General features: G+C 48.2%; 3 protein-coding genes across 3 annotated transcripts; 1 reads left to right on the top strand and 2 right to left on the bottom strand.

The window, feature by feature from the left end:
- Positions 1-18,884: 18,884 nt before the first annotated feature.
- Positions 18,885-66,632, top strand: MMP24 (matrix metallopeptidase 24; the record flags this gene model as incomplete). The annotated part of the gene is made up of 9 exons (XM_082491069.1): positions 18,885-18,997; positions 21,049-21,197; positions 28,502-28,618; positions 30,640-30,944; positions 48,935-49,096; positions 62,251-62,465; positions 63,667-63,805; positions 64,739-65,005; positions 66,295-66,632. The coding sequence occupies exons 1-9, from the start codon at positions 18,899-18,901 to the stop codon at positions 66,630-66,632; spliced, it is 1,791 nt and encodes a 596-aa protein (XP_082347195.1). The 5' UTR covers positions 18,885-18,898.
- A 5,053-nt stretch (positions 66,633-71,685) lies between these two features.
- On the bottom strand, positions 71,686-78,610 carry EIF6 (eukaryotic translation initiation factor 6). The gene is made up of 6 exons (XM_082491046.1): positions 78,448-78,610; positions 78,259-78,344; positions 77,178-77,353; positions 76,201-76,377; positions 75,403-75,584; positions 71,686-73,073 (listed from the first exon to the last, which is right to left on the bottom strand). The coding sequence occupies exons 1-6, from the start codon at positions 78,552-78,554 to the stop codon at positions 73,064-73,066; spliced, it is 738 nt and encodes a 245-aa protein (XP_082347172.1). The 5' UTR covers positions 78,555-78,610; the 3' UTR covers positions 71,686-73,063.
- Positions 78,611-79,966: 1,356 nt separating this feature from the next.
- On the bottom strand, positions 79,967-106,811 carry FAM83C (family with sequence similarity 83 member C; the record flags this gene model as incomplete). Its single annotated transcript, XM_082490904.1, has 4 exons — positions 106,148-106,811; positions 98,874-99,041; positions 94,370-94,494; positions 79,967-80,909 (listed from the first exon to the last, which is right to left on the bottom strand). Exons 1-4 carry the CDS (start codon positions 106,700-106,702, stop codon positions 79,967-79,969), a joined length of 1,791 nt encoding a protein of 596 aa, XP_082347030.1. The 5' UTR covers positions 106,703-106,811.
- Positions 106,812-107,073: the final 262 nt, after the last annotated feature.

Genomic DNA, 107,073 nt, shown 5'->3' with positions numbered 1-107,073 from the left:
GCCAGGTTGAATGAAGGCAGGCACAAGCAGCCCCTCGGGAGAAAACTCTTTATTGCAAGCACGAGGCTGTGAGCTCTGTGTTTGCTGCCCAGCGGCTCTACTCCTCTCTTGCCACAGACTTCCTCAGGACATGGTCCACAAGCCTTCCCACTAACGCCCACGTTTCTAACGCGGGCTGCTGGGCCTCGCCTCAGAGAGCCTTCACACGCACTGATCTGCGCCGTGCTCCCGTCTGGGCAGGGGGCTTTGGACCCGCTGGAGGGACGGGCTGGCGGGAGAACTGTGTGCCCACGGAGCGGAGGGTGCCCTTGGCAGGAAAGCTCTCCTTTCCGGGTTGTGGTGTTGGCCTTTCGGCGACACGCTTTCTGAAATTCAGTTCAGGGGCCAGTGCAGGCCCAGGTTGAGAGACCCCCTTTAAAACAGAGTCAACAATCCTCCGTGCCATGGTCCTTATATCCACAGAGCTGGGTAAGGCTGTCTCAGAGTCAGCATCGCTAGTGACGGTCACGGGCAGCTTGCCACATTCCTGCCCCAGCTCAGGCTGGGAGTAGGTTTGGCCTTCCTCCAAAGCTGCTTTCACTCTTCTGCATCGCCCCGATTGCACACCGACCTTTCTGCTCTTGGGTGGAGGTGGGCAAGTTGGTCTTCGAGGCTGCAGCAGCCGCTGGGCCAGGCAAGAAGTGTCGATTGATCTCGACGGTTTGGGGGCATCCTTCAACTTGGCCACCTGTTGCTGAAGCCTTTCCTGAAAAGGAGACACCAGGTTGTGGCTCACTGTTGCCTGCCCAAGAGCTCACACCCCTGCGTGATGAGGCGTCCCCGGGCACAGGACAGCGCTCTGCTTCAGCCGTGCAACGAGGGCAGAAGACAAAGGCTTCCCTTGGGAGTCCGAGTGGCTCCACATGACCTTCCGGCCCGTGCCCACGCCGCACCCTGCGCTAGCTCAGCTCTGAGAAGGGTAGTCCTTGCCCTGCCACACCGCCCGGCCACCAGCACAGCCCTCGCCTCTTCTGCACTCACCACCTCCCCGAAAAACAGCAAGGAAAGCCCCAGCCCTCTGCACCAGGCCGTCAACACTCCGCTTTGCCTACCTCTTCTCGCCTGAACGTCTTCTCTACCTCCAGCTTGAGCGTGGTCAGGTACTGCCTGTACTCGTTGAACTCCTTCAGCGTGCAAACCACCTATGGAGAGACGAGGGCAGAAATGCCCCAAGCACTGTCAAGCCGGCTACGCAGACTACACAGACCGCCTTCCACAAAACTGCCCGAACCCAGAGGGAGGGGAGCGGCTCCTCTGCACACACCCCCTCTGTGCTCACGGAACCCCGCTCCACTCACAGGGAACCGCTTTTATCAGCCCCATGACATCCAAACCTACCTGGCCATCACTGGTGACGAGGCCCTGTCTCTTCAGCCTCTGGAGGTTGTCTTTGCGGTTGTGATACAACCGCAGATACGGGTCATGCAGGCTGTTGTACTCTGTGCGCAGTAGGCGAGAGTAGGGATCTCCCAGGTTAAAATAGCCCCAGGGCCGGTGAAGCTGTAAGAGAGATGTTCCACAATATGAACGGGGCAGGAGAGAGCAGCAGGGACAAACGCACTTTCCAGCTCCTCGCACACAGGGTGGCATTCCAAACCTGACAGCTATAGACTAATTCCTGGCTTACTTCCCACCCAGAGGAACGATTTCGCCACTTCAGAGACTCTCCAAAGGAGAAGAATCCCTCTGCCTACATCTTCCCGTCTGGTGGCAACCCCCCGTTGATCTAGGAATACAAAGGGCTGTTTACTACGGCGGCGAGAGAGTTGCGCCTGCTGCTGCACCTCTAAGGAGCTCAGCTAATACAGCCATGTCTCCTCTGGCAATCCACTCTTACCCCAAAACGGGATTGTGCTCCCCACAGGTGCCTAGCTTTCCTTGTGCAAAGGTAAAGATACTCTCAAGACCTGACACCAACACTCTTCTCCATCCAGCTCGGGCCAGCCCGCAGCACTGCTGTGGGCAAGTCTTCCTTTCTCTCGCAACACCGAGCCAGGAGCTCCCCTCGACTCGCCAACCCTGTCCGACTGAAGGGCTGCAGCTCCCGCTGTACAGCAGGGGGCCACAAAGACTTCTCTGAATGACGGGCACCCCGTAAAAGAGGAGAGCTTTTCTACCCATTTCCACCTCCCTTACCTTCTCCCCCAGCTTTGCTCTGCAGAAGACAGGCTTGGAGCTGGGCGCCACAGGGATCTTGACCCCAAGTGGGAGGTTCAGCAGCTCAGGGTCCATCATCCCAGTAGCTCCTTCTCCCAGGTGCTGTCTTCTGTGCCCGAGCTAGGAAGACAGACACACTCAGGCGCTGGCTCCACAAGCCTCCTGCATGGCAGCTGCAAAAGAAGCACGTCCTGCCGCCCCAGAGCAACCCCCGTGTCCCAGGCTCCCGGGAGGAGCCCTCTCCATTGGCCCACTTCTCACCTCTCTCCTCTTGCCCTGTGCTCGCAGCAGTGCTTCTCTGCCTTTTGGACGACAGCAGTGAGGCGGTGCTCTATGGCTCCTTCCAAGAACTCTCACTGAGCTGCGACCCTGCGCTGGCACCTCTCGCTCCAGAGGCACCCGGCTCTGGTCGCCCCTGCCGGTCTCCCAGCCAGCGGCTATATAGAGCGATCACGCATTGTCACATTGCCCCATTGTGACATCGCTGTCTTTCTGCACCGTCGTACTGCCGTATCACTGCATTGCCGTGCTGCCACCCAGCTAACGTCCACCGGCCGGTGGGGGGGGCTGCCTGGAGGCCCGTTTGGACAGGCCTGTGTGCCACCCGCTCCTTCTGGCCCGGCCTTGAGAGGTCATCTCCACAGCCCTTTCCCACCACAACTCTTTGTGATTCTGTGAAGCAAAGCAGGCATCCTTGCCAACCGGGAAGAAATGCTGGGAGCTGCCACACCAAAGATGCTTGGTTTCCGCTCAGGGTTACCCCCTTTTCCTTCTTAGACCTCTCCCCTCTTTGGCTCTTGGTGTTTTCTGGTGCTCACATGACGGTGTCTGAGGGGCTGGCTCCTCACAGCGGCAGCCAAGCTGCTCCGGAGTATATCTAGCTGCACGCAAGAAGTGGTAGTTCCATGGGGCTCACTGGGTCCAGCTGGGGGAGGCCCTGGGCAGAGCTGTATAGCGAATTCCTTTACCTTTTCCCCCAACTTTGTCCTGCTGAAGACAGGCTTGGAGCTGGGAAGCACAAGGACCTTGACCTTGAATGGGGTGAAAGCATGTATAATTTTACGGTGTCATCATCCATCTGCTTGTTTCTTGATCTAAACATCCCTGTGGCCAGTCTTGCTACAGTCATTTATCTATGATACCCGATAATGAGAGGGTTTCACAGAGGAGGTGGAGGTGCTGGGATGCTGGTGTGATCTTGGTAGTCCAGGGGTTTCCCTTGTTCTTCAGGGTGGTGGCTGTCCTCCTTGCAATGAGCTGAGTCCTTTCGTCATCTTGCTTAACCATGAATATGCAGTATACAATGTAAACTGTGTGTATCTTAAGAAAGTTCATATAATTTCATACTATAAAGACTAATTTGTACCATAGTTAGGGAATGAGGTTTTTCCTAACAGTCCCTCCTTTTCTTTTGACTGCCAGGGTCACACCACACTATTCATCAGTTTAGTAGTTGATTTCGTAAAGTAATACAACACTGTAAACACACATACATAATCATGAAGTAAAATAAGGTAGTGAATACAGCTCTCTACATCCTCCTGAGGAGGGGACACAGAGAGGGAGATGCTGTGCTCTTCTTCCTGGGATCCAGTGGCAGGACACATGGGAACGGTCCAAAACTGCGCCAGCGGAGGCTCAGACCGGCCATTAGGAAGCATTTCCTTACCAAGAGGGCGGTCAGACACTGGAACAGGCTTCCTAGAGAGGTGGTTGATGTCCCAAACCTGTCAGCTTAAGAGGCATTTGGATAATGCCTTTAATACCATGCTTAAACTTTTGGCTATCCCTGAAGTGGTCAGGCTGCTGGACTAGATGATTGTTGTAAGTCCCTTCCAACTGAAAATATTCTAGTCTAGTCTAACTGTGTGCAAAAAGCACTACAAGTGCCCCAAAGAGATGCAGTGTGATGGCGAATGGGATGGTCTGACAAGGTAGCAGTGGTGGGGCAGAAGGAGGATTGCTGCAGCAAGGCAGGGAGGAGAAATGGCAGCCTGAGCTCTCCTCAGGCAAAAAACAAGAGGCCTGGCATCAGCAGCGCTGAGGAGAGTGGGGGAGCTGTGCTGACTTAGCCGGATATTGCGGTTATATAGAGCTTCAGTTACACCAGTTTCCAAAACCTGCATCTTATACAGAGCTAGTACATCAGTTTGGCTAACAGTTACACAGTCTGAATCTGTTTTACACTATTAGCTTTTATAGTTTATATAAAAATACTTGTGTTTGATTAGAACAATACATAAGGCATAAAATCATAACATTGCAATTAAGCTTTTCTTATTATGTATGCAATTTTAATGTTTAACCTTAGCTTGAGATAACCTACGTCCAGATGGTTCTTCAGCAACTGGTTGGATCAGCAAATTATCTTCTGTCACTTATTACACAGGGTTCCGCCGGCTGAGGAGCAGCGGTGCTCAGGGGGTGAGATGCCGCAGCCAGCTGGCTGGGTTGGGTGAGCGCAGCAGGACCAGGCCTGTGCCCCGACAGGGCCCTCTCCAGGACGGCCTGTCTCCTCAGGAGAGGGCCTGGCCAGAAGCTTCTGACATTCGGCTCTATTCCTCTGAAGACGCCTGAACCAAAGCCTAAACCAGCCCCAGGCAAACAACAGGCAGCTCCTCCTGCCCAGGGCTGTGGCGGCCTGAAATCGACCCCCAGCCCTTGCCAGGCCCCAGCCCACCGTGGCAGTGCATGGGGCTTTCTCCTGAGGAGAAGCGGGTGGGAGATGGGTAGGGGGCAGCTGGGGCTGGGGGCGACAGGGACAGGGAGAGGGACATGGAGGCCGCTCTCTCCTGTCCACAGGCCAGGAGAAGGTAGCGTGGCCTACCTTCCCTCCCACAGCAGGCTCGCGGCGTTGGAGCAGGCGTGCTCTGGTGGGGACAGACCAGGTGCCTTTGCTGTCCCCAGGCCTTCTTGTGGTTCTTACGGTCATGCACAGCCCCAGCCCTGGAGACAACCTTTCACAAACCATGGAATCACAGAATCATGGAATTTTCAGAGTTGGAAGGCACCTCTGGAGATCATCTAGCCCAACTCCCCTGCTAAAGCAGGATTGCCCAGAGCACGTTACTCAGGACTGCATCCAGGCGGGTCTTGAAAATCTCCAGAGAAAACCTCCCTGGGCAGCCTGTGCCAGTGCTCTGTCACCCGCACCGTAAAGAAGTGTTTCCGTGTATTTGAACGGAACTTCCAACTTGTTCCAACTTGTGCCCATTGCCTCTCGTCCTGTCACTGGGAACCATTGAAAAGAGCCTGGCTCCATCCTCCTTCAACCCACCCTTTAGATACTTCTAAGCCATAATAAGGTCTCCCCTCAGCCTTCTCTTCCCCAGGCTAAAGAGTCCCAGCTCTCTCAGCCTTTCCTCATCAGGGAGATGCTCCAAGCCCTCAATCATCTTTGTTGCCCTTTGCTGGACTTGCTCCAGCAGTTCCCTGTCCCTCTTGAACTGGGGAGCCCAGAACTGGACACAGTACTCCAGTTGTGGCCTCACCAGTGCAGAGCAGAGGGGGAGAATGACCTCCCTCGACCTACTGGCCACACTCTTCCCGATGCAGCGCAGGATTTCATTGGCCTTTCTGGCAAAAAGGGCACATTGTGTACATCAAATGGTGGACTCCAGATATGGCTGCAGGTGCCTGGGGCTTGACCAGCATCACCTGGAAGGGGAAAAGGGAAAAAAGCTCACCACGGGGACTGGTTACTGGTTCATCTGGGTACCGCTTGCCCCTCACATGCCCCTGAGCCAAATGCCATTTCTGTAGAGGCACTCTGCATCTCTCCGTGTCCCCTTTTGGTCGGGGCTGCGTGTCTGTGCAGTGGAGGTTCAGCACCCATCTCTTGAGCGGTTTGCATGGGGCACGCCGTGGGTCCATCTCCTGCACCAGCTCTGCTGCCCATAGGTGGCCCCTGAGAGCTCTCATTCCAGGATGGCTACAAGACAATGCCGAGGCTGTTTCTTATCACCCAGGGAAATTACACTCCCGTGCAGGCAGTCCTCCTGTCTCTGGCATCCCTACTTCCAGCCACTTAATGCCTTCTTGCAGCGGGGCCTTCCTGCCCTCTGGGCCAGATCATTCCTTGGTGGCAAATTACCACTGCTAAGTAGGTAAAATTCCAATTTCCCCTTCACCCTCAACTGTTTGGCTTGTCTCCTTGGGGCGCTGACGGCCTGCCTTCCCCACGGGATGCTGCGTGGCAGGACGGCAAAGGCCCAGCCTGCGGCACAGCAGGGTAGTGAGTCCCCATTGGAGAGGGGGTTGCTCCCACCGCTCCCCTTTGCCTGAGCCCTGGCACCAGCTGCTCGCACCTGCTCACCTGCTCCCCTGCACGATTCTGGGCCTACACGATACACTGACCTCCCCGCTCGGGACGGAGGAGACCCAAACAATGCGTGGCAGAGCAGTCCCCAAGGAGAGGCGCCACTGTCCATCCCCGGAGGGGCGAGAACAAGGTTTCGTGCAGCGCTTCTTCGCCAAAGGAGAAAGAGCCCTGGAAAAAGGATCTCAACACAAGACCGCCAAAACCCAGGCTTAACACGGCTGGACCAGCCCCTCCGACAGCCCAGCCGCAAAGCTTTCTACATGAGGGAAAATCTGGGTCTTAGCCTGACCGAGGCTGTAGGAGGGAGGAAGATGAGGGAAAATATTGCAGGGAAATTGCCCAGACACAGTACGGCCAGGTTGAATGAAGGCAGGCACAAGCAGCCCCTCGGGAGAAAACTCTTTATTGCAAGCACGAGGCTGTGAGCTCTGTGTTTGCTGCCCAGCGGCTCTACTCCTCTCTTGCCACAGACTTCCTCAGGACATGGTCCACAAGCCTTCCCACTAACGCCCACGTTTCTAACGCGGGCTGCTGGGCCTCGCCTCAGAGAGCCTTCACACGCACTGATCTGCGCCGTGCTCCCGTCTGGGCAGGGGGCTTTGGACCCGCTGGAGGGACGGGCTGGCGGGAGAACTGTGTGCCCACGGAGCGGAGGGTGCCCTTGGCAGGAAAGCTCTCCTTTCCGGGTTGTGGTGTTGGCCTTTCGGCGACACGCTTTCTGAAATTCAGTTCAGGGGCCAGTGCAGGCCCAGGTTGAGAGACCCCCTTTAAAACAGAGTCAACAATCCTCCGTGCCATGGTCCTTATATCCACAGAGCTGGGTAAGGCTGTCTCAGAGTCAGCATCGCTAGTGACGGTCACGGGCAGCTTGCCACATTCCTGCCCCAGCTCAGGCTGGGAGTAGGTTTGGCCTTCCTCCAAAGCTGCTTTCACTCTTCTGCATCGCCCCGATTGCACACCGACCTTTCTGCTCTTGGGTGGAGGTGGGCAAGTTGGTCTTCGAGGCTGCAGCAGCCGCTGGGCCAGGCAAGAAGTGTCGATTGATCTCGACGGTTTGGGGGCATCCTTCAACTTGGCCACCTGTTGCTGAAGCCTTTCCTGAAAAGGAGACACCAGGTTGTGGCTCACTGTTGCCTGCCCAAGAGCTCACACCCCTGCGTGATGAGGCGTCCCCGGGCACAGGACAGCGCTCTGCTTCAGCCGTGCAACGAGGGCAGAAGACAAAGGCTTCCCTTGGGAGTCCGAGTGGCTCCACATGACCTTCCGGCCCGTGCCCACGCCGCACCCTGCGCTAGCTCAGCTCTGAGAAGGGTAGTCCTTGCCCTGCCACACCGCCCGGCCACCAGCACAGCCCTCGCCTCTTCTGCACTCACCACCTCCCCGAAAAACAGCAAGGAAAGCCCCAGCCCTCTGCACCAGGCCGTCAACACTCCGCTTTGCCTACCTCTTCTCGCCTGAACGTCTTCTCTACCTCCAGCTTGAGCGTGGTCAGGTACTGCCTGTACTCGTTGAACTCCTTCAGCGTGCAAACCACCTATGGAGAGACGAGGGCAGAAATGCCCCAAGCACTGTCAAGCCGGCTACGCAGACTACACAGACCGCCTTCCACAAAACTGCCCGAACCCAGAGGGAGGGGAGCGGCTCCTCTGCACACACCCCCTCTGTGCTCACGGAACCCCGCTCCACTCACAGGGAACCGCTTTTATCAGCCCCATGACATCCAAACCTACCTGGCCATCACTGGTGACGAGGCCCTGTCTCTTCAGCCTCTGGAGGTTGTCTTTGCGGTTGTGATACAACCGCAGATACGGGTCATGCAGGCTGTTGTACTCTGTGCGCAGTAGGCGAGAGTAGGGATCTCCCAGGTTAAAATAGCCCCAGGGCCGGTGAAGCTGTAAGAGAGATGTTCCACAATATGAACGGGGCAGGAGAGAGCAGCAGGGACAAACGCACTTTCCAGCTCCTCGCACACAGGGTGGCATTCCAAACCTGACAGCTATAGACTAATTCCTGGCTTACTTCCCACCCAGAGGAACGATTTCGCCACTTCAGAGACTCTCCAAAGGAGAAGAATCCCTCTGCCTACATCTTCCCGTCTGGTGGCAACCCCCCGTTGATCTAGGAATACAAAGGGCTGTTTACTACGGCGGCGAGAGAGTTGCGCCTGCTGCTGCACCTCTAAGGAGCTCAGCTAATACAGCCATGTCTCCTCTGGCAATCCACTCTTACCCCAAAACGGGATTGTGCTCCCCACAGGTGCCTAGCTTTCCTTGTGCAAAGGTAAAGATACTCTCAAGACCTGACACCAACACTCTTCTCCATCCAGCTCGGGCCAGCCCGCAGCACTGCTGTGGGCAAGTCTTCCTTTCTCTCGCAACACCGAGCCAGGAGCTCCCCTCGACTCGCCAACCCTGTCCGACTGAAGGGCTGCAGCTCCCGCTGTACAGCAGGGGGCCACAAAGACTTCTCTGAATGACGGGCACCCCGTAAAAGAGGAGAGCTTTTCTACCCATTTCCACCTCCCTTACCTTCTCCCCCAGCTTTGCTCTGCAGAAGACAGGCTTGGAGCTGGGCGCCACAGGGATCTTGACCCCAAGTGGGAGGTTCAGCAGCTCAGGGTCCATCATCCCAGTAGCTCCTTCTCCCAGGTGCTGTCTTCTGTGCCCGAGCTAGGAAGACAGACACACTCAGGCGCTGGCTCCACAAGCCTCCTGCATGGCAGCTGCAAAAGAAGCACGTCCCGCCGCCCCAGAGCAACCCCCGTGTCCCAGGCTCCCGGGAGGAGCCCTCTCCATTGGCCCACTTCTCACCTCTCTCCTCTTGCCCTGTGCTCGCAGCAGTGCTTCTCTGCCTTTTGGACGACAGCAGTGAGGCGGTGCTCTATGGCTCCTTCCAAGAACTCTCACTGAGCTGCGACCCTGCGCTGGCACCTCTCGCTCCAGAGGCACCCGGCTCTGGTCGCCCCTGCCGGTCTCCCAGCCAGCGGCTATATAGAGCGATCACGCATTGTCACATTGCCCCATTGTGACATCGCTGTCTTTCTGCACCGTCGTACTGCCGTATCACTGCATTGCCGTGCTGCCACCCAGCTAACGTCCACTGGCCGGTGGGGGGGGCTGCCTGGAGGCCCGTTTGGACAGGCCTGTGTGCCACCCGCTCCTTCTGGCCCGGCCTTGAGAGGTCATCTCCACAGCCCTTTCCCACCACAACTCTTTGTGATTCTGTGAAGCAAAGCAGGCATCCTTGCCAACCGGGAAGAAATGCTGGGAGCTGCCACACCAAAGATGCTTGGTTTCCGCTCAGGGTTACCCCCTTTTCCTTCTTAGACCTCTCCCCTCTTTGGCTCTTGGTGTTTTCTGGTGCTCACATGACGGTGTCTGAGGGGCTGGCTCCTCACAGCGGCAGCCAAGCTGCTCCGGAGTATATCTAGCTGCACACAAGAAGTGGTAGTTCCATGGGGCTCACTGGGTCCAGCTGGGGGAGGCCCTGGGCAGAGCTGTATAGCGAATTCCTTTACCTTTTCCCCCAACTTTGTCCTGCTGAAGACAGGCTTGGAGCTGGGAAGCACAAGGACCTTGACCTTGAATGGGGTGAAAGCATGTATAATTTTACGGTGTCATCATCCATCTGCTTGTTTCTTGATCTAAACATCCCTGTGGCCAGTCTTGCTACAGTCATTTATCTATGATACCCGATAATGAGAGGGTTTCACAGAGGAGGTGGAGGTGCTGGGATGCTGGTGTGATCTTGGTAGTCCAGGGGTTTCCCTTGTTCTTCAGGGTGGTGGCTGTCCTCCTTGCAATGAGCTGAGTCCTTTCGTCATCTTGCTTAACCATGAATATGCAGTATACAATGTAAACTGTGTGTATCTTAAGAAAGTTCATATAATTTCATACTATAAAGACTAATTTGTACCATAGTTAGGGAATGAGGTTTTTCCTAACAGTCCCTCCTTTTCTTTTGACTGCCAGGGTCACACCACACTATTCATTAGTTTAGTAGTTGATTTCGTAAAGTAATACAACACTGTAAACACACATACATAATCATGAAGTAAAATAAGGTAGTGAATACAGCTCTCTACATCCTCCTGAGGAGGGGACACAGAGAGGGAGATGCTGTGCTCTTCTTCCTGGGATCCAGTGGCAGGACACATGGGAACGGTCCAAAACTGCGCCAGCGGAGGCTCAGACCGGCCATTAGGAAGCATTTCCTTACCAAGAGGGCGGTCAGACACTGGAACAGGCTTCCTAGAGAGGTGGTTGATGTCCCAAACCTGTCAGCTTAAGAGGCATTTGGATAATGCCTTTAATACCATGCTTAAACTTTTGGCTATCCCTGAAGTGGTCAGGCTGCTGGACTAGATGATTGTTGTAAGTCCCTTCCAACTGAAAATATTCTAGTCTAGTCTAACTGTGTGCAAAAAGCACTACAAGTGCCCCAAAGAGATGCAGTGTGATGGCGAATGGGGTGGTCTGACAAGGTAGCAGTGGTGGGGCAGAAGGAGGATTGCTGCAGCAAGGCAGGGAGGAGAAATGGCAGCCTGAGCTCTCCTCAGGCAAAAAACAAGAGGCCTGGCATCAGCAGCGCTGAGGAGAGTGGGGGAGCTGTGCTGACTTAGCCGGATATTGCGGTTATATAGAGCTTCAGTTACACCAGTTTCCAAAACCTGCATCTTATACAGAGCTAGTACATCAGTTTGGCTAACAGTTACACAGTCTGAATCTGTTTTACACTATTAGCTTTTATAGTTTATATAAAAATACTTGTGTTTGATTAGAACAATACATAAGGCATAAAATCATAACATTGCAATTAAGCTTTTCTTATTATGTATGCAATTTTAATGTTTAACCTTAGCTTGAGATAACCTACGTCCAGATGGTTCTTCAGCAACTGGTTGGATCAGCAAATTATCTTCTGTCACTTATTACACAGGGTTCCGCCGGCTGAGGAGCAGCGGTGCTCAGGGGGTGAGATGCCGCAGCCAGCTGGCTGGGTTGGGTGAGCGCAGCAGGACCAGGCCTGTGCCCCGACAGGGCCCTCTCCAGGACGGCCTGTCTCCTCAGGAGAGGGCCTGGCCAGAAGCTTCTGACATTCGGCTCTATTCCTCTGAAGACGCCTGAACCAAAGCCTAAACCAGCCCCAGGCAAACAACAGGCAGCTCCTCCTGCCCAGGGCTGTGGCGGCCTGAAATCGACCCCCAGCCCTTGCCAGGCCCCAGCCCACCGTGGCAGTGCATGGGGCTTTCTCCTGAGGAGAAGCGGGTGGGAGATGGGTAGGGGGCAGCTGGGGCTGGGGGCGACAGGGACAGGGAGAGGGACATGGAGGCCGCTCTCTCCTGTCCACAGGCCAGGAGAAGGTAGCGTGGCCTACCTTCCCTCCCACAGCAGGCTCGCGGCGTTGGAGCAGGCGTGCTCTGGTGGGGACAGACCAGGTGCCTTTGCTGTCCCCAGGCCTTCTTGTGGTTCTTACGGTCATGCACAGCCCCAGCCCTGGAGACAACCTTTCACAAACCATGGAATCACAGAATCATGGAATTTTCAGAGTTGGAAGGCACCTCTGGAGATCATCTAGCCCAACTCCCCTGCTAAAGCAGGATTGCCCAGAGCACGTTACTCAGGACTGCATCCAGGCGGGTCTTGAAAATCTCCAGAGAAAACCTCCCTGGGCAGCCTGTGCCAGTGCTCTGTCACCCGCACCGTAAAGAAGTGTTTCCGTGTATTTGAACGGAACTTCCAACTTGTTCCAACTTGTGCCCATTGCCTCTCGTCCTGTCACTGGGAACCATTGAAAAGAGCCTGGCTCCATCCTCCTTCAACCCACCCTTTAGATACTTCTAAGCCATAATAAGGTCTCCCCTCAGCCTTCTCTTCCCCAGGCTAAAGAGTCCCAGCTCTCTCAGCCTTTCCTCATCAGGGAGATGCTCCAAGCCCTCAATCATCTTTGTTGCCCTTTGCTGGACTTGCTCCAGCAGTTCCCTGTCCCTCTTGAACTGGGGAGCCCAGAACTGGACACAGTACTCCAGTTGTGGCCTCACCAGTGCAGAGCAGAGGGGGAGAATGACCTCCCTCGACCTACTGGCCACACTCTTCCCGATGCAGCGCAGGATTTCATTGGCCTTTCTGGCAAAAAGGGCACATTGTGTACATCAAATGGTGGACTCCAGATATGGCTGCAGGTGCCTGGGGCTTGACCAGCATCACCTGGAAGGGGAAAAGGGAAAAAAGCTCACCACGGGGACTGGTTACTGGTTCATCTGGGTACCGCTTGCCCCTCACATGCCCCTGAGCCAAATGCCATTTCTGTAGAGGCACTCTGCATCTCTCCGTGTCCCCTTTTGGTCGGGGCTGCGTGTCTGTGCAGTGGAGGTTCAGCACCCATCTCTTGAGCGGTTTGCATGGGGCACGCCGTGGGTCCATCTCCTGCACCAGCTCTGCTGCCCATAGGTGGCCCCTGAGAGCTCTCATTCCAGGATGGCTACAAGACAATGCCGAGGCTGTTTCTTATCACCCAGGGAAATTACACTCCCGTGCAGGCAGTCCTCCTGTCTCTGGCATCCCTACTTCCAGCCACTTAATGCCTTCTTGCAGCGGGGCCTTCCTGCCCTCTGGGCCAGATCATTCCTTGGTGGCAAATTACCACTGCTAAGTAGGTAAAATTCCAATTTCCCCTTCACCCTCAACTGTTTGGCTTGTCTCCTTGGGGCGCTGACAGCCTGCCTTCCCCACGGGATGCTGCGTGGCAGGACGGCAAAGGCCCAGCCTGCGGCACAGCAGGGTAGTGAGTCCCCATTGGAGAGGGGGTTGCTCCCACCGCTCCCCTTTGCCTGAGCCCTGGCACCAGCTGCTCGCACCTGCTCACCTGCTCCCCTGCACGATTCTGGGCCTACACGATACACTGACCTCCCCGCTCGGGACGGAGGAGACCCAAACAATGCGTGGCAGAGCAGTCCCCAAGGAGAGGCGCCACTGTCCATCCCCGGAGGGGCGAGAACAAGGTTTCGTGCAGCGCTTCTTCGCCAAAGGAGAAAGAGCCCTGGAAAAAGGATCTCAACACAAGACCGCCAAAACCCAGGCTTAACACGGCTGGACCAGCCCCTCCGACAGCCCAGCCGCAAAGCTTTCTACATGAGGGAAAATCTGGGTCTTAGCCTGACCGAGGCTGTAGGAGGGAGGAAGATGAGGGAAAATATTGCAGGGAAATTGCCCAGACACAGTACGGCCAGGTTGAATGAAGGCAGGCACAAGCAGCCCCTCGGGAGAAAACTCTTTATTGCAAGCACGAGGCTGTGAGCTCTGTGTTTGCTGCCCAGCGGCTCTACTCCTCTCTTGCCACAGACTTCCTCAGGACATGGTCCACAAGCCTTCCCACTAACGCCCACGTTTCTAACGCGGGCTGCTGGGCCTCGCCTCAGAGAGCCTTCACACGCACTGATCTGCGCCGTGCTCCCGTCTGGGCAGGGGGCTTTGGACCCGCTGGAGGGACAGGCTGGCGGGAGAACTGTGTGCCCACGGAGCGGAGGGTGCCCTTGGCAGGAAAGCTCTCCTTTCCGGGTTGTGGTGTTGGCCTTTCGGCGACACGCTTTCTGAAATTCAGTTCAGGGGCCAGTGCAGGCCCAGGTTGAGAGACCCCCTTTAAAACAGAGTCAACAATCCTCCGTGCCATGGTCCTTATATCCACAGAGCTGGGTAAGGCTGTCTCAGAGTCAGCATCGCTAGTGACGGTCACGGGCAGCTTGCCACATTCCTGCCCCAGCTCAGGCTGGGAGTAGGTTTGGCCTTCCTCCAAAGCTGCTTTCACTCTTCTGCATCGCCCCGATTGCACACCGACCTTTCTGCTCTTGGGTGGAGGTGGGCAAGTTGGTCTTCGAGGCTGCAGCAGCCGCTGGGCCAGGCAAGAAGTGTCGATTGATCTCGACGGTTTGGGGGCATCCTTCAACTTGGCCACCTGTTGCTGAAGCCTTTCCTGAAAAGGAGACACCAGGTTGTGGCTCACTGTTGCCTGCCCAAGAGCTCACACCCCTGCGTGATGAGGCGTCCCCGGGCACAGGACAGCGCTCTGCTTCAGCCGTGCAACGAGGGCAGAAGACAAAGGCTTCCCTTGGGAGTCCGAGTGGCTCCACATGACCTTCCGGCCCGTGCCCACGCCGCACCCTGCGCTAGCTCAGCTCTGAGAAGGGTAGTCCTTGCCCTGCCACACCGCCCGGCCACCAGCACAGCCCTCGCCTCTTCTGCACTCACCACCTCCCCGAAAAACAGCAAGGAAAGCCCCAGCTCTCTGCACCAGGCCGTCAACACTCCGCTTTGCCTACCTCTTCTCGCCTGAACGTCTTCTCTACCTCCAGCTTGAGCGTGGTCAGGTACTGCCTGTACTCGTTGAACTCCTTCAGCGTGCAAACCACCTATGGAGAGACGAGGGCAGAAATGCCCCAAGCACTGTCAAGCCGGCTACGCAGACTACACAGACCGCCTTCCACAAAACTGCCCGAACCCAGAGGGAGGGGAGCGGCTCCTCTGCACACACCCCCTCTGTGCTCACGGAACCCCGCTCCACTCACAGGGAACCGCTTTTATCAGCCCCATGACATCCAAACCTACCTGGCCATCACTGGTGACGAGGCCCTGTCTCTTCAGCCTCTGGAGGTTGTCTTTGCGGTTGTGATACAACCGCAGATACGGGTCATGCAGGCTGTTGTACTCTGTGCGCAGTAGGCGAGAGTAGGGATCTCCCAGGTTAAAATAGCCCCAGGGCCGGTGAAGCTGTAAGAGAGATGTTCCACAATATGAACGGGGCAGGAGAGAGCAGCAGGGACAAACGCACTTTCCAGCTCCTCGCACACAGGGTGGCATTCCAAACCTGACAGCTATAGACTAATTCCTGGCTTACTTCCCACCCAGAGGAACGATTTCGCCACTTCAGAGACTCTCCAAAGGAGAAGAATCCCTCTGCCTACATCTTCCCGTCTGGTGGCAACCCCCCGTTGATCTAGGAATACAAAGGGCTGTTTACTACGGCGGCGAGAGAGTTGCACCTGCTGCTGCACCTCTAAGGAGCTCAGCTAATACAGCCATGCCTCCTCTGGCAATCTACTCTTACCCCAAAACGGGATTGTGCTCCCCACAGGTGCCTAGCTTTCCTTGTGCAAAGGTAAAGATACTCTCAAGACCTGACACCAACACTCTTCTCCATCCAGCTCGGGCCAGCCCGCAGCACTGCTGTGGGCAAGTCTTCCTTTCTCTCGCAACACCGAGCCAGGAGCTCCCCTCGACTCGCCAACCCTGTCCGACTGAAGGGCTGCAGCTCCCGCTGTACAGCAGGGGGCCACAAAGACTTCTCTGAATGACGGGCACCCCGTAAAAGAGGAGAGCTTTTCTACCCATTTCCACCTCCCTTACCTTCTCCCCCAGCTTTGCTCTGCAGAAGACAGGCTTGGAGCTGGGCGCCACAGGGATCTTGACCCCAAGTGGGAGGTTCAGCAGCTCAGGGTCCATCATCCCAGTAGCTCCTTCTCCCAGGTGCTGTCTTCTGTGCCCGAGCTAGGAAGACAGACACACTCAGGCGCTGGCTCCATAAGCCTCCTGCATGGCAGCTGCAAAAGAAGCACGTCCCGCCGCCCCAGAGCAACCCCCGTGTCCCAGGCTCCCGGGAGGAGCCCTCTCCATTGGCCCACTTCTCACCTCTCTCCTCTTCCCCTGTGCTCGCAGCAGTGCTTCTCTGCCTTTTGGACGACAGCAGTGAGGCGGTGCTCTATGGCTCCTTCCAAGAACTCTCACTGAGCTGCGACCCTGCGCTGGCACCTCTCGCTCCAGAGGCACCCGGCTCTGGTCGCCCCTGCCGGTCTCCCAGCCAGCGGCTATATAGAGCGATCACGCATTGTCACATTGCCCCATTGTGACATCGCTGTCTTTCTGCACCGTCGTACTGCCGTATCACTGCATTGCCGTGCTGCCACCCAGCTAACGTCCACCGGCCGGTGGGGGGGGCTGCCTGGAGGCCCGTTTGGACAGGCCTGTGTGCCACCCGCTCCTTCTGGCCCGGCCTTGAGAGGTCATCTCCACAGCCCTTTCCCACCACAACTCTTTGTGATTCTGTGAAGCAAAGCAGGCATCCTTGCCAACCGGGAAGAAATGCTGGGAGCTGCCACACCAAAGATGCTTGGTTTCCGCTCAGGGTTACCCCCTTTTCCTTCTTAGACCTCTCCCCTCTTTGGCTCTTGGTATTTTCTGGTGCCCCCTTGAACTGGGGAGCCCAAAAGCGGACACAGTATTCCAGTTGTAGCCTCACCAGTGCAGAGTAGAGGGGGAGAACGACCTCCTTCGACCTACTGGCCACAGAAGTGCTTTGACAAAAAGATGAAATCCCTGTCTTCCATTTCTAAAACGCAATGTCCTAACTGTTTCTCCAGGGGAGCAGCAGCACCTTCTGGCCTGGGATTCCCAGGCACAGTGATTCCTGCAGCTTCAAGCTTGTCACCGGTGCACTGATCCTGCTGCAGAGCTCAGGTTTGCCAGCCAGACTGCCCTGTGCTCCAAGATTCCCTTCCCAGCAGATATGAATTAAAATTTCTGGTGTCTGTATGGTTAAGCCAATGAGCAAGAGTTTCACCTGGTGGCACAGTGTCTCCCCCCCCCCCTCCTGCCCCCCCCCAATTCCTAATAAAAATAATTTATTAAGCACATGTGAAAGTACAGGCAGCCGACTGCTCTTCCAGACCCTCTGACTCAATGAGGCTCGGCCAGGGGGGCTGCCATCCACAACCTTCTCCTCCTTCAACCTGGGACCATGTGGCATCATTTTTGGTCCTGAGCAAAATGAAGGGGAGAAATGCAGTGTGGCAAAGCCCTTGGACCTCTCTGAGGTAGTACAGACACCCATGCCTCCATCTGGGTACACATCTCGAAAGCACACCACCTCCTTTCAGACTGGGACAGCTTCAGGGCAGGACCACTGGCCAACAAACGGCCAGCCCCACTTTCCCTCTTCTCCTCAGGCTCATTATCATACAATCACAGAATGGTTTGAGTTGGAAGAGACCTTTAGGATCATCTAGTTCCACCCCCATGCCATGGGCAGGGACACCTCCCACCAGCCCAGGTTGCTCCAAGCCCTGTCCAACCTGGCCTTGAACACCTCCAGGGATGGGACAGCCACAGCTTCTCTGGGCAACCTGGGCCAGTGCCACACCACCCTTGCAGTACAGAACTGCTTCCTAATATCTAACCTGAATCTCCCCTCTTTCAGCTTAAAACCATTACACCTCGTCCTATGTCTCCCCTCCCTGATCAGGAGTCCCTCCCCAGCTTTCCTGGAGCCCCTTTAGGGACTGGAAGGGGCTCTAAGGTATCCCCGGAGCCTTCTCTTCTCCAGGCTGAACACCCTCAACTCTCTCAGCCTGTCCTCACAGCAGAGGGGCTCCAGTCCTTGCAGCATCCTCATGGCTGCCTCTGACCCTGCTCCAACAGGTCCATGTCCTTCTGCCGTTGGGGTCCCCAGAGCTGGATGCAATATTCCAGGTGGGGTCTCACAAGAGCAGAGCAGAGGGGCAGAATCCCCTCCCTCACCCTGCTGGGCCACGCTGCTGGGGATGCTGCCCAGGATGCAGTTGCAGGGTCACATTGAGCTTCTCATCCACCAACACGCCCAAGTCCTTCTCCTCAGGGCTGCTCTCAATCCCTTCTCTTCCCAGCCTGTATTTGTGCATGGATTGTCCTGGCCCAGGTGCAGGACCCTGCCCTTGGCCTTGTTGACCTTCAAGAAGTTTGCAAGGGCTCACTTCTCGAGCCTGTCCAGGTCCCTCTGGATAGCATCCCTCCCCTCCAGCGTGTGAGCCGTTATGAGGAGGTGTGTACAGCTGGCCTGGGGCTTCTACCGCTGGTCTGCTGAGGACCTCCAGGCTGCAGCCAAGAACAACGCAAGGCAGCCTAGGCAGGGAGTGGAGCCTCTGCGAACAGGCGACTACCCCGTCGTGAGAGACGAGGCCCGCAGAGAAAGGCCTCGGCCCTGCTGCCTCTGCTCTGGCGCTGCAGCAGGGCCGGGGGCCGCCGCCCGCCCCTCCGCGCTCCCTGCTGCCTGCCGCCACAGGCAGGTGCGCGGAAAAATCCCTGAGGGAGGGAGACCCGGGGCTGCCGGTGCCCGGGTCCGGGCCCTTCCTGCGGGGGAAGCGCGGCCGGGCCCTCCCGCCGGCCGGCCGGCCTGCCCACACCTCCCCAGGCCCGCGCCGCGGCCTCTCGGCGAGGCAGCCCCGGCCCGCCGCCACCGGCCCGGCCCGCCGGAGGAAGAGGCGGTGCGGAGGCAGCGGCCTTCCCCTTCCGCCGTACCCGCGCAGCCGCAGCCCCCGCCGCTGGGCCGGAGCGCTGGCCGGAGCCCCGCCGCGCTGCCATGGCGCCGAGGCGGCGCCGGGGCCTGGCCGCGGCGGGCTCCCTACTGCCGCTGCTCTGCGCCCTGCTCCGCGTCGCCGCCGACACCAGCACCGGCCGGGTAAGTCTGGGAGCGGGAGGGGGGTCGGGGCCGGGCGGCTCTGTGGGGCGGCGAGGCCGGCGGTGCCGCAGGTGGGAGCGGGGTACCGGGGAGCCCGGGGCCGGACTGTGCGCTCTGTCGGCCTGGGGAAGGGCTGGAAGGCTGCGCGGGCAGCGGTCCCCCGGTTCCAGCCCCGTCGCCGCGGCTGGGCGCTCGCTGCTGCCCGGCAGAAGCCTTCCTCCGTCTCTCGTAGGGCCTCGTCGGGCCGCTCTCCGGTGCCGGTCGGTGGTGCCGGGCTGAGCTCAGGTGTGCGGCCGCAGGCAGCCGCTGGTGGCTCCTCTGCCTGGGCAGGTTGGGAACCGGCAGGCGAGGGCAGCCGAGCACCCCCTTCGTGCTCTGGAGCATCAGCCTCCCAGAGGAGCTTCCCGGAGTGCCCGTCGGGCATGGCCGGGGGTCCCTTTCCCTCACCCGCCCCCATCTCCGAGCCTTGCCCTGAGGGAAAGGGGACGACAGGCGAGAGTAGCCCCCAGGCAGAGCTGTCCTGGCCAGTGTGCTCTGCCCTTGCTGCTCAAGGACAGCTTACTTTGGCCAGACCGAAGGTCCGCCTGTTCCAGCAGGCTGTGTTTGGCAGAGGCCAGCGCTAGGTGCCAAGGCAGAGGTAGCAAATGTCCAGTCTCCAAGCAGCTTGGCTTTGTCCGGAGCCTTTGGTGACATCTGTGTGGAATAGCGCTGTACGTCCGTTTACTCGGTGAACTTTAACGTGCCCGGCCCACATGCTGTCTTACACCTTACTTCCCTTGCTTTGGAAGCAAGGTCTTTCTTCCCAATGGATTCTGGTGCCTTCTTGTTGCCATAAAGAAATGGAGATCGCTCTCGTGCCCCTCTTGAGTGGAGCCCCTGTCCTGCTGCGCTGTTACGTTAAGGGAAGATGTGCTCCTCCTCTCCCCCCTGCTCTGAGTGATCAGGCTGCCCATGCGAGAGCAGCATATGCAGCCGATTCATCAGCGCTTGTGTGTTGAGGACTGTGTCCAGTGGGTCAGATGGATTGGCCTCGTGGCTGGAAAAAGCTTACGGGATGGGATATACATCTATCTCATAGTAATCCTGGTCTAAGTATTGAATTGGAGGGCTGGGGTATTGATCAGAAGAAAGAAACACTGAGGTGTGTGCATGAAAAGTTACGGTGAAAAGTTTATGAAAGCAAGCCTTCATTTGGATTTTATTGGTATTTGCACTTAATGGTGAGTTAATATTCCTTTTTCTCGTGGTATCAAAGTGAGAGGGGGAAAGAGAGGGGAGGAAGAAAAAAATTGTGAATGACCAGGTGTTTTTGAAAATGCTGTCCTTGCTGTTTTGACAAGTTTGACGTGGTTTTATCTAAGGCTGCGTTTTGGGGGGGAGGCAAGGAAAAGGGACAAAGCTCCTTGAGGAGATTTGGCTATTTCCCTGTTTTCACAGTTTGCTATATATCTGCTATTAGGAGAGGAAATGTCCATCTAACCAGAGTCCCTGCAAACTTTCTGAGTATATTTTTTTGGGTTGGTTTGTTGTTTTTGTTTTTGGTTTGTTTTTTTTTTTTTGAAAGAAATACTCCTGTGCTCAGTGTGAGTGTAAAGCTGAACCTGTGTTTGCAGGGATTGCCCAGGGCTGTTATGCTGTTTGCTTGGAGTGATGGTCCAGAGGCAGCAGTAGGTGGTGGGCAGTGGCTTATTGAGAGCGTGCTGCTGTGAGGACTGAGAAATCTTGTGATGACAGGGTGCACAGGAGGTCTCTGGAACCAGGGCAGAGCTTGTTGAGCATTTCTGGTGCTCCAAAGACTTAAGTCTGCCCCAGTTTCTCAGTAGGGATGATGACCATTTGGCAGGTCTGCATTGTCCTGTCAGGACAGGTGATATTAAGCTGGGTCTTCAGCCCTTCCCGGCGATCAGATGATATTACCAAACCTAACCAAAAAGAGAGAGGCGGTTGAATTTTTTGGGCTAGTTTGTCACTTTTTCTTTTGAGGAAACATTCTAATCTGTTAAGTTGAAAACTTACTGTGGCATCTTACCATCTGTTTCTTTCTTTTTCAGGGTTGGTTAAAAACTTACGGCTACTTACTTCCATCTGACAGCCAAATGTCTGCCTTGCAGTCGGGAAAAGCTGTGCAGTCCGCAGTTGCCACTATGCAACAGTTTTATGGGATCCCAGTAACGGGAGTTTTGGACCAGACAACTATTGAGTAAGATTAACGTAGGCTAATTTTGTCTTTCCCTTTCTTAAAGCATTGTCATATTACCTGGGCAATTATTCCAGCTACAAGAAGTCCTCAAAAGGGATAGATTTGACTGACTCAGCCAGAGAAGTCTTGATTTTGAAAAGGTGTCCCTCATGAAAACATGTGGACAACTCTACCTTTTCTTTCTGCCAACAGTACTGTTTGCAGGTGTGTGGAGCAGCTCTTGTTAGTGTTGTTCTCTGTGCAAAGATCTCCATTGCTGGTGCACAGGCAAAGCCTGAATCCTGTGAGCTTCTGAAAGCGGAGAACATCAAGGGTTTTATTTATTTCCATCTCTGTCTGGATTTAGGTGAAAACCTGGCTCCAGACATGGCTTCTAATGTATTTCTTAATTAATTGAGTTGTGGCTCTCTAGAGATGCTATAGTTCCTAGATGAAGTGAGTTGTTGTAGTCTGGTGACAGTAGCCAAGACTACTTTGCTGTTGACAGTTGCCATTTGTTGGACATTAGGTGTTCTCTGCTCTATGTTGACCATGTGCTATTTGCTGTTTGTGATCCGTGTCTTGATAGCACAGGAGCATTGGTCTAAATCACCTAGGCTGGAGGGACTTTGTTCTTTGAAGGCTCTTGCTTTTAGTCTGCTGCTCGGTGTGTGCTGCGAAGGGTAGGATGGAAGCAGCGTTTATTGTTGCTACCTGACTGGCTTCCTCTCGTCCAATTGCCTGGATGTTGTATATTGGCTGAATCTGCTGTTCGTCTGGACCAGGGGAGCATCTGTTGTCCCAAGCAGAATGCAGATAAGGTCTTACTAATACTTTTGGGGGGATAGAAGCATCTCATGGTGAGCACAAAAAGAAAGTACAAGTAATAGAACTTGCTTAGGCCCTGCCTGAGAGTTTTCCCTTCACCTTTTCTTAGTGCATTAGCAGACCCTTTTAAGGTGTGCTCTGCCTAGTTCTTCATCTCGTTGGTTATGGCACTCTGCTGATAAAAGAGACGTGGTGGCACAAAGGGAGCACAAAATAACCAAATAGTGTGAAGAACAAAGGTTGTATGTCTTCCAGATTACAAGAAGAGGGAAAATACAGAAGGAATTAGTGAATTAGGCAGGAGAGAGTCATCCTGGACTGGGAGTGCCTCTCTAGTGAATGTAACATTCCTTTTAGCTCACAGGAAAAGCCCCTTGTTCTCCATTGAGGGATAGAGAAAATCCTGTTTGCTTTTCAAATGAGTTGAAAATGAAATGCTTTTCAAAGGTGGGGATTTTCCATCTGAGATCTATCTGCCATTAATAATGCAGTTTGTAAGTGAATGCTGAAGCAGAGCAGAGAGCAAGGGTGTGTACGTGTACATGCAGTTGGTGCAGCTTGTGGCTGGGATGCTTATGAGTTGGAATTGAGTGGGGGAAGAAGGGGCTACGATACTGGGGTGCTAGTTTGGAAAGTTAGGGAGCTGTTTCTGCTGCCTTGTGGGTGACAGGGGAAGGGAGCAAACTGCATGTGGGAGTCCCTGCTTTAATAAGTAAAAGTATTTTTCTGGAGGAAAGGACGGTGTTGACATGTTTTACTGAGTTGATATGTGGGCAGGGGTTGGTTGGTACTCGAACACCCAAAGGCTGATGGGTGAAAAACCTAAATGGTTCCCTCTTCTGAAGTCTCCAAAGGTTTGAAACCTCAGCCACAGTGAAAGGCAGGTGTGCTTTGCAGGCAGTTTGGTCGCTCCACCTCCATCTGTCCTGGATCGGTAGGTCCATATGTTGTATGGCAGGGTGGAGCAGGAGTACCTACCTAGAAATTCCATGTAAGGAAAAAGAGGTCCTAATTGCTGTTAGCAGTGAGCCTGTATTTTGAATCGGAGGGGCATGTCTGGCTGGGCCTTGTTGGGCTGTCGCTTCCTCAGACCTGGTTGTGGAAGCTGAGCAAAAGGAGAAGAGCTGGCAAGGCAGGCTGGCTCTGAGAGCTCTGAATTACTCGGGTGTTTGCTAAGCTGTTATTTCAGGCTGTGCTATGATTTTTGAGATTGCAGTTATGAATTTTTCTGTCACTTCTGTCAGTGTCATAAGCTCTGTCCCTTTAAAGTGACTTTAGAATCAGAGTGCGAAGTTATTATTTTCTATGGTTTCTTTGTCAGGCAACAAATTCTGCATATTCTGTTTACACTTATGGAAGCCTGAAGTTTTTCATCTCCTTTCCCACACACCCCCAAATCCCAGGCTTGTTCTTCCCTCCAGGAGTGGTACCCAAGGGTGAGAAAGCCACTGTGCAGGCGCTGCCAGTGGGAGTGGGAAATGGGAAGGAATAACACCATTGGTGTTGCTTACTGGTACCCGAAAGGAAAGTGGGGTGGGGTCCTGTTGAGCAGAGGGGCTGTCTTGAGGTAGAGGGTTGAGGATATGTAGCTCTCCTGTAAGGAGAGCAGGGGAGAATACATAAAATGGCCTCCTCGTACCCTGCAGTTGACCGTGCCTCAGCAAACTTTGTGTCTGTCTGCAGCTAGTGGGTTGACTTGCAGTTTTGCTCAGCAGCTGGGCAAGGGTACAGTCCTGGGAGCATGCCGGGAGAGAAGGCACGCTAGCACTTAACAGAAGTGGTGACTATTTTGTTTGTTGTCATCAATCGCATGGCCCTGGAGGGAACCAAGAAGTAGTCTTACTTGTGTTGGAAATGTCTTGTGTGTCTTGTGCTTTGTCTAGAGCCTCGCGTGTAGGTCCCTCATGTTGGGATGCACGATGCAGCTGTTTAAGGGTAGCATTCCCACCAGCTCAATGGTAGGTGATGAGGAGTCACACCTTCCCCTGTTAGGAGGGTCTTGTGGAGGGCTTGGGCCTGAACTGGGGAAAGCAGCTGTATCTGGACAAGAGCTGGGTGTCACTGCTTTTGGAAATTACTGTTTTCTGCATGCCAGGCAGCTGGAGGAATTCAATAGTCTATGCCTAAACAGCGCCAAATATAAATTTTGATGATCCAGTGTTATTGGTGCCCCCATTAAAAAAAAAGAGGCGGTGGAGGGGTGAAGCAACCATAAGTGTCTGAATTCTGCTTCAAGTAATTGTCTCTTCTTGTTGTTTTGGATGCAATGTGTTTTTATAAATCCCCTGGAACACAGAAAGGTTTATCCAAACTGCTCAGTAGAGAATGGCTATCAAAAAACTCAACTTAAGAAGATCAACGGCAGCAAGCTGCAGCTTTGTGATTATTTTGCCATCGATCTGCCCTGCTGAGAAAAGAAGAGATGGCTGGACTTGTACCCTGGCCCATGTGATGACACCAGAACCCATATGTCTGGGAAATAAGTTGGATCAGGGAACTGGTCCAGATAAACATTCTCAGCTTGATGTTAGCACAGGCTGTTGACAACCTGGGTACTGCCTAGCTCTAGCCCGGTAGCCTGGCTTTTTTACTAGGTCTGTTCCAGAAAGTGTGTAGCTGAGCTCTGGAACAAACTGTGATAGAATATGAGGGTCTAAGTGCGACGGGGTTGAAAGGAGTTACGCAGCTGTACACAGCATAAGTCTATCGGCAGCTCTGCAAACGCTGATACCTTGGAAGCTTTGGCTCAGGAATCCTTTAAAGCGCGGGGTGCCGGTATTGCAGCTTGCCTCTGGCACAGCCCTGTACCCTGCCCCGTGTCCGTACGGTGTGACAGAGCTGGCAAGGGGCAGGGAATTCGACTATCTGTTATGGTTTGAGAAAACCCCCAACAGTTTATCGTCATCTCAACAATTATTGTCTAACCTGATGACTCCTCCCCACCCAAGAAGGGGAATTGGGGAAAAAACAGCAAAACCTGGGGGTTGAAATATAAGCAGATTTAATAGAATAAGACTAGATAATTAGCATTAATAGCACTAAAGAACCAATATTGGTCCCAATAGCAATATAAAATACATGAGGATTATACTCAGCCCATTCTATCCGTAGGAAGCTGTGCACTCCCAGCAGTGGACAGCAAATGTGGGACACTGCGAGTGATGCAGCTTCGGGAGGAAGGGAAGGGCTCAGGGCTCCAGCACTGGGGCAAGGAGTTCTCTGGATCACCGCCATTAAGGCAGAGAGCACTTTGCAGCAAACTTTTCAATTTATATTGAATGTGCCATGCACAGTAACCCTGTTGGCAGCTTGGGTCAAGTGCCGGGTCTCACTCCTCCTCATCCCTGCACCTGGTGAGCCCAAAAAACACTGAGACCTTGAAACCCACATACCATAGCTGGCTATGAAATAAATATTTTCACAAATTCAGACACTAGAGTCTTCTGAAAGTGCAATTTTCCCAAGCATTAAAAGATAAATTAGTCCTGTGTCACTCAAACCAGGACACTATCATTGAGGGAATTCACTTTTGGTCGGGTCTGGGTGCAGTTCTGATTGGCTTTGATAGCCTGGGACTAGTCGGGGGGTGGCTGATCTCCTGCAGCCTGTGTGGCACAGGGCAGGTGTTGGGCAGGGGCAGCCACTGGTCATGCATGAATGAGATGTGGAGGTGTGAGGGACTTGGCGATGATTTACTAGTGTGTCAGCATAGCTAGCGCTGTCCTGCAAGGTCCTGGTGACTTGTCCTACACATCCATGTTGGTTTGATAGCACTCCTCTGTTACCTTTTTGTCTTCTAGGTGATACTAGTAAAGATAAAACAGAAGGTCATTTTCTGACTGTAGTCAGGGCCTGACGATGGTGATGTTCAGAGTACCGGAGTTCTCATGAAGTTCAAAAGATGAAAAACTAATTCACACTACGGTCTGTGTAAGGTTATGCTAAAAACTCTGTACCATATCGCATGACTGGAACTTTAAAAAAAAAAATAGTCAGGAAATATCTAGGAGAATACAGGCTACAGTAAGCTTATCATCTCTCTAGCAAAGAGGTAGAAGCAATGCAAAAGAACATGAATAAAGGACACTTGGAAAAACACCATGCATTGAGGTTGAATTAATCATAGAATCACAGAATGGTTAGAGTTGGAAGAGACCTTGAAGATCATCGAGTTCCACCCCCCTGCCATAGGCAGGGACACCTCCCACCAGTCCAGGTTGCTCCAAGCCCCGTCCAACCTGGCCTTGAACACCTCCAGGGATGGGGCAGCCACAGCTTCTCTGGGCAACCTGCGCCAAGGGCTCACCACCCTCAGAGTGAAAAATTTCTTCCTAATATCTAATCTAAATCTGCCTTCTTCCAGCTTGAAGCCACTCCTCCTCGTCCTATCACTACATGCCCTTGTAAAAAGTCCCTTCCATAAAAGTCGCTTAATATGGCTTTTAGATGTACCGCTTTTCTTGGAAGGTGGCAGCAGTTGTGTGGGCAAGACAGATCCAATTTCCACAGGTTGTTTAGACTTCTGAAAGACATACCGTGCTGATAAATGTAAGGTAATGTAAGTGGGGAAGATCTCTGCTAGCTTTATAGACACAGCTTGGGTTCTTGACAGGTACACTACAATATGTATAACAGCTCTGGTTTACTCTGTTCTTGGGGAGAGGATGGCAGATTACTGCACTGAAATTTGTAAGGACCCATAGCTTTTACCTATAGGAAGTGGACTAAGGGAAGGTCAGCTGCATGGCTGCGTGAGCTGGGAGCAGGTGTGTGTGCTATGCAAGAATCTTCTTGTGAAGCTGTACAAGGCAAAGAGTTTGTCTGTTTTTCATTTAAAAGGTGTCCTGGAAAGAAGTCTTGTAAACCATCTACTGGTGATGGGAAGACACTCCCTTCCTGAAGGTGTGGGGCTAATATTTTTTGATAGATAAGATGAACGTTGTTTAGGCTCAAGCATTTGGGCACATATGGACTACTTGCTGTTGGCTGGCTGCAGTTGATGAAGGAATGTCTGCATTTGGAGGCCAAAAGTTGTCTCCCAGGCAGCCAGGAATGTGGGGGAAGCCCTGCTGAAGAGAGGGGAGAGAATTTGGTGTCCTGTGTGAGAAATCTGCCAGGATTGGCTACAATGCCCTCCTCCTTTGTGACCAGGCAGTGGCATGTTTCTGCATCCCATGTCCTGCAATGTGTTCTTAGGCATTGTGTCACAGTGAACTCTTGCCTTTGCCACCAGAGTAAGTGGATCAAATGCATAAAATGCCTGAAGAATGCCAGTGGCCACATCCCCAGCAGCAGCCCAAGCAGGAGGCTGTGGCTGGGAACTGCTTGCATTATTCCTGGGCTCTGGTCTCCTGTCCTGGGCTGCACTGCAAAATCCTAAAGAATGTGGCTGGATAGAAAGCTTCTGTGCTGGGACCTTTGGAGACCAGTACTTGTAGTTCCTCTGTTTCCGTCCCTGTCTCCATTTTCCCCTGCTGCCACATGCAGTGATGGGCACATTCATTCCTCCATAAGCCACTTCTGACTTCTCTGGAGTATGCCCACACCAGCAAGCAGGATAATATTCTAGGGTACAGTCTATTTCTCCTTGTCAGAGAATCATTTAGGATGGAAGGGACCTCTCGAGATCATCTACTCCAACCACCTGCTCAAACAGGGACAACTAGACCAGGTTGCCCGGGACTGTGTCCACTTGGGTTTTGAATACTTCCAAGGATGGAGACTCCACCACTTCTCTGGGCAACCTGTGCCAGTGTTTGACCACCCTCAAGCTGGTGCAAGAAATAAGCAAAAGATGTATTAAGGCTGGAGGTAAAGGAGGTAGGGGAGGAGATCTGACTTCTCTGATAATAGTGCATGGACCTCCATGCAAGGGACAGCGTCCTTTGCTCTTCCAGTTCACCTGGCCATAGAGGCAAGAGTTTCCCATGTCATGCATGACTTCAAAAGAGTCAAGGGTTACAGGGAGGACCTAACAGAATTTGGTGGCTGTGACCCACAGATCGGAGTGATCACAGGGGAGAGCCCTAGTTGTTTTCTGGGAGGGTCGCGTTTGCACTTCTTCAGTCTTATCTATTGAGTATGAATCGGGAGGTTTTTTTACTGGCACAGGAGCACTTTAATGAATGGAGAGCGGATAAAGTGGGCAATAGGAGAGTTTGATCCCAGTGGGCACACACATGCAGTTTTGATCTGGGTCTCTTTTGTGGCATTGTCGTCATTAAGCTCTTGTCAAGCCTAAGGGCTACCTGATCTGATGTCTGTGTTTTCAAAAGGAAAAATGAATCCTTTTTGGGGTGGCAAGGTGTGTGGATTGCCAGCAGTAGTGGGGTGTGTGACTCTGTGCAAAGAGGGTAAACCCAAGAGAGGGAAGACTAAGCCCTTCTTGGCATCTGCATTGGCTGTCCCTCAGAGGTCTTCCAGTCCCCCCCCCGAGTGCTTTTGAATTTCTTTTCCAAACTCTTTGTTAACTTGCTTTTTCTCTCCTTTCCTTCCAGGTGGATGAAGAAGCCTCGATGTGGAGTTCCAGACCATCCCCACCTACGCCATAGCCGGAGGAAAAAGCGGTATGCACTAACTGGACAAAAGTGGAGGCAGAAGCATATAACCTACAGGTATAGCCCCCTCTCTGCACCTTTTTGTTTGGGGAAAAAAAATGTTCTGTGCTTGTTTGGTATGCAGATTTTCTAAGCACTTTTAAAAACTGGATTTCCCGTGTAATGCCTCGTTTAGTCTTTCGTTCTCAGAACATGGTGGAGGGGAATACTTTCAGAGCACTGGAGTAACTGAAGAGTCTATTCTTAATTAGAAAATAACTGATCAGTAAAGGCGCCTAAATCCTGGCTGTCGGCTGTGTAATTTTGGTAGGAAAATCCTAGTACGCCCCTTTCTGTTCCCGTGGAAATCTAAGGCTGTAGCCCTTAGATCATGTGTCTTCTGTAACAAACCATTCAAGCAGACAGAATATCATTGTCTAAAGGTGTGATGCTTTCTCCCTCTACTGATTTGCAACTTTTTACTGAATTTTTTTTTTTTGCAGAGGTTTTACTTTTGCTCATATAGTAGAACTCTTGCTTTTTTCCAAACTTGGTTAGACCCACTGAGGCAATGTGCTGAAGTGGGCTGCAGGTGTCAAATGTGTGTTAAGTGGTGAGATTATTTCCCAGAGATGTGTTTTGTTTGAGTCGGCTAGGCCCTTAGCTTTTGAAAGGCAAACACCAATGGAAGTTTCTGACAATAAGAATGTCACTTCAAAATAAAATTAACCCCCCCTCTAGTTGAAAGTATAGCTTTTTAATTTTTTTTTTTTGGAGGGGGAATGGAGGTTGCAGAGGAGTAAAAAATATGAAGACATGTAGACATGAAGAAGATACGGGTGAGCAAGGCTAAGAGAGAAAGAAAGTCTGCAGTGAAGAGGTAGAAATATGAGTGACCTGAATGGGGAAGGCGCCAGAATGCGTAGGAAGAGATATGGTGTGAAGGGAAAGAGAATCAGGGGCTGGGGCACTCTGTTGCTTCTGCTGAGAGCTCTGAGAAAGGAGGAGGAGGATTCTCTAGGTAGCAGTGAGGGACTGAAGAGACTGGGAGGAAGGACTAGTTCTGGGGGACTAATTCAAAGCTTCCACCAATAATTGTTCCTTAAACTCAAATTGAAAACACCTTCTCTATGTTAAGTTCTCAGAGTCAGATCCTGCTTCTAACCTTTTCTGGACCTTAGGGAAAATTGGTATATAATCGTATAAATAAAACATATCTTAAGCGTATGCATAACTGCAGGAAGCAGATTGGCAGATGGCTTCACTTCTGCCATTGTCAAACTAGTAGTTGCTTAACTTTCCAATTTCAGTATTAGCAGTGTGCCATTCAAGTAATAGATATCATGTTTTACCACTGAATGTGTTAGTCTTTCATCTGTCAATCGTTTTATTAAATTGAGCCAATTTTATTAAAGACTGAAAGTTGTTTCCATGGCATAGATATTTCATATTCCCCAAGACAGGTTTAATAGGTCTTGAGTCTATTATATGCACACACAAAAAACACCCATGAACAGCACTTTGTAAGCTGAAGTTTACAATTATAGGAAATTTATGTGCAGTTAACACCCCCCGCAACCCTGTATCGTCAGCTGTCATGGACTGGGATGCACAAAACTGGCGGGTCCATCACTCCTATGAGGTCTTGAGCATTTTGAGCAGTCCTGAGAATGAAGCTGCTTGCATAATTAACGTTATATAGTTTACTGAAAGGTTTGTTTCTCAACAAGAATTTTGGTAGTCAGGTTTTTTTCATACACTGAGTTCCATTTTAGCATGATAATTTACATTTAAACTCAGTTACTTAACTGTCTACACCCGGATTTGAAAGGTTGTCAGGTTTTTAGGAAGCAATGCAAGAACAACTGAAGTATTGGGAAGATTCTTACTAATAAATGTAGACTTCAGATCGGGGCTGTAGTTTTGTTGGTAACTTTATTTGTAACAGCAAAACTTTGCACGCACAAATTTGTTCCTGCAAAAAATAAAGACCCTTTGGAAACGGAAACTGTGTAGATGTGGCTATGTATTGGAATTATAATACGAAGTCTTGAATGTATTCTGCAAATTTAACCAACCCTTCTTTCTCATTCACACAGCGTACACAACTATACCCCCAAGGTTGGAGAGATTGATACAAGGAGAGCCATTCGTCAGGCGTTTGATGTTTGGCAGAGAGTGACACCGCTTACCTTTGAAGAAGTCCCTTACCATGAAATTAAAAATGACAGAAAGGAGGCAGATATTATGATATTTTTTGCTTCTGGTTTCCATGGAGACAGTTCTCCGTTTGATGGAGAAGGTGGATTTCTAGCTCACGCTTACTTTCCTGGGCCAGGAATAGGAGGAGACACTCACTTCGATTCAGATGAGCCGTGGACCCTGGGAAATTCTAATCATGATGGTAAGAGCGCAGGTCATTTATCAAAACAAGGATAAGTTGAATTTAGACGCATTGACAGGTTTCAACCAGAAAGTATTTGGTTAGTGGAGTTCTCGCCTCCCATACAGTGGTTCAAGTGTTTTCTAGAACATGTATTCTATCTTAAATGGGTAAATAATTTTATTAGTAAGTTTGTGACTCTGTCTGCCTCTGCGCGCATGTGTGAATGCTGAGGAGTGAAGAGAAGTGTGTGTCTGCTGGCTTTTTACGTCTCTCAAACTTTGGACCGTAGTTGCTACAGAAACCACATCTCTGAGAGGGAAAAGGTGAATAAGAGAATGTTGAAATGTAAACTCTGTATCACATGGCATACTTAACAAGGGCAATTAGAGTTAGTTGTAATGGTGAATAGAAAGTTGAGAAAGTGAAGGCATTTGAATGTCAGGTCCTTTTGATCCCTATTTGTTTTCCCACAGTCCGAGTATGGTCATAATTTCTCCCATCAGAGGTTGGGCTGGCTGATTCGTTAAGGAAGGCTGATGATTAGGACAACTGTTTTTGTAATATTAAGCAATGAAGAGTTTCCGCGTCTTTCTAGCTTGGTCTTACTCTGTAATGGCAATGGGCACTTTCTGATCTATTTTCAAACCTTTGATTGAGAATAGTGATGACTTGTAAGTTTAAGTTGGAAAACCAGAATTTTACAGTGGCCTCATAAAGATATCAGTCCAGTTTTCACAGTCTTAGTGATCTGGGAAGAACAACATGTCTTTAAAACTTTAACGATTCAAAATCACATTTTGAAACACTTTATAAGAATTAGAAGTTTACTTGGGATGTAAACATGACTTGATTTCTAAACTGTATCAAAACAGTAGCATTGTTGTGGCCATGATGTCTAAGGGCACATGGAGAAGTCTTTCATTAGACCAAACAGTGTAGTTTGAAAAGGAGAAAAGCTTTCAGGCATGCAAGCCACCTTCAGGCCTGACCTAAAAGTGACAGCGTTGTTTCAGAATGGAAGGCAAATTGAGAAAAACCCTCAGAGTTTTGAGTCAGTATCTATCAGATCATCTTTGAAAGGAAATGGAGCTGGCAAGTTCAATGTGGGAATGCTAATTGGTAGGAAAGCAGAAATGGCGTGATACTTGTCTTCTCGGGGAAAGAAAAGTAACGTTTCCTGGCATGTTTAAATGACTAGATTAGACGTAGGCAGAGAAAGAGAGAGGTTATAGCCTGTGGGATGTGGAGGGGGGAGAGTGTGGAGAGCGTGGGAGGTTATGGTGTGGCAGAGAAGCACACTCTTGCTATCTTGAAATGTTACGAATTTTTATTCCCAGGTTTGTGGCTGGAGGGCAGTTTATAGGTTTCCCTTGAGGATCAGGATTGACAATCGGAGACTGAGTGATTACCTTGCGAGAGCTGCTTTTGCAGCGGTTGGGTGTGTTTGTGCTTTATCAGTGGGCTGTGCGAGTTCAGTCTGGTCTTTGCAGTTACGTGATCTCAACTCCGGGTTGTGAGGGTGGCTTATGTGCTGTATATGACTTCCCCGGTAAGCCCGTGTATGACACTGGGAGTGCTGGTGTCTGGGATAGAAGGTCCCTACATGAAGGTGGAAGGGACGGTTTTGACAAGTTGCACTTTTTTTTTTTTTCTTTTCTCTTTTTCTGTGCAAAAAGCTTCCTTCTGATGATAAGCTTAGCAAGGTTGGGAGGCAGCTTAAAAAGACTGGCAGGGATGGCTCTGGGGAAAATTTTTTGATGAGTAGGATGTTCTAACATAGATTTTCACTTTTTTGAGGTTTGTTTTTTTGCATAGTTTTTAGGATGGTGTTTGAGACCAATGTATACAATGAGTAGAGGGTCTCTTTTTTTATAAAAGTTGTTTTTTATGCAGTGTCCATGTGGCTCTTTCAAAAACATTATGTATTTCTCTGGTGTGCAGAGTGACCGTAATAAGTGGAATCCTCAAAGTGCATATAATTGGTGTTTGAGGGGCTGGTGTGCACTGTGAGTGTGAAAATTGATAGAAGAGGTGAGATTTCCATTCCAGAGGGTAAATGTCATTTGTGTGTTTGTTTTCAAATAACCGTGCCGTATAGACTGGGTGGCACGGTTATTTGGAAACTCCTTTTAAAAAGTCACCAGTGGGGGTGTTGAGAATGGTGGGTTTGTGTTTGGCCCCTCTGCCTGGGGGGAGCGGTGGTGATAGAAAGGGAATTTCATGTGTTGAGGATGACAGGCGTAAGCCTGTAGTCAGAGCATTGTAGATGTGTGTTCAATGCGAGGAATTTGGTTTTGCCTGTGTTCTTAGCCTTGGTATGCAAATGTGAAAATGTCCTGTCTCCTCACTGGATGATCCAGGCCCTTTTAGGAGGGTTTTCCCTTCTGTTTCACTATTTCTTGTAACTGGAACTCTCACTAGCACCAGGTTCTTACCTCTGATATGTTTTACTTGAGATGCTGTTAGCAGGTCTTAAAGAGTTTCTTCTTGGTCAGAGGTTTCCTACACTGTGATCAGTTCACTGCCTTTTCTTCATTAGAAATAACGTGTTAGCGAGGACAATACTGTCTTTTTAACAGGAATTATTTCTTCAAACATGGTCTTCCTTGTCCTTATGATATGTATTTTGGAGCAATGGGGTTCTTCAGTCTGGAACTGAAGAAGTCTCTCAGTGACAGAATAAAAATACTCTACCAGTAGCAAAGCTTGCATTTATTCAGATGCAAAAACTGTTTCGGCCATTCGGCATTCATTCAACGATTATAGAAATCTTAAAATAGCCACGGAGTAACAATAGTATCTTTTCATCAACCTGTAAAATGTCACCATGTAAAATGTTCCATTCCTGAGAAGGTCACGTATTAATTGAAGGGAAAATTTGAACAATCTGCTTCAAAGCTCTCTTAGCCATGTAGCAATTGTAAAGGTAAATCTCTGGTCAACAGAACAGGATGCTGAAACTGGCACCGTAGGTCCTCGGAATAGTTGGCTGATCTATTTAGTCCATATAGTTTTGTTACAAACCAGTACTATCTGAAGCTTTGCTTTTGTTGGTCTACATTTGTCTTACTGTGTTGTGGCACCTGAAGAGTTTCAGTAAGTCCATGTTTGGATGCAGCTGTGACCCCGCAGAACTGTTTTGGAGTCTTTACTACACGTGCAAATTATACAGATAGAAGCGAAACATTTCACATGAAGTCTTATCCAGTCAGAAAAAAATGAAGAATTACTTGAACAGATCTTTCTATGAAAACAGCCATCTCTGATTTGTACATGGAGACCATGATACATCCTTTTGATGAAAGCTTCATTCTTGTAATTACCTTGTGGCAATCCTCTGGGGTTCATTATTTTTTTTTCACAGCAGCTAGTGGATAGTTACTTGCGATTTACATACTCATTATCGTTTTGCGTGATCATTATTACACTGATTTTTCCCCTCGTGGACAGCATGACCGTTACCATGTCTCTTAAAATTATTAATATAATCATAATAGCTATGATGCTGTTGGTTGTCTTTCTGAGACTGTGGTAATAGGGACACATGCACCAACACTTCTGTTATCTTCTGCCAAGTTTCCTTCCCCCTGGATATTAGTGAGTTCCACTCATGCATACAGTTCCTTTAGCTGAGTAATACTGTACCTTCAATTCATGATTGCTGATTTATCATCTTAATTGTTCTGCCTTCTCTGACGTTCCCATAAGCAAGCTGTGGAAGATGAATTTAGATAATTTTTTGATGAGGATGTACAAAACCAGCTAGGAAGTTGAACTCCTGGAGCAATCCTTGTTAACTGGAATCACGGGATACAGAATTCATTTGTTTTCAGATGAGAATTCCAACGGGAGCAGCTAGAAGCATGAAGCAGAATATTAGAAGGATGAAGGCAAATCAGAGAAGTGATATGGCAAACAGGATGGAACTGAAAAAGAGGAGGAGTGTGGTTTTACACTTAGAGAAAAATCATCTACACAGCCACACAATGAAGAGCAACTGGCGTGGTCACAGTTGCAAGAACTTATCTCATGGTTGTCCTGGAAGGTGCTCCTCAATAGAAATTAAAGCAGCTCTTGGCCTTTAATTATCCCAGACGTGTAGCAGCAAGGGCCCCAGCTTATCAGACTTTGATATATGGGCACTTGGAGGCAACTGAAGCTGGTTTTGGAGTCATTGTCTTTTAGCAGTACAGTGTGTGTAGCTGCTCGCACACCAAGTGGCCCCTCTTAGCTGCTTAGACACAGCGTTTGGTCACCGAGTTACGTGTCAGCGCAGGCGGTCTCGGTATCCCAAGCGCTTGCGTTACCAAAGGAGACTTTGCTCTACTTTCTCCACGTCTTGGACTTTTTTTTACCTGAAATGTGCTGTAGAAACAGCTAAGCAAACTTTAAACTGCCCATCTCAATACTCGCAGCCGCTGACATACGTTGCTCACTGTAGGCAGCAAAGCCTGTGCCCGAGAGAGGGTGAACAGACTTGGCCGTGCGGGGATCTCTCTCCCTTGGCTGCCTCAATATCTTACCTAACTTGGCTCAAGCATAGAGATGCTGCATGAAATCCATTATTAACTGGCCAAATCAAGTACTTCCTAGCCTTAATATGAAAATCATAATTATATATGTATATATCTCCGATAACAGGTTGAAAAGGAATCCTGAGCGGCTGAAAGTAAGTTCTGTCAGTTAAAATATCCACATTACACGACTGCTCTTACACCCCTCTGACACTCAAACATATGTTTAATACAGGTTAATTACAGAAAGTAAATTTTAATCTCCAGTTTAACATTGCAGATAGCATCAATAATAATCCCAGCCAAATCTTCTTCATGGTCTGTTACGCGTGTTGTCACCACCATACCACTAAGTATGTGGTAACTGCCAACCCTCTGCAGATAGCTGGATATATAGGTATAGCTGGATAGATACATAGATATAGCAATTAGCTATGTTCGTCAGCTGGCAGTGACAATACTTGCTCTGTCACCGTCACTGCAAATAGCCGTGCCTGTGTCTCAGCTGGTGCTAATGGCCCCCACCTCGGCGGTAACTGCCCATGGCTGCAGCAAGCGCTGCCGCCGCAGGGTGGGTGAGCAGAACTGCCACGGCTGGGGCTATCCCGCCAGCTCTCAGTCTTCCTATGCAATCCACGTTTCATTCCAAAGCTTACCAGGCACCATGCTGGTCAGGAACTTTTTACTTTTACGCTGAAGCAGTAGTAAAAAGCTTAAAGTGAAAGACGATTGATTTGGGGAAGACATTTAGAGAACCTTTTTGATCATAGAATGGTTTAGGTTGGAAAGGACCTTGAAGATCATCGAGTTCCCACCCCCCTGCCCTGGGCAGGGACACCTCCCACCAGCCCAGGTTGCCCAAGGCCACGTCCAACCTGGCCTTGAACACCTCCAGGGATGGGGCCTCAACAACCTCTCTGGGCAACCTGCGCCAGGGGCTCACCACCCTCAAAAGGAAAAATTTCTTCCTAATGTTTAATCTGAACCTGTCCTCTTCCAGTTTAAAGCAATTCCCCCTCGTCCTATCACTACATGCCCCAGTAAAAAGCCCTTTCCCAGCTCTCCTGTAGGCAAGGCGGTGCTAAAGCAAGGTGAGTGCTGAGGTATCCGTGCCCTGTCAGGGATCACCAGAATTTTTTCTTTCAGTGTGCCCAGAGTTGAGCTCTAAGACCCTCCCTACCATCTGCTGCTTGTGTGGCACTGTCGTGGGAGCGTGCCCAGGGGCAGCCACTCCTACTCCTTCAGGAAACAACCCCAGCTGACAAGTTATTCCCGTGGCGACTGTAGTGTAACTCAGCTTCACATCAAATTTGATCATTTTGCAGTTCACAGGAGTCATCTTTCAGTGTCCTCTCTTCCAGGTACTCTCCCATACTGTACAGCTTCCCACCTCTATCAAGTTCTCTTTGTAAATGCCACATTACCATTTTGACTGCTCTTTAGATATCGGCAGGAAATGTTGAGCTTTGCTAACAGCATGTAAAAAATATTGTAGTCATTACAACAAACATGTCCCCATAGATCCCAGTGGGTTTCTCCAGAGGCTTCTTTGGAAAGCTGCTTGTTCAGGGCTTCTGAAGAAAAGCCAACAAAAACATGCCAGTGTTTACAAGACACTGCAAGAGCCAGTACAGGAGATGAGATCTCATGGATTGCTCTCAGTGCAGGAGCTTCTGCAGAAGTTCTGGAGGAAAAGGGCCTGAACCACCTTCTGAGAAGGCTTCTGTTAGCCACAGCAGAGAGGAACCGGACAGATTGTCCTCTGTGGTTCCACCACAAGGATTAGCATTGTTTCAGTGGGCATCTACCTGGATGACAGAGCAAGTGTTCTTGAAGCTACCATCTGGGCATTGCATATGTTCAGGAATCTGAGCAGGTTTTCAGGAGAACCAAATACTGTCTAAGCTGACTAGTGTGAATGTTCAGCGAGGATCTCAAGAGCAAATTTTGATTAGAGTAGCTAATTTTGGAGGAGAGTCTTACTGATAGCCAGTGAGCATGACAGCCTGTTGTACCCGTTGTTGGGGGGCATGCGTGGCTTTGAGCTGACGTTTAATCTGCCAGCCAGTGTCTTCAAAGTGGTGTCTTCGCTAGAGATTTACTGTTTTCTATCCTGGCAGTACTAATATCACAAACCTTCTTGACTCTTTTGACATTTGTATCCCCATTCCTAAAGACGGGATTCTCTCTCTTCCCTCTGCATTTATAGTGGAATTCAGTTGCTCAAACATAGGCATTTGCCAAGCTTTGAGAGGGCCACTCTGCTGTCCCAGCTTGGGCTGTTCTTGTTCAGAAATAAAGCACACCAAATTAATTTGAGCTTGAACCTGAACATTCTGGTACTCTTTTTACTCCCGATATGAGTAAAAAGTTCTTAAATTTGCCCAGGTGCCTACAGATTTTCTGCCGCAGCAGTGCCTCTGCTTGGAGTCTGTCCCATTTAGATCACTGACCCATGCCTTTATTCATTTGGTCATAGGTGTCTTATGGAGGATGTCCCATGCTTCTGATACTTGTTGCCTTTACTGTCACATCTGAGTACTTGAATCTGCTCACTTGTCTAGAACATCCTGGAAGCCATTAGAGATAAAATATTGAAGGTTTCTTCTCTAAAACCTGAGATACTGAGCAATGTCATTATATTTAATGGACTGTGTCTAGCTAGAACAAGTTCTCCTACAGACTGTCTCAAGGAATAGGTGTATGGCTTTGCCTGGTCAGATTCCTGGATCTTGGAGGGATGAGTGTCTTTCAAAGCCCTAAATAGTTTGACCTTGAATGAGAAACAGAATTGCAAGTACCATGCTTTTCATTCTCCGCTTCTGGAACTCAGTTTGCAGACTAGTGCTCTAGGTCTCCAGTCAGGTGCTTTAGGTCTCCGCTCCGTTTAAACACCTACACAAGGGATCACGCACGTGCTTCCCCCATCGCTGTCACCCTTTCCCCGGCACGTCTTTCTCTTTCTTCCCCTTTGAACCAGGGGAAGGTTGAAGTGGCCACAGTGTGAACCCGACAAGAGAACGGATGTAGCCAAATGCTGTTTGTCTTTCTCTCCCTTTCCCCTGATCTGGTTTGCCATAGAGCCACCCCAGATCTTTGGCCCAAATGAAAGAGTAGGTAGGAGTGGGTGGCTGGGACAGGAAAAAGGGCTGCTGCCCCTTCAGCTGCAAGATGCACATCTTGGTCATAAAACCACAGCAGAACTATTTCATGTCTACATTCTGGGTAGAGTTTTATTTCTTCAAACCTGTGTGTGAGTCTCTGCCTGCCATTCTCCTTGCCTTTTTTTCATCCTGCTCTTTGTCACTGCTTTCATCCAAAAAGCTTTCCTTGTTCCTTAGCTGGATCTTTTTGCAAAGCCAGCTTCACTTTTGTGGCTAGTGCATGATCAAAACCAGTGACGTTTTGAGTTTAACAAGAATGGAGTGTGGTATTTTGAGCCCCCAGTACACAAAAGGTGTCAGCAAACTGAGAGGAGTCCAGTGCAGGAGCACTGAGGTGATATGGGATTGGAGCAAGGAGAAACCAGGGGAACTGGGCTTGTTCTGCATAGTGAGGAGGAGGAGGATGGGGTGGGGAGGAAGCATCTAATAGCAGTCTTCCATATGAGGAGATATTATAGAGAGGACAGAGCCACACTCTTCTTGGAGGTGAACAGAGGAAGGAACAACAAGTGATGGGCACAAGCTGCAACAAGGAAAACCCCATCTGGGCATAAGGAAAAAAAGTCTTCACTAACAGAGTGGTACAGCTCTGAGTCTGCGCCTGGAGGGAGACTCCATCCTTTGAGATTTTCGAAACTTGGCTGGATGATGCCCTCAGCAACCTGATGTAGTTTTGAGATTAGCCCTGCTTGAAGCAGAAGGTTAAACTTGAGGACCTCCGGGCCTGCCTTTCAATCTAAATTTTTCCATAGTTGGCAAACAGACAGAATTTTAGTTCCTAGAACTTGAGAACAAATTGCATTTACTTCTTACAACTACTCTGAGCCTGTAGCAAGGTGTTTGGCTCATAAAATTCTCTTTTCTATCACCAAATTCCCTTCTAAAACCAGGAATATTTTAATACTGAGATTCCTCATGAAGGAAGACTGGTGACCCTCATAGGTGCATAAAAATGTAGCTGGCAATATTTTTTGCCAGAAGTTTGATGTCTTTGAAGTACCGCCTCTTATTGTTACTTTTTTTTAAATGCAAAAATGTGCAAGGTTTCTGTAAGCATTCACTAGATTAATCATATAAACATTGAATGTATGTTAGGATACATTAGATAACAGATCCTCTAGTATTACATGGTATGTGTGAGTAGGTTTGGCATTTTTTTCATCTGGTCAGGTAGTTCTTTATTATCAAAGACTTCCAAGTGTTTCCAATCACTTTGGAAACATTGCTGACTAAACATTCTTTATCCTATTTGATTTGTTTGATTACAGACGTGATATTTTAGGTGGAGGGAGGGCACATAGAGGAAAGAAGAGTGTCCGGTTGTTGCTTTCTTTTTTTTCTTGTTTTTTTTTTTTTGCTTTGAGATTTGTATCGGTATCCACTTCTCTAGGTTGACTTTCTGCTATCTACTTGCAACCCACTTACCTGACTCGTACAGGTACAGTGCATGCTTGCTGAAAAAGAAAATACTGCTTCCTTTAACCCCTGTACACTCACCCAGCACATTGCCAGCACTTGGTAGTCTTTTATCCTCGATTAATTCCCGTTTCCTCTGCATTTTGCCTTGTTCTCTGCCTCATTTCTTTCTTACTTTACCACTTTTTCCGTCTTCATTTTCTATGGAAAAGGCAGTCTACAAAGTATCAACATAATGAGCAACTTGACAGAGAGCGCGTGTACTCACAGCACAGTACACACATAATCTTTGTGCTATTTGGCTGTTAAATACCTTTTTAATTTTCTTTCTCTGATTTCTCAGGTACAGAACATCTCCACATCTAAAGAGTTTTGTTCTAACAAATGACATTTTGAATCCATCATTATTTTTTAGGCTTCTGAAACTCATTTGTTGAAAACGAGCATCACTATTTTTCAGAGTGAAAATCAGAGCTGCTTTGAAGTTACTCACGTGTCCTTTAACGCAGAAGACCTGAAAGATGTTGGAAGTCAAGTGGGGCATAAATTGTATTAAAATTTCAATTTATTCTATCGGGCCTTTTTGTGATACTTCACTCCACCGGATCATGCTGTTGGTCAGTACTTCTGTTCGTTGAAAAAGACCAGTTCAGTATTTAGCCTCTAGAACGTACCTACTTAACATTGGTTTCATCCTGTAACTGCTTAGAGAGATTTGTTCCCGTAAGCCAGAGTTCTCTAAAATCATATGCTAATGTTGAAGCAAATTTGAGCAAGCATATAGACCCATGGTCTCAAGGCAGCCAGCCACAGTAAACAGAAATCAAATCGGGTGGCTTAAATCAGCAACAGTTTGAGATTACATCCCTGTCACGTCAATCCAAACATAGAAGGCCGTAAATAGAGAACTTGCAAATTAAAAATTTTTACAAAAGTGAAGTGAAGAGAGAGAGCCCACCAGCACACACGGAAGACTTCTGTCTTCAGATTCTTCTTCTTCGCCACTGGACAGCAGCTCCGTAAGTAGTGCTTTCTTTTGTTGTATGTGCTGTCAGTATGCAAACATAGAAGTGGCATTACAGTAGTGCTCTGCTAGTGCAGTCTGGATTTTAAAGCTTTGCAGTATTGACAGTGCTAGTTATTGATTACGGATGAAATTCATTAATAAGGATCACCTGCAGATTCCTCTCTCAAAACAACGTACTTGTAAATACACCTGATGTTCACAGTGTTTGATGAAGAAAATTACTATCCATTGCTTTTGTCAGTAATTGTTACACAGAGTATGGATACAGTTATGTAGCTATTTGGAATCCTATTGATTTCTGTATAGTCAAAGTAAAATATTTTACTTCTTTCCACAGAGAATGAGATACTCCGAGATTCGTAGGAAAGAGCCAGTAGGAATGAAAATGATGTATCATTCCCTTAAAAAGGATGAAAAAAACTGACTGCAAAAAAGGCAGGTGATGAGAATCAAGGTGAGCCAAAAGGTCTCCTTTGCTGCCTTCCTTTGTAAAGCAGAAACAGATGATGTGAAGCGAGCCAAAATGCAGGAGTGTCTCTAATAAACTTGCTGCATTCCACTTGCTGAGGGGGAGAGGAGTAAAATAACAGGCATTCAGGAAGAGGAAAAAAAGTGAAAAATTGATGAATTCTTGAAAAGAGTATCAGCAGTGAAACGACAATACTCTAGATTTTGACATCACAACCAAGTGGCAAATTTGGGAGTTGTTTAAACTACTTTTTTTTTCTCTCCTGTTTCTGAAGAAGAGCACAAGATTTGAAGATGGTTTGACTAGTATTGCCTTCTCTACCCAAATCCCCCAATGATACCACTCCGAGGAGGAACTGTCTCTTACATCCCAGTTCCCTTCTCAGTCCTGCTCAGTCTTTACAGCCCCATCAGGAGCCTTCTGTGCAGGGGAGGACAGAGCCAGTAAGTCTCCTGTCCTGGGTAGAAAACACCCTCTTTGCGGCAAAGAGCTACTCTCGTAGCTTCCAGAACAGCACTTTCTCTGTTGCCAGCACCAGGAGTTAAATATAATTTCAACCTGACTGGCAAAAAAGATTCCCAAATAGCGCAAACTGGTTTGTATCCACTCTGCCTATGCCAGGACCTGTTTGGAACACACTGGGCCAGCCTTTTAACCAATTTAAAATCCTCTTCGCCCCTCGGGTTGTTCCACAGCTGGGTCAAGCAGTAAATTCTGTCTGTAGACCCTACTGTATTTTAATACTTTTAAACATAAAACCACCAGCATAGCTTCTTTTCAAGAGCGATGGAATGAAAGTCGTATCTACATTGTCCATGTTTTTATGAGTATTTTCGTTTTCTTTACCATCTGTTTTACCAAATAAGGGAATGATAGGCTAATATTAGGCAAATACGAGTTTTCACTTGGGGAATGGTAATTCTTTGATACTGAATTGCTTATTGAATTACAGCCTACACTTGCGAAAGATACGGGAAAACTTTTCAGCAGAACACTCTTATTGCATTGAATGTCAGGCAGCTGAGCCAGCTGAGACACTCACAGCTTCCCCTCTCTCTGGCTGCCCGCTCTTGTCTCCACATCACTTACTCAGTTTTGGTCTAACCGTTCCAGAAAAATATTTTATATTTTTACCTGTGAATTTCTACAGGAGAATGTCCTCATAGTGCCATCTGTGCCAGGTCAGATAAAGCACAGCTTGCAACATTGGTCAGGTCTGTAACACAACTAACAGACCGAGTTTGCACACTGCCTTTCGGGGACAATAAGGCAAACGACCTATCTTTCATGATCATTGGTAACAGCATGTGGTGCTTTGTCCTTCTGCAGTCACTTGATCTCATGGAGGTCAGTTTGTTAACGTGGCTGTGGTAGAATTTCTGTTAAGACTGTGTATCACTCATTCTTTCTCCAGTGAAGCTGTCTAATGACACTCAAGAGTTTTTATGGATTGTATTCATTGCTACATTTATAATAATAATAGTTTATGAGCAAAATAAAACCTATATTTCTTTTTAACGTGTGTTTTCTTCCTTTCTAGATAGGAAAGCTGATTTTCACATCTCTTGATGCAAACAAATAGAAGAACAATATCACCACTTCTTCGGGGTCTTCAGAAGACTGGAAATCTGGTTTTGAGCAGAGCGTGTTGTGGAGGTGAATGGAGGAGTACAAACAAATCACGTGTTCTTCCATTTGACACTTCAGACCTACCCAGTCTGAAGATGAAAGAACCAAGGCATAGCTTAGAGTAGCCCTAAAGCTTCTTTAAGTTGTGCTTGGAAAACAGTTGTCTCTATGTGGCTGTTGGAGTGGAAGGGTTCGTTTTAGTGTATTTAAAGCATGTTTAGTTCACACCATCTTTTCTGTAATTACCCTATGCGTGCTGTTGTCACAACCGATGATCTAACTTCTTCAGTATTATTCTTACTTTAATAAAATCTCAAAATTTAACCTTCATATGTCTTTTTAATTATCTCTGAGTAAACTGCAATACATAGATGATACATAAAGTGTATATATATACACATAAAGTATAAAACTAATATGACAAAGATCAGAGATTCACAGTTGCTTTACTATTATTAATCAGATATACAATATTATTTGTACTTCTGTTTTCTTAGAAGCTCTGCTCTGGATTTACAGTGCACTGTGTTAGGTGCTCTACAGAGTCTCCCTACAGTCATTACAGCGATATATACAGCTACCGTGCTCAGGGAGAAATACTGATAGTAATGTCACAACATTGCCATAATAGTATCCCTGTGACCTATTCCTGTAAACCGATAGGCATTTAATTGAGTGGTTTTGCTAACCTACAGCAATTGGATACCCTACTATGCATTGAGTTACTTAGTCAAATAAAGAAAAGGATTTGATACGGATATTCATAATTAAAGTGAATGAAACTGTACAAGAAGGCATGTACTAGCAAAGAAGCCTTTCTCAAGATGTCTGTTACCTGACTTAACAGCCATTTTTCCCGCTGAAGATGAAAATCAAAGAAGCATGAGTGATGGAGTATATGACTAAAAGAAAGATCATACATAAATCAGTTTATCTGTGACTACAGCGTTCTTGTCTGTGTTGTTCCATAAAACCATGTGTTTCTTATCTCTGCGTGGAAAGGTAGTGTGTTATAAACAATTTGAGTGCTTAACCGAAGAGCTGGGTATGATGTGCGATTACGTTGCAATTTATCTTTAGTTAGCTCAACTGGGAATACATCAGCTAACAGGAGTTTTATTCTGAACGCATATTTAGATTACTTTTAATTAAGAAAGTTTGACTAAAAAGTATGTTTCAAGTTGGGCATATTCTGTGATGTGTGCGTGGGGAGCATAGAGCTATTAAACTGAACGTAAGAAAAGCGGTGTATTCACCTGGTTTGGCATCATGATAACGAGCGATGCTTTTAGATTGTTATAGGTGTGTCCTCATAACTTTCTCTGGCGGTAACGCTTTGGTAAGGAAAACACATCAGTGCCTTTAAAGCTAAATTAACTGTGCTTCTTTATGTTTTAGCATAGCAGGACAACTGTTTCACTCAGTGAACCAACTTACAAAAGTGGGGTTTGTACAGGGTCATCCTCTCTCTGGTGCATATTGGTGGACTTTTGGGTACCTCCTGAGAACCGGGAAGGAGAAAACTCAGGCAGGTCTCTGACCAGACCTCTTTATTTTGTACAGATGGTACAAACAAGCAAAAATTGTTGGAATTCTCTTGGGACCTTTCCCTGCAAATGCAAAACATGGGTAGTCAGTTCCTTCTTCACCGTCCTGCCTTACCCAGGCCGCTCGTGTACACTGAATACAAGTTTCACTTGTTACTTGGTCTTGGGGAAGGGGAGTTGAACAGGAAATTAAGGAGCTTTATCGGATTGCCTGACCTTGCGTCTGTATGAGTAGCAAAGTTTCAAGCTCAGCTATTAGTTCTCCCTTCTGAATCTTGTGCCAAGAAGATGGACATTATTAAGAGTGCTGTCCCGTCAAGAGCTGTGGAGAACATGAAGGTCAAGAGACCTTACTGCATGTTCAAGAACTAACAGAAAGAGTTTGAGAGGTAGAGGCTCCTTTCAGGTCAGCGGAGTGGACAGTTTCCAAACAGCAGCGGGTAACGGTACACAAAGAGCTGTCACAGCTCTAAGCTAAGGGCTGTGGGAGGAGATAAGTACGCTGTCAGGCGATAGTTTTATACCTTGATATTTTCTTTTCAGAGCAAATCCTAGCGCAGCCTTTGAAAAGAAAATGAGCGATGTGTTCTCTTCTATGAAACTCCCTAGCGTTTACAAAAATCAAGGGAACTTCTTGCTTAACAAGATGCTTTTTAATATAAACTGACCCCTCAAGAGAAACAGGGTAATGAATCCGGAGCTGGGGTTTTGAGCACTCTGTGCTTACAAAATGGTCTTAGGCTTTTTTTTCTCCTGTCTCCACCTCCCACAAAATGCATGCTGTCCACTTGCCCTCCGAGAATGATTTAGCTGCTTTCAGACTTGGGACCGTCTTACAGAATATACCGCGGTGGAGAAGGCAGGTGACACAGGCGTGCTGGAAGGAAGAGAGCTATGGATGTGTCTGCGAGGAGGCTCGAACAAAAAGAAAGGTGAGGGGATGGAACGGTGAGAAATGCCTGGCCAGGGCAGGAAGCAGGAGGGGGAGCTATGTCTGCTAGTGCCTATGGCAGGGGGGTTGGAACTCAATGATCTTCAAGGTCCTTTCCAACCTAAACCGTTCTGTGATTCTACTGCCTTTCTGCAAAGGCTTTGAGATGAAAAGCAGCCATAGCATTGAGAATCAGACTATTTGTTGAGAAGCAAGAAGAGTTTCTTGTCCTTTTCTGTGGAAGTCACTTCGTTTCCTAGAAATCCTCTTTAGCTCCACTTCATCTGCCCCAGCCACGACCTCCCAGGACATCGCCACTGCCGTTTGAGTGGCCTCTTAGCAATGTAGCCTCCCTTGGAGGATAGCTTTGCCATGCCAGTGTTGACCTGTCCTCTGTGGCTGTGCTAGAACTGGGAAAGTTAATTTCTTAGTCAGTCCGTTACCTCTAGATGGAAGGAAGCAGAGCTCCCCAGCCAAAATTTTCCATGCTCTGTGGCATCCTCACATGCCGCTGTCTGTCAAACTGGACTGCAGCAGCTGTTTTCTACAGTTGTCCATATTTCCAGGTGTAGGTATTTCATAAGGATAACTAGGAAAAGGTGCGCTTCTGTTCAGTAGTGGAAGGGCTGGTTGGCCTCACCACCATGGTTGTTGACATACTTTCTTGGGTATGAGCCTTCATCTTTCTGGGCTTGCTGATCATCTCCGAACTCTTCCTGGTTGTCTCGCTGGTGATCAAGGAACCAATAAAGATGGGCAATCTGCTGGACCTGATACTTTAAAAGGAAGAACTGGTGGGTAGTGTGAAGATCAGTAGCATCCCTGGCTGCAGTAACCATGAGATGGTGGAGTTCAGAATATGCATCAGAGGGGTCCATACTGAGGTCAGTGCTGTTTAATATCTTCACAAGTGATCTCAACACAGCAGAATGCACCCTCAGCAAGTTTGAAGATGATACAAAATTTGGAGAAGTGGCTGATATACTAAATAGTGATGCTGTCATTGAGAGAGACCTCAAGAGGCTGGAGAAGTGGGCTGACAAGAGCCTAATGAAGTTGAGCAAAGAGAAATGCAAAGCCCTCCCTGCACCTGGGCTTTGTCGGTGGCCAGCAGACCAGAAAGCAGCTTCTCAGAGAAGGACCTGGGGGTCCTGGATGACACCAAGTTGAACAGTGTGGCCCTGCAGCACAGAAGGCCAACAGCACCCAGGGCTGCATTAGGAAGAGTGTTGCCAGCAAGTCAAGGGAGATGGTCCTTCCTTTCTACTCAGCACATCTGGAGTCCTGGCTTCCCAGTACAAGAAACCTGAAATTCCAAACCTGACTGGAAAGTCAGCTCTGAACTGGGTGACTTTTACCATGGACTTCCACGTGTGAGTAGTGGTGGTAGCAATGAAAATTATGCTTTCATGAGCACTTAAGTGATACAGGAGAGTAAGTCCATTTAATTTTCAACAGGACTTTGAGTCTTCAAATCCGTTTTGGAAACTGGGTGCATCTTCTAACCTTGAGTGTTTTCGAAAATCCATGAAGAGTGATCAGTCATCCAAACTTTACCGTGAAACTACTTAATGCATTTTATACTGTGCTGTTGGACATTTTATTCACTTGTTTGGCACGCCAGATTTTTCAGCAACAGATGAGAAAGACTTTTTAAGTAAGTCCCCATTTGGATTTCCCAAATACAGAAATTCTGGAATTTTCAATACATATATGGCTAAATCTTAACCCACGTATGTTTTTGGACATTTGTATTTGAACAAATGTATTTGAACGTTTATTTGAAATGCATTTGTATATTTTAACGTCTTGCATATGCAGGTGTTTACACCCTCCAACTCAAATGTTTAGACAATTTAACCATTTTGGTGTGATTTGTGTGACCAGTTGAGTACTGTTTGTTACTGGCTTTAGGTATCTGGGATGCTGGTAAAGCACCCTGCTCTGGAGACTCGCGGACCCCTGAACCTGCGTTGTCACGTTTTTATGGGCAACAGTAAACGAATAAGTATTTAAATAGCAGACATAGTTCTACACGAATTGCTGTTGCAACTCCTGTCCCAAGGAGAGCTCAGCCATGTACACAGAACTGCACTTTGTTACCTCTGAGATGTGCGGACAGAGATACGCTGTTGGGAGATGCTGCAAAGCAGCCGCTGAGCTGCCACTGCCAACTGTTCTCTCCCATGTCTGCAAGTGCTCTTGGTTTGTGCCTTGCCAAAAAAAGCAGAGAAGCCCAATTCAGGCAGAATTGAGGGCTCAGGCGTTTTATTGGCATGGGGAGACTCTTACGTCTGTCCTTGTTGGCTGTGTCTTCGTCCCTCACACAGCATTGCCTGTGTCACCTCCCATGTCAAGGTGCCCTCACGGAGTAGGACATCCAGGGACCACACTAGATCAAGGAGACGAGGGTCCCAGATCCATGGGACTGAAGAGGAGTGTATGCCTGTAACACAGAGTTGAAGGTACCCCTACTTTGCACTCCTATCAGCTTCTGGACCATACAGGGCTCCTCAGCCCTTTCTCTTCCTGTCAGGAGCATGTCCCTTCTTTCTTCCTTCCTCTTTCTCCCTCCTGCCCTTGGGATCCAACCCAACCTTTCCCCGTGCAGCTCTGCCTCCTGTAGGATGGTGCTACCTGTGCTCACCTCCTCCAGCAGCCATGGCAGTGCCGGGAGTCCAGAAAAGTAAAAGCCTGTTGAGGAGCCTATGCTAGAGGAGATGGGGTTGTCCCAGGTACTACATGTGCTGTGGTGGGTGTTAGCCCCGGTCTGCTCTGTCCTTCCTCCTGCCTTGCCGGGCGCCTTACAGATCTCTGCTTACAGATTTGGTGGTCCAGGTCAGGTCAGAGCACAACACCGGAGGACCCAGAAGGGGGACAAAGCTCCCTTCCCACCACGTACCCTCGTTGATCAGCAGACTGGCAGTGCTCTCACCGCTCCTGGCAGCACTTAGATAAGGAGGCGATGGTATCAGAGCCACCTATTTTTTTGGCCGTTTTCTGTAAACTCTACAAGAGAGTCTACAGTCGTATCCTTTCCCTCCAGGCAGCTGCCTGTTTTACCTGGTCTGAGGGTGCACGTGGTCATGGGCGGTCATGGGCTAGGAGCCTCCTGCCCATTCTCTGACAATGACCGTAGAAGCTGCGCAGACTTTGAGGACTAAAACCACCTCCGGGAGCTGACCCTGGCGCTGTGACCTGCTGTGCAGTAGGGTGGCAAAGCATTCGCTTCGTGCTTTATGAGTGAGTGGGGCTTGGGGTTGCGTCAGGCTGCGGCTGTGTACTAACCTGGCTGTGCCTTCCTTCCACAGGGAACGATCTCTTTCTGGTCGCAGTCCATGAGCTGGGACATGCGCTGGGTCTGGAACACTCCAATGATCCCAGTGCCATCATGGCTCCTTTCTACCAGTACATGGAAACGCACAACTTCAAACTGCCCCAGGATGACCTCCAAGGAATTCAGAAAATCTATGGTGAGCAGCAGTATCCACTCATCTATTTACACTGAGCTCCGGGCTAGTAAGTATTTAAGAGCCACAGAGAGGTAGCCCCCAAAATGCTTGCAGCTGGCGGGCTGGGTTTCCTGCCATAGCTGCATGGGGAACCGTTTAAAGCCCTTAATCCACAGCCAAATATCAGACGACTGTCCCAGTGGCAATATCTTTGTGCTTTGGATAACCAAACCTCTGTGATCTCACTGCGGCTCTGTCCCTCGCTATGTCCCCAGTATCACGGAGCACTAGAAAGGGAAAAACAGGCAATTGCCATACCCAAGGTTTGCCCGTTAGGAACAGCCAGTGCAAACAGAGGGGAAGAATGCGAAGAACATGGAACATCAAGGAAAGGTAAAAAGTATTTACGCCTTTATTTTTTTCTCCACGTATAGAAGGTAGGGAAGAAAATTTTGGCTCTGCTTAGGAAACATTTCACCTCTTTTAATCTCCAGCTGAACATTGTTGTATAACGTTCTCCACAAAGCTACGGGCTCAAGGAAAAAAGAGGGAAGAGGAGGCAGAACGCTTGTGGGGGAAACGCAAGGGGCTGGAGGTGCTGTGGTACCGTGTGATGGGATCATGGATACCAGGGTGCGAGGACGGGACTTTCAGAGAATTGTTGGCTGAAGGAGACTCTGGGAGCAGAGGGAAACGCAGGTTTTAGGAACTACAGTCAAGGGGAGGCTGAGCTAGAAGATGCTAACGGATGCAGTCCATGGCATGGAAAACAGGTTTTGTCAAACATTCCTGATTTCATTCTTTGAGGAATGTGCAAGTTTGACAGAGAGGTTACTTAATAAACGCGGCGTAGAGCAGCTATGCTGTGCAGCTATGCAACATTTGACATCTGGACTCAAATATTAGCTCCCGGTATCGGTAGAGCAGATATATGAATTAGACCTGAAAAAAAAAAAACCTTAGAAGGTGGGTGTCTGTGGGAAAGGTGGCATTTCTAAGGGATTGCTGCTGGGATCAGTGGCGGACCTGACACTAGTCAACGTTTGCATCAGTGATCTGCCACTGAATGTTAAATTACTGCTAATAGAATTTGTGCCTATAAGACTAAAGCAGTACAGGAAGACTTTAGAGGTCTAAACTGTATGTCAGTTGTTTGAGTCTGATTTTTTTTTTTTTTTAGTGACTGGAATGAGATTCATTTGTTCAAATGTAGCTGCCTAAAGAAGAGAAATGTATTTCTGGGTTAGTTTCTCTGACTCCTGTCTGGGTAATGGAAAAAAAACAGACATTTGTAGAGTGTAGGTAATCCTCACTGTAAGGCAGATATCCGAGTAAGGTCCAACATTTAAAATAAGACAACTTGAAGTACACCCAGGGGGAACTGGCTCTTCCCATTACTGCAGCAGCAGATTTCTCTTTATCGTTCATTACCAGGATGAACTTGCATGGCAATTGTCCTGTGGTGTCATTTCATTATGCATACTTTAACGTAGTATATATTCAAATACTCGGGATAACAGAGACTCTGGATGGTTTTGAAATAAAGTGCCGGGTTAGTAAGTATTAAACTTTCATTAAGTAATATACCTAAGTTTTCATTTTTGAAAGCTGCTAAAAAGTCATTACGCTGTTTCTATTTTGAAATGTTGATTTAGTACCTGTGAACTTTGACTAACCAGAAAGGAAAAAAAAAAAATCTTAATTTATCGCCGACGGTGAAAGTGCAATCAGGGAAAAATTACTGGTTTCTCTGGTTTCAGATCATTTTCTGGAAAGAGAGCAAATAAGGAATTGCCAGCCACGCTTTTTCACGTTTGTGGTTGAAGCCAGTATGAGCTGTGGCTAAACTGGGGACCAGCGCTGCCCCCACACAGCTTGGGAAGGGACGCGGTGCCCAGGGCTGAGCTGGAACGGGGCTCCTGGGCCTGTGGCGGGGTGGAGGTACCAGGTGACACTGGCCGGGGCCATTATGACCTACTAGTGTGCTCAGGGCCCTGGCAATTTGTGAGAGCACTGCGCTGCGTCTTGTGCACAGCTACGACAGAGCAGAGAGCTCAGCGCCGCACTGCCTACGGCGCGGCAGCACCACCGCTGCACTTCCACCTATTCTTCATTTACGTAGCGACATTGAACTTCAGCCATGTACTATGTTAAGGTTCTCTATGTGCAACATAATATGCTTAAAATTTTAACTTGGCTTGAAAAAAAAAGCAGTATGAATGAATTACTACCTGGTGCAGGTAGGAATTAGGGATTCGTCTGTTGGCTATCGTGGAATAATCACGCAAGGGTCTTCTCTGAGGCTTTTGAACCGGAGCGGTTTGGGGATGGTGTTGGCGCTTGTAGAGACAGCTATTCCTGCAGGGAGAAGGAGGAGCTTTGGTTCTCCAGATAGAGATTTCAGCCCTTAGCGCAGAGTTACAGTCCAAAAATTAACATTGAGTTTAAAACTAGGTTTTACTCTTGTGGTTCACAAAGAAAAGATGGGAAATGCAGGTTGTGTTTCTCCCTGGAACTGGAGGTATGAGAACACATCCTTTCATCTGAGCTTCTTACAACTGAGAAGGGACTTCTCATAGTTTTAGCAGGAACGTTCAAGTAATGCATTTAATTTCCACAGTGCCAATCTGCTTTGTTGTGCCTTGGGAATGCCAAAAGCCCATCTACCAGAGCACTTGTCCAAAAAGCAAAACCTCCTGCTTTCTTGCTGCTTTGACATTCTCTACAGTGCAGCAGCCTGTGCTCAATACGTATTATTTAGGAACCTACTATGCAAAACAAATCATAGAGCCACTGTCTCGCCTGCAGCATCCTTTTTTAAAAACAAACTCAATTAAAACTTCCAATTTTTCATTCCCCTGAAGTTGCTAGAACAAAGAACAGAAGCTCTACTAACGCTTAAGTCCATTTTGTCTCCTTCTTTTGAGAATGATGCGTTTCAAACCTATTTTTATGTTGTGTCTGTGTTTACCCATTAGCAAAAGAAATGTGCCTAAATCTGTCATGTCATGATTTCTTGAATTACCATGTTATTTTCTGCTGGATTTATTTCAAAACTCACCTAAAGAGGCAGTAGGTGATGTGAACTTGTTTGTGCTTCCTGCTGCTTAGTATAAGGTCATTGTTTAAAATGTTATTTCCACTCATGAGCTAACGATGAAAAGGCCAGCAGCTCACCGTGCGTGGCAGAGTAGACCGTAAGACGAGTCAGCAGTACTTCCATCTTCTGATGGGTGCTTCTGGTAGCATGTTCCTTGACAAAATGAGGCCAGGATCACGACTGTTCTTTACATGTCTTTTTCAGAAGGATATCTCGCGCTGTTCGTATGTGCCCGTGTCACAGGTGACATGCCCAGGAAGGAATTAAGCTGGAAATAATACCATTGTGTAGGTCCCCTGGATATCATGTTAAGTTGACTGCCTCTCTTAATTTTGCTAGTGTTGGAGCCAGGGCTGCTTGCAGCTACAGTGCAGATGGAGAGAGGAGACATACTCAGCCATGGCCTGGTAACACGGCCTGAACTGATCATCCTTCAGCACTGGGTCTCCTGTTCTTCACCTCCTGCCCCAAGTACCCGTTTGCAGTAGGCCGTGGAGCAGCCTCTCATGTTAGGAGCGACTCTTCTGACACTGTGCCAGCAGAAAAACTCATGTCCAGTCAGATGCTTGGAGCTGGTAGACCAGGCCATTACCTTCAAGGCCCTTTCAAAGCCTAAGGTCACAAAGGAAAGGTCTCCTAATCACTCAAAGATAGACCAAATCATTAAGCCTGGAGACAACCTCAGGGATCTGGGTCCTCCCAAATCTCACTGAGGACGTGTGAACCTCACACATCTTTTCTGCAGCTCCCAAGCAGTGTACATGCTGCATCCCATGAGGGCTGCGGTCCTGGGTGGTCACGAAACCACACCAGCCCCTGGCCAAGGAACTAAACACCAGCTCTGACATCCAGGAGCAGGGGATCAGGGGGGCACAGTGTCTATGAGCAAATAGCACCTTCTGCCGTCCTCGTTGCTCCTGTGCGGCAAGCGCGGGTTTCAGAACCTCCCTCGCCTTTTCCCGATGGCAGCCCATAGAGCAATCCCAGATCCTTGTAACCTACGTGTATGTGCGTGATGGCTTGTGACGAAACAGCAGAAAGCCCTGGTGCAAAATGCCCCATGTGGTGACACTGCATTGTGAACGGGACCGTCGGAGCAAACTTTGCTGGCATGCAGGACCTGGAAACATTAGGCAGAGGACTGTTTTCTGATAATGTCCTCTTGAACATGGGAAGAGAATAAAGTAACATCCAAGACATTACCTGTAGAAGCTGCAAGGTCTGGGACTTTTGGAGCTGTGTCTCATGGTGCTGTGCTCGTAGGAGGGCAGGGGAAGGAAAATGCGTGGCAGTAAGAGAGCTGGAGGGATCTGCCCCAGTGCCACATCGCTGGCATGTTGCAGAGATACCGGACTCTCGCTCTGTGTTGCATCCCTTCATTTGCACCTTTCCTCCTGTCCAGAGACTCTGCTGGACCCAGCAGGAAATACCAGACTCCGTCTCTGATGCATCCACCGACTCTCACCTGCCGTATGCCAGGTCTCCATTCCCGTTCCTCCAAAAAACAGGCAGGGAGTAACCAGCTGGTTCCCGGCGTTGTCCTTGGGGTCCACTTGACACCTGGAGGACTCTGCCATGACACAGGGGCTCACCCGTGCCCATGTCAGCCTTGGAGCCGCACGCATGGGGAGGAGCTCCATGGGGGAGGCACGTGATCAGGTGCCTCCTGACGAAGGGGGAGCTGAGAGGGAGCCCACCTCTCTTGGGAGGTTTCTCAGCTGATGGAGGAACACTGCTTTATGTTACGCCTGGGCATGAAATACTTCTCTCATCCTACAGATCTTTCTGAGTATAAAAAAAAAATATCTGTTTTGCAGTGGAGCAGATGTCAGGCTTCCTAAAGTTTTTCCAGAGGGGAACTGGGCAGCAATCGCCACAGCTGGAGCATCTTGCAGAGCCCCAAACCCTTATCATTTGCCTGCCTAAGCCTGGGAATTTGGGAGCCAGTTTTCTTGCACCCAAAGCAGAGAACCCAACTGCATGATGAATCGCCTCGTTACACAGCCCGGGAGAGCATTCCCTTTGGCTTAGAGCAAGGATTTCAGCCGTGGACGTTTGTCTTCCAGGCAAAAGCTCTATCACCTGGGTGGCAGGTGGTCATTCAGAGGAGAACTATGCGAGAAGGGCTCACGAAACCCTTCCTGCCACCCAGTGATGATCACGAGAGCCTCGACTGCCCAACTGTTGGGTACGCTGTGGGTGCTGGGGCTTGTCTGCACTGTGGCAAGGATACCCAAACTTAATGGAAATAGCTAATTCGCTCCACTGCTCAAGTTAACCCCAAAAGTGCAAAGTGCTCTGTGAACAGGTTTACCAAGCGAGCAAGGGAAATGAGTCCTTCCTGAGCTCTGAGCTGTTGTGGGTGGACCATCGCTCCTCCCTGAGATGTTAGCTCCTTGGCAGCTGGCTCATTTAATACGAACGGGCACCTCTCTCCGCTGCCCCGGAGTCTGCAGAGCAGCCCAGGTGGGTTTCTCTCACTCTCCCCGGCTCATTTGTCTCATACATTTTGATTTGAGAAACACTCTCCTGCGTGGCTGGACGGCTGGTACGGTCCTGCAGAAACACGCAGGCAGCTCAGCTTTTTACCAAAAAAACCAACCCAGTACGTTATTCAAAAGCGTAAGTGTCTGTAGTCTGGATGAGAGTTTTGTTCTCGGAGTGCATACTAAGAAGATAAAGACAGGCCGTTGTTTGCAGGTGGATCGCTGTCTCCCCTGATCTGAAACGGGGCGACCTCCGCACTGGCAGGCTTAACGAGCCGCCTGGCTCGCGCAGAGCTCCTGCGAGGGACGCGGAGCCGTGCAGGGTGCTGAGCCCCCGGGCAGGTGTTGTGCAGTTGAGGGAACACTCTGTCAATAGCCGGGAGGACACTGCAATTATATTTTGTCCTCAACTATCGACACAGTGGCTCCTAAATGCCTCCTCTCTCTGTGTTATCTTCACAGGTCACCTTGGTATTCAGATGGTCTGCGACAGAGGAAGCATGAAGGGAGGAGGCTAAGTGCCAGTGGCGGAAGTCACACGCTGAAGGTGATCTGCTGTGACCCAAAAGCTTTCTGACATTCTTTGCCTCGGTTGTGATAGAGAGGAAGAAAGTCTTCTTCTCCACACAGTGTCTGTAAAGTCCCAGCAAGTTGCTTCCCTCCAGAACATAGAGTTTCCGCCTCCAGGAGGTTTCTTACCTCCTTCCCGTGTGGAAGTGGCTGCAGGTTCAGCCCCGGGGGTGGGTTCGGCTCCGGTGCTGGGATCACACGCAATAACTAGGTGACCGGGTTCAGCCTAATTGCAGACCCACGCGATAGCCTCTCCCACTTAATTTTTCTCTCAAGGAGATTTGCTCTGGCTGATTCTCTGAAGTTGCTGGGAGAGGCTGCCATGGGCGTGCGGTGCTGCCGGGTTAGTTCTGTCCGTGGTGGGTGTAATCAGTGCCTGTAACGAATACCAAGGCTCCAGCGACTCTTAAGTAACTCTTTGTTCACACGGTCATCTCTGCTGCTGATAAACCTGTTCTATCCTGCCTTTAGCCATCTGTTTCGGAGGCAGGTTACTGTGATGAGATTCTGGAAATAGTAATGATGGCAAACTGTACGGGGCCTGTTCGTTCTGCTTTCAAGCCCGGTTGTGCTCTGAAGTGGCCTAGGTCTTACGAGATAGCATCTTTCTTCAGCAACGGACAGGCTGCGCTTCTGCTCTCCATCCCCCTAACTGCAGAACCGCTTCTGTAGACCACCTGGCATGTGGATCCGAGGATTTTCGTGTTGTGTGTGTGCTCCTCTGCTCTTTGCATGTGCACCACTGCAGGATTACCTTCCACCTCTAGCTGTAAGTCCACCCCCCTCTCAGTGACAAAGCGAAGGCAGCAATTAAAAATAAAAAGGCGATGTGTGTAGCCACAAAGGAGACAAGACTTCAATCAGGATAAATTAGAATAAAACCAAGATAGCAAGGAAGAAACAAGAAGAGAAGCAAAAGATAGCAAGAAAAAAATCCATGGCTGGCAGGCGAGACAGTAACAGGAACATTTTAAGTGAAATGACAAAGTCTGCATCCAAGCAAGTTGCAGGACCTGGAAACATTAGGCATAGGACTGTTATTTTCTGCGAAATGTGTGGGAAGCCTTGTCAGTGCTGGGCACCTCCTTCAGAGCAGTATTCCAGCGCTAGTTCGGCCATTGCCAGCAGTGGGTACGTACGGTGGCCCAGCTTCCGTTGTTGGGCCTGATTGTCATCTCTCTCCACTGCTCTAGCAAGTGTTTCAGTTAATGCAGATCTCGAGTTCACCTAAATCGTTGCTGATTTGCACCATCCCGACTGCAGCGTGTCCAACCGCTTCTGCCTTCCAAGTTTGCTGCGTTCTGTTTCAGCAGCGTCTTAGGGCTAATTAAAACCTTTACAGTTGGTCCCCTGGATTGTAGGTGCTCTTTTGACTTTCCTCTTCTCTACAGCAAACTGTGTCAGAGTTTGGGCACTTAAGTTGAACGTGAGAGAGTAGAACATGACTGCTGTCCTGCAGCAGGGGCAGGGCAGGCTGTAACCCCGCGTACGAGTGGTCCTTGCTTGTGAAGAGAGAGTGAATCTTTGATAACTAAAATCATGCATGAGATGTTAAATTCCTAGCATATGACCACAATACTGTAGTCCCTACGCTGCACCTTACTATCAGATTCTATGTGTCTTTGTGACCCATCAGACACATTCATCATAATTTTCTTTAGGTATTACTCCTGTCTCACCCTTTTTTCCTTTAAAAGAGAGGGGGAAAAAATTAATGATGTCATGTCCTCATCTTACTGCTCATGGTCATCTCTGTAAAACTCTATTCTTGCTCTCTTCTCTCAAAGTGTGGAGTTATGGGCTTGTTATTTCTGGAAATCCAGAACTGCTGTTGACTTGAGTATCTCTGTCCGTTTGCTGCCTCTGAGCAGAACTGCCCCGACTTGGCAATCGCTCCCTTTCACACTCCGTGTCCTTCCAGCGAGCGGCTTGAATACGTACCGCCCAGTGACTTCTTGGGTCCCTCCCAGACAATTCCCTCGGACAGCAGGTGTGCCTCTGCATTGCAGATGGTTACACATCTCACCCTCTTTAAAGGCACCGGCGCTCCTCGGAGTCCTCCCTACAGTCACGTTGTGAATTTGCTTCTAGCTGCCTCTCACAGCACAGGGATCTCTATCCCGTGCTGGCACTGGTGCCCGTCTTCTGCAAACTACCAAACAGCTGTCTGATGAAATTGCTCCACTGTACCAATTCAACTGAGCACTAAGAGGCTTTTCTGATCCATACACGGCAAATGCATTTCTGATTTGGTCAGTGCACGGCAGCATTAGCCTCTTGCAAAGGGGAGGGAACGAAGAGCTACACCTCTCCTGTGCCTCTGTAGCAACATCCTGTAGTCTCCTTTAAAAGATGACCCTTCTGTCAGGCTGTTGGCAGGGGGATCCTATCGTGGAGGACATGCATTAGAGTTTTTTCAACGTTATTTACCAAACGCATCCACTCAAAGCCACGTGGATGGTGGCGCAGGAGCGAAAGGCTCACAGTGCTGTGTAATGAGACTGCAGCGTGCAGTAAGTCACTGCTTATCGCTTCCTGTCCTTAGGTCCCAGCCAAGACTTACCGTTCCTCAATGCAAGCGTTTCCTTTCTTCACCAAGCATGTAAATTGCTGGTTTTCAAACTTAATTTATCCAGGTACTATAACTGGCACCAAGTGCCATTTTTGGCAGCTGAAAGAGATTCCTGCTCCTTCAAATTGCCAAAGCAGGAGCTGAACGCTGCTCCCACGTCCCACCTGAACGAACCAGAACTTCGCTTTTCTTTGTGTAAGACCTGTCTGGGACCTCTTTCCCCCTTCCCGTCCCTTCCCCTGCAGCATATCCCACTGCACCGACTCAATCCCACCTCCCTGAGCTTTCCAGCCTGAGCAGAAGTACCATCTCACGCGCCGCTCCTTGGAGGAGGCGCCTCTGCCCAGCCCGTGTGCTTCACACCACAGCGTTGCCTACGGCTATATCAGCAAACAATGTCTGTGGCTGCTAGCAAGAATAATGGGGGCGCATCTATACAGAAGTATTTAGGGGTGGCGTTCAGTAGAGTGCTGGGGACTATGCACTTCAGGGAAGAGGGGTGGTTATTGTGGATTAGCTCTGGTTGTGCCCTGTGATGTCTGTTTGCAGCTGCAGTGTGCTAGATGCCCTCCAGAAGCGCATCTTCAAGTTTAGCTTTGTCCAAAAAGAATGCATTTCATGAACTTTAGTGTGAATCAAAGGACAGAAATTACAAATGATGGCACACCTCTTCAAAAGCACATAGAATCGTCTGGGTTGGAAGGGACCTTTAAGATCATCAAGTCCAACCATCAGCCTAACGCTGCCAACACCACCACTAAACCCCGTCCCAGAGCACCACGGTTACCCATCTTTTAAATACCTCCAGGGATGGTGATTCCACCACTTCCCTGGGCAGCCTGTGCCAAGGCTTAACAACCCTTTCTGTGAAGAAATTTTTCCTAATACCCATCCTAATCCTCCCCTGGTGCAACTTGAGACCATTTCCTCTTGTCCTATCGCCTGTTTCTTGGGAGTAGAGACCAACCCCCCCTCGCTACACCCTCCTTTCAGGGAGCTGTAGAGAGTGAGAAGGTTTCCCCTCAGCCTCCTTTTCTCCAGGCTGAACACCCCCAGGTCCCTCAGCCGCTCCTCAGAAGACATGTGCTCCAGACCCCTCACCAGCTCCATTGCTCTTCTCTGGACACGCTCCAACACCTCAATGTCCTTCTTGTAGTGAGGGGCCCAAAACTGAAAACAGTACTCGAGGTGGGGGCTCACCAGTGCCGAGTACAGGGGGGCAATCACTGCCCCAGTCCTGCTGGCCACACCATTCCTGATACAGGCCAGGATGCTGTTGGCCTTCTTGGCCACCTGGGCACACTGCTGCCTCATGTTCAGCCGGCTGTCGACCAACACCCCCAGGTCCTTTTCTGCCATACAGTTTTCCAGCCACTCCTCCCCATGCCTGCTGCGTGGGGTTGGTGTGACCAAAATGCAGGAGCCGGCACTTTGCCGTGTTGAATTTCACACCCTTGGCCTCGGCCCATCAATCCAGCCTGTCCAGATCCCTCTGTAGCGCTGTCCTACCCTCCAGCAGGTCGACACTCCCGCCTAACTTGGTGTCATCTGCGAACTTACGGAGGGTGCACTCCATCCCCTCATCCCGATCACTGAGGAAGATGTTAAACAGGACTGGCCCCAGCACGGAGCCCTGGGGGACACCACTCGTGACCGGCCACCGACTGGATTTCACTCCATTCGCCACCACTCTCTGGGCCCGGCCTTCCAGCCGGTTCTTTATCCAGCTGAACTGTTTTTTACATTCCTGAGCTGAACCGAAATGCTAGGGTGGATGCACCAGTATTGCCTGCCTAATGAGGGGGTCCCACCCTGCCTGCAGACCATCGCTGCATACCGTTTGGGGGAAAATTCACAGATATTGCTAGCAGGAGCAGTATCAGAGTTTGCGAATTTTAGTTAAAAGAATTTTACGGTCTGCTAAGATATGGGCACTGAACAGCTAAGAATAGAGGGGGATGAGAAATACACAGAATCAGTATAATATTTTTATCCAGTTCACGTGGTTCAACTTTCCATCCAGTTCAACTTTCCAAGAATAACTGTCAACAGGGAATCCTCAGCTAAAGGATTTCTGTGATGAGCAATATTTCACAGAATCATAGAATGGTTTAGGTTGGAAGGGACCTTGAAGATCATCGAGTTCCCACCCCCCTGCCCTGGGCAGGGACACCTCCCACCAGCCCAGGTTGCCCAAGGCCACGTCCAGCCTGGCCTTGAACACCTCCAGGGATGGGGCCTCAACAACTTCTCTGGGCAACCTGAGCCAGGGGCTCACCACCCTCAAAGGGAAAAATTTCTTCCTAATGTTTAATCTGAACCTGTCCTCTTCCAGTTTAAAGCAATTCCCCCTCGTCCTATCGCTACATGCCCCAGTAAAAAGTCCTTCCCCAGCTCTCCTGTAGGGCCCCTTTATGGACTGGAAGGCTGCAATAAGATCTCCCCGGAGCCTTCTCTTCTCCATGATGTCTTTTATTTAAGTTCTGGAATAAAAGTAAATAAAAATTGCATATGGCACAAAATAACATATTATGAGGACAAGTCAAAGTAAATAAAAATTGCATATGGCACAAAATAACATATTATGAGGACAAGTCACCTTGAAGAACTATAATAATCCATTTGAAAAGCTTTAGAAAAGAGCTGTAAGGGTAAGTCTCAAGACTTACTGAAAGACATTGCAGCAACAGGCAGAAGGAACCGGTCTATTTAGTTTATAAAGGAGAATTTAAAAAGCATCTTCATCAAGTTCTGTAAATGATTAAATGTTGAGACATGAGATGATAAAAAGAATGCTGAAGCTAAAGGTGCACAGACTCAGACAATAGGTAAGACACAGACTTTGTCAGTGTCAGGGCTTAATCATTGGAACAATTTGTTGTGTGTTATAGGGGGTTTTCTCTGGCTTGAGATCGGCAAATGTGCTGTGTCTGAACCCGAAACACTGGGCCCATCGCAGGACTCGCAAGGGGAGGGTCCGGGCCCGGTACTGCGGGAAGTCGGACTACGTCATCTAAGTGGTCCTTTCTGAACATAATAGCCGTGAAACCACACACAAGATTCTTACCGTTACAACCTTAATAACAGTTAGATGTGATGGCTTTCTCTGGTGACTTCTTTGTCACTAGCGGTGATGACTTTCACTAACCCAGTCACCCTTCCAGGACGTGTTAAGCACTCATTCATTATAGGAACCCTTTGAAAATGTAATATTTAAAAGCTAAGTTGACATGGGGACTTTGGGCACCGTAACCATCGTTTTAGGCAGCATAGTTCAAAACATTTATCTGCCAAAAAAGTCCTCTTCTAATCCCACAGGTGCGGAGCCTCCCTGGGTATCTAAATCCTTACCCGTAAATTCCCTCTCTGGCTATGGGTAAGGCAATCACCCACGACAGGGGAACTCTCTCGGCCTGTGAGGCTGAGCCTCGTCCGGTGCGTGTGCCGTGATCCCGGCTGGTGTGGAGCCCACCAGCAGCGCTGCTGGACCCCCAGGAGAGGGACACTGTCATGGTCAGCCCCCGTTGTGCCCACCGGCGGAGGTTTGTCCTGCAGTCTCTCTACGTAGCCCCTTCAACAGCACTGCTCAGAAAGAGATTGAAACCGTAATCCGTGGCAATAAACAATCAAATCCCATTTGGTTACATCAGATATAAAACTTGCTAAAATCTCTTGCTTCTCGTAGCCTTCTGCTTATTGCCGTACTAACTTGTGGCCTTCTCTGAGAAGCAGCAAGAAAGCTATGACTCTCTTAATTAGATTTGGTGCAGATTTTATCACTAACTGTTAATGAAATTGTCCTATGGCAGAGTGAGTTTAAAAGCAGATCTGAAAGCTGAGCTGGGTAAGGATCGAAGAGGGGGGCTGTGCTTGTGGGGGGCATCATTTGACTGAGAGCGTAGTCCCTTGTCACAGCCGTTCATCAGAGTGCCCACGGTGTTCTGATAGCAAAGATTGGTGACTAAACTGTAATAAAGTAATTGCTTTCTAAATTCCCCAGCAGTTGCCCTTAGATTGTAGCGTTGGTTTTCCCATCCTCATATTTTTCTGGTTTTGCTTTGGGTCTTGGTTTTTTTGTTGTTTTGGGGTTCGGGGGTTTCTTTTTTTTAATGGTCTATTAAATATTCAAGGATTATTACCTTTCATTTCAGTTGGGAACATGATTGGTGTGGCTCCTCCTTCCTTTTAGCTCCAGGCTCCTTGGAAAGACCTGCAAAAACGCACTGGCTCTCTTTCAGTTCTTATCGCTCATCTGTTTTTGGGATACCTTTCATGTGTGGAAGCATCTCGTTCCGCTCCCCGTTTCTAGGGAATGAGCTCTGCATAAGGAGTATGTAAATTCCCCGCAGTGCCGTTCATCCAGCCCGTTGCCTTTTAAAACCTACGAGGGAAGCACAGCAAATCCAAACTTGTCCGCTTTGCTAAACGTTTTTCTTTTCACTTCTAGGCCCTCCTATTGAGCCCCTGGAGCCAACCAGGCCTTTACCGACTCTTCCTGTTCGCAGAATTCACTCCACTTCAGAAAGAAAACACGAGAGACAGCCAAGACCGCCTAGTCCTCCTCTGGGTGATAGGCCGTCTCCTCCTGGCACGAAACCGAACATCTGTGATGGCAACTTTAACACCGTGGCTCTCTTTAGAGGAGAAATGTTTGTTTTCAAGGTACTAAGAATTCCTGCTTACCCATGAGTGTGCTTTTAGTTTTATTGCCGGAAAAGATTAATAGAAGTATCAGGAAGTGAGATTTGAAATATCTGTGAAAATAGCTCTGTTCCTCTGAGGCCGATGAATGAGCAATATTAGCAGGAACTGTAAGCAGATTGGCTCTGAGATATTTGGAAACAGTGCCTGATGGGATTCACAAAACGCCCAGGCAGGCTGTGCAGCAAGATGGGAACTGGATGCACTGGCAGAGAATTCAAAAAACACCATCAAGCTCAGAGAGGAACCACCTGTAAAGCCAGAAAGCGATACCGGTACCTAACCAGGGATTGAGCCTCGTTGCCTCCAGAGATGGCACGCACCGAACCCTGGGCTTCGGGGAGCACTCAGCCTACCTGAAGCTCTCGAGGAGTTTGGGTCAACCTTGCTTGTAAACTGCAGCCAGGGAGGCAGGAGAGGCTTTGCTCAATAACCCATGTTGGAGTGCCTTGAATAGGGAAATCCGTGGTCCCATTCCCAAAATACCTATAGCTTTCACTCTGCCCAATGGGTGTGAACGTGGAGAGGGATTTATTGAAGGTCATTAAATGGACAAACCGTATCAGTTGCAGAAAGTGCCTGAACTGAAAATAGCTGAAGGCTGGGACAGTGTCTGGGGGAAGTCTCACAGGCTCTGTCCTGCTCTTACCCATCCCTGAGCATCCACGACGGCTTTAACTAATGATCTCGTATCTAAAGGGATATCTAATGACTCCTTTGTGCCTTTGGACGTTGTGTGCTTCACGCCGTCTCCAGGTAATGTTAAGGCTGTGTGGGGTCCGATAGTTGAGCACCAGTTGTACCAGGACAATGGTGACACCTCAGTGACCACACACACACAGAGGTCACTCCCAAATGAGTTCCTAACGCTTATAACTGCGGACTTGCTTCCCCCTGCTCCTTTTTCCTCTCCTTCTTTCCACCCTTTTTCACAGCACCGGCAATCAACTTCTTGCCCTTTTGGCTGCCATCTTCCCTACGAAGCGCTTCCCTCACTGGAGACAGTGTTGGGCTGGGCTGGAGCCGTCATCTGAGCCAGGACTTCTGTCTGTAATGGTTACGGGGCCTAGGCAGGGGTTAGTGATGCTCGATGCTGGCCGCCCGGCCTGATTTGACTGCAAGATAAAAATACTCAGTCTGAAGACGCTTCTGGTTTTCTCAGGATCGCTGGTTCTGGCGTCTGCGCAACAACCGAGTGCAGGAGGGATACCCCATGCAAATCGAGCAGTTCTGGAAAGGCCTCCCCGCCAAGATTGATGCAGCCTACGAGCGGTCTGATGGAAAATTCGTTTTCTTCAAAGGTACAGTCCATCTCAGTACAAGCCTACCACACCTGCCCCACATCCCACGCCTTCTATGGCATGAAGGGGGTGAAAACAGGCACGCTGCATCCTTGTCCTTTTCCAGAGGGACACTTCAAGCAGCCACTAATCCTTAAAATATAGTTTAGCGTGGGCTGGCCTTGCCAGGACGAGCTCTGTATAAAGCTAATGTTGATTAGCGGACGTTGGCTTCCGTGTGATAACAAGAAATAGCTCCTGTTTCCCAGGGAGTGTCAGTCTCCAGCCTATCTCCTTGAACGTGTTTTGGCAGGGCATTAGGACCCTTCCAGTTGGAGGGCGCTCCCAAACCCCCGTTTCTGGACAGTTGTCTTCTAAAGAGACAAAATAATCAACTTTATGCTGGGACCCGCGTTACCTCCTTGCGCTGTGACAGTGTCTGAACAGGCTCCTGTCGCTTGAGAGCAGGTTGTGAGCGAGGAAGAGCGGCTGGAAAGCATTGGTGTGCCCCCGTACAAAACCACACCACCTGCTCTTCTGAATTTTCTGTCTGCGGCTTCAGTCCCTCAGTAAAATGTATTAAAACTTGAGAAGGCTCAGGGAAAAGCAACAGAAATAATCGAAAAGTACGGGTTGACCTCCTGCAAGGAGCTCCCCAGCCAGAATGAGGGATGACAAAGACAGGGTAGGAGAGAGGGCTCTCAAACCATGGCTGGGCTGGAGAAGGTGAGTGGGAAAGGGTTGTTTAACGTCTCTACCAAACCAAGAGCTGAGGAGCAGCGAGTGAAGTCAGGAGGCTGCAGGGTCAAAACGAAGAGGAGGAGCAGCTTTTTCACATAATACAGTTAAGCCTGGAAGTCCTTAGCATGCTGTGGTTCATTCATATTTTATATTTATATCAATTCAACTAATTGGGCAAATCTGTTTGTTGTTTGTGTCCCCATTCATCTCTAGGAGATAAATACTGGGTTTTTAAAGAAGTGACAGCAGAACCAGGCTACCCACACAGTCTGGTGGAGCTGGGCAGCTGTCTGCCCCGGGAAGGCATCGACACGGCTCTGCGTTGGGAGCCAGTAGGCAAAACCTACTTCTTCAAAGGCGACAGGTACTGGAGGTACAACGAGGACAAGAGAGCAACGGACCCGGGATACCCAAAGCCCATCACCGTGTGGAGAGGAATCCCTCAGGCTCCCCAGGGAGCGTTTCTCAGCAAAGAAGGCTGTATGTATCTGCCATCGTTACGCCTGTTAGATCGGTAACACCTCGTCTGCCGTGGGAGTTGGGTTGTTGGATGTGGGGTGTTTCGAATATTTCCGGAGTAGGAATCAAGTGTCAGAAGTCCTAAGGTCACACTGGCCCCTGCGAGCACCTGCAGTCTGGGATCCCTCTTGACCTTCATCCCAACCCACATATGCCCTCAACTGTTCAACCACATCATCGTAATGCCAGCTTGGGGGGATGGGAGGGGGACTTTTTCTCCTTTTGCTGCCACAACTGTCCCTACCCAAGTTTTCCTGTGCCCTCATTGTGAGGATGCCGTAACTTAGATTTTCCTCCTAGTTTCTTACCTGTAGCTGGCTCAGCCACTGCCGCAGGCTCCAGCCTGCCTGACGAGCTTTGGAGTTAGCCATGCTCTGAGTAGGGGCTTGGACCTCCAGAGGCTCCTTCCAACACATTTCTTTCTCAGATTTGAAGATTTCTTCCTTTTCTTGCAGTTGGGGAAAGAACTAAGAGAAGGGGCTCGTGCTGTTGAGGCCGTGCTTAAATTTGGGGCTGCGGTGCGAGACAAGGGCTGTAGGGCTGGGCTGGGGGACCATGGTGGGAGCCGGCCAGGCTGGAGGACAGATGCAGGAGCCCCAAAACTTTCACCACCGTTCCCTTCTCCTTTTTTTCCTTTTTTTTTTTTTCCTAATCACTTGAGAGTGATTAGAAAAGCGGTCATGTGGGGACATGAGGGGTACTTCAGACAACACGTAGCATAAACCATCAGCCTTTTATTAGCAGCAGGACAAGACTGCTCCTTAATAAAGGCGAAATCTGGATTCTATGGCCAGGACTCATCTTACTCAGCATCTGCTCCCTCAGGCTGGGTGAGCAGAAACCTCGAGTGTTCTTTCAAACACTGTTGCACCCAGGCACACACTGTCTTTCTGCAGGTTATGTTAATTGCTCGGTCATGACGAGCCCATATTTACAGATGCTTTAGTAAAAAATAACTCACTGCAGATCACTTACTTTAAAGTTACTTAGTTGGGTTTTTGTATTCACAGCTTGTCTTGGCCAAGGGGGAACGGTGCTCTGTGGGCAACACTGCACCCACAAGTCAGGGTTATGGCTTCTCCTTGAAATCCTAGCTCCAAAACCACCTTCACTTTTCAGTGGTTTTAGGATGCCCCGGATGAATGTGTTTTTATTAGCCCGGGCAGCTGCCGCCCCCAGCCTGTCGGGCGCTCTGCACAGCCTCACGCAAGCACAGCTCATCGAGAAATGCTCTGTGTTTTGTCTCCTAGTTTATACCTACTTTTACAAAGGGAAGGAGTATTGGAAGTTCGATAACCAGAGGCTGAGCGTGGAGCCAGGCTACCCCAGGTCAATCCTCAAAGACTGGATGGGCTGTAACCAGAAGGATGTTGAACGAAGCAAAGACAGACGCCTGCCCCACGACGACGTGGATATTATGGTGACAATAAATGATGTGCCTAGCACTGTCAATGCAATCGCAGTTGTGATCCCTTGCATTTTGTCTCTGTGTATCCTCGTCTTGGTATACACGATCTTCCAGTTTAAAAACAAAGAGGTGCAGCAAAATGTTGTGTATTACAAAAGACCTGTCCAGGAATGGGTATGACACAGCCCGCTGCACATTTCAACTCATTGATCTGATGAGGACTATGGACAAAAAAAAAAAAAAGGAAAAAAAGAAAAGCATTCAAAAGCCTATCAAACAAAACTACTTCAGTGACCTACAAGTTTTGGACAGCCTGGGACCGAAAGAAGCAGGAAAACTGGAAAAAATACAGGCAGCCTTGCAGTGTGGAGCCTCTTTTCTTCTTACTGCCTCAGTCGCGCGTCAGTCTCGGTGTGCCATCCTCCGCGGGCTCACTCTGCTAACATCGGAGTCTTCAAGACAGGTTTCAACTGACCTGGGAAACTTCCTTCAGTTCCCTGCACCAGTGCTCCTTGTTAAACCCAGCATTCTCCAGTGTAGCTAAACCACCTCTGAACAGAACCATTTTTTTAATAGCTGTCTCATAAATGAATTAAGATCATGAAATCTATGAACAGGAACAATTCAGTATCGTAAGTAGAAGACATTCCGATGCTGAACCATTCTAAAAGATCTTCTTAGTTTATTACAAAATCCAGGGAATTACCTGGATACGATTTTCCAATACCTGCTGGTCAGATGTTTTGTACATTCATAACTAATCGACGCCGCCACTCAGCACAGTGCATGAGGAACCACTAAGCACTCGAAGAAGTACACGAGTGCAGAGCAACAGCTCAAGAAGCACCAAACCAGACACCATAACGTTACCTGGCAACATCAAGCCCTAGATTGGGACAAACTGAAGACAAAGTAATCGGGTCTAAAAAAAAAAAACAAAAAACAAACAATCATGGGAATACATGTTTTTGTTTGGGGAGCCATTCATGAAAGAAATGTTTAAATGTCATATGATGTTGTTTTAAGCTCCCATCAGCAAGAAAGAGTGAACCAATGGTTACCAATATACTGAAAAATATGTATAGACGTAGACTGCACTCTGCCCCCAGTAAGATGTTGGGAAAAGATGAATTGTTGTTACGTGGCATGTATAACTAGATTGTGGAATTTGTATGTTGGGTTTCAGGAGAATGGAAATGTTTGTTTGGAGTGAGATTGTCATTATATTTTGATGAAATAGTCAAGGTACAGTAAGAATTAGGCCTGTTTATAAAACTAAATCCAATCCCTGTAGATGTTACAAACATTGTATGCCTTCAAAAAATTGTTTTTTGTTTTTGCTCACTTCTTCACAGGCAAATATTTGGCAAGGACCAAAGGAAGCAAGCCGCACAGTAGAATGAGTTCATCATTAGCCCCATTTGAGAGAGACCTAAAAATCAGGTAAAGGCTAGATAAATATCTGAACTTCCGGCTAGTAACTTTTCGCAAGTCTCTTCCTACAACAGTAGCTTCTGCTTATCCCTCTTACAGTTGTGAAGGGTTGAGGACGTTGTGTCCTTACCACAAACTCAGTCCGTTTTGGTTTTGATGCTGGTATTTCTACCATGTTAAATCAGAGTGGAAGAAGAGTTTCTAGCAGCACGATGCAATGGTGAAGTCCAGCCCTGCACTAAGTGCCATTCATGCAAGCACGTGAACTGCTTTGCACGCTGCCTCTAAGGAACAGGTGATCAGCGTAAGCCCTCTGCCTATAACTGAATTTCATTCAGTGCAATGGAAGTGCAATGCACAGAATGTCCGGTTAGTATCAAAAAAGTACAGCTTCTAAAATGTCAGCTATGAAAAAAAAAAATCCAAGGGTGACAAACATGCTAAAAATAGCCCGCGTTACCATGATGAGGAATGAAGAAGCAGAAAGATTGTCAGCATTCTGAATTTCGAACCAGTGCTCAAATATTGCTATGGTGAAGCAGGGTAGACAAATAGATACTTTTAGCGAAGCCCACTGGGACTGCATAACACGTGGTCTCAAACTGTATTTTGTCCTTCATAATTGATTTCCGTAGCCAAGCTGTTTGTGTTTAAACATAAAAAAAAAAAAAAATATTACAAACATATTACAAAATAAGTGAGAAACTAGTAGATGCAAAACTTTGAATTTTAGTGGAAAAAAATGTGATAATGTCTCATGATGGGTGAAGGAGTGCAAAGGACCAAATGAAATCGGAGCTACTAATTAGACACCCCCACACACATGCTACTCCGTACGTTGCTATGTGTACTATGTATGTGGTAGAATGCACACTATGAATGCCACAGCCACATGGCACATTGAACTCATCTGTACGCTGCCATCTCTTCTGGGACTGCGACAGCCCAAACCTTTGAGCAACTTCCAACAGCCATCATTAAAACAAAAAAAAAAAAAAAAAATTTACAACCTAGAGAAATGTCTGGTTTTGTTTGTATTTTCTTCCTTCCCGCCCAAAGGTAGATTTTTTTGGTCTGTTCAAAGCCCTATACTGAGTTAGGAGCTGTACAGGTCTGGAGCAAGCGGAGCCGTTTCCTCAGGCAGTGCGTGTTGCCTTGCGGAGCCAGGCACCCCGCTGCAAGGAGGTAAGCCGCCTGCTCCGTATTGCCAAAATTCAGCCTTCTTCAAAAAACTGTTGTTTCAAAGAACAGGAGAAAAAGTTTGGGTGCCTTTTCTAACTGCTCCAGGTGCAGCTGTTAAGTACCGGAGCTTTGCAGGGCTGTGCGGGATTTGTGTAGGTGTTTAAGGGGCTGAGAAACAGCCCTGTACAGTTACCCATGTTGGCACTGGGGGGGCCGGGGCAGGTAGGTGAGCGGTTGACCCACCTTCCCCGAGTAGAATCCCATTCACACCTCCATCATCTCTCTTGTATTGAGATTAGCACCTGTGCAGTCCTGGGGTCACCTGGATCCGGGCACAAACATCAGTATTCGGGTAAAGGATAGTTCTTTAATATTCCCACACCCGAGCTCTTTGCTGGCATCCTGGATTATGCTACAGAAACACAGCACCCGACAGCAGAGTATCGACCCGTTCTGCCTCCCATCACCATGGCTAAAGCATCCCCATGGACAGGCGGCCGCCATCCAGACATGCGGCACCAGGACATGTTGCCACCACAGGGGTGCAGGGAACAGCAGTGCTTATTCAACTCAAATTCCCTAAGCAAGAGGCTCCTCCTGGTGCGCTCCCGGCATGATACACACCGCCCGGCAGTACCGGCCATTTGTACAGCCAGAGGGGAGTTCTGCCATGTGTTTACCTGGAGCGCAGCAGTTGCAGCCCCTCCAGTGAGTGGCCCACCACATACACTACACTGCACTCTACATTCTGCTTCCGTTTGTTTTTGACTACTTTGAATAATTTCATCACCAGTAAAGTAGGCTCATTTTTCCAGGTAAGTTAGAAATGTGCTGGGATACACAATCACTAGTCGGAACAGAGCTGGTCCTCCACTGTAAGAGATTAGTTGTTCCTAACTTCTAGTTAGTCATTAAACCTCAAGGGGATCTCCCATCTCACACCACGAGGACTCAGGTTTTTAAAAACCTCTGTGAAGGATCCTGACAAAAGTTTTTGGACGTTAAAGCCCACTATGGCAGCCAAAGCTACACACCCTATGAGTTCTTCACTGAACCCTGGGTCGTGAGACATTCATCCCTCCCTTAAAACCTCTGGACAACGCTTCTCCATCCTGTCACATTCATCCCAGGGCTTGACTCCCACCTGTCTCATAGTATCACACACACTTGTCCAGCACAGCTGGAATCAGCTCTAGTTCCTCAGATCATTCCTGCAGCCCTTTGTAATCCATGAAGTCACGTGTTGCCTTCCACCATCCAACAGCAAAGGCGATATACAGCCGTCGTACAGAACCCAGGGCTTCACAGTTCACCAACTTCATTCTTAAGAATCCTGAGAACCGGTGGTAACAATACGCAGCGCTGGGGACACACGACTTGATTTGACTGACTATTCCTTAATACCTTCTTTTAGCATTGCCACTGGACAGCGCCGCCTTTGAGATAAAGTGCATAAAAAGGGTCGGCCAAGAACTGCACCATGTTTTAAGTGCCTCAAGCTGTGTAATGCCGAGGACCAGCCACTGGCAATTCTGCCTTTCTGTAACCCTTCACCTGAGCTGTCATTTCTCCCTTGCTGTTTCACGCCATTGTTCTCGCGGTCTCCTCCTCACGGCCCTGCACCCGCAAGCTCCGACACTGCTAGGCAGGTTCTCATGGGAAGGAATTGGCAATAGTACGAGAATCCCACTCCTTTCCCCCGGCTTCTTTTGGAGTTCTTGGTTTACAGAAGAACTAAAATGTAATGAACAACAAAGCAAATAAGCATTACCCCAAAAATATATATTTGCAGAAAAACTTGGCAACCGCTGTGCAACACTCGCTTCTAATCTACATATAATACTTAAGATAAAGATGCATCATGGATTTACAGATAACGATGCTTTGTTTGGGCTTTCTTTTCTTAATTCACTCCAAACATTCTGTCTGCTTTTTTGACTGTTACTGATGACTGAGCACATGTCTTTGTTCAAATATGTACCTTCAGGCCAAGAATTTGCTCTTGCGCTGCTCAGGTCATCACTACAGGTGTAAAATTTGGATTCTTAATCACAACATGCTTCAATTCATGTTCAGCTGCACTGAATTAACCTTTCTATCAACCCATCAGTCAGTCCTCATCCTTACTAGTCAAAATAAGTCAGTGTGGACAGACTGCCCTGCACTAATCCACTGCCTTTCCTAAACAGGACACAATAATGCTGAACATCATGGCTCCCACAGAGCTCCCTGTGAAACTCCTGGAAACTCTAACCGTTTACTCTGAGTTTTTCTCCCCATCCTCGAGCATGTAAAAGGGCCTCCCTCTCATTCCATGGCATCACCCACCAGGGTCCTTAAAAGCCTTTGGCACAATAACCTGCCCAATGTCTTTTGGAAATACAAATAGCATTACAACAGACCTTCTCCACATCCCTGCGGACTCCTTTAAAGAAATCCAAAGGTCTTGTAAGACGTGACTTGCCATTAAAACACCAAGTTTATGCTCTCCCATGGTATCATGTATCCACGTTTCTACTGATTCCATTCTTTATAACAGTTTGTTTTCCTTATACATAGGCCCATCTCACTAGTTGGGAAACCCTTGTTTCGAACAGGTATCGCACATTTGCCACCTTCCAGTTACCATTCTAGACAGACCAGATGGTAGGACCGCTACGGTTCTATGGCAATCTTTATTTAGAAGTTTAAGGAGCAACCTTTAATCAACCAAAATCTTCCCTAAACATCCAGACAGTAAAAACAAAAATGGAAGTTTACTTAATTTTCTACAAAGGCTGAAGCACCAGGGCCAAAAAAAAGAGCTCTGCCCACACTGCCTCTGAAGCAGCTCTCTCCTCAAGAGAACTCAGTTGAGAGTAACGCAGCTGTGTGGAAGCAAGCGAGGAGCTTCCACACACCCTCACAATGGAAAGTGGAGACATTTCTATGCCTTCAGTATACCTTTAACAGTCAAGCAGAAGAAAAGCAACTGAAATAAGATCAGTGAACTCTATTTAGAAGCAAATTACTATCATCTTCTACCTGAAAGCAGGATCTACAGCTCCTTTTTGCCATCACCACTCCCTGACACGGGCAGAGCTCTTCATTAGCAAGCTCCCAGTCTGTACCATCTGACTGAATGGAGTAACTGGTTAGAACCGTGTTACTTAACCTTTGTCTCCAAGATAACTCAAGACGAGGTGGTTTAGTACTTTTTTGACTTGCTGACTTCTATGAGTTTCCCAGCATAGCTGGGTAACTGCTGTAGAACAAATTTAGGCCCACAGGCAATAGCACGCTTTTATGGGCTCTCTCTGGCAGATGCCTCAGAAGCAGCACACGTGCCACCGGGCATCTGCCAATAACAGATCAAATACCCCTGTTCGAGAGGCAATCACACATCGCTGCTGTTAGAAGCCCCTGGATTGACTCTGAGAAACTCTAGTTTTAATCAGAGCTGATCATTTCAGAATCACTGGCCCTGTGGGAATAGCTGCAAGTCAGGGCAAGAAAGCAAGCGATGACTTCTGAATGATTTTGTGGCAAGTAAACTACTATGTTTTTGGTACTGGACATACAAGAGGCTTTAGCAAGAGTGTGGAAAGAGAGGGCAGTGCCACGTATGTTCCAAAACAGACTGCTTTGCAGCAGAACACTGATGCATTATTTAAGGCAAAATAATCTCCAGCCATCAATATCACAAGCCACAAGAGTAAATATTGTGGGCTAATTTGAGGGTCTCAGTCAGCATCACAAAACAAAAAAGCACAGGTGAAGAACTGGAAAACATCAGCAAAGGGATAGACAGCATTCCTTAATTGTAACTTAGGTATGTTATTTGTCAGGTTTTGTAATAATACTAAGTTTACAAAACACTACAAAAAGCTGGGTTTGTAGCCTCTTCCTTGGGCTTGGCCAGCAGAAACATCAGAAGGTCCAGATGTCTGTAATCCGAAGTGCAGCTTGACACTTCACTCCTTAGGAGCTTTCTGGAAAGTAGGAACCAACACTGCTCATGTCAAGCTAAAAAGATAAAACAGAAAGGAGATTTAGCAGACGCACCAGGGAGCGCAGAAGGCATTTCAAAACACCAGTACAGTCAGTTCTCAACCTTCAATTACAAAGGCCCAGTAGAAATTTCCCTTCCTAGACCACAAGGGCCTATGAAAAGAGGGAAACAGACCTAGCTGCTGCAAACAGCAAGCCATAAGAACAGACTTGCCAAGCTGGCAAAAGCAAAATGTACACTCAGCCTGGTCTAGGTAGTTATCAAAAGCTCAGAGCAAGTTTAATTATGGCTCTGTAACGCTCAGAGACATCAAGCCTCTATGCAGGAACTGTGAAGGGACAGCAAAGAACCCTTTCGAAGGGTTCTTAATTCACAGAATTCCTTATTCTTTCCTTATGCCATAAACCATCCCCATACGTTCCTATGATAACTGAGAACTCAGTCACTAAGTTACAATGGCCTAGGTGGCTCAAGAACACACCTCCAGCACCACAGCAACTATCATAAGAGTTGTAATCAGACGAAAGCCCATACAAAGTCCACATAGGACACTCATCTATACGCACTCCTAAACCCCGTAAAAAACATTGCATACATTACAGAATCACAGACTGGTCAGGGTTGGAAGGGCCCTCTGGAGCTCCCCCAGTCCCACCCCCTGCCAGAGCAGGGGCACCTACAGCAGTGGCACAGGACGACGTCCAGGTGGGTTTGGAATGGCTCCAGAGTGGGAGACTCCCCCACCTCTCTGGGCAGCCTGTGCCAGTGCTCTGCCACCCTCAAAGGGAAGAAGTCCCTCCTCATCTTAAGATGGAACTTCCTATATTCCAGTTTGTGCCTGTCACCTCTTGTCCTGAAAAAAGTGTTCCCGTCCCCTGGCACCCTGCCTTTAAGTATTTATAAGCATTAACAAGATCCCCCCTCAATCTTCTCTTCTCCAGACTAAAAAGCCACAAGTCCCTCAGCCTTTCCTCATAAGAGAGATGTTCCAATCCCCTCATCATCTTTGTAGCCCGTTGCAGGACCCTCTCCAGCAGTTCCCTGTCCTTCTTGAACTGGGGAGCCCAGAACAGGACACAGTGCTCCAGATGCGGCCTCACCAGGGCAGAGCAGAGGGGGAGGATGTCCTCTCTCCACCTGCTGGCCACACTCTTCTTGATGCACCCCAGGATGCCGTTGGCCTTCTTGGCCACCAGGGCACATTGCTGGCTCACGGTCATCCTGTTGTCCACCAGGACTCACAGGTCCCTTTCCACAGAGCCGCTCTCCAGCAGGTCAGCCCCCAACCTGTACTGGTGCATGGGGTTATTCCTCCCCAGATGCAGTAGCCTACACTTGCCTTTGTTGAATTTCATAAGGCTTCTCTCCACCCAACTCTCCAGCCTGCCCAGGTCATGCTGTATGGCGGCACAGCCTTCTGGCGTGTCAGCCACCCCTCCCAGTTTTGTGTCCTCAGCAAACTCGCTGATGGTACACTCTAGCCCTTCATCCAGGTCATTGATGAATCTATTGAACAGGACTGGACCCAGTACTGACCCCTGAGGGACACCACTCCTTACTGACCTCCAATCAGACTGCACCACTAACCACAACCCTCTGAGCTCTATCTATGAGCCACTGTTCAATCCACCACACTGTTCATTCATCTAACCCACACTTCCGAAGCTTGCCTATGAGGATGATGCGGGAGACAGTGTCCAAAGCCTTACTGAAATCAAGGTAGACAACATCCACTGCCCTCCGCTCATCCACTCATCAAGTCACGAATGGGGAAGGTCCTATACCACTACGAGTCCAGGCAGAAAACAAGAAAACCTGCCTCCCATTAAAAGGTAACTTGGATAAAGCCTTTGACAAAAAAGGCTTAAAAAAAATTTAAGGCAGCAGCAGACAAGCTCCAAAGCCTTTTTAGCTCCAGAAATGGTTGTAGCAGGCATTTGAAATAATAATTTTATGGGTTACAACAATAAACAGCCAAGGTGTCAAGCAACATCAGTGGCATTTTAACTTTTAAAACAAAATCTGCTCAAAAAAATCCATTCATGTCATAGCTAAGCACTGAACAGCTAGAAAAAAAGTACCTGAAAGTTGAACACTATTTCTCACAGAAAGTAGTATAACTGCAACAAAAAAAAAAAACCCTTACCCTTTTCATACAGGACTAAGCAGGCTCATCAGCTAGAAGGAAACAAGCCCTTCTGCAATGAGGCAATTGTCAGTAACCCAACAAAAGGAAAGAGGAAGTAAAAAAATAAAATAAATAATTAGGAAAAAAAAAGGATAAACCAGCTCATTTTATAGTAAAATCTTGGCTGTTTTGCTCATGACCTGGATCCTCCTTACCTGTCAATCAAGGAATCTCTCATCTTGGTAGCAATGGTACTTGGCTGAGCTTCATTCAGCCTGAAGATACTCTCGATGACCGAAAGCTCAGTGCTGGTTGTATCCAGCCCACAGAAGGCACACCAGTCATTTACAACCATTCCTGCCGCAATGACCTCGCTGCCACGATTCACCGTTCCAGCCTGGCAAAAACCAAGTGGCAAGAGTTAACAGGATACGCTGACAGCAACACATTTGTTACGCGTCCTTATTACAAGTTTTTAGTGGAGGGACTCAAGTCACACTCCTGAAAATATTAAAGCTTCTGCCATCAACAAAGTGATACAGATTTTGGATAAAAAGATTAATGGACAGGCTTTAATCTCTGGAGAGAAAATTGTGTGACATTCAGTGATAAAAATCCAACAAGCAGGAAGCATAAAGACAAAGCAACTGTGAAATTCACAAATCCAATTGAGCAGACACAGGATTTATTACTTAATTTTTTTTAAACATTGCCTTTGGACAAACCACAGACAATCTCACATTCTGTATGAATCAATCAGCATAACTTGCACAATACCAGCAGAGCAATGGTTCAGAAGCAAACTAAAGGTGCTAACCAGCTTATCCAGACTCAGACCAGACAGAGAAAATGTCTCAGAGAAGACTTGGCCCGTTCAAGTCTTCTCCTCATCTCCCACTTGGAACAGCTCTGCAGAGGAAACACTATCTAGGCCATGAGACATAGAAACATCAAAACTGAAACTAGATTAGAAAGGAGTGGCAAGAGAAAACACAAACCCACAAATGCCTTACCACGAGTGGGACCTGGAGCAATGAAGACAGTTCATCCTGATCATCAACTGAAGTTTTGGGATGCACAATTCCTCCTTGGTTACTAAAAACACAGTAACTTCCTACCAGCACCTGATCTGCTACCGTTTGCCTGAAAACCTCAACCTTCAGTACATCTGCCAAGATCTCTTCTGTCTCCTGCAAACATAAAGAGAGAATAAAGTCCTCAGCAAAGCAGTATTATTGGAGTCGAGCTATTCCTGCATGGAACCATGAACTGGGATCCTCCCCTTTAAAAGCCTTCCCCCACTTTCACAACTGGCAATTCAGTCATAAAACGCTTACTCATTCCTTATAAAACACTTATTCCACTTTGTTCCGCACCACTGGGACAAAATTGTCATATCCTTCTGTATAACTCTAAAGAGCTTCCTTTCCCTCCAGGTTTTCACTGTGAATTATTTTGATTTCTCCCTCTCTGGCCACCTTGCCTTACTTTTTACACTTATTTAAAAATGTAATATGCTGCAAAGACCATCACCTCCCCCTCATCCCCCCTTTTTTTTTCCCTTTGCATTCCTAACACCAAAGCACCATTTCTTCATCACCTTTCACAAACTGAAAGCAAACACTGTAAGGAGCCCAGAACTGGACACAATACTCCAGATGTGGCCTCCCCAGGGCAGAGCAGAGGGGGAGGATGACCTCCCTCCACCTGCACCCCAGGAGACCTTCTTGGCCACAAGGTGACATTGCTGGCTCACGGCCAACTTGTGGACCAGGGCTCCCAGGTCCCTCTCTGCAGAGCTGCTTTCCAGCAGGTCAGCCCCTAACCCATACCAGTACATGGGGTTATTCCTCCCCAGATACAGGACACTACACTTGCCCTTGTTGAACTTCATACAGCATTTCTCAACAACTACAAACCCAAATTGCAGCTTGGCAGCCATTTCACATGCATCCACTACGAATATAAAAATCGTTCTAGAGCCATATACCCTGTCAAGATCTGGATGAACAAGAGCTACATAATCATTGCAGGTAGTGACATTGCCCAGCGCTGAGAGACGCTCTTCTACTCGTTGAATTCGTACAGAATCTGGAAGACTATTGCGGATATGTTGAAGCTCTTGGTCTGTCGTGCTGCTTGGGACCAACAGTCCGTGTCTGTTTCCTAAAATGACAATTAAAAAAAAAAACAAAAAAAGAGAGAGAGAGAAAACGAAAAAAAGAATGTTTCTGTCAGGCTCCCTACTTTTCTGGTGTTCATATAATGGTTTAAATTGCCCTTGCCCTATCCACTCTTCCCAAGCCCAGAATTCAGCCCAAGAGAAATAACATTACCATTTAGGAACACAGCAAACAGGTAAGGCAAAATCAAGATGAAGCACAGACTTATCTCAGAGTAGAAAGGGTTGAATGCCACTATCTTTAATCACATCTCTTTTTCAACAGAACTAAAGGAACCCCGAGGTTCTCAATGAAACACTTTGGCTAGGAATCTCCCCTACAGATGCCAATTGCCCCACAAAACATACAGATCCTGCTTGTTTGTATTACTTTACTGTGCAAAGCAGTAAGATATGAGGGACAATGACATTCTTTTCACAGGAACAAAACTGAAGCAAGAAGTTTGTCTGACTCAATAAGGTCTCGCTAGTAAGAGACAGATGAAAGACTTTTCCCTGACTTTCACATTTGTTAATGCCCCTCCCGTGCTGGCACTGAACCATTAACCTTAAGAAAAACTAAACTTCTCCCAGTTTACCAGAAAGTAGACTTACGCGTGTCTTTAGCCCATCTTTAAGCTCCGAGAGACAAACACTCCCCACTACCCCAGCTCTTTGCTACCGGGCGAGTTTTAGTTTTTCCATTTTCACTCCTCTTCACGTTCTTCAAACGTTAAAATAAAACCTCTGAGGATGAGGGGTGCTGCCCGTTGGAACCCCCACCACAGCCAGACCTATGCTATGTCCCATTGTGCACCAACCAAACCCGGGATCGCTTCCCCGTTTCCACCGGGAACGCCCAGGCGCGGCCGGGCCGCGTTCGGGTGCGGAGGGCCGCCCCGCCACCTACCCACACACATTCTGCCGATGATGCGGCAGCCGGCGATGGAGGCGTGCACCACCGGGATGGTCCCGAAGAGCTCCCCCTCGAAGACGCTGCAAGGAGAAAGCGCCGTTAGGGTCCCGCCGCGGGGCTCGCCGAGGCGGCGGCGGCTGCCGGGCCGGGCCGGGCCGGGCCGGGCCCTCGGGGCTCCCTCACCTGTAGAAGTTCTCGGAGCCGCCGATGGCCACGAGGCAGTAGGCGTTGGTGAGCTTGGCGAAGCAGCCCAACTCGTTGTTGTTCTCGAAGCTGGCGCGGACAGCCATGGCCGAGACGGGGACGCCGAGAGCAACGGACACCAGGCACCACAGCCTCTGCCGGACGCACGCGGCGCCGCCACTTCCGCTTCCGGCGGGCGGAAGTGACGGAGCAGAGCGGCCCCCGCCGCGCCTGGGGGGAACAGTGCCGCCCGCGGCCCGGAGGCGCGGCCGGCTCCGCCATGGTGGGGATCCCCCCCCGGGAGCGCGGTGCCCCGGCGGCGGCACGCACCGGGCTCCGCAGGGCACCCTGGCCTCCGCCATGTCAGCCTGTGCCCGGGTGCACCACCGCAGGCTGAGGCCACCCGGGTGCCCTCACAGGCCGCCTGTTCCTGAAGGTGCCACCGTGGGCCCAGGTGCGCCATCGCTGTCTGTGTGCCCACTGTGGGCCACCACCACCTACGTGCTGGACAATCCTTTTGCAGGTGTCCCCATGTGCAGACACACCATCCCTGTCCAGGCGTGGCTGTCATGCCTACACCATCTTCATACAGCAGCATCCACCAGCAGACGTGTGACCTGTCTGCAGACATGCCACCCACAGTCTGGATGCCACCCCGGTGCCTCAGCATGTCACTCATGTATAGGGGCCACCCGTGTTCAGGCATGACCTGTGTCAGCTGCCACCTGTGTTCAGATATGACCCATCCGTGTGTAGACACCACCTATGTGGTGATCCCACCTTTGTGCAGACACCACCCATGAGCAGACACCACCCGTGTGGTGACCCCACCCATTGACGACACCATCCATGTGGTGATTCCACCCATGTGATGATCCCACCCAGGTGCAGACACCACTTATGTGCCAACATCAACCCTGTGTAGATGCCAACCATGTGCCCAGACATGCCACCCATATCCTGGTGGCATGGCACAGCTCAGGACAGAGGGGCCCTGGCCAAGCTGGGGGTGCTCACCTCCCCATGAGGGACCCAACACAGCTCTTTCCAGCAGAACAGCTCCTTTATTTTTAACATTACCCTGCCTTTGACCATTTCATTTTCAGCACATGGACACAGGGAGAGGAATGGCTCAGTGCAAAGAGAACCTGGGTTCACCCTGAAGACCTCTGTGGCCACTTTCCAGCTGTTGCAATGGTTTTGCTCTAAGTCTGGGGAGAAATGTTCTTTGGAAAAGAAAAGTTCTTTCCCAAATGAGTAAAAAGGAACATAGAAGTGCGGATTATGTTTATGTCATTGTCTCTCTCCTGCCATGATCTGCAATTGAAATTCAATTTGAACTGTACTCGCTAATCTTATTGGATCAGTCATCTGCATATATTAGAAACAGCACAGACACCTTTCAGTAGGAACAAGACTAATTTGCCACCCATATTTTGATTTCAAGCTCCAGATATGACCATTGGTGGGGAAAAGCAACCACTTGAAAATAAGACCAAAGGACACCTCGAGGCCCAGGTCAGAGTTCGAACCGACTGTGTATATGTTTAGATTTCAACTTGTTGTACTTGGTGATCAGATCCAGCTTACTGTGCCCCAGAGTCATTCTTTTCTCAGCCCCGTATGCGCTGTTCTTTTCCATCAGCATGTCCTCAGTGAGTTTATCATAGCAAGGAATCACAGGCTTTTTATCTCGTTTTACCTGGCTGTATGGGGATAGCAGGTCCAATTTTCCTTGTCCGGGACTCTGTCTTTTTTCCATCCCATAAAAAGTGTTGTCATTTTCTGCTGTCGGTTCCCTGGAGGTAGCAGCAGGCCCTTTCTGCTTCATGCTTGTCCCGTTGCTACTGGCACCCTCGGAAAGGGACTGCAATGTCTGCTCCTGTCTTAGTGGGGAGCAGTGGCTGCTGTTAGCCTTGCTGTCCCCTTGATAGCTAGGTTTATTGGAGCTCGGGGCAGGGGAAGGCTCTGGCTGCAAGAATGTCCTTGCTGTCATGAGATTTGATTTGTGATACAAGGCCGGGGTGGATTTATTTGGAGGACTGTTCATCGAGTCTGGTGGTTCTCCTTGCTGCTTAGGGCAAGTGGGCTTCAGAGATGTGTCTTCCTTCCCCTTCTTATTACCAGAATCAGAGCCTGAATCTTGCTTTTCCGCGTGTACATTACAGCTGGAGTTTTTCAGAAAGGGAGACATTTTTATGCTTCTGATGCTTACATTGGAAAGGCTGCTGGAGGGGCTCGAGGTTTCAGCATCATTCACCTGTGTGGGTTTTAAAAGGGAGTTGGCAACTTTTGAGGTGTTCTGAGAAGAGGAGCACGTTCCAGGATCTGGCACACAGAAGCTGGTCACTGCTCTGGACTCTGCATACAAGTACCGGAATTCCTTGTCAAACTCAGCAACAATTTGACCACGGAAGTGGGTCACCAGGCTGGTGTGGACTTGGCTGCAAAGCCAGGTGAAACTGTAAAAAAAGAAAAAAGCCCACATGTTTAACTTTAGTTCACAGAGTGCCAGGATGTCTTGCATTGATGTTAACATTCGAGTGATGCATTGCTACCCAATTTATGTCATTAAAAGTTTCTCTGAAGTATGCAAGTCTGAGGTTACTTGAATGTGCTCATTACATAATTACAAAAGAACAACCCTAGAATGGTCAGCTTGGTAATGTAATGAATGTAATGTAATGAATGTAATGAATTTCAGCTTGGTAATGTAATGAACTGTATGAAAATATAAACAATAAACAAGAAATAGCAACCAGGTTTCCTTAGCTTTAATGAAGGACATAGAGCAGCAACTGGTCCCTGCCTAAAAAGCACAACAGCATGTTTCAGGACTTTTCTTCTCCAGCTTCCTCTTGCCAGCGCTCTCTACCAGTAAGCACAGACCCATCGTTTCCCATTCCCCATCCCAGCCATGTGTCAGAGAGCACCAGCTAATGGTTTGCGGTCAGGCTTCTCAGTCCACACCGGGGTTCCTGCGGTGTGCGTGGTTTGTATCCAGCAGGCAGGGGCAAGGAAAGCTCCCACTGGCTGGAGATGGTGTGGCTGCGGGACAATGAGATAGGAAGCGCGTGGCACTGAAGGGCTCTTTCTGCCCAACTTGTGTTGCAGGCTTCCTAGCTCACTGTTTGGCTAGCACAGCCCACTGCAACCATACCTCCCACAGAGGGCGAGGAGAGGGTTTGGGGGGATATCAAGGCAAGCCCGGGCTCCTGCTCTCTTCCCTTGCCTTGGCAGGAGCTACGTTCTCATGTCCTTAACACCTGCAACACGTGACGGACTTGAAGGAGCTGCTTAGGCAGGCAGGAGGGTGAGGAATGGAGATCTTGGGCACTGCCTTGAGGAGCAGAGGTCTCCGGAGTCCCACAGGAATGCCTCAGGACAGAAAGGCTGCTGATGTTGTCCATAGGTATTGCTGGGAGATTCCTCAGACTCTTTCCATCTTTTCCTTGCCATCCAGTTATGAGATGCATGGTGTCAGAAGTTCACAAGTCTTTGCTCAGCAAGTCCAGTCCCTGCTCTCCAGTGCAATGTCTTGGGATGCTTTCTGGGAGCTTGTTACATTTCACCTTAAATCCAATTAGATTTTGCCCCAGCAGGGCAAAAACTTCCACTAATTGCCACTGCATATTTTCCTTATCTATTTAACCCTACCTGTTGTTTGTGCCAAAACTGTAACTTAATTAGCTGCCCCCCCTGTATCTACAGAAAGCAACCACATTTCTCCTCCCAATCTTCATTTCCCTACGTTAAACAGGGAAACTCCTCTTACAGAGTCGGGTTCCCAGGCTCCTGGTCACCCCAGTCATCAGCTGCTTCTTTTATTCTTGCCATAGTCAAACCAGATTAGCAGACTAATTGTGTCAAATAAAACAGAACCTTCACAGATGGAAGTACCTGCTTAGGGCTGCATTATCAGCTGCTAAAGCAAGATACTGACTTTGACAAGAGCAGGAGCAAATCACAGAAGCTACAGGAGAGCAATTGTAATGGGCGATTCCAAGTAAATGTCATTTCAGGACAAGATACTGGCACTATGTTTTGGGATGTCATCGATGTTTACTTCACAAGACAGCTATTTGGGAACTTTTAGTAGGAAAACCAGCTCTTGGCTTGTTCCTGAGCAGCGTGCCATTGTTATGGTTCATAACGTTGTTTCAAAGAAAATAGTATACTTGGACTCAGCATACACACACCCCAAAGAGCAACATAAAAAGAAAAGCTCAATACTCTTCTGCTTAATATCAAACCAGGTAAATTAAGTGAGAATGAAGAAGTAGTTAAAGAGTGAAAACCTTTGCTGGTGGCATGAAGAGGACTCAGAAATACCACACTAGAGGCTCAAAGCAAATGCATACAACTTCACAGAGAGACATGAGAAAAACAAACAATCAAACAAACAAACCAAGCCAACCAACCAACCAAACAACAACAACAACAACAACAACAAAAAAAAAAACCCCACCCACAAACCAGAAAATACCTGGGATGGCTAAATGACAGAAGAGAAGCTATTTGAAGCCATTAGGACAGGGGTAATAGCTTCAAACTGGAAGGCAGAAATAGGCAGAAATTCTTGACTGTGAGGGTGGTGAGCCCCTGGCCCAGGTTGTCCAGAGAAGCTGTGGCTGCCCCATCCCTGGAGGTGTTCAAGACCAGGTTGGACTTGGAGCAACCTGGGCTGGTGGGAGGTGTCCCTGCCCAGGGCAGAGGGGTTGGAACTCAATTATCTTCAAGGTCCCTTCCAACCTAAACCATTCTATGATTCTGTGATTAAGACCAGGAAGCTCATCTTTCAGAACGGTTGGGTCACACATTGCAAAAGGTGTAAGAAATAATATTCAGGTCCATGTGGGGCTAGCACATGGTCCATGTGCAATAGGAGTGCTCAGATAATTCCTCTGCATCGATGTTTACTGTACAGGAGCTTGGGGTGATTGCTTCCCATGAACCCACCTTTATAGAGAATATAAGGGAGGATCAGTCTCCTGTTGAAATCTCTGTAGAAGAGATTAGAAAACCTATCAACAAAGCAGACAGTAACAAATTGGCAGGACCAGGTAACATTAACCCAAGAACTCCAAAGGAATGCAAGGATGAAATAGGTCAACTACTAACCAGGATGTGTTATCTCTCACTTGAAAGTGCCTTGGTTATCAGGCACTGTTGCTAATGTAATACAATTTTTGTAATGTTCCAGTCCATTAAGTCTCATGACTGCACAGTACAAATTAGTAGAGACTCTTCTAAAGAATACAATTAATGGTCATATAGGTAAATACGATATAATAGGAAAGGCAGCTTTTGCAAAGGAGTTATCTCTCACAAAGCTGTGAGAGTTCTTTGAAGAAATCCAAGAGTCCAGACAGAGGAGATTTCGTGTAGCTTGTATCGCCTGTATGGTCAAAGGCATCTATCCCAGGGGCGCTGCCTGGCTCCCAGGAGGGCTGGTGTTCCCGTCCATGTTGCTTACAGCTATTACCCTTCAACACGAGTGCTGCGTCCGCACTGCACAGTGCTTAGATGTAGCCCAGCTCAGGACCTACTCCACTCACACACACACACGTGTTGACTTGAACTCCTTAAAACCACAAACGTTCTCAGAGGACTGAGCGCCCTCTCCTCTGGAGGGGCAGGATTGCATCCCTCACACTGCGAGCATTGTCCCGTGAAGTGTGAGAGGACCCTGGTCAGCCAGGTGGAGCATAATGCCTGCCACCGCTGTTCGCCCAGCCTGGCACCGCTGTTGCCAGCAGACCTGGAAACTGAGCTGTGCAAGTGGTCATGTTTGCTCTCCTCATTCTGGCTAGGAGGTCTCATGTCTCAGACTCAAATGGTCCAGCAGGAGCATCACAACAGCTACCCATTGAGACCTCTGGCCTCACCTTTAGCAGGAGGTAAACAACAGGTCTTGCTTAGCTTTTCCTTCCCTCCCCAGACAAAGTGACTTCCACCTTCTGTCTTCTCCCAGCACCCTCTGACCCAAGTACAGCATCCCTACAGGAACGCACGAGATAGGTACACCCAGCCATCTCCTCTCATCCACAGGAACGGTCCTTTCTCCTGTAAGGGGAGCAGCCGCACATCCAGCTGTACACTCCCCACGCCTTATGACTGTCCCTGCCACTGATGCCTCTTACGGCTCTTTCCCCAGCGCAGGCATTACTGTGTCCCAGCCAACGCTGATTCAACGCGGGCCCGACCACTCTGTGTTATGGCAGGACCTGGAAGGAGTCATCCAAGTCCCCTCAGTGGCACAGCACTCTTTGCTGTAGTACAGGTTTCCATGATAGGACAATGTGGCCCTGCCAGCCATGGCTATTCCCATCACTACAAACTGATAAAGTTCTTTTCCTCCATGCATGGCACGGAGGAGATAGCCAAGGAATGGTCATTCTTGGTCTCTTCTGGTATAAAAAATGAGGCATTGAATAAAGTTAACAGGTTACAAATTCAATACAGATGAGAAGAGGTACTTCCTTGCACACATGACACACCACAAACTGTGGCGCTCCTCGCTGCAGACCACTGTGGATGCTAGAAGTTCACGTGAGTTTCTAAAAGTGGTAGGATATTCCTGCCGTCATTTTTCCCGTAACAAATTGCTGCACACAGAGAGACCGCATCCAGTTCTGATGCTCCCTGGGGCACAAATTGCAGGAGTAAGGATCCCTTCCCTGCCTTGCTTTCAGACCCTCCTGGAGCAGGAACCCTGCAGGAACCCGTGCAGCTCAGCCTTCGGCCAGGAGATGGAGTTGCAGCATCACCTCCCATGGGGTGGGGGGACACCCCCCCCCCTGTCCTGCCGCAGCATCCCCTGCCCTGCTGCTCTGCCTTGGATCGGGCACGGGTGGCAAGAGCTCCCTGGGGTATTTCAGCCGAAGTCTCAGTCTCAGCAGCAACAGGATTAGTTCTTCTGGGTGCCCCTCTGTAGAACCACGGTACGGTCTCGGGTCGCAGTGGCCTTTCTACGGGTGGTTCGCAGTTCTTCACGCTCAGCTTCTCTGCTTCAGCTATTTCCAACTGATGAGATACCAATTTGCAGCAGCAGGTTCTGTGCTTCTTTCAGTAGTTTCTCTTACTCATTTTTATTGCTTTTCTGCCACTTTGGCTGTCAAAGGCATTCTTTTCTTTCTGTATACCAATACAAACTTCTGTGCATCATTTTTTGCTCATTGCTAAATTTAGATACTACATAACACCATTACTAGACCTTTAATTTCCAGTGGCATTTTCTTTGATAAGATGACAACAATCTGACTTTATTGTAGTAAGCTGTTTAAGCTTGCTTCCAGTGCACTTGAAGTCATTTCCACTCCTCATTTTGATTAAAAACTGTACAACGTATTCAGTTAATTTGGGCCTCCCATCTCAGTTATCTCTTATTTCTTATTCATCCTTACAGGAGCGTGCCTCGTCTCTTTCTTCTGGATTCACTTTTTACGTATATACCTGAGGACTTCCTCCTCTTTGCTTTGGTGTGCTCCTCAAGGTTATATATAACTTATCTTCTGATGTATAGCACTAAAGCTCACTTTATTGCTATACATATCAGCCCGGGGTTTCCTACACTGTGCTTTCCATTCCTTATGCACTCACTTTCTGCTTTCTTTCTTGAGGTGACTGTTCATCAAGTTAGATCTGGAACTCGCTCTTAAAAGCTCTTTCCTCTTGCATGGGACATGGATACCTGAGAGCGTGAGCACCTTTCTTTTAAAGAAATTCCAAACCTCCTCCAGCTTCAAACCCATGTGGCTTTACCGGTCCATTGCAAAAACTGACGTACTGAAACCAGGCACAGAGCTTTTGTAATCCTCTCAGCTTTCTCCTCTCATTTTTCAGTTTCAGTTGTCGTGTCGCCTTCAACCCCAAATCTCGAGTTTCCTTCACTACAATATAGCAATGGGCTCCTTCCTCTCTGTGCCAGAGGCAGGACACATACCGATACTTTGACCAACTTCCAATCTGAGCTGAGAAATTTTATCTCCTCTAAGGCAACACAAACAGCCACAGAACTCCCTTTCAGGCTGAAAATACCACCTCTTCCCCCTAGTCCTAACCTGGTAACCGTTTAGTTTCCCTGTCCTGTTTAGCTCTAGCCCCATTTGTCCTTTGCTCCTCTTATCTGCTGCATTAGTAAATGTCTTCATATCTCTCACTCTGTTATGTTAAATAAGTGCTCAAAGAAATGTACTATTTCTTACAGTGCCCAGAATAATACTAAATAACTAACTATATAATTATATTTAGGATTTTAGGTTATTGTTTTTCCTAGAGATCTCAATCAACCCTGTTTTCTCCTTGTCTTTATTTAGAGGAAATGTAAACTTGAAGATGGAAAACACAGGGAAATATTTACTCAATAAACACATAAGAGTTGAGGGGTCTAAACTTACTAGCCTACAGTTGTTTAAGACAAGAGCAGTGAGCTTGGTTCCCACGCTTGGAAAACTCTCCAAAAACGTGCCCGATTCGTACCAATAGGCAGCAATATATCAGAATGAGTTCAGCTTGCCAAGAGTATTTTGGAAAATAAGGCGGCCTTTTACAAAACTATCGATGAAAGTGTCAGCATAGAGAACAACAGTATCAACATAGGGGGTTCAATATGAGGACGTCAATAGGTACACTACTCTCGCTGCGGGCATGTCACACTGCATGTAGGGCTCACAGGAGAGAGAATCTGATGGCTAGAGAGGCAACTAGAGACTAAAAATTTATTTCAGGCATGATTTGAGCATGCATATGAGGAGAGAAGAATCTCTTCTTACAACTGAAGAATTAAGACACTGAATAGCTGGATAGTCAAGGACAGAGTAGGAAAATACCTCTCTGCAAGAGAGGATACAGAGAGACTACACATCTGGATTCAAAGTCAACGTAGAAGGATGTACTGAAACTCTAGAGGGATCTGACATCTTGGCTCTGGTGCTACCCAATATCTTCGTGAGCAGCCTAGATAACAGAAGAGTGTACACTCATTAAATTCACAAATCGTATCCAAATGGAGAGGGACCGCACAGGTGTGAGTTGGAAAAAGGTTTTGAAAAAAATGGATGCAGTTCAACATGAAAATATTAAAATAAAATAAGTTCCAGGCAGTCATGAACAGGTGCACAAATACAGGCTGGAGAATGAGCCGGCAGCAGCTCTGGGAGTTAGAGTATGTCTTAAGGAAAACGCGTCTGTAGTGTCACAGTGTTGGGGAAAAAAAGCAAACGTCCTGGGGGTGTATGGACTACACTGTGGCCTACAAGACACGTGTAATCCTTTCACTCAACTTGAATCCTCTGAGGAACAAGAGATGTTGAGTCTGGAAAAGAGACGACTGAGGGTCAGCGTGGTAACTGTCCTCGGGTTGTACAAACCAAGCTATATGGAAGGTGTCAAATTGTGCTGGTGTCCATAGGAGACAGAGAGCACACAGATGTAGTCCTCCATGATTCAGTGCTCAGGAAGGATGACAACAAAGAACAAAGAGCGAGTTGCTCGCTGGGATGAAGTATAGTAGAGACATCTGGATCTAAGTTATGGAGCACCACAGAGAAGCCACTGGTCAATGTCTGTATGGGTGTCATTAACATACAAAGAGATAGGATGAGTCTCGGAGGTTAAACAAAAGCACCTAAGTAGGAAGATGAAAAACATCAGGATTTTATTGGTAGCCTTATAAAATGCTCCCTCTTCTATGCTTAGACTGGGACAGCGAATTAAAAGAGCATTTCAGGACATTTCAAAAGAGACATTCAGAACCCACCTGGACGCCGTCCTGTGCCACTGCTGTAGGTGCCCCTGCTCTGGCAGGGGGTGGGACTGGGGGAGCTCCAGAGGGCCCTTCCAACCCTGACCAGTCTGGGATTCTGTGACATGGTTATGGAAATTATGTCAGGGAAAGGATGGTAGAATCGCAAGGAAACGGCAAACTGCAGGAACCCAGTGACTCTACAAAGCAAGCTGGATTCCCTCTTAACCTAAATGAAACCTGGCTGTTACACAATATAACTCAGAAGATCTAGAGAGGTCTTAAATTAGAGGCTGGAAGAAAAGCTGTGGTGTACAGAAGGCCACACAGTTTGAGATTGCCCATGTTACCTTAGGAATAAAAGCAAGAAAACTGTATTCTGATATAAGGACAGGATGGAAATCAATGACCCTTAGGTAAGAAATTAGAATCGATGAATATCTGAACAAATAAAACCATGTTTAGAAAAGTGCACGGTGCTGAACAACCAGATCAGATTCAAACGTTTACAAGCATACATAAATTTTATGAGCTAAAGAAACAGACAGATGTTGTGAAATACCTGAGCTGAAATGATGACTGTGACACAGCAGGCATCTCAGAAACTTACTGGGTGGAAGAAAAATCAAGAAACGGTAAAACTGCAAGGGTAGAACTTATACAGAAAGGACAAAGAGAGGATATGTTGCTGGAGCAGTGGCACAATACATTAATAATAAGGTAAATGATATCTCAACAAATTAAATATATTCTTGTTGGATTAAAATTCCATTCCCAAATAGGAAAAACATAGTATTAGGGCTATAATGTGATCTTTCTGAGCAGAGCGCTGATGGTAAATATGCCATGCTAAGGAAGTGCTGAGAGGCTAAGGCGGCAGAAAGCAGAGGAATTAAGGGAGATTCAGTTATAGCCGTGTTGAATGGGAACCGTTACTGGGAGAGTTGAAGAAACTGCATTTTAGACAGTATAAATGATTGGTTTTCTGGTTAGTTTCTCCAAAAAGCAACAAAAGGAGAAATAACATTACCAGTTCAGAAAGTTTCTTTGGAAAGGCCACTCGGCAAAAAAATAACCATGACGTACACATATCAAGTATTCTTTCAGGACCAAAATAATCCACAACAGTAACACTTAACTTAAAAGAGAAATTGAGGAATGCTATTAAAAAGAAATTTAAAAGAGTAACCAAAAAGGTTAAATGCTTGAGGCAGCATGAAGATTGTTTAAAGATGCTATATTAGAGTCTCAGAGAAAATGTACCTATCAAAATAAAGATATTTTAAAACATCCAAAAAGTCACCATAGTTAAAAGGTGCATTAAAGGAAAATATTAAAGTAAACAGGCTTCAAAAACTGGAAGTCAGCAATTTTCCAATTATTAACCAGTGAATAACCTATCATTTAAAATTGAACATAGTCGCAGAGGAATGGAAAGTAGTAAATGTGAACCTTTTAAAGAGCTCCTGGAAAACTACAAACCAGCCAGTCTTATTTCCATACTGAACAAACTGGTAGAAGCAAATAGAGAGTAAAATGATTAGATGCATAAATAACTATAATCATAATGCTGAAGACTCAGCATATTTTTGTGGAAGGAAGCCATGCCTCAAAAGCCTCTTGCAGTTCTTTGAAGGAGGCAGCAAGCACACAGATGCATATGATCTGCTTGATCTTGGCTACTTGAGTTTTCAAAGAGATTTTGACACGGTCATTCAGCAAGGACTCTTAGAAAAATTAAGTGATCATGGAGTACAAAGGAAGGTCTTCCCAAGGAGTAACAGGTGATTAAAGATGGGATACAAATGCTAGCAATAGTTTTAATTTACCCACTGGAATCCCACAAGTTCTGTGCTGGGGTTGCTGCTGTTCAACGTATTCAGAAAAGTCCTGAAAAATGGTAGAAACAGTCCATGACAGAGCTCATTACAAAAGTATAGTGGGTGGTCGAAAGGAAACTGGATAATCAGTAGCTGCAAGAGGATCTAATGGTATGGGGTAAATAAGTGATAAAATGATAGAGAAAATTAAAGGTAAATACATTCAAATCATTGCATAAACCCTGTCGGTCTCTGTATATCGATGAGTTCTCAGATATTAACACTTAGGAAAGAGGTCAGGGTTCCCATGGACAGTTAAAAAAAAATAAATCACTTCAATGTTTAGCACTAGTCAAAAAGGCAAAGAGCAGACTAGGAACTGCCAGAATGGGGACAGAGGAAAAGACAGAGTCACCATTATACTGCAGTGCTAAACTGTAGTGGGTGCGGATATCTTGACAGCTTCATGCAGTTCTGGTCAATAAGTCTCACAAAAGATAGACATTACAATTAAAGGTCTGGAAGTTCTCCTGCGTGAGAAATGACTGAACAGCCAAGGAGACTTCAGCTGGAGAAGAGATGATTCTCATGAGGGATTATAATTGAGGAGGACAAAATCATAGATGCAGTCAAGAAAGTAAATAAGAAACAGTGATTTACTGTGCCCAGGTTATGGGAATTTGGGGACATCAAATATAATTATCTAGCAGTAGGTCTAATGTAAATACAATGGACCTCTTCTTCACACAAAACATAAACTGCATAACCCATTGCCAGAGGGTTATCGTGGGGGCCAACCACGGTGGGAAAAATTCTCTTATGGCAAATTGAACATAAAGAAGCATATACAACATATAACCCCAGAGTTTCTGCATCCGCTGATCCTTGCACTTGTTGAACTGTAAAACCTGCCACTGGGTAAGAACACGCTTACCATCTTCCTGTATCATCCCCAGATACCGCTGGATCTTTGGCTTTATCGGTAACTATTCTCATCCTTTGAATCTACCTTTGCCATCTGCAGGAAAAGTAATCTAAATACCTACTCTACTAGGTATAGTACCAGGCTGCAGCATAGCCGGTAGCAGACTTCCTGATTTTCTCCTGTGGAAGTGTTTCTGACCACTGTTGAACAAATTCCACAAAGAGAGACTGTTTCTTTTGGTCCAGAACATCCTGTGCTTACTGGGACAGCAGAGAATCAGATATGAGACCCTATTCAACTGAACCACCTTCCAGAACTCAAGAAGTTTCAGCTATACAGAGATCTATAGAAAGAGAGCACATCGCAGACCCAAATCCCTGCCCCAGATCAGCAGAGGGAGGAACTGACCCAGAGAACCGAATCGGAGTTTTGAGCAATACCCTGACTCTGGGCCACAGGGAAATAAGACGTTCCTCCAGCTGTGGAGTTCAATCCAGCTGACACATGCTCAGTCTTAGCCATTCAAAAATGAGTGGTCTCCGTTATCTAATCTCCACCCCCTGGAGTCAGTGGGGATGGATAGATGTTCCCCGACAGGGATATTCACTCCATTGTTCTTAGATACGTGTTTTAGGATGATCTAAGTGCCACCAGACACTGCTCTCCGTGTTGTTTCTATAGAGGCTCTACACAACCAGTTTCAACTTGGTACTCCCATTATTCACTGCCAGAGTTTGATAAGGTGACACCTTCACCCTTGGAGATAATGAAGTCAGAAGCAGAGAAGGTGCAGCTTGGAGCTACAGCGCTGATGAGGACACTGGTAGACTGAGGGTCCAGCGGGCGCTGGCTGGGAGATGGAAAAGAGAGAGAAAGGGAGAGGGAGAGCAGCATTCAAGGAGACCTGGCGTAAGGAGAATAAAGTATTGCCAGGGCACCAAATTCACAGAAACATCAGAACAGACTGTCCTGGGGAGTTGCACTGTTTGTGAAGTGCATATTTGTGATGTGCAACAGCGGGAAAATACTGTGGGAAAGATCTGTCGGTGGAAAACTCAAGAGTCTGGTAATAAAAATACGGTACAAGAACAGTACGCCTGATCCTCTGATCGGAACAGTGATGGTGATCAAACAATGTTAATTGAGATTACAGAGGCTGCAAAACGAGGGCAGGTAGTAATAGTGGGAGATTTTGTCCACTCATATACATACTAGGTTAATGCTTCACTGGGATGAGCTGTGGAGGAAAACTTTTTGGAAGCAATAAATGATTACTTGCCAGAATTAACTAGCCTAAATTGTTTGACCCACAAGAAAAGATGCTATTCAGGATGTGGTCTGGAATGATGCATAAGACTCAGTTCCAGAGGTAGAAGTGGAAGAGCTCATTTGTAATAATGCTCACAACACAATTTTAACTCTGTAGTGGTAGAGAGCAATCTAAATAAATGCAGCACCTGGCTATTCAATTTCAAGGAAGGCAATTGCGTAAAAATGCAGCAATTAGTCAAAAAGAGCTGAAAAGGAGCAGTCAAAAAAACCTAAGATGATTACAGGTGGTAGGTTGTTCAAAAATGACATACTGGCAGTTAAGAAATTGGTGGGCCTATTTGAGACCTATGGGTCAAAAGGGGAATTCAGTGATGGCAAGACCGTAGCAGACAACCTCAATGAATTTTTTGCATCCATTGTTAATGCTGGTGACACTGGGATGTGTTTCACTCCTCTGTACCATGGCCACGGCGAAGACTGCTTTGCTGAGGACTGGGAGGTTTCCAGCATGATCCCATCTACAGAGAGGGCTGTGGAAGTAATCTTGAGGCCTGCATACCACTGGAGCTGACCTCCACCCTGGGACACATCAGAGTGTGCTGTGAAGAACAGGATTACGGGTGGCACAGACCTTCTTCCTCTTGGAAGAAGGTCAACAGGGCTACTGTGAAGGCAAGCCCTGCCTCACAGACCTGCTGGAGTTTGGTGAGGGAGCCAGTGAGCACATGGATAAAGGGACCAGTCAGCTACATAGTTTTGGGTTTTCAAACTTTGACAAGGTTCTACACCAAAGCCTTCTAAGAAACTAAGTTGCCATGGGCTTGAAGGAAAGGTCTTGTTATGGACCAAGAGCTGCCGAAAGCAGCAAAGGATGCAAAGGGTAGGGCTTAATGCTCATTTTTCAGCATGAGTAAGAGTCAGCAGTGAGACCACAGAGACTGGGACTGGGACTGGTTTTCATCCTATCGGCGACCTCAGGCATGGAGGGCTGCGGCGAATCGCCAGGTCTGCAGAGGATCCTCAGTTCCTTCAGGTGGTTGAATACCTCACTGGAGGTGAGGAAATCCAGAAGGACCTCACAGAACTGAGCAAGTGGACAAATATGTGGCAGATGAACTTCAGTGTAGGAAAATGTGGTGTACCCATAGGGAAAAATTATCTTTATCAGGCCTGTATGAAGCTGAACCTGGAATAGCTCAGGAAGGAGCTCGAATCATCATCATCAGCTCCCTGAAATCATCATCTCAATGTGCAATGGCAGCTAAAAAATGCAATGAATGTCGGCCTCTGCCAACATAATAACGAAGCAGAGGGCATCGTTTTGACCCTCTGTAACACCACGGTGTAACCATATCTTGGGGGCTGCATGCAGTTCTGGTCTCTGCATCTCAGGAAGGACATAGTGAGGTTAGAGAGGGTGCAGAGAAGGATAATTAAAATGACTGAGGGATGCAGCAACTGCTGTATGAGGAGAGACTGAAAAGGATGAGGCTTTCATTTTAGATAAGAGAAGGGCAGGGTGGGTGGATAAGATGGAACCTTGGAAAACTGTGAAAGCAATGACTTTGCTAATAAAAGCTATTTCACCAACCTGCAGCACTAGAACTAGGAGCACTTCATGAAATTAGTAGGAGATTGGTTTATAACAGACAACGAGTTAGGGCAAATTCACAGACAATAGGTACAGAACAGGTACTGGAGGGAATAAGTAGGGATGTATGCAATGATGGCGCATGCTGTGGGAGGACAAGGGGGATGGACCTTAGATGGCAGTTTGGGCTGCTCTTCCTAAACAGCATCAGCTGGAGGCAGAACCTAGGCTAGGTGGAGCGTCGTCTGACTTGGCAGAACATTTTTTGCATTTTTAAGCAATGAAAGTGATGGTCATAGACAGATGTGTCCAGGAAGCATCAATGTTGTCAGACAAGCAGTTAATGCTATTGGAAAGCTAAACAGCACGGTAAGAGCAAGAGGATGGAGTAGAAGAAGGTAAAGCAACAAAATGAAACCTGACAATTATAAGGGGAAATGAAGAGGAAACGCAGTGTATCATTATCATGGAGAAAAAAATAAAAAAGAGCTATATTATTCACTATTTTGGTAATGAATATTGTCTCAGTGTCACCAGTCTTTGTCACAGCAGTTGCTCCATTGTCTTACCTGTATGTGCCAGCAAGAACTTGGTCACAATCAATCAGGATAAACTTCTCCAGAACTTGGCCTGCAAATTTCTTGCCTGCTTTGCTGTAGTATGTGTCTCCGCCTAGACATCTTATGCGCATGTTCTGAAACCAAAGAAAGCAGAGTTGGTAGGGGGACACGCATTGAACTAAACCGAAATGTTCCCTTCTGTATCACTGATGGACTCCCTCAAGCAGGAGCTCTGCTCCCAGAGGTAGAATGCAGCAAGGCATTAAGTATTTCTCGGCTTCTACATACCAAATATTTTGTTGTGCTGTCTGCTTCTGTAAGATAAAAATACCAGCAAATATTAACAAGTTGCACTTAGGTACAAATGCTGATTTGAAAATAATTTGGAGAATCCTATGAGCCTACAGATAATTTCTGAAGTATGTAGGACTATGCAGTTTCCTCCAGATTATTGATAATATCCAACTAACCCCACTAGCTGATGGCTCTGCATTTAAACTAAATTTTGACCCGTAACAACTAGCCAGTCTCTAATCAATCGAATGTGCTGTTCTGATTTGATACAGTGACAGGCTTCTTAAAACCAAAATATCGCTTGATAAAAAAGATTTACAGAAAGGTATGTCTACATTTTAAGAACTGCCTTTTACCAATATATTTTAGAATTATATTAAAATTTTCAGCTGCTGCACTCAAGTGAAACAGACCCGATCCTCATCTGTTTTAAAGGCTGCAAAGAAATTCTCTGATACAACTTCAGCCTGTAAAACCAACTGCCCAGTACAAAATGGGAAATCACAGCTTTCAGTATCCATCAGGAGCCTTTTTCGCAGTGTGAAGTTTTTACCCATAATAACAGTTATTTGCACCTCAGCTGGAGCAGGCAGAAGATGAGAACAGTCTCTGGAAAGAGTTACTGGCCTGGCCTGTATGATACAGTGCCAAACAAAACATCTCGTCTGTAAATAACCATCCCTAAGGCTGCACCTACGCCGGCCTGCCAGGTCATCCCCGACTGCCCCTCCAGGCCAGCTCCCCTGCCACTGGCGGTGGCTTTGACACACCAGGAGCTGTCACCAACTGTCACCACCTGCGTTTGGCAGATCCCTTTGTGGGCAGCTCATCCCTGCCCAGCATCAGCCCCGCAAAAGATGAAGGCCCATGGTAGATGGTATAGGCCGCACACACCGCCGGGGCCATTTTGCCTCTTGGTGGGGGTGATGCTGCCCATGGTGGTGGGTGATCCTGGTGGAGGTGGCAGCGTCCCCTTCGCCATGCAGCAGACTTCAGCCTGGCCAGCCACAGCTGTTTGTAACAGCCAGTGCTGCAGACAGAAGACAAGCACGAATAGTCATGATTTGCCTACAGATGTCCTCCGCAGGGCACAGACCCACGTCCCTACCACCCCTCCAGGAGATGCTCCCGGGCATCACTGCATCCCCTTCTCCCCCTCCTCCTCCTGCCGGGCAGGTTGATCATGCGTGGGCTCCCCAGGCTGCCTGTACACAGCCAGGGACCAGTTCGCCCGGTCTCTGGCCTCACGTGGGGTTCACGGCACGGAAGTCGTGCCTTGGGGGTGAGGAGCAGGAGGCGGTCACCCTGCGGCAGGTGACTCCATTCCTGACAGCTCTCCTCTTCTGTCAGTGTCCCTGCAGGCAGGAGGTGGGCTTCCCGGAAATGTCTGCTGGAGAGCTCATGGCAGCAGGGTAGGAAAGGCTTGACTCTCATGTCGCGCTGAGGAAGTCTCCCCGCCCACCCACCCACCCAAGGAGCACCATTGCCTTCAGGGCTTCATGACAGCAGCAAATCTCCTCCAGACCAGGGTCCATCTGACCCGACAGTTTATCTCTCACAGTGGGCAATGGCAGCTGGGGAAGGGCAGGAAGAAGGCAGTCATTTATGATGCTGCCTGACTCAGGGGATTCCCTGAGCCTCTTGTGGTTTGTCTTAGTGGGAACCCTTCCTTGGACCTCTTCTCCAAGTACTTGTCCAGTGTTCTCTTGAGTCCATGGAAACTTTTAGCAGGGACAGAGCTGAAGCTTCACAATCTTTGAACTGCTGCTCTCACTTGTTGCCTTTTTGTGTCCCAGGATATGTCCTCATCTGCCATCTATGAGAAGGGAGAAACTTTTTCATTGGAACAAGTTGCCCAGAGAGGTTGTGCAGTCTCCATGCTTGGAGGTTTTCAAGACTAGACCGGGTAAGGCCCTGAGCAACTATGTCTGACCTCACAGGTGATGCTGCTTTGAGCAGGAGGTTGGTCTTGATGGCTTCTTGAGGTCCCTGCCAACTTGCATTAATCTGTGATCCCACCACAGGTTGCTGATATAGAGCTGGATGCTTGAGGAGGTGTTCACATAATTGTCTTGCCAATCAACACAAGGGTTGGGTTTTTTTTCTGGTGCTGAGGTTTTAGTATTACTAGTTCTCACTGGGAGGAGCTTCCTCTACACCACCATGGAAGTTAAAACCAATTCAAGTAAGGGATATCCCATAGATTTGTCATCACAGTATTTCTTCACTCCCTCTATCCTTTCCAAGGCTGGGTGAGTTTCTAGTATCTGGCTCATTTTTTCCATCCTCTTCTTCCTCTTGGCAATCCAGGCTCTGAATTGTGCAAGCAAGATGAGAATCCTGCAGTCTTGCAGGAAAGCCAGACTGCCAGGTACCACTCTCACCCAATTTAGACAGTAGTTTCAGGTTCAGCAGATGGCAATTTAAAAAAAAAAAATCCAACAGCTAAGTCTTCTGCTGTGACCGCTGCCGGTGCTCGATGCACCACTGCAGTATTTGCTGATGTTCAGTACCAGGATTTGACACCAGCGGGCTCGCATAATGTTCTCAGCAGTAAGATGCTGGAGGGGCAATTCCCCCAAATTCCCCATTAAACCCCAAATTGTCACCAGTTATTCCAAATGGAGTTTTACCATCACATCCTGTAGCAACTCAGAGCCAAGAATAAAATATGTACGCTCATTCCGCTTAGATGTGAATATCAAGCATGTATGTTAATGTCCTGCTTGAGATGCATCCGCTTAAGAGGCACTTCACATTGAGACCTGCCTATGAGTCACTGAATGGGGGAGGCAAGTGTTAATTAGCCATTAAAGCACAAGACATGACATCAGGTCTAACAAAGAGATGTAGACAACTCCATGGATGTAAAATCATTCTACTTTTAATTAAAAACAATGACCAGGCTCTTGGATAAGAAGCAAATAAAATACGTTTTGGATAGACGGAATTTATCTGGGCCCACCGGGTGACTTCAGTGATGCAGTTGGTTATGAAAGCAAACATGCTGCAGCATGAAGCAGTTTTCCCTAACAGTTGCCATCCCAAGAGGCAGGATGAAACGGGTCTGGCCTGTGACAAGCAAGAAAGGACAGAGCACCACCAACATGGGGGAAGAAGGAAGCCTCTCTTTGTGTAGACAGGTTAAAAATGAGGGGGAATTAAGACATTTGTAACTGCATCTATTTTGAATGCTGTAAAACATTATTTTTTGCCTTTCCTCTAGCCTGTTTTTAGTTAAGAATTGTTTTGAGGTAACTGGATAACTTCCAAGCGTTCCCCACCAAGATGAAGGGAAAACCTATGATGTCGGTGGCTGGAAGAGAATGAGTCCTCCAGGGAATCCTGTGCACGCAGTGAAGGGCCACAGCCAGGACCTGCTGGCCTTGCAGGACTAACAAAAGACAACAGAAAACCAATTTCCATTGATAGGTGGTAGCCAGAAAGGCTATACGGGGAGCAGCAAGATACTGGGGTGTATTTTGGAGTTTGCAAGTTCCCAAGAGAGCTTGTCACACCGACACATTAATTTTTGTTGTTTGCCTGCTCTGGGCACCGCACACCATTGCTGATGGGCACCCCACTGAGTGGGGAATCGGGCTCTTCACAAACCCCTCATGAACCTACAACTGAATTGCAAAAGCCGAAAAGCAGATCTTAACATGACATTTTTAACGTGGTTTTACATTGAGGCAGTGCAGCATGGCCGGGGGAAATGGTAGGGTTTGCATCAGGACATCTGAAGGGACTCATTCCTTCCTTTCCCCACCCAGCTCTTGCACTACAGCAGCTCTGGCCAGACTCTAAGAGGATCTGAACTATGAGCAATTTAAGTCTTGCAATTCTCTGTCCTAGAGCAGGGGCAGAGAGGGGACAAGGAAAGGAGACGGTACAGGTCCACGTGAACCTAAGTTTTTGGGTCAACCTCTATCTGCACCACCCCAGCAAAGCATTGTAACACACTGCATCTTACTGGCCTGAACTGAAATGAAACTGAAATGAGGACCACAAAACATCAAGATATGGGACTAGGAGGCTTCTCCACTCCCTCCCAACAGATCTTGATTTCCTAGACCAAGCAGCCATGCTCTCTTAGCCTGGGACAGTGGGAGAAGGGATAGGTCCTAGGGACCAGACGGAAGGAACAGAACAAAGGGTACATGTTTTTTATCCATTCCAAGACCTACTTATCATATCCAGTGTGTGACTGAAAACTTACTGGGAGGTTGTCCTGTGTAAGAGCCATTTTATTGCACATTTCCACAAAATGCTTCAAGTACTCTTCATCCAGGATCAGGTAAACGGGGACGTGCCGTCTGCTTGAGGCCTCCAGCAGGTCACATAGTATTTCCATGTCTGTAAACAGATCCATCACAATTGCTATCACCTAGCCAGGAGAAAGTGAGGGGAAGGGGGGGGGAGAAAAACGAGACTGTTGAAATCTCATGCCCAAGTGAATTGTGCATTAACCCATGAATTGAGTATTCAAACCTCCTGAGTTACTGTCTGTGGCCACACAAATGGACATTGCTTCTGGACCTTTGTGTTTAACAGCCCTTACCCCACCATGGCAGATAAAATCACTTTTAATAACTATGAAGATACTCCCCATCCAGCTACCTCCCATCTCATCTGTCATTCACAGAAAGAAATAGCTGAAAGGGTCATACATGTGCACAAACTCTGAATATCATTGATGCAACAACTATGTATTACCTTAAGCAAATACGCCAGAAATACAGCATATAAACAGATGAGCCAAGACTGACCAAAATCATTATCCAATGGGTATGAGTGACTCCGCAGATGACTACTATATTAATATAGAGAAGTATCATATTTTTCAGGAAGGACACACTGCCAGGTAAGGGAGAAGGTATCTTGATCAACTATGTACATGTCCTTGTTTCAAGATTACATCCTAGGGGTGACTAGACAAAATCATAGAATAACGTGTGTGGGAAGGATCCCTTCCCTTTCCCTGCTGGCAGCACTCCTGCTAACGCAGCCCAGGATGCAAGTGATAGTTATGAAACCTAACAGCAGGGAGAAGGAATAACACTAACATTATTAAAAAAAAAAAAAAAAAAGAATTCAAGAAAATCTGTCTTCAGTGAACTGAAGACTTGCAAGATAAGGTCTCCAAGGGAGGGGTTTTAAAATTTAAAATTTAATTTTAAAGAGAACTGCCAGTTCTTGAAAGAATGAGATTGAAGAATGCCATGGCAACCCATCCCACTGTGGAGATGGGATGGGAGGCAGCAGACCATCTTGGCTAAATGAATTCTCCAAAAACTGGAAGGAAAATACAGAAAATGGAAGGTAGGTCATGACAAGTACCTACTACAAGTGAGTTGACCCAGAACTAGAAAATTCAAAGTACAGTATGACCTGCAACCAGAACATGGATCAAGGGAAATCAACCATAAATAGATTAAGATGTGACTGGAGAAGCTGTTCCACTGTTCCTCACAGAGTGAGCCTGCCAGCAGACAACATCAAGGTGGCCATTATTTGAATCAGGAAGGGACTGCTGGGATCATCTGTTGGCCACCACCATTAGTGACAGGCATCAGGGGGACATTTTGGAGAAGGAAGGAACAGGCAGGAGAGCACTTGCTGAGCTGGATGATTTGTCGGGCCTAATGAACTTCACCTGAGGGTGCTTGCAGAGAACTCTGGTGACTTAGACCTTGAACCATTAACAGTTAACACTGAAAATTCATGGAAGACGGCAACAGACTAGGGGACTGAAAAAGGTAAAGTAGTGAAGGATTTACCAACAGGCCGGCTTCATTTCAAAAGCTGATAAAATAATGGAACTACTGACCAAGTACTTTAGTCCCAGTCTTCACCATATCTTAGTGGTAATTAAGGTAACTGTTCGGTACTTGTGAGTTGTGTGCGTAACTCTGATTTTGAGTTTCTGCACCTACTAGTGGCCCAAAAAGTAGTGAGTTTGGGAGTGAAGCTCCAATGGCCTACTTTACCCCGCTACTCAATGTTCATGCCCTGCGCTACACCTTGCACACAAAACGCATGAGAGAGTTTGTCCTGCTACTCATCATGCACCCTCCGTGAGGAGGTACACCTCCTCTGCCTGTGTAAGACCATGGCCATGAATGCAGTTCTCCATAGTCCCAATCACCCTATGGAGCCAGCCATGTAGGGTGAGCTTTCCTCTGCCACTTCTGCTCAGCCGCTCCTCTTCAAACAGAGAGTAAAATGCAGAGGACAGCAGTGAGGTTGACTTTTATCTGCAATGGTTCAAGCTTTAAATAGGAGCAGGCTGAATCACCTTCATGGATCTGACCTGGAATAGCTTCAGAAAAGAGTAGAGGAGCTCCAGGCATCACTGTCCTTAGATGTGGGGACAGGCTCATGTCTCTGCTCCAGACTGGCACGCTGTCCCCAGATTGCTCGCTCCCAGTAGCTCTTCTGCTAGTTTTTCTGCTCGCTCGTGGCCTCGGTGCTGAGTGGAGGCAGCTGCCATGGGCAGAGCGGGACCCTGTTGGCTTTTCTGTGCTCTCCTGCCCAGTCACTTGCTTGGCAAGCTGGCTCCTCTCAGCCCCGCTCTGCCTGCACACACCGTGGAGAGAACCTCTGCACCAGAGCCATGGCAGAGGGCAGCAGTGTCAAAAGGTTGCTTCCTGCTCCCTTGGGGATTTATCCCTTTTGCAGATGGACAAGATTTCTTGGCTCTATCTGATTTGTCCCCACAGACCGTCTCTGTGATGATGCCTTACACACTGTCCCCAATATCTTGCAGAAGAACCCCAGCCCAGCCCACCACAGCAGAGTTTGGGAAGAACCTTCCTGGAGTCTGGCGTGATTCCAGACATCCATGTGGACACAAGACAGCTGTCATCAAGAGCTAAAAGTCATTCCTACTGTCCAGGCCAAAACCACATCTCCACCCTCTCATCCTGGCCCTGGGAGATACAGGCTTCAGAGCCTGACTTCAAAGGGCATCTCTTTTGTAGCCCTCGTCAGCGTTGTCTTCCCAGAAGCCTTGTGAAGCTCTGGCAAACTCTTCTCCCCTCCTGAAATGCACTCTTCTGGCACGGACAGCAGAATCAGCCCAGGAAAAGCTCTGAAAGCAGTGAGAAGCATCTTTAACTTCCCAAATTAAGGTCGCTGCTGGGCTATCAGCATTAGGTACCTCTGAGACCGCCACAAAAACGCAGGACTTCACCATGTCTTTCCACATTGTCCTTCAGCCAAAAACCAAAGGCAATTTAGCCAAATGACTTTGATGGGCCACTCATTCTCTAATGATGAAGCATCAAGAAAAAACTATAGCCTAAACCTTGTGTAAGGCCTCAGGCAAGTCCCTCTCAGCCACGCTTACCTCACGATATTCCAGCTCACCTCAAGCTTAGGTCTGAGGCAGGCTTGGCCCTGGAGACAATCTAAACTTGGCTTGGGAAGTCAATATGATGGAGTCAAGGCAGACCGATGCTCCTTTGTCCCCAGACCCCACGTGTTCAGAGGCACTGCTTGCACCTAGTGCGCACAGAAGGTCCCACACCATCTTGCTTTTCTCTACCAGTGCTCAAAGGCTTTAGCAGAGTTCAGGGCTGTTGCTTGCCCCAAAACAGCACTGCCCCTGTGAGAGGGAGCTGCGCATGGCAGAACATGGCACAGAGTCACCTGTGGCACCCAGTACCTGGGGCTGGATGCAGCTGGATGCCAGGCAGACCTGCATCTCCTGGCAGCCTCGTGGCAGGGCTCCGGCGTCAGCGCGGGAGCAAGCGCCCCAGGCAGTGGGACGCCAGCTTGTGCAAGCTGGGTGGAGCCTTGCGTGATAGTCAGACTCATGTTTTCCAAAGCGGGTTTTCGCTTGGCATCAGGAGGTGGAACAGGCTATAGCTCTGCTCACGGCCTCTTCACATGCAATCCCTTCACAGGAGGGATTTGGGTAGAGTTGCTCCTGGTGGGCAAGCACCCACCGCTGATGTCAGGCAAGAAGACTGGTGGCCCCATGTGCACTGCAGTGTGCAGTGAGGAGCACTGCGGTGGGGAGAGACGGGAGGTTGTGCCCTGCCGCAGCCTCACATGGTGGAGATGCAGGCACCCATGGCGGGGCTGCTCATTCCAAGCATGGGTGCCACAGGGCAGCTGTAAGGGCCGCTCAGATCACCCTATCCTCTCAGAAAACTAGGCAGGCAGCTCTTATAATAACATCAGCTGCACCTCAAAGCCGAGAAGTTTTTTTCGGGGGGATGACTCTGGAAGTCTTCCCCTTGAAGCCTCCTAAAAACATATTGTCACAAAAGTGAGGTCTAAAGCCTCAAAGATAATTTCCAACAGCTCTATAAAGCAGTGGAATTTAGGTACCTAAGGCTCCTGACAACTCACGTCTCACTTTTAAAGCTTTGGGCATTTAAGTCAATCTGGCCTCACAAACCTAAACAACATATGTCCAGTGCCTCTAGCACCTCAGTTCCAGGAGCTGCAAGACTCAGAGCATCCCTGTTCCTCACCATGCTGATCACAGACTCCGAGCCCATGGCATAGCCTTGGCGGGTCGGGACGTTGCAAAGAAGCAGCTGCCCCACAGACTCGAGAAAATTCACACCTTGCCATTGTAGGGTTAAATCATGACATTTCTAAATCCACTCCTGGAAATGCACAATTCAGCAATTACTGCAGTCATCACTTTGGGAATTACAGCACTTACCAGCAACCCATTGGGGTTGCCATCTGTCTGGTTTCTAACCAGCACAGCTGGTTTTACTGGTATTTGCCAATAGCAGTGTGGTTTTGGTCATTACCGTAATGTTGTCATTTGAAGTGACACATTGCTTCTCCGTGGTGCTACCCACGGTGTTACCCTTCTGCTAGCGCACATAAATGCAGACACGCAGCCAGTGTCAGAGTTGTACAAGAGGGGCGCAAGAAGAAGCATGGACAGGTCAAAATCGACTGGAGCTCATCCAACAAAAGTAAAACTGTAATAGTATTATCAAATGAAGGCTAAGGTGTGGCTGCCCTGCATCTCCTTATGTCTGCAAAGAGAAAAGCTCAAATCTGAAAATACATCTTCAAAGACAGCTGGCTAAATACAGCAAAGTAGGAAGACAAACCGCACCAGCAAAAGGTACCAGTAAAACAAATGCCCTTTTTGCTGATTTGTCAGTACAAATACGCTGTTGCAAAATACGTCACCTGATGTTGTTCTGTATGACTGTACAGCAGAAAACAGCAACCAACATTTCAAGACACACACATCCCTGTCTGCAGGACCCAGGAAAAGCAGGCAGGGATCTCAACATCTTTCCCACGTCCCACCAGCACTACATCCCCCTTCTAGGTTAGCTGTAAGCACACAGGAGGAGAAACACTCTAAAGGAGGGATGTGCGACGAGAGCTTAAAGTCTAGGTGGGGAAGATATTTGAAATGCAGAAACAGTGGCTGAAAAGCAAAAAAGCAAGCGGTTCTCTGCACAGTTGCTACTGGCACTTCAAGCAAAAGATGGTCTTACCTCTGGTTGCTCTTTTGGCATTAAAAGACATTTTGGACAGTTTGATGAGCAAAATGACTCAGTGACTACTTAAAGATGTGTAACTGGGGTTGAGAATGAGCTCCAGCTGCTGTCATTGATAGAATTAATCACGGGAAGCACTGGCCAGAACTGCTAGCCTAGAAGCCAGTAAAACACCAGTAATAAACCAACAAGATGGTTGAAAACTCATTCTCACATTTCACACAACAGCCAAAAACACTGCGTGAAAATCCCCAGCTTGAACATAGAGGGCTGAAGATTGTCAGTGCTTTTTCAAGCCAACCGAAAACAGGAAAAAGCTCAAAATGTACTTTAAGTCCAATAAAGCACCTACTGCCTGGGCAACCTCCCCGCAGCACGGGGAGAAGTCCCTGTGAACTGAGAAAGCAGGAAGATGTTTTTCATGCGGTTTAAAGGATCATAATATCATCAGAGATCCGGGACACGTGCTAAGTGACAAGGGGGACATTTCTCGGTAGTCATTTACTTTGTGCGTTCTGCCGTGACTACGTCTTAATCCCCATTTCTGAAAAGGATCGCAGTGTCACAGGACTTTTCAGATCATTTAAGATATCATAAATCAGCTGCCTGCAAGGACAAACAAAGCTTTTTGTCACTGACTTCCTGGATAAAACTTCCTGTATTTGCCTACAAAGGTGCAAGAGAAGTTCAGGCATGAAGCAATGGCTGCTTCCAACTGAGCCATAGCTTACGTGGCAAAACAGTCTTCTTTTGGACAAAAAAAAAAATCCTCATTTACTTCATATCAGGCCCAAATTTCAAGGATATGTGGTTCTGTGATGATGCTGCACAGAATCTGAGCTGCTGCACGGCCCGGGTCTCATCTGCTGGGGACAACATAATCCTGTTTGCTCAACTCTGCAGATGGTGGTAGGAGATAACACTTAAGTTCAGTCCACCTGGAAACAGCTTGTGTTCTTGACCCAGCTGAAGTCCAGGCTTAACAATTCTCACCTCCCATCTTCTGCGCTAGGCAGCAATGAATTTAAGGAGTGACGGTAAAGTTAAATAAGAAACTACCGGAGTGATAAAAGGAATTGCCTAGAAGTTAACTAGTTGAAAGTGAACTTTGCACTAAAAGTTTACTCAATATCTCCACACTACTGAACTGAAGTACCACAAAAGAAAAGTAACATGGAACAGATCAAAAGAACCATAAAGAGGAAAAAGACAATAAAAGCTGAAAATATGTCTGAGAGACAGTTGTCAGAGCTGCTGCTTTAGTACACACTACAGGGGCAAAGTAAAAAGAAAGAAGCAGGAGCATACTTTAGCGAGTAAATTCATGCCAGGATTGTGCTTGGTAGGCAAGTATTGTAGTCGCCCGGTTGTTATTACATCCGAGGGTTGGCAATCTCTACCCGGCAGAAACTGTGCGATGGGGCGAAACGGGCTGATCTTACTCATCCTCAGAGAGACACAGACATCGAGTCTAGAAGATATGATGAGGTACTCTAACCTACTCCAAACCACAGGCGGGGGGGGGATTTTCAGTCCCACAAGTTTACTCAGCTCCTGTGTTCTCCCACAGCAGCCCACCAGCGGTATCCCTCTTGTCCTGCTTAACACGACGTCCGGGGCTCGAGAAAAGCCCTGGCCATGAAAACTCCCTGGCAGAGGGCAGGCGGGCGGACTGGCTGGTGCGCACTTGCCAGCAGAGCGTGAACGCTGCACGCCCTGCCACTCACTGCTCCAGGCTTTGGTACCGCGCTCTGCGCGCCCGCAAATACAGAGGCAGAGCGCCTTAAAGGGCACTGCCTGTGTGACATCTTCCCAGGCGGAAAGAAATTACAGGAAAGGAAAGGAGAAGGAGCAGCTACAGATTTGCCAGAGGAAAAGCGATCACATCATGCCAGGCATCTAGAGAGCAGCGACAGCGTGGAGCCCGTGGTGCGCAGTTGTGGCACCAGGACGTGGTGCTGTGGCACAAGACCCCGCTCCAGGTTCGCGGCTCTATACATACCGTCCGTGCCCGGCTGATCAGAGACCGGAGCAAATCCTTAATGCTGTTAGCTTTGTTTCTTTGGAAAATCACGGTGGCTTGAGTCTGGCCAGACACCGTGAGGAGAGGTGTCCCTGGCCACCCCAGCTCCAGCTCTGGAGGGTGCACATCAGACATGAGCGGAAAGTAGGTGCCAGACGTTAGTTCAGAGTTCAGGGAGGACCTGTCTCCAGCGTCCGCATCGCCAGGGTCAGCCTCTTTGTCTTTCATTGCACCGGGATCTGGAACGCTTTGGTTTCTCTGATGGCTCATATATTCCATGTCCAGGGTGGAAAGGAAAGGCAGCTCCCGTTCCTCAGTGATGGCACTCAGGTAGCCGCGTTCCCCCTGCTCGAGAAAGGCGTCTATGGCAAGCCGGGCTGTTTCACTGTGCTGGAGCACCAGTGGGGTGGTCTCCCTCCACCACGGCTTCTTCAGCTGCTCAAGGCGGCTCTTCAGTGGCCCAGACGCCCCTTGCTGGCCCCCATAGCTGCGGTGGAACTGGGGTCTCACCTCTACTGCTAGGTAGTTGAACATGACCAGAGCTGTTGATGCCAAGAAGTGCCTCTCCAGGTGGATTAGTCCTCTGTCCGACTCCAGGTCTTTTCTGGCCCTCTTGTACTCCTGAGCTCCTCCCAACAGGTTCCTTCAGGACTCAGCATGAGCTCCACTCCTGGGCTTGGGAGTTAATCACCAGGTACAGCCTCCCACTCTGGGGGAGGAGCCGGCTTTCCCCCACTTGGCTTCCTCAGACACACACCTGATCCTTGGTGCTCGGAGTATCCCTTTTGCAAGGGGAGGACGATCAGGTCTTCAGGCTGCTCCTTTCCTTTCCCTGTAACAGATTCGCGTCCTGCCCTCCCGAGAGGTCCCCACCCTCGGCCAAGCAGGCTCTAACCTGTTCTGTC

Source organism: Vanellus vanellus, assembly GCF_965231255.1.
Source record: "Vanellus vanellus genome assembly, chromosome: 15".
NCBI lineage: Eukaryota > Metazoa > Chordata > Aves > Charadriiformes > Charadriidae > Vanellus > Vanellus vanellus.
This window is presented reverse-complemented; position numbering and strand designations above follow the sequence as displayed.

Bases quoted from the DNA above. Each gene is read 5' to 3' on its own strand.
- EIF6 (XM_082491046.1), bottom strand. From the start codon at position 78,554: ATGGCTGTCCGCGCCAGCTTCGAGAACAACAACGAGTTGGGCTGCTTC. The intron at 78,345-78,447 runs GTGAGGGAGCCC...TTCTCCTTGCAG, and splicing joins GGCTCCGAGAACTTCTACAG to CGTCTTCGAGGGGGAGCTCT. The intron at 75,585-76,200 runs GTAAGGCATTTG...GGTTTTTGCCAG, and splicing joins TGCTCCAGGTCCCACTCGTG to GCTGGAACGGTGAATCGTGG.